This window comes from Staurois parvus, unplaced genomic scaffold, assembly GCF_062004578.1.
Source record: "Staurois parvus isolate SC_StPar_1 unplaced genomic scaffold, SC_StPar_1.0 ptg000498l, whole genome shotgun sequence".
In the NCBI taxonomy this organism is placed as follows: Eukaryota; Metazoa; Chordata; class Amphibia; order Anura; family Ranidae; genus Staurois; species Staurois parvus.
This window is the reverse complement of record NW_028318294.1, coordinates 14,012,932-14,137,934: the sequence shown is the minus strand read 5'-3', so window position 1 is coordinate 14,137,934 and position 125,003 is coordinate 14,012,932. Positions and strand designations below refer to the sequence as shown.

The following is a 125,003-nucleotide window of genomic DNA, read 5'->3' as shown; positions in this document are numbered from 1 at the left end:
AGGTTCTCTGAGCGGTATCTAGGTAAGTATAGTAATTTTAGGTGGGAAGGGTGGGCTTCACCTTCTTAGGTGGTTGAGGGAAAAATGTAAGGAATCTTTGAGGGACAGTTTAAATCAGTTAAATACACTCACCAGCAGGGGTGGACTGACAACTCATGGGGCCCCTAGGCAATAGGAGATAATGGGGCCCCCTGTGTCCCTGCCCACAGTCAAGCCACACCCACACTCAAGCCCCACCTACATATTGCAGCTCAGCTGCGTAGAGTGGACCTTTAAATATCTACTGCAGCATGGCCTGTCTGGACGTTCTTGGCTTCTTTCTGTAGAAGCTGCTGGGTACTTCTAGGTTTAAAGATGGCTGCCACATGGCAGCTATCTTTATGACACAACCAGGAGTGTCTTATGAAAGAAGTGGGCCTGTGTGCAAGATCATAATTCGGGCCTTAGTGACAGAGAAAGAAGTGTTGCACACTGCAGAAATAATTGGGTATGGTTTTCGGGGGCTGGTTACATAGATTCCCAATGATTGAGGGGTTAGTTGCCTTGTGTGGGCCTTTGGCTCCAACTCAGCTCCTTCCTGTCAGGAAACATGGAATATATACTGACAGAACACCTACTGAGAACCTGAAATATGACAGAAACTCTGATTAGAAACTAAGAGGGGAAGAGGGGGCGAGGAGGTGGGAGGAGGGGGATAGGAATAAGAGGGAGAGGGAGAGATGGGGGAGATGGGAAAGTGGAAAGGGGTGGAGGGAGAGAATGGAAGTGAGAAGAGGAAGGAGTGAGCTAGAGGAAGGTGAGAGAAAAAGGGTGAGAGAGGGGGTGTGGGGGGGAGAGGGAGTTGAGGGGGTGAAAGAGGGGGTGTGAAAGAGAAGGGGGAGAGGGAGGTGAGGGGGTGAGAAAGGGGTGAGAGGGAGATGAGGGGGTGAGAAAGGGGGGGAGAGGGAGGTGAGGGAGGTGAGGGGGTGAGATGGGGGGGAGGGAGGTGAGGGGGTGAGAGAGGTGGGGAGAGGGAGGTGAGGGGGTGAGAGAGGTGGGGAGAGGGTGTGAGAGAGGAGGTGAGAGGGAGGTGAGAGAGGAGGTGAGAGGGAGGTGAAGTAGAGGGGCAGAGAGGGAGGTGAGAAGGAAAAGGAATGAGAGAGATAACCAGTGAGAGAGTGAGGAGGGAGAGGGAGGTGAGGGGGTGAGAGAGAAAGTTGAGGTAAAGGAGAAGGGTGGTGAGAGAGAAGGTGAGAGAGAGAGGCTTGGAGAAAGGGGTGAAAGAGAGAGACAGTGTGAGAGAGGGGGGGTGGGGGGGTGAGAGAGAGGGGGTGTGAGAGAGAGAAAGGGGGTGAGAGAGGGGGATGAGAGAGAGGGGGTGTGAGAGAGAAAGAGAGGGGGTGAGAAAGAGAGGGGTGAGAGAGAGAGAGAGAGAGAGAAAGAAAGAGAGGGGGTGAGAGAGAGAGAGAGAGAGAGAGAGAGAGAGAGAGAGAAAGATAGGGGGTGCATGAGAGAGAGAGGGGGTGAGAGAGAGATGGGGGTGAAAGAGAGATGGGGGTGAAAAAGAGATGGGGGTGAGAGGGCGTGGATGAGATAAAGACGGGGTTAGAGGGGGGGTGGAGAGAGAGGGTGAGAGGTGGTATAGATAGTGCCCCCCATCCTCAAGGCACACTTGGGGTTCTCCATTATAAAGTGTAGAGGACATGGTCATCCTCAAGTCACAGAGCGGACCCCTCATTATAAGGCACTCAGAGTCCCTCTTTCTCACACCCCCTCTCTCTCTCTATGTGAGTGAGTCATGTGCACAGCCTACCTGCCGCTGGCGCTGCTGAGACCACGCAGACCCCGCCTGGTGTTCTCTCACTAGTTTGGGAGTGTCCTCCCCCTCTCCCTTCCTGGCTCTCTCAGCCTCTCTCTCCTCTCAGGATCTGACCCAGAGCTGGTTTACGCCATCCATCCCGCCCTGTCCTCCCAGGAGCCTCTCATGGGGCCCCCGCTGGCCCCGAGCCCTCGGGCAGTGCCCGAGTGACCGAATGGTCAGTCCGCCCCTGCTCACCAGCCACTTTATTAGCTACACCTATTCAATTACTAACTGCTAATCAGCCAATCACGTGACAGTAACTCAATGCATTTAGGCATCTAGATGTGGTGAAGACAACTTGCTGAAGTTCAAACTGAGCATCAGAATGGGGCAGAAAGGGGATTTAAGTGACTTTGTACGTGGCATGGTTGTTGGTGCCAGACAGGCTGGTCTGAGTATTTAAAAAACTGCTGATCTACTGGGATTGTCACGCACAACCATCTCTAAGGTTTACAGAGAATGGTCCAAAAAAGAGAAAATATCCACTGAGTGGCAGTTGTGTGAATGAAAATGCCTTGTTGATGTCGGAGGCCAGAGGAGAATGGGCAAACTGGTTCGAGATGATAGAAAGGCATGCTATCATGTCAATATGGACCAAAATCTCTGAGGAATGTTTCCAACACCTTGTTGAATCTATGCTATGAAGAATTAAGGCATTTCTGAAGGCACAAGGGGGTCCATCCCGGTACTAGCAAGGTGTACCTAATAAAGTGGCCGGTGGGTGTACATTCCAGTTGCATCAAATCAGAGGGTGTTTTTTTTTTTCAGAATGCAACGCAGCCTGAGTAGAAAAGTCTGTCCCCTGCCAGCATGCTAATGAGAAGGGCTCATGTTCTCTGTGTGGCAGCTGTGGTCTCTGCACAGTGGTCTGACCCCCCCTTGCTGGTTCAGAGCCAGTACTCTCCAATCAGCAGGGAACTTAAACTTTGATCATTACAGAGCCATACATCTGATTTGACAGGATGTGTGTCAGACCTCTGCAGAGAGACCAATGCTTCCATACAGAGAACATGGGTCTGTGTGTGCAGCATGCTGGCAGAGGACAGGCGTTTCTACTTAGGATGCAGCTGCTTTCTAAAAAAAAATGAACTGTAAGATTTTGAAAACTGTTTTGGTGCATCTGGAACATATTTACTGTATCTGATTTAAATTTTCCAACAGTGTTTCCTTACTCTTCCCCACCCCCCCAAAAAAGTTTAGCCCACCCGTCCCCCCAAAATCTCTAAAATTACCTTGATCCCGCTCCTAGGCCCATGACATTTGTTACAATATTTCTTGATGCAATGTCCTTGCGTGCGCAGTTGGGACATATTTACTGTATCTGATTTAAATTTTCCAACAGTGTTTCCTTACTCTACCAGGCACATAAAGGTCTATGGGATCAAACTACATATGTGAGGACATCAGATCAAGAAGTCAGCTGAAGACTGTAAATCGTGCCCTGGGCCGAGGAGAGGAATCTAGGTAAGTATGGACATTTGTAACGGGTAGTTGTGAGTGGTGTGGGCGCAAAGGGTAAGAAATTTTAGAATTCTCAGAAACTACGAGTGACATGTAAGAGTAAGGAAACTTGGTGAGATCGTTAGCTTCCCCTTTACGTCTAGGTTCACACCTATGCAGGTTGTGTTTGATGCGTTTCTGCATTGTGTTGTGTTACGTTTTTGCACTTGCGTTTTTAATGTGTTTTTTTTTTTTCATTTTAAATTTTTTTTCTTGTTGCTAGGCAGATTTTAAAGGCAAAATGCAGCAAAAACGCAATACATGCTTTTCTGCAGCGTTCCCATTGAAGTCTATAGAACCAAAAATGCAACGTTTTGCATTCAAAAAAGTCCCTGACCCTTTCCAAAAAACGCAGCGGGTGAAAAGGCACAGGTGTGAACATGTCCCATAGGAAATCATGTTAAATGGACTGTACTACGTTTCTGCAAAATGGAAACCGCTTAGGTGTGAACCAGGGGGCGGACTGACCATTTGAAAACTCAGGCACTGCCCAAGGGCCCGGAGTCAGTAAGGGGCCCCATGAGATGCCCCTGGTAGCTTTCATAGGCTTTTTTGGGTGTGGTTTGAGTGTGGGCAAGGACACAGGGGCCCCATGATCCCCTATTGCCTGGGGGCCCCATGAGTTGTCAGTCCGCCCCCAGGGGCGGACTGACAACTCATGGGGCCCCCGGGCAATAGGGGATCATGGGGCCCCTGTCTCCTTGTCCAAACTCAAAAAAGCCTATGAAAAAGGTACCAGGGGCATCTCATAGGGCCCCCTACTGACCCCGGGCCCTCAGGCAGTGCCCGAGTTTCCAAATGGTCAGTCCGCCCCTGTCCGCCCCTGGTGTGAACCTAGGGTTAGCGAAAAGTTCAAGTTTTCAGGATTCTCAGAAACTGAATAACATACATGGATACTTCATTGTAATACACTGCCACCTACTGTTGATTAGATGTTATCAACAGTAATATACATTCAGGCTCGGTTCACATATGAGCGTGTGGTGCCGCTGCAGATCCGCACGAAAATCCGTGCAGCCGCAGCACCCGCACAGAAGAATACAGACCCACGGGCGGGTGCCATTAGTTCTTATGAAAACGCAACCGTACTGGGAACTGAGGTTCCCGTGCAGGGTGCATTTTCAGAAGAAGTGCAGGGACTTATTCCCTGCATGTCACAGGGCGCGGGAGCCCATTCAAACAAATGGACTCTCGTGCCCATGCAAAACGCAGCCCGCACGACCGCATATATGTGAACCAGGGGTCATTGGCCACTTTATTAGGTACACAGGTTCAATTGCTTGGTAACACAAATTGCTAATCAGCCAATCACATGGCAGCAACTTAATGCATTTAGGCATCTAGATGTGAAGACAACTTGCTGAAGTTCAAACCGAGCATCAGAAAGGGGAAGAAAGGGGATTTAAGTGATTTAGAACGTGGCATGGTTGTTGGTGTCAGACAGGCTGGTCTGAGTAGTTCAAAAACTGCTGATCTACTGGGATTTCCATGCACAATCATCTCTAAAATGTCACGTAAAATGACAGAGCGGGGTCCGCGGATGCTGAAGGGCACAGTGCACAGAAGTCGCCAGCTGTCTGCAGAGTCAATAGCTAAAGACCTCCAAACTTCATGTGGCCTTCAGATTAGCACAACAACATTGCATAGAGAGCTTCATGGAATGGGTTTCCATGGCCGAGCAGCTGCATCCAAGCCTTACATCACCAAGTGCAATGCAAAGAGTCGGATGCAGTGGTGTAAAGCACGCCGCCACTGGACTGTAGAGCAGTGGAGAAGCGTTCTCTGGAGTGACCAATCACGCTTCTCTGTCTGGCAATCTGATGGACATGTCTGCGTTTGGCGGTTGCCAGGAGAACGGTACTTGACTGACTGCATTGTACCAAGTGTAAAGTTTGGTGGAGGGGGGGATTATGATGTGGGGTTGTTTTTCAGGGGTTGGACTTGGCCCCCTAGTTCCAGTGAAGGAAACTCCTAAGGCAGGGGTGTCCAAACTTTTTTCAAAGAGGGCCAGATTGGATGAAGTGAACATGGTGGAGGGCCGAACATTTTTCCGAACATTCTTTGAACCATTACAATTAATTAAATGCAAATAAATTATTTTATGCCAAGTGCAAACCACATACTTTTCATTTCATAACATTAATATCAACTGACAGCTGAGTTTTCACAATGTATTGAAAATAAATTAAAAAAAAACTTACCTGCACTAATGTGAAGGGTGAAAAAGGTAGCTGGAGCTGAAGTCTCTGCTCGGCAGCCGGGAGGGGAAGAGAAACACACTTCACGCTGAAAGCCCGGCCCTGACGTCACCGCCCTCTGTCGCTCCCAGCACGGCGCAGTCACGCATGCGCACTGCTCTCAAGCAGAAGACTGTCTGCCACAGAAGGGAGGGCCGTGCGACAGCCGCATTTACACAGACCAGGGAGAACGCGCCGCAGTCAGGCATGCGCACTGCCCTCTGCTCTCAAGCAGAAGACTGTCTGCCATAGAAGGGAGGGCCGTGGGAGGGCCACATTACACAGAGCAGGGAGGGCTGTTGGAGGGCCGTATTAAACCGACCCCCGGGCCGTAAACGGCCCGCGGGCCGGACTTTGGACATGCCTGTCCTAAGGCATCAGCATACCAAGACATTTTGGACAATTTCAGTCTCCCAACTTTGTGGGAAGAGTTTGGGGATGGCCCCTTCCTGTTCCAACATGACTGCCCACCAGTGCACAAAGCAAGGTCTATAAAGACATGGAGGAGCGAGTTTGGGGTGGAGGAACTTGACTGGCCTGCACAGAGTCCTGACCTCAACCCCATAGAACAACTTTGGGATGAATTAGAGCGGAGACTGTGAGCCAGGCCTCCTGGAGTGTGCATTTCTTATATTTCCTACACGGTTTTGACGAGTGCCTCACTAGGAGTAACAAAGTCACCATTTCATGTATTTGTCATTTACCGGACATTGTTCCTATGGACTTCATACTGTCTATTTGAGGGTGTGGCCAGTCTCTGATATAGCACATTTAATTTGTTTATTAGCGCTGCACTTTTTCATATTGTATATATTCAAGAGGTTATATGGTTTCCTTGTAGTGTATCAGCAGCTTATGTTCTCATCATCTTAGCCCTCGCTGAATCACCTTTACAATACAATAATAAAGTGTTATTGGGGATCTTACACTATGATAGTGTGCTCTCTGTATATTTCATAGTACATACAAAGGATTTCCCGGTCTGGAGAGCTGCAATTGGATCCCAATTTGTATTCAGCTTCTTTGAGTGAGACGTTTTAGCGAAAACTGGATATTATTATTGATTTTACTATTACAACCCTTCCATTTTGGATACAGAAGGTTTGTGTTTTGTTTGAATGGTTATTTCTATATTTAGATATATTTAGCAATATATTTAAAATCGTCATTGTCTTTTTTTTTTCCTTACTCTTTTTTTATGTATTTCAATGAACTTCCAATTAAACTGGGAGCAGCAATGTCACAGTAAGAATTGAGCACACTGCCACCCAGTGATGATTTATGGGCATGACATTAAAAAGCGACAGCCCAAGAAAGGTGAGCTGCATTTTCCACACACATTTATTTATTTTTATTTATTTTAGGTACTTATATAGCGCCGTCAATTTACACAGCGCTTTACATACACATTGTACATTCACATCAGGCCCTAACCCTTATGGGGCACACATGGGCAAGTAAACTTGGATTTAGGGTGACCTTGTAGCATATTTTATTTCCATTGCCTTGTGTGATTGCGCTGTCTGTATTATGCAATAGAAAAAAAAAAGATTTTGCTTGTTGTCTTAAATCTAACGAAGATAAGATAAAAACAAAATGGCTGAAACTGACAAATATGTACATTTCTGATTAGTCCTTATAATTGGAATTTAAAGCAACCAACCAAATCTTAGTGTATTTTATTTAGCTCAAGAAAGGTGTGGAAATATGACCTTTGGCTGGTACAATGAGGTTTCCCGTGGCAGCTCTCTCAATAAAATATGGATCCTAGAGTGTTGCTAAACCCAGGACCAGGTTGCACAGACCTCTACAGGCTAGACAATGGCACCCTGACTGCCATTAGGTATCGGGATGAAATCCTTGGACCCATGGTCAGACCCTATTCTGGTGCAGTGGGTCCTAGATTCATATATAAAAATACACAGCAAAAAAAATCCCAATATAATATCCCAGAAAAGTTATCCACCTCCACCCTTGAAGGCCAAACAAACAAAACAAAATTAAATAAAATTATTAATTAATTCCTAGATTCCTCCTGGTACACGACAATGCCTGGCCTCATGTGGAGAGAGTATGCAGGCAGTTCCTGGAGGATGAAGGAATTGATACCATTGAATGGCCCCCACACTCGCCTGACCTAAATCCAATAAGAACACCTCTGGGATATCATGTTTCGGTCCATCCGACGACGCCAGGTTACACCTCAGACTGTCCAGGAGCTCAGTGATGCCCTGGTCCAGATCTGGGAGGAAATACCCCAGGACACCATCCGTTGTCTCATTAGGAGCCTCCCCTGAAGTTGTCAGGCATATATACAAGCGCATGGGGGCCATACAAACCACTGAGGACCATTTTCAGCTGCTGCAATGAAATTTCAGCAAAATGGACTCGCCTGCTGCATCATTTTTCCACTTTGATTTTCCGGGTGTCTTTGAACTCAGTCCTCTGTAGGTTGATAATTTTCATTTCCATCAAACAATGGGGCATTCTTACATTCCTAACACATTACCCCGTCCATATCAGTATAGAGATCCAGCAGGAGATTCTTCCCCATTGAGATCTGATGTGTTTTCAAAGTGTTCCTTTAAACAGTTTTTTGAGCAGAGTATGTTGTTTTATATATATATATATATCTATATATAAAACACTATACACTGCTCACAAAAATTAAAGGAACACTTTGAAAACACATCAGATATATAGATATACACAATCACATACGCCTTCTGGAGTGGCCCAGTCAGAGTCCTGACCTCAACCCGATTGAAATGCTGTGGCATGAGCTTAAGAGAGCGATTCACACCAGACATCCCAAGAATATTGCTACACTGAAACAGTTTTGTGAAGAGGAGTGGTCCAAAATGACTCCAGATCGTTGTGCAGGTCTGATCTGCAACTACAGGAAACGTTTGGTTGAGGTTATTGCTGCCAAAGGAGGGTCAACTAGTTATTAAGTCCAAAGGTTCACATACTTTTTCCTCCCTGCACTGTGAATGTTTACATGTTATGTGCAATTAAACCATGGCAACATCTAATGTTTGTGTAGTATTATGTTCAGCAGACTGTGTTCTTCTATTGTTGTGACTTAGATGATGTTCAGAGCACATTTTATGCCCAATTCATGCAAAACTCCACGTAATCCCAAGGGGTTCACATACTTTTTCTTGCAACTGTATATAGATATACACAAATGTTTTGCCTTTCATTTTTGTTTTAAACTGTATGTGTTGTTTTACAAGGTGAGGGCCCTAGGGTCCTGGCACTACCTACTTGGAGTCTGCATGTTCTCCCTGTGACTGCATGGGTTTCCTCCCACACTTCAAAGACATGTTGGTGGGTTAATTGGCTTTGGTCTACATTAGATCTACTATGTGTATACAGTATATGAATGTGAGTTAGGGTCCTTAGGTTGTACACTCCTTAAGGGTTAGGGATTGATAAGAATGTAAAATATATGTAAATTGCGCATAAATTGACAGCGCTATATAAGTCTGGATTGTCTAAACACACGGTCTTGCAGACTGAAGCTACTAATCTGCTAAAAGTAAGTAAAGCCATGATCAGCATGACAGGTCTAAAGCATACGCTTTTAAAAATAAATTTACATCGGGAGTTTTCATATAACTAGTGAGTTATCAACGTGGAACCAGCATGCAGCCAGTGAATCATGAAAAGTCTTAACTCCCATCCTGTGTTCTTGTTCAAGGTCAGAAACTCAGTAGTGGTGAAGTCAGGGTCAGGATGACAACCCTTAAACCTACGTCATTTAGGTGAACCTGTGCTTCGCTTAGGCAGTGCAAAGCAACAGGGTTACTGTCAGGGCAGGAGCTGAGGAACGGACAGGCAGGCCTAAACAATGTAATGAACTGGCTGACGACAACCACCACCCACAGACCGAAGTCCCTCAAGGCGCGGAGTCTTAAGTCCCAGGCTGCCCTTCACCAGGGCCCCTGATGGTGGGGATGGACTTGACGCAGCCAGGAACCAGGTCGCGGCCCCCAAGACACCTCAGATGCAGTAATGGGCGCCGCCAATGGCGTGTAGCTGGTAGAAAAGACAATAGAGTAGTCAGACAGGCCGGGTCAACAACAATGGGATAAAACGGTACAGGACAGCAGACGAGAATCACAGGTCACGAGCCGGGTTCAGCAACAGAGGGTCAGATCAAAGGAGAACACAAAGAATAGTCGGGTCACAAGCCGAGTCAGATTCCAGGAGAGTCACGAGAGTCAGAACAGAGTAATAGCAACACAAAGACACAAGTGCAAAGAGCATGTGCGGACCACAGGCTTATATGTCATCAGCCACACCCCTCTGGGGGATGGACCTCAGAGACCTGAAGGCATAAAGGATTCCCACCATACTCAGCAGAAATCCAAGATGGATGCCAGCACATGGAGTAACATAACCTCTAGGAAAAGGTAGGACCTTGACAGTTACTTTGCACTTCCAAGCAGGTAGTGCCGTGGTTGGGATTTGAACCATTGCAGCTTGTCCTCACCTGTCCCCCCATCTGTCCTTTGTCCATCTAACAGGCTCTACCATCACTTCAATGAATCAATATTGAGGGTCCATGTGGTCATTTGCCAGGTCTTTGAACACTGTCTTGGGAGGGTTGGGAGAGAGTCCCTAGCCATGTGTAAATTCTGACCAGAGTGACTTGGAGCTTACATAGGTCTTCATCTACTCTCTCCAGGAGTGAACGGGACAACAAGGGGGCAGTTAGATCTGTTGTCCTAATTCTGGCAGCACCGCTACATAAATACAGCAATCCAAGAACACCAACCTCTAGGGCACTCCCGACATATCGCTCTTCTTTATTTAGTCATAAATTCCAGAGTCTAAAAACAATTAAAACACATCCATCCAATGTACTTTCTTCATGCTTTCTCAAGGAACTTACATCTACTACTACCTAGCAATTCAGTACCTTGCAACAACTATGCAAGACTGGAGTGGTTTGGGTGTTTAAGACTTCACCTACTGCATGCTGCTTCCAAGTCACTAAGACCTAAAGATAAAATGGGGATAACAGCCATGGAGCGTAGAGTGACTTCACTGGGCTGCAATATCCTTGCAAACCCATTGCTTTTCTAAAGTTTTCAGGGGCCACTTGTGCAAAACAGCCCTCACTCGAAAACAGTGAGTGGCTGAAGCTGGACTTTGAGAGGTCTAAGTTCTCTCTTTGAAAGCAGAAGAAATCCTATCGGAATGTTGAAAAAAATATCCTCAATTCCGTTGGTGTAAAGTATTTTATTATTTTAATATAAAAACATGAAAATGGCAAAACGGATATCATCTTCCTGTTCAAATATATAGTACTTTTAGAAAATGCTGTAATACAAAACACATACAGAAAATACTGACACTAGAAATAAAATTATAATTAAAACAAAAAACATAATCGTTGTTAGTCTACCACAAGTGTAGGTAATTAATATAGTGTGATATAATCCTGCTGGCTAATTTGTTGGAAAGAAAGTATTAATAAAGAGAATAACACAGTTTTTAGGAAAGTGCAAGATAACGTCTTTCTATGATAGGCTTATGAATGAATTAAATAGCAGATGTCAATATTCTTGCAATTGTCAGGGCCAGGGGAATCTGAATAATCAGTAGTTATATTCAAGTATTCATGTAAGTGTCCCTGAGGAAAAAAGGTGAGTATATATAGTATGTTGTCTTTTAAAAGCAGAGCAAAAGGCAATGATCCATTAGTCTTGGACACTCCAACATCTAGGTCTACCTCCATCCAAATAACGGTCTGCATCAAAGATGTTCAACTCTAGACAAGGTTTATTGCAATGACAGCACACCAATCACTTCCACCCAAAGCCATGCCCTCAACATCCCCATGATTAGGGTTAGGGTAAGGATCCCCATGACCTGATGTTGAGCATGACTTTGGGTGGGAGTGAGTGGTGTGCTGTCACTGCAATAAAGCTTGGCTGGAGTCAGAGCCGTGGACAAGGGGGTACCACCAGTCCTCCTGTAAGGGCCCAGGCCAGCAGGGGGGCCCAGGCAGATGGGTGAATCATATGCGGGCATGGAAGGGGGTGAGTAGTTACTGGAACCAATCCTCTGTATGGCTCCCTCTGCAGCACCTGAAAGCCGGTTTCTTCTCTCTCTCCCTTTGGTTTCAGCTGCTGCAGACGGAGCCATACAGGTGATTGGTTCCAGTAATTCCCCCACCGCACCCATCACCCTCCCTGTGCACCATTTGCTTCCCTTGCTGCCAAGGCCCCCCATGTGCCCCCATCCTTGCAGTGCTGCCAGCTTCCCTCCTCTTTTTCCCACTGGCAGCTGCAAGCACACAATAGGATCTATCAAGATGGAGAGTGGAGGAAAGTCCAGTAAATTTGTCAGATTTACTAGGCCCTTTGCTGAATGAACACAATGAGTGATCTTTACTTATCACTCACTGTGTTCATTGATAACTGAAGCATAGTAAACTGTTTTTTTTTAGGGGGGGGGCTGTCAGGTTGGCTGTATGGGGTCCCATGGCTTCTAACAGCAGCCCTGGCTGGAGTTGAATGCCTTCAGTGTTTGTGGATTACAATGGAGCAAGAGTGGACTCCAGGGTCTTGGCAACTGGCTGATTGCAAGGAATTGAGGAGGATACAAGCTGGCCTGTGAGGGGTGAAAAGGGTTGGGTTCATCTAGGTTTACCTAATATAATTCAAAATCTGTCCCATTCCACTTGGAGTTTTGGTTGTTCCTGCCAACCTTTCTATGTTTTGCTTCTCCTTACATTTTCTGTAATACAAAATAAATTAAATTTCCAGCAGGGAGAGTGGGAACCCCTCATATAAGGCCACAGCAGATGTGCAGAGCCTGAAGGGCAATGGTTTACATATCTTGGATAGACTAACATCTAGATCTAGGTGCCATATCTCCACATCTGTTCCTGTCGACCTGGAAGTTTTGGTTGTTCCTACCTTCCTTTCTTTGTTTTGGCACCACCCTATGTTCTTTCTAATAAAAAATAAATACAAGTTATAGCATGCAGAGTGGGAACCGCTCATACTGGTCACAGCAAGTATGCAGATCCTGGACCTCAAACACAGAGATCTCACCAAGTCTGTCTTCAAGAGATATGTCAAGAACATGTCTGGTGGTTTTAATTTTTCAGTATCTACCAAATACTGAATTACCAATTTTGGGTGAAAAGAGCCTTTAATGACCCATTAATGTATGGAAGCACATATACAAATTATGTTTGTAAATATAGATTTTTGCTTCACTTTCCCTATTTTTGATGACATGGATGGCATGCTCACACCACATACAGGCACTCCAGCAGCTGCATGTATTCTACACTTGTGGTAGTGTAGAATACTTTCTCCCTCTCAACAGGATGTATGGATCGATGGGGGGAACCACAGTGTGCGAACGAGGGAATAAATATTCAACTGAAGCCATCAGTCCAAGACTTGCATTGGCTGGGGAGCAGAGAACAGGCATCTTTTTGACACATGGGCCTCTGGAAAGGTAAGTTATATTACCTCTTTTTTATCAACTGGTGACAGGTTCACTTTAAATTAAAAAGGAATTTGTACAATAAGATTGTAACGTGGCTATATTAAAAGCATGTGCAACTTTTGTCCACCAGATAAATAGCCAGCTGATCTTCTGTGGATTTCATTCTTGCTGTATTCATGGAGACCTCTACCTGTCTATGGCTAGTTTTACTGACTCCTCATTTTTATAGTAGAAGGATCAGGAGATAAAATGCAATGTTTTTCAGCAGTTTGAGGATATTTTCAACATGCTGGAGAATCTAAAAAACACTTCAACTTCAACCGCTGTCCTTGCAAAACATCATTACCCTTTGTGTTGTTACTAAATTGGACCAAGCGTTGTAAAAGTAGGAGACAACTACCATAGGGGTGAAAACTCTAGACAAGTTAGATGCTACAGATTATTAAAGTGTACCAATTGCTCAGGCATAGCAGTGGAGACCACTTTGTGTCCTGAACCAATAACTCAGGCAATGCAGTTAAATTTCACTGTTAACTTTTGACATCATGGAAGTTAATGTACATAATAATCGGCTAACATTTTTTCTTTTTTTCTTTTTTTATGTTGAGCTGTACTGAAGTTTAACAATCAATCCCACTCAGCTAAGGGTAATTTTATCATCAAGCAATTTTGTGGTTGGGCGAGTATCTAAGACAGGCGTCCTTGTCTGATACCTGCCCAAAAGTTGATGAAACTTTCATTTTTCACCTAGCCGTAGAATATGGAATTTTATATATTTTCTTAGCGTTCTCCTTTAGTTGAAGTCTTTGGTGCATATCACGGCACTATGTTGTATTTTTTTCTCATAGATTATGTATAAATAGTGCACATACTGTATACATAGATGATTATACAGACTGGATTATATTTTATTACACATAGTTTTAAATGTAGGTAACAAATGTGGTTGAGCATTTAAACACCAGCCCCTTCCCTCAATGGCTAGTGACCCTCGTTCCACATTTCACAGTCTTTGTTCCAAGATACAACTTCTAATGAAGTTTGCAAATAAAACTGGAAAAGTCCTCTTGTCTCAACTTAGATAGTAGGCATTGTATTTACATTATAACGGTTCATGTAAGCAGCCATTTAAGGCTGAGCAGGGGGCTGACTTTAGTATTAGTAGCAGGAAGTCAGCATTGGGAAAGATCTTGGTTGTCAGGACCTCTTTTAGGCTTCCAGATTTTAGAAGCTTCCAGTTTGGTCAATTGCATAGCCTTGCGTAGACATATTTGTTTTAGGCTGCAAAAAGAAAGTCCAGAGACAACTGTCACCCTATAACAGGAAATGTCCAAACATGGACCTTCATGGCAGAATCACCAGGTATTATTTTATTGAAAGTTGCAGATTTAAAAAGACAGAAGATGGCAGTTGAAATCAGGGGCGGACTGACAACTCATGGGGCCCCCGGGCAATATGGGATCATGGGGCCCCTGTGTCCTTGCCCAAACTCAAAAAAGCCTATGAAAAAGGTACCAGGGGCATCTCATGGGGCCCCCTACTGACCCCGGGCCCTCGGGCAGTGCCCGAGTTTCCAAATGGTCAGTCCACCACTGGTTGAAGACCCTAAAATGTTAAAGCTTACATAAGAATTTAATGTTTGGGTTTAGATCTAATTTAGGTAGTTTAGGTCTAGAGTTCAAGAAATATTACTTTCTGTCAATTAATTTATGCTACACATAATGGTAATAATATGGCAATAATGGTGGTAATAATATTTAGGCTCCATGCACACTAGTGTTTTTTTTAAGCTCCTAGCTCCTATCAGCATATTTTTTTCTGCTCCTAAAAGCGAAATAGTATTATCCAATGTGTCCATGCACACTACTTTAGGCTATTAGCATTTTTTGGGATTCAGCATCTAGGAGCAGGAAAAAATTGTTTTTGTAGAGTTTTTTGGATCCTTTTCCTACAGGAAAAAATGCTAAACGCTCCTAAACTCTGCTAAATGCTCCCAGCAGCTTTATTTTAGCTTTTTTTTCTTTTCCCTCTACGTGTACGGTGAAAATGCTAAGAAAATACTAACGTTCCTAAACGCTTCTGAACGCTACTGAAACACTACTAAAAATGCTATTACCAGTGTTTTTTATCCAGTGTTTTTCAGCTAAAAAACACTAAAGTGCATGGAGCCTTAAAATATCTTTATAAAACTGGGACCGGTACAGAATATCAGGTGGAAATTCTGGAAATTCTAAATCCTTTTTATTGTCTTATTTAAGAAGGAACTATGAAGAGCTGGGTTATTTGTGCAAACCCACAGGCACCAATCAGATCTCTGTTTATTGCAGCTGGATCTAAGAAAAATAGATTGTGATTGGGTAATGGCTCTCTGTTGCATTCAATCAGCCAATAGGGTTGCAAATTAAGTTGTGTTAATAAGGAAACTCATCTAGGTGTTCCAGCCCATACAGATCAGCCAGCATCTTAAATCTGGGACCCCATTCATTTAATACGTCATAGTCAATTTCAGAATCTGAAGATCCAGACTCTAGAGAGCTGAGAGACTCTACAATGGATTCTGACCCTTCATAGCCAAATATATGGAGAGTGTCATACGGTAGCTCTTCACCATCGTTGTCTGCTTCATCCTTCTTTACCTCGATCATTGAGAACATATCGCCAGTTCTGGTTGGTTTCTGGATGTGAGCATATAAGGTGGGACCAGGATCCATCTCATACTTAGGCATCACCACATTTCTTCGTACTGAGTTGAGTACAGAGACATCGTAGCTGTTGGTGTCCATCTCTCCACCACCTTCCTCATCGTAGGTGACCAACTGCTCGTGTATCTCTGCAGGGTTCTTTCCCAAAATGAAGGGGCTCTTGCTCTGCATTCTTCTTACAAACAGCACTGCCAGGATCACTGCTATTGGAAGGATAAGATAACAGTAAAGATGTAAACTTTTCTTCAGGGATAATAATAATAATATAATAATATTTGGCTCTAGTGGATCTTAGAACAGTTGCGCATCTAGTAAAAATAGCATTTTTGGTGCAAAATGATATATTGTTAAATAACATAACCCCTTGCAAGTGAATTATTTCATATAGGTACCAAGATCTTAGCACTGCAAGATTTAGGTGTGGCACTGCAGGGTTATGGTGCCGATTAAAGTGGACCTTATTTTAAAATCAAAGGACCCCTTATCTGGGAGCATCAACTCCTTACTTAAAATGCTCAGTGAAAGGTGTCACAAAAAAATTGAAATAAAAATAAAAAAACCCCTCTCACCTTACACCTTCTCATGTTGCCCATGGTGAGGCCCATTTACATTACCAATACCTACTAGAAGTGGCTGGCAGCTTGGGTGTAAAGTGAGTATTGTTTACATTTTCATCTAGTCTTTTACTGTTTTATTGATTTGAATTGGCATGTTATTAAGGGGGAGGCTGTAAGTGGATTTTTCATGCAAGGTTTGCTTATCTTTTTACTACTGGTGTCATGGCAAGAGGGAATGTGGTCACTGTACATACTATACATGGAACATCCTCATCGAAGAGTAAAGGTCCAAAGGCAAACTTCTCTCTTTGTAGATGGGCTTTATGCAATCTCTCAAACAGAAATAATGTTACTGCAAATATCTCTTTAAGCCACCAGAACTGAATCCACTTACCTAGAAGTATTAGCAATATGGCAATCAGAACAATGATAATGGTGGAGACAGACACCGCGGCAAGTTTTCCAGCCTCCTCGCAAGAGATGAATTCCCCTTTCTCATTACACTTGCAGATAGTGATAGTCAATGTGTTGGTGCTGCTCTGTGGTGGGATGCCATTGTCAGTAATTATAATTGGAAGGTAATAAAACTTGGCCTCATTGCGATTAAACTCTCCATTCTTTACTTTGATACTGGCTGTATTATCTGCAAAAAAAGTCATAGAGACTACTAAGCATAGAATGTTGTAACCGATTTTATGATATGTATGGTCACAGGTTGTTTAACATGACCACACTTACCAGTACTATTGTTTTTACAGCATTTTTTATGTAGCTCTTACACTATATGGCCAACATTTGTGGACCCCTATTGATCACATCTATATGAACTTGTTGGACTTCCCATTCCAGAACCATAGGTATTATTATGAATTGCCCCATCCCACCATTTGAGGCTACAATAGCCCACACTCTTCTGGCTTGCAACTGGCATTCTAATTAATTTCAAAGATGTTGTAAGGTTGAGGTCAGGAATCTGTGCAGGCCATACCAAAATGGTCAAACCAGGTCTTCATAAAACTGGCTTTGTTCACAGGGTAGCAGTCATGCCAAAATAGAAAAGGGCCTTTTCTAAACCACATGGTAGGAAGTGCACAACCATCTTATATGTCTTTATATGCTGTAGCATTAACAGTACCCTTTGCTGGAAACATCTGAACTCAATAATCTGGAGAGTGGTTCACATACTGTATATTGAATCAGTACACCTAGGTTACAGCTTGGCCCATTAAAGGGTATTTCCAGAAATTATTCAGCAGGAGGCATATGTAATGTGTGGTAAGTGCTCCGCCTACCACTCCCTCCTGTGTTTCAGCCATTTCACAATACCTGGTGGTGGCTGGTTCAGAGCTAACGGGCAGTGGTGATATCACTCCTCTATCATGTGAAAAAAAAATAGCTTGTTAAGCCCAATTGTAACGTATGTCATCTGGTCTTAGTGATTATATTGGGATGATGCCTGTAGCTATAGGCATCATCCTGGTATTGTTTATTTGAGCAGGCAATTCTCTTTTCAAGTAAAAGCAATCCTAGCAGCTAACTAGCCACTGGATTGCTTTTACATGTGGCATTGATGCCTCTCTAGGTATTCTGTCCAACAGTTTTCACCCTAAGGCACTGATCTCATCCATTCCCTATAGTCAGTATTTGAGAACAAGGAGGAATTGCTCCGACTAGCAAGCATTCAAGGAAGAGGTAGATGCACTCCGAAATAGACTGTTGGAGAGAGGATACACCAAGTCTTGCTTAAAGAAAGCTTATAAACGTGCCTGTAGTAATCTGAGAAATGATCTTCTCTACAAGGATCCTAAAAAGAAAGCACCAGATGGTCAAACCAAGATTATCATGAAATTCTCTAACCAACACAACCAAATTAGAAATATCATCCAAAAGTATTGGCATCTATTAACTAAAGATCCTCTGATAGGCAAATTCGTACCTCCCACCCCCTTAATCACCTTTAGAAGGGCCACATCTGTAAAAGATCGTATTATACAAAATGAATACAAGGGTGACTCCCTTAGAGATCCATGCAAACTAAAAGGTACTTTCTGTTGTGGAGCTTGCAACTATTGTAGGTATATGTATACAGAAGTACAACCTAGACTACCAAATGGGGTTCTGTTCAAACCCAGACATTTTGCCAATTGTCCAACTACGGGAGTGATAGATCTACTTCTCTGTGAATGTGGCTGTTTTTATGTGGGCAAGACAAAGTTGGAATTTTAGAGGCGAGCATATAGACACAATAAAAGCATGCGGACGGGTGATCCCAAATTAGCTTTGGGACGCCATGCCGTTATAGTACATAATGGTCAATTTCCCAAAATTCAATTTCTTATTCTCGACCGAGTACACCCAGGTTGTAGAGGGGGTGACTGGAATAAGCTGTTGTTGGAGCTTAGATGGATTTTCCATCTACAGGCTACTTCCCCCCCCTGGCCTGAATTCAATTTCAGGCCTTTGTTACAAGGTTTTGTCTCTGGTGGTATGGAAAAATAAGTTCCACTATATGCCTCCTTTTACTATATGTCTTGCCCATGTATACTACTGTGTTTAACATTTCACCTTATATTCAATATAGTGCTGCATTAATGCCTTACATGTGTAATGTATACCTTTCATTATTTTGTACCCATGTTTGAGATCTTTCTGGCTCGTTATTTTCTGAATTTGTGCCTTTTGTATTTTTGTATATTATTTTTGTATGTTTTTATATAGTTTCTATATATATGGTGTGCATACTATAGAATTGATGATGTGGATGGCTCTGTCTTGGCTGCCTCCTCGGTCGGGGGGTTGGGTGGGAGTTGAACTCAGGTGCCTGTTCCCTCTATCTCAGCGATCGGCACACTGAGGCTGCACCACCGGGCATTGTGGACTGGTGAGTGCAGCTGGGGTTCTGGCTTTTGCCGCTCCTCCTGTACCCGGCACCCGTGCTCTCTCTCAGCATGTTGGCGGTTGGCCGATGCGTGACGTCACTCCGCATGATGTGGGGTGGTGACGCTGCGCACCGGTGTTCCAGGGGGTGGTTCCCAGTGTCACTCACTATGGAGGCAGCATAGGTTTGGTGTTTGGACACCATTTTTGTCCCTCAGTCTGTCTCCTTGGAGGCTGTTAGTCACGGCCAGAGGATTGGATGGACCTCTTAACGAGGTCCCTATATAATTGAGGTCTGTTTTTTACATCTGAATACTCTCTGCTTCTGTGGGCTAGTGCAGACTCTTCATAGCGATTCCCCCCTTTTTTCATGGTGAGCAATATGCAGATTTTTGGTACCTACCAGAAAGCTTTCCCATTTCCCTGTTTTTTCTTTGGGAATTAGTATTTATGTACTTTCTTCCATTCTCTGTCAGCTTAAGGATATATATACTGATATACATGTTTTATCGGTTTTCCCAGTGACAGTACCTGTAAAGGTTCATGTGGTCTAATTGGGCATTTACCTCTGACGATTTATATCCATACATCCTTCAGTGTACCTGGCCAGATGTGGATGAGGTCCCTAAATACCTATATATATATATATATATATATATATATATATATATAATGTTTGGGGGTTCAAAGCAACTTTCTAGCAAAAAAATACTGATTTTTGCATGTAAACAAAAAGTATCAGAATAGGCTTGGTCTTTTAGGGAGACCCTGTCACTTTGCCCTAAATGGCCAAGGTGGAAGAGTCATCTCATTTTCCCTCCTCTCACCCACTTGAACCCTACCTGTCACTTTGCCCTAAATGGTCAAGGTGGAAGAGTCATCTCATTTTCCCTCCTCTCACCCACTTGAACCCTACCTGTCACTTTGCTCTAAATGGTCAAGGTGGAAGAGTCATCTCATTTTCCCTCCTCTCACCCACTTGAACCCTACCTGTCACTTTGCCCTAAACAGCCAAGGTGGAAGAGTCATCTAATTTTCCCTCCTCTCACCCACTTGAACCCTACCTGTCACTTTGCCCTAAACAGCCAAGGTGGAAGAGTCATCTAATTTTCCCTCCTCTCACCCACTTGAACCCTACCTGTGACTTTGCCCTAACTGGCCAAGGTGGAAGAGTCATCTCATTTTCCCCCCTCTCACCCACTTGAACCCTACCTGCCCTAAATGGCCAAGGTGGAAGAGTCATCTCATTTTCCCCCCTCTCACCCACTTGAACCCTACCTGTGACTTTGCCCTAAATGGCCAAGGTGGAAGAGTCATCTCATTTTCCCTCCTCTCACCCACTTGAACCCTACTTGTCACTTTGCCCTAAATGCCCAAGGTGGAAGAGTCATCTCATTTTCACCCCTCTCACCAACTTGAACCCTACTTGTGACTTTGCCCTAAATGGCCAAGGTGGAAGAGTCATCTCATTTTCCCTCCTCTCACCCACTTGAACCCTACCTGTGACTTTGCCCTAAATGGCCAATGTGGAAGAGTCATTTAATTTTCCCTCCTCTCACCCACTTGAACCCTACCTGTGACTTTGCCCTAAATGGCCAAGGTGGAAGAGTCATCTAATTTTCACCCCTCTCACCCACTTGAACCCTACCTGTCACTTTGCCCTAAATGGCCAAGGTGGAAGAGTCATCTAATTTTCACCCCTCTCTCCTACTTGAACCCTACCTGTCACTTTGCCCTAAATGGCCAAGGTGGAAGAGTCATCTAATTTCCCCCCCTCTCACCAACTTGAATCCTACCTGTGACTTTGCCCTAAATGGCCAAGGTGGAAGAATCATTTAATTTTCCTTCCTCTCATTCACTTGCACCCTAAAGGATACACTGGCAATATTTATTTTTATTCAACTGATTTTCTGTGGAGATATAATTTTAGCTATATGTTCACTCACATGACTGTTGCTATGCCTTTTGAAAGTTAAACTTTACTTTTTCTTGGATGGCGTTATGTGTAACAACAAGAAATGCCTGCTGTATCACGCTGGGACGGAAGTCAGCAGCATCCCAGCCTCCCCACTGAGATTATATTGACTAAATGATACAGAAAACACAAAGCCAGAAAACAGATTTCAGCATCAGTTTAGAAAAACACATTCTGAAATTTCCCTGCGTGTCATTGCTGAGGTAGTAAAAAGAGTAGATTACCGTGATTATCCCGCACTGTAAAGTTGTTTTCTGGGCCTGCTGAAGAGAATGTAAACTTCATTCCTTGGAAGGGTTCATCCTTGTCTGTGGCTGAGATATTTAATATGACCTAAGATAAGAACCAGTATAGTTACAATGTTAAAGAAGTACTTCACTTGGGTGACTAATAAAAAAGCAAAAAAAGAAACAAGGTATTTAAAAAAAAAAAAAGTCACCAATGTAAACAAATGTCAGGTAAAAGCACAAAATTTGAGCATTTGAAATGCTTGTTTGTATTGTCTTTTCTTTCCATAAATAATTTATGTAGCTTCTAGGGACAAAGATAATGGGAATGAAGAAGCTCAAGTAACAGTGCTAAGTCTTCTGGGACTGCTAACATCACACCCAAGATGGCAGTAGTCCCAGGTTTTTTCAATTTCTACACAAGGGACGCTTTTACAGGTAAAATGCCTTAAACGCTCATATCTTCTTATGGAAAAATTGTCATTGCTATGAATGATCTGGACTCTTTAATAGGGTATGGGATAACGGTGGATAGAATAATCATTTGTGACACTTCCATTGGCATGTTGCATGAAACCATTGAAGTTTTGGGTTATATTTTTAGGGTTTGCTTTTCTTTGTGGAAGTCAAGTGCATGATATAGTTTTTCTAACTATTCTTCATCATTTCCATGTTACAGTAAAGCCCCATGCACATTGGGTGTTTAGCCTTGGTGCATGAGGCTCTGACTTTTAGCTGCAGGCGGAGGGCAGAGGTGCTCCATTTAGCCCTGCTCCCGGCAGCCGGTCAAACTCTACAAGAGACTAGGGCTGGACAGGGCTGGATGGTTCACTTTGAGGTACAAATGTTTAGGACAGTATTTGTTGGGAATGCAACAGCATGTACTATAATGTACTATATATAGTATTCTGTGTTAATATCACTTGACCAGTAGATGGCACTGTACACTAAAGGTTACTAGTTGTATATATGTAATACTTGCTGGTTCTTCCTGTTCTCTCTCTATCATCTCTTCAGGAAGTAATCTGTCTGCTGAGAAATGTGCTCTGTATGTTTGTAACTTAAGCCACACAAGTAAAGTCTGAATTCTGCTATCACTACCAGTGTCTTCTATAACACATAACCAACAGGTTATGGGCCCAGCTCCAGACACTGAAAAAAGGAAAACTACAAGCAAGTAAGTGCTGCATTTACAATCCAATTCACTGAAAGATGGCAAGTGCTTCAGATATGAAGTTTACAATAGCAAAGCTCAACAATACCAACTACCAGCTATGGAAGTTTAAGCTTGAAATGCTGTTATCCAAAGATGACTTGTGGCAGGTACTAGATACACACAGACCCAATGACAACCCGGAAGAATGGGACAGAAAAAACAGGCAAGCAAAAGCAGTCATAAGCCTGTTAGTGGAGGACAATCAACTCCTTCATATAAGGAAAGAAAGCACAGCTAAAGGTATGTGGACTGCACTACAAAGACTGCATGAACGTGCAAACCTAAACAGTAAACTATATCTGCTACGCAAACTGTACAAGATGAGGCTGGAAAAAGGGCAGGAAATGGGTGAACATGTAAATGCTATGCTAGAAATTGTGGACCAGCTGGGTGCAATAGGTGAAGAAATAAAAGGCAACCATGTTGTGGCGCTACTTCTGTGCAGCCTTCCAGAATCATACAGTGCCCTTATAGATGCTCTAGAAACTAGACCGGAAACTGAACTGACGCTAGAATATGTTAAGGGAAAATTAATTGATGAATACAGCAGAAGAAAGGAAAATTTGCATAGTGAAGAGAACGAGAGACCAGAGGCAGCTCTGAAGGTGCATGAAGGCATAAGACAAAGCAAAGAAACCAGGGTATGTTTTCGCTGCAAAAAGGCCGGTCACCTGAAAAAGAACTGTTCAATCTGGAAAGCTGAGCAGCGAAAGCGGGAGCTACCCACAAGAGAAAGAGCTAAAGCAGTCATGAAAGAAAATGAAAGTGCATCATGGAGTGGTACTTTTAAAGTGACTCAGAATAGTACCTCACATGGATGGTACATTGATTCAGGGGCAACAAGTCACATGACAAGCGACAAGACATTCTTCACAGAAATTGATTTTAGTGCAAAAGATAAAGTCTTCCTAGCAAATGGGAAAAGTATTACAGCGGAAGGTAAAGGTCAGGGATTTCTGAACTGCAAAACGCCATCAGGGGGCAAGCAGAGCATCCTTGTAAAGAATGTTCTATATGTTCCAAGCCTAGAAGGAAGCCTCCTAACAGTTAAAACCCTTGCAAGCAATGGACTCAATGTCCAGTTCAGAGGTAATGAATGCACAATTCAAAATGGAAAGCAAATTTTAGCAAGAGGAAGATTAAATGAACATCTGTACAAACTCATCACTGAAAGTGAAAAGGCTAATGCGGCAACTCATAACCCACATGACAAGTGCATCCACCTGTGGTATAGAAGACTGGGGCATCGAAACCCAGAAGCTATAAAGGACTTTGCAAAGAGAGGTCTATCAGAAGACATGAAAATATTGCCTTGCAACACACTCAGCAAGTGCACGTGTTGCATCAAAGCAAAGGCCACCCGAACCTCTCTTCCACAGACCAGTCAGAGTAAAACCATTAAACCCATGGAACTGATACACAGTGATGTGTGCGGACCAATGAAAAACATCACACCTGGCGGGAACAGATATTTACTGACTTTCATCGACGATTATTCCAGATACACAATAACGTATCTAATGAAGCACAAAAGTGAGACATTAGAAAAACTTCAAGATTTTGTAGCTATGACAAGCAACAAGTTTCAAAGGAAACCTGGAATAATACGCACTGACAATGGAGGGGAATATATGAATAAAGAGATGGAATCATACCTAAAGAAACAAGGTATTATACACCAAACAACTGTACCATACACTCCTGAGCAAAACGGTGTAGCTGAAAGAAAGAATCGCACTCTTGTAGAAATGACCAGATGTATGATTTCGGACTCTGCCTTACCTAACAAATACTGGGGAGAAGCAATATAGACTGCAACATACCTACAAAACAGGCTCCCATCAAAAGCTATTGAGAGTACACCATATGAAATGTGGAATGGATCAAAACCCAACATAGGACATATCAGAGTATTTGGCTGTAAAGCATATGCCCACATTCCAAGTCAGAAACGCTCCAAGTTGGAGAACAAAGCCATAGAAGGCATTCTGGTTGGCTACAGTGAGCAGAGTAAGGGATATAGAATCCTTTGTCCAAAGACCAACAAGGTCACAGTAAGCCGCAGTGTTTATTTTGATGAAAGTGAAGCACCAGATAATACAATTCTTGAAAAATGTGGAGATTTACACACTGAATCGGCAAGAGACACTGATTTATGCGAAGCAGGACAAGAGCCAGAAGAAGAAGTGGAACTTACAATCAACGAGCCAATAGAACCCACTGAACAACAAGAAATCAGAAGATCCTCTCGAATGACAAAAGGGATACCACCCCGCAGATTATCATACGCTGCTAAAACACATCAAACACAGAAGCCTACATCCTGGGAAGACATAGAAACTTTGCCGAGAAGGGAAGCCGATCAGTGGAGAAAAGCAGCTGAAGAAGAAATAAAATCACTTCAAGAAAATAAAACTTGGTCACTAACAGAACTCCCTCCCGGTCGCAAAACCATCGGAAGCAAATGGACTTTTAAAGTGAAATATGATACAGAAGGAAACATCTATAGATACAAAGCAAGATTAGTTGCCAAGGGATACTCCCAGAAATTTGGAGAAGATTACAATGAGACATTTGCTCCAGTTGTGAAACATTCTACCATAGGAACACTCCTTAGTATTGCTGCTGGAAAGGGAATGCAAGTAAAGCATCTAGATGTCAAAACTGCCTTTTTGTATGGAGACATCAAGGGGGATCTGTACATGGAACAGCCACCAGGATTTGAGAAAGAAAATAACCTTGTTTGCAAACTGAAAAAGAGCATCTATGGGCTCAAGCAAGCAGCGAGAGCATGGAATGAAAAAGTGAACGAAATACTCAGAAAAGAAGGGTTCTCAAAAAGTAAAGCAGATCCATGTCTGTATTCAAAGAATCAAGAGAACAAATGGACTTACATCCTAATATACGTCGATGACATCTTGACGTGTTTTGAACAAGAAGGGGACTATGACCAAATAGTTCAGAAACTGAAACAAAATTTTGAAATTAAAGAGTTGGGGAACATTACTCACTACCTAGGAATTCAAATAGAGCGGGAAGAGGATGGAAGCTATCTTCTTAACCAAAGTCAGGAAATTACAGAAATGTTAGAACAGTTTCACATGCAAGATGCAAAGGAAGCAAAAACACCAATGGAACCAGATTATCCAAAAACAAGGGAACGTCATTGTTTTCTACCAAAGAGACTAAATGTCATATAATTATGCACATGCCGTTGAGAAGGGGTGTTGGGAATGCAACAGCATGTACTATAATGTACTATATATAGTATTCTGTGTTAATATCACTTGACCAGTAGATGGCACTGTACACTAAAGGTTACTAGTTGTATATATGTAATACTTGATGGTTCTTCCTGTTCTCTCTCTATCATCTCTTCAGGAAGTAATCTGTCTGCTGAGAAATGTGCTCTCTATGTTTGTAACTTAAGCCACACAAGTAAAGTCTGAATTCTGCTATCACTACCAGTGTCTTCTATAACACATAACCAACAGTATTCACCTAGGGTCGGATGCTTGGAACGCAAGAAATGTGTGTTCCCTGAGCATTCATTTCTGGGCGCATACTGCCCTAAAGGTTAGTACTAGAGATGAGCGAATTATTCAAAAATTCGATTCGGCCGATTTGCCGAATTTGCGGGAGAAATTCGATTCGATGCAAATTTATTCGCCGTGAATTTAACTTATTTAAAGGGTTTCTAGGCTTCAGAGAGCCTTTATATTAGTGCAGAACACTGTACCTTTAATTTAAATGCCCTTGGAGTCTGCTGGGGAAGAGAAATAATACTGTCAGTCAGTATGACATGCCGATGAGTGCCGTCGATCTTAGAATCACCGCACACTTCACTCATTTGGGCAGTCACGGGGCACGACGAAGAAGAAGAATAAGAAGAAGAAGAAGAAGAATGAAAAGAAGAATGAAAAGAAGAAGAATGAAAAGAAGAATTAAAAGAAGAATGAGAAGAATGAAAAGAAGAATGAAAAGAAGAAGAAGAATGAAAAGAAGAATGAAAAGAAGAAGAAGAAGAATGAAAAGAAGAAGAAGAAGAAGAAGAAGAATGAAAAGAAGAATGAAAAGAAGAAGAAGAAGAATGAAAAGAAGAAGAAGAAGAATGAAAAGAAGAATGAAAAGAATAAGAAGAAGAATGAAAAGAAGAGGAAGAAGAATGAAAAGAAGAATGAAAAGAAGAAGAAGAAGAATGAAAAGAAGAAGAATGAAAAGAAGAATGACAAGAAGAAGAATGACAAGAAGAAGAAGAAGAATGAAAAGAAGAAGAAGAAGAATGAAAAGAAGAATGAAAAGAAGAAGAAGAAGAATGAAAAGAAGAAGAAGAATGAAAAGAAGAAGAAGAATGAAAAGAAGAAGCAGAAGAATGAAAAGAAGAAGAAGAAGAATGAAAAGAAGAAGAAGAATGAAAAGAAGAAGAAGAAGAATGAAAAGAAGAATGAAAAGAAGAAGAAGAAGAATGAAAAGAAGAAGAAGAAGAATGAAAAGAAGAATGAAAAGAAGAAGAAGAAGAAGAATGAAAAGAAGAAGAAGAAGAATGAAAAGAAGAATGAAAAGAAGAAGAAGAAGAATGAAAAGAAGAAGAAGAATGAAAAGAAGAAGAAGAAGAATGAAAAGAAGAAGAAGAAGAATGAAAAGAAGAATGAAAAGAAGAAGAAGAAGAATGAAAAGAAGAATGAAAAGAAGAAGAAGAAGAAGAATGAAAAGAAGAAGAAGAAGAATGAAAAGAAGAATGAAAAGAAGAAGAAGAAGAAGAATGAAAAGAAGAAGAAGAAGAATGAAAAGAAGAATGAAAAGAAGAAGAAGAAGAATGAAAAGAAGAAGAAGAAGAATGAAAAGAAGAATGAAAAGAAGAAGAATGAAAAGAAGAATGAAAAGAAGAAGAAGAAGAATGAAAAGAAGAAGAAGAATGAAAAGAAGAATGAAAAGAAGAAGAAGAAGAATGAAAAGAAGAAGAAGAAGAATGAAAAGAAGAATGAAAAGAAGAAGAAGAAGAATGAAAAGAAGAAGAAGAAGAAGAAGAAGAAGAAGAAGAATGAAAAGAAGAATGAAAAGAAGAAGAAGAAGAAGAATGAAAAGAAGAAGAAGAATGAAAAGAAGAAGTATTCCAGTACAGCAAAAAGTGTATCTGCAGAGAGCTCCGCTATTTCTGACAGTTCTCTGACAGTTCCTTCACATTTACAGCGGTTGAAACATTGTATCTATTTATTTCCGAATAAAAACATCTGTATCCTAAATGGAAACAAATAGATACAATGTTTCAACCGCTGTAAATGAACTGTCAGAACTGTCAGAAATAGCGGAGCTCTCTGCAGTGACACTTTTGCCGGCTGATCGGGAAAAATTCGATTCGTGCACCCGAAGTTTGCTAAAATTCAGATTCGATGCGAATCGAATTTTTCCTGAAATTCGAAACGAATTCCACTTTGCCAGGTTCGATTCGCTCATCTCTAGTTAGTACCACTCTAGTAACTCCATCCAGCTAAACATGCAGTGTGCATGGGACCTTACACCTAGTATTGGAGAGATGAAAGTGCATCAGATTTGAATAAGGTCACAAGGCGCCTGATAAAATGTTTTTTTTTTTTTTAAAGCGAACATAATTCTTCACTCATGACAGGCAAAGCAAGAGGTTCAAGAATATGGCCTCTGGGGCATACAATAATGGTTCGTGTCCACTCTTACAATGAAGATTTGTGATGGCCGTGTTGACATAAAAATACCTGTTTTAAGAAGGCCATACTCTATTGATAAAGGGCATGTCAACCTATAACTGGAATCCATGTGAATCTTGCAATGAATACTAAAAAAGCCTTGAATTTAGCACGTTACCCATCACTTCTGTTAACCCTTGGAGAAGATACACAGAGGGATCTCAGGAATATATAGAAATAGTAAATGTACATTAAGCAGCATCACCAAACCCAACCTCAGGTTCACTCACATGTTCGTTGACCACATTCTCACACACACTGGGAGTGTATGGGTAGGTAAGCTCTGGTGCATTATCATTCAAATCAAGAACTTGTATGTAAACCATGGCTGATGAAGCCTTTTTTGTCGGAGAGTCTGTAATAAACAGAAATAAATTGAATATGTTATTTAAGGTGGCATGATGTAAAGATTCAAGTCTTCTCATAACATTCTGGGTCCCTAAGCAGGAAGTCCTAACCTCAGAATTTAAGATCCAATGCCTCTCAGTCAGTTTAAAGATGGATCCATGTATTCTGGGCACACACTCTGTACTACCCTTTAGTAGATACATAAGTCTACAAATTACTGGGTAATAAGATCCCCCTGTATGCTGTTATTTTGTTCTTCAAGAATCAGGGGCATTCTTCTGTCTGATGAACAATTAACTGTCAAGATCCCCCAGCCCAGGTGACAAATGGGATACATGCTCGATAAAGTGCTACTTACCAATGTCCTTGCAAGGCAGGCAGAGGAATCAGTCATTTAATTATTATCAGTTGTGCCATGAGATCACTCCTGAGGACTGGTTTACATCATTCTTGTTTACCCATAAATCATCCATTTCCTGCTATGCTCAGGAAAAGAATTTCAAATTACTCTCTAGATGGTACCAGGATCCCGTCTCTTTACACTAGGCATTTCCCTGAGTATCTCTTTCCTGCTGGAGATGTGACGGAGCATGAGGAACCTACCTTCATATGTGGTGGGATTATCCATGAATCAGACCTTTTTGGAATGCTGTGTCTACAACTGGATTTATCAAGAGTCCCTCACTCCCTCCCCTGAAATTTCCCTGATATTCATCTTACCAGGGTCAGTGAGATCTCAACGTAGTTTATTGCATCATTTTCTCTCTGCTGCCCGGCAGGTCATCCTAACCTACAATCCCTCCTCTTTCGCATTGGGTTTCTACAGTAGATTACATCATGAAAAAAATGTTGGTCCAGGAATCAGACTCTGACGGCAAATTTATTACACTATGGTATATCAGGATTAATTTCTCCTCCGATGCTTTGAAATCTATGGCCTCCTTTTCTACGCCTTCTCTCTCTCCTTAGTGTTGTTGTCCCTGGCAATTTCATGCTAGCTATTTGGGTGGTGGCACTGGCTGGTCCCGGTGTCCACCGCCATTCCACCTCTGTTCCCTTCAGATTCCTCACCTGTGAATCATTTATGTTGCGCATCTTACACATGGAATTCCCAGATTTCCCAGGTTACCTTTGATCCATTTTTCTTTTTTTTTTTTTAACTCTTTTCTCTATTTCTCTTTTTCTTGGTTTGTTTTTTTGCCTATATGCTATTGGCGCCTTTTGGTCTGCTTACAATTTCAATGTTGGTTGTATTCTATTTTTTGTTTTTCAACCATTGAGACAATGATGTGTTCCACTTTGACTGCCTGTTGTTTTTTGTCATCTGTTGTTTACAAGGTGGTATCAAAAAGTTTCTAACTAGTTTTGTAACACGCCAACAGATGGCAGCACAAGGCTGCACATTACAGGGAGCACCAACCTTCATAAGTCAGTGCACCAAAAGACATCATCTTGTGTACATCAGGAGCTGTCCAACTGTATTCTGACAACATGCGTTACCACATCTGCTATTTCATCATGGGCAGCAAGTTAGAACAAAGAGCAAATGTGAAATTATGCGTGAAACTGGGTCTCCGCAAGGTTGTGAAAATGGCGACCTTTGAGCTGGATCTTCATCTTTGGGAAGAGGGCATTTTCAGGGGTTGAGCTCATTGAAGGTCTTCCTGATCTCTCATCGTTTTCCAGTGATGTTCTTCCGCTCTTGAAATGCGTGTGCCACTCAAAACACCTCAAACGATGCAGCATTGCCGTAAACTTGCCGAATCGTATCACACGTCTCTCTGGCAGATTTGCCCGGGTTCACGCAGGTCAGGGGCGGACCAGGGGCGGACTGACCATTTGGAAACTCGGGCACTGCCCGAGGGCCCGCGATCTGTAGAGGGCCCCATGAGATGCCCCTGGTACCTTTTTCATAGACTTTTTTGAATTTGGGCAAGGACACAGGGGCCCCATGATCCCCTATTGCCCGGGGGCCCCATGAGTTGTCAGTCCACCCCTGCGCAGAATTTCACATTTCTGGTACATTGACCTTTTAATAATGCACTGTCTTGTTCATACTTACCAATTTCCTCAGCAGTCACAGTTATGTTGTGCCAGGCGCTTGTTTCTCTGTCAAAGGGCTTATTAATATAAATGCTTCCACTTGTTCTTATGATGATGTCATCTCTCTCTGGTTTGAGAGAGTATCTATGGGTATTAATAAGAATGACAGTATGTTAGCTTTTAGTGCTTAGCACTTTATATACAGTATTCTTCCAATGTGTGTTCTGTTATGTTCCCTGAATACAGCTAACTTTGTTCCCAAACTGTCTTCATTCAGAAGGTTCTGTACTGAGAATTAAATCATTTGTTAGCTATATACAGTGGTGCAATCATGACATGTAGGCCCTGTTATATACCTAAAGTGTATATCTAGGTAAAATGTATTTTTAGTTTTGCACACATTAGGTAAGAACTAGAACCTTGGATGTTTAATGCTATCTGGAGCTCAGTTAGAGAGATTTTCCTAATCTGTCCTTGTGACAATGGATTTGCTAGACAGAGCTTGAGGGAAAATTATGTTCTCTCTAGAAAACAAATAGTGCTCTGGGAATCCTTTGTCATGTGTGTTACCTAATGTTTATTTTTTAAACCAAATTTTTACATAATTAGGGAAAAAAGTGTAAAAAAATTTAAAAACATAAAAAAAAGCCAGACCTAAAACCCAGTATAGTTATATATTAAAGCCCAAGCCCAACCTTTTGGAATAACCTCAAATTTTCATTGCCACAGACCTGTTGAAAAAAGTAGGTCTTACTCTATTTTTTTTCCACTGCAAACCAGTGCATATCAGCGCAATGCACCAGTGGTTACTGTTCAACAGGTTCTTTTTTTACAGGTTCTTGTGTTGGCATGCGTTGAAAAAAATGTGCCATGTATCTAGTATGAATGGACCCTGAAAGGGTCCATTAAGTCCATTAAGGTCTGAAAATAGGTGCGGGAGCTTGACTTCAAAAACGTATTAGTTAAGTGTTGATGCATATGGCAAGCAAACTGGGGAGGCTCTGAGCCATGGTGGGGTGTTTTATTTTAAAGGGTCATCTGATTCCTATTACTTCAGTACCAGATTAGTCATGAAGGGCACCATGTCATAATAGTTTGCATTCTGCCACCATTTTGGCCTCTCTATGGAATACCAAGATCACTTCTATTAGAAGCAATGGCTGCAGTGAGTTCTGCTGTGTTCTTAACAATGAGTGGGGCCAGGGGCGGACTGACCATTTGGAAACTCGGGCACTGCCCAAGGGCCCGGGGTCACTAGGGGGCCCATGAGATGCCCCTGGTACATTTTTCATAGGCTTTTTTGAGTTTGGGCAAGGACACAGGGGCCCCATGATCCCCTATTGCCCGGGGGCCCCATGAGTTGTCAGTCCACCCCTGAGTGGGGCTGAAAAGCCCACAAGAGCTTACACCAGGCCACAAATACTGCTATATACGAAAGCACCCTTGACGAATGCCAGAGATGATAGACTTCCAGGGTGAACCTGTATTGGTTCAGTATCACATACTTCTACATGTCCTATTAAATTAGAATTATGACCAAAGCCTTTTTGGCCATCTGGGTCACAAGAGTGCACTTCATTGTGCTAAAGCCAGCTGTCGGCTGAAATTACAGAGCTGCTCCAGGCTCTGAAAGGATCCTGACCTTTTTGTCGGGATCCACCTGGATGCCTGATCAGCAGCTGGCTCAGCCTCTCAGCACTCCACTGAGGCAGCTGCTCCCATACTCTCTCCAGCCCGGCACTCCAGTGAGTGCTGGAGTTGCAAAACAAAGAGTCTATGACTGACAGTCACCACTCTCTGATCCAGGAAGACCAAGAACTGATCGATCAGTGGTCATGTGATTGCTAAGTGCTTGGGCTTAGAGCCGGTGGGAAACAGTTGCAGCATCACGGCAATGGAGGTGAGTATGTATGTTTGTTTTTTAACCTCCAAACTTCTCCTTTTAGGTCACAAATCAGTTTACAAGTTCTTACTTTACACTTCTTTTGGCTATGTCAGGGTCCCTTGCAGTGACAGTGCCCACGAAAATTTCTTTATTGTTCTCTTTAACTTGAAACAGGTAGAATGGTTTTGTGAATTCAGGGGGCTCGTCTACATCCAAAACATTGACAGTAACTTCAGTGAGGCTTTTGCGCTTGTCTGGTCGTGCCGCTCCTATGTCAATTGAATAGTCTGTAGCATCAACTGTCATTCTGAATGTCTTATGTTCACTTTCAAAATTCAAAGGCTGAAACGAAAGAATGCCATATAACATTTACATAAGCATGCACATCATCTGTAGGCAATTCTGTAAGGATGAGATAAGAAATTCTGGGAGAGGTAAAAACATTATCTGCTCTAAAATTCAACCACAGGTGTCTTTTGTTACTTAAATTACAAAGGTTTTCAGTGCAATATAGGACCAGGGCAATTCAACCTGCCTGGAAAGACTTTGGAACCCACCAAGAGTGTGACTGTAGAGAAAAACCTGAGCAGGACTTCTTGGTTTGTTGCCTCACAACCCTACTAAGATTACAAAACTTAAAACAGATAGATGCATTAATTGATGTGAGCAGGGGCGGACTGACCATTTGGAAACTCGGGCACTGCCTGAGGGCCCGGGGTCAGTAGGGGGCCCCATGAGATACCCCTGGTACCTTTTTCATAGGCTTTTTGAGTTTGGGCAAGGACACAGGGGCCCCATTATCCCCTATTGCCCGGGGGCCCCATGAGTTGTCAGTCCGCCCCTGGATGTGAGTATAGGTAGATTCTTGCCAACTGCACATTCAGTTGTCCATTGGTCATGCCTTTTATTTAGTAGAACTTTCCTTTGTTCCAATTGAATTGTGAAATATGTGCCCAAAAGGGCAAGCAGAAGGCAAATGACTAATCACCAGCACATAGGCTCTTTGTAGCTGATAATTTACCTATTATTGATGTATGATGCCTTGTTCTACTCTGTCTCTCTATGGAGGCAGCCATCTTGGTTGAGGCAGGCCTTTACCTACTCATGTCAGAGTTGCCCTCCTGTGATGGCTGGTGGGGTAGTGATCAAGAAGCAGCAGGGTAGATTGAAAAAAATCACAGATCCACACGAGGAATAAAGCAGAAGCAGGGAGACTCTTGCACTGCAGATCCTTAGCTACAGCTTCCTCTCCAGCAAGAACAATTAGCAGCACAGTAGCACATGACCAAATCTCACTCCATATCTCAGGAAATTAACATTTAGAAGCACAGTTCCTTATATAATCTCATACTGCAGATATAAAGCTATAGGGTACAACAGCGCCTAAGTAAAAGGAAGTGCACTGCTATTTTCAGGAAGAATTCAAGGCAAAAGATACATTTTAGAGGTAATTCCTAGACACAATCAACGATTCTAAATATTCCATATAACACAACAAATCTCCACTTTTCGAGTTCAAGCCAACTTTAAAGAACTTTCATTAGGCTTTATATACAGATACAATTGAACTACTTCATAATCCACATGTCAGTGTGAAAAGTGAAAACCCACTAACTATTTAATGCATGGTAAATGCTAAAGCTCATTTTTTGAATCTTCGTACCTTTTTTAGAATGAGTAGTCCTTCGTTGGTCTGTTGGTTGGGTTTTATCTGAAACCACGCTTCATACATTTGTTTCAAGAAACTATACTTTGTGTTCCTATTTTGAGGTTCATCTATATCTATTACTGAAAGTTTTGCAATCACATCCCCCACTCTCCGATCTTCAGAAACGTTGAAAATAAACACATCTGTGGAGAAAAAATTGGTGATTCCACATTGGATGTTATCTTTCTTGAAGCCATGTATACTTATATAGAAATATGAATGGCAAGGACTTTAATTTCCATGTGAGCAATTAGAGGATGCTACATTTATTGATCAGGCTTCTTGCCCCATATGGAGGGCTAGGACGAATGGCAAAATGGCCTTTTAGGCCAGGTCAAGAGTTCCCTTCAGTGAGGCTTTCTGAAGGGTCCCATGAGAGATGTACTCATGGAGGAGGTGACTGCAGAGATCCCATTCCAGTGAGTACCAATGAGGAGCTGGAGAGAGACTGTTTAAGGGAAGATGGCTTACAAAAAGTGCTGCATGATGCTTTTACTTATGACTACTGTGGACCGTCCACTAAATGTTATTGACAATAGACTGTCAAGTTACCCCGGATAGTATGCTGATCTAACTGTCTGTGCTATCTTCCAAGTTCCATTAATAAAGTACAGCAACCCTATATTTGTGTGGACATTCCTTCCTTGGGGATATAAAGATTAACGGCTGGGAATATCGGGAGGAAGCCACTAGCATGGAGTAGGCTCAGAATGGTGGAGGGTTAAAGCTTCAAGCAGGAGGGTCGCTGTTCTAGCAGATGAGGAAGAGGGGTAGTGACTTGTGCTCTTGGCGTCCAATTCTAGCCATTCACAAGCCCCAATTACACATGTACTTAACGTGGCAAGCTGTTACCCATCTGAAGGCCAGAAAGTTGTATGGAATCGATAGCATACCTTACAGGCTTGTCCGCAGTTCATGCAGGGGGCTATAGTGAAACTGGTGGATGGACCCGCCATACAATCATAGGAATATAAGAATATTTACCGGCATACATTGGTATAGTGACAACCTTGTCCTTTATTTACATAAAGCAACAGACATCGCAAACAGATATTTCAGGATCTCATGGGGTCCCTTTCTTAACCACTTTACGACCACCCGCAATATACTGCGGACGGGCAGCTGCTGTAGGCAAAGCAACATATGGATATTTCCGGGTTTCGGGCACGTGTGCCATCCCCTTCCACCGCCGGTACCTGCTGTGATTGTACACAGCGGGAGCGTGTCAGCAAGTCCTGGCCAATGATTTATGGCCAGGACCAGCTGACCGGCTGTGTCCAATCACTGCCCAGCGCTCTATGTTCGTAAACAACACAGAGCTCTGTACAGAGGGAGCGATCAGTCAGTTTCAGATCATTTAGTAAAAGCAGCACACTTTACACACATTACATACAGTTAGGCACACATTTAACCCCTTGATCGCCCTAGATATTAACCCCTTCCCAGCCAGTGTCATTAGTACAGTGACAGTATATAGTATTATTATCACTGATCACTGTATTAATGTCACTGGTGATGTCAGTGGCAGTTAGTGTCAGATTGCCTGCTGCGCTCCCGCTGTTGCATTATAAGGCACTGTTCACCGCTATTAGTAGTATATAAAAAAAAATTCCAGTATATATATACCATAGTTTATAGGAGCTATAACTTTCACACAAACCAATCAATATACGCTCATTGGGTTTTTTTGTTTTTTTTTAGCACAGACATGAAGCAGAATACATTTTAAATTTCTAAATTGTTGAAGAAATTTGATTTTTAATTTTTTTTATTGGATATGTTTTATAGCAGAAAGTACAAAATATTGTTTTTTTTTCTTGGTGTTTTTTTCATTTATATCGCAAAAAAAAAAAACCCAGTGGTGATCAAATTCCACAAAAAAGAAAGCTCTATTTGTGTGAAAATGTTTGTTTGGGTACAGCGTTGCATGACCATGCAAATACCAATTGAAGTATATCAAAAAATGACCTGGTCAGGAAGGGGGTGAAATCTTCTGGAGCTCAAGTCACTTGGCTTGTGGTGCCTGTTGGTTTGTTGTGAATAAAATACAAGATTGTCACCATAGCAACGTGTGCTAATTAACATTCTTGCTTTCCATCTGAAGGTCGTTCATAGAATATCTGGTTATGAGGATGTCTTCTATAATCACTATCAGAGGCGGACTGACAATTTGGAAACTTGGGCACTGCCCGAGGGCCCGGGGTCAGTAGGGAGGCCCATGAGATAGGCTTTTTTGAGTTTGGGCAAGGACACAGGGGCCCCATGATCCCTATTGCCCGGGGGCCCCATGAGTTGGCAGTCCGCCCCTGATCACTACTGCTATGGGATTCCTCTATAGGAACAAGAGTTTTACAAAGTGGATGTGGTAGTCATCCATCAATCCTCTGTGGTCTTTGGTAGCTCTTCCACTGCATTGACTCCTGACCTACAGGGGGTTAACCTGCCCATGTGTTCAGACTCATGAATGATGATATCATCTCTCTGCAGCTTGTCATATACACTATATTGCCAAAAGTATTGGGCCAACCATCCAAATCATGTGATTCAGGTGTTCCAATCACCGCCATGGCCACAGATGTATAAAATCAAGCACCTAGGCATGCAGACTGCTTCTACAAACATTTGTGAAAGAATGGGTCGCTCTCAGGAGCTCAGTGACTCCAAGCGTGGTCCCGTGATAGGTTGCCACCTGTGCAATAAGTCCATCCATGACATTTCCTGGCTACTAAATATTCCACACTCAACTGTTAGTGGGATTATAACAAAGTGGAAGCAACTGGTAACAACAGCAAATCAGCCACCAAGTGGTAGGCCACGTAAAATGACAGAGCGGGGTCAGCGCATGCTGAAGTGCACAGTGTGCAGAAGTTGCCAACTTCCTGCAGAGTCAGATTAGCACAAGAACAGTGCGTAGAGAGCTTCATGAAATGGGTTTCCATGGCCGAGCAGCTGCAACCAAGCCTTACTTCACCAAGTGCAATCCAAACCGTCGGATGCCGTGGCTAGAGCAGTGGAGACGTGTTCTCTGGAGTGACCAATCACACTTCTCTGTCTGGCAATCCGATGGACGTGTCTGGGTTTGGCAATTGCCAGGAGAATGGTACTTGTCTGACTGCATTGTACCAAGTGTAAAGTTTGTTGGAGGGGGGATTATGGTGTGGGGTTGTTTTTCTGGGGTTGGGCTTGACCCCTTAGTTCCAGTGAAGGGACCTCTTAAGGCATCAGCATATCAAGACATTTTGGACAATTTCATGCTCCCAACTTTGTGGGAAGAGATTGGGGATGGCCCCTTCCTGTTCCAACATGACTGCGCACCAGTGCACAAAGCAAGGTCCATAAAGACATGGAGGAGCGAGTTTTGGGGTGGAGGAACTTGACTGGCCTGCACAGAATCCTGACCTCAACCCGATAGAACACCTTTGGGATGAATTAAAGCGGACACTGCGAGCCAGGCCTCCTCCCCTGACCTCAGTGCCTGACCTCACAAATGTGCTTCTGGAAGAATGGTCAAACCTTCCCATAGACACCCTCCTAAACCTTGTGGACAGCCTTCCCAGAAGAGTTGAAGCTGTTATAGCTGCAAAGGAGGGCCAACTCAATATTGAACCCTATGGACTAAGACTGGGATGCCATTAAAGTTCATGTGCGTGTAAAGGCCGGCTGACCAATACTTTTGGCAATAAAGTGTATGTGCCTACAGAAGCCCCAGCTTGCAGTATTGTCTGTAGATGTATGTGTGACTTATTTATTATCATAAACCATGGTATTGTAGCAGCACTTCTATATATAAAAATATGCATACCGTGTGTGAACGTTGGGAAGTTGTCATTGATGTCGTTCAAATGAATGGTCACTGTGGCTGTACTCCATAAACCTCCGACTTGGCCAGGGCTGTCTCTGGCCTGCACTATGATTTCATAGGTAGCTTGCTCCTCTCTGTCCAGATTCGAGACGCTTGTATAAATGTGCCCTAAAGATGGGGAAAAATGCAGTGTGAGGTTACCTGCATCCTCCTATGAGAATGGTGTCACAGGTTGTGACCTTCACAAGCAGCTTTTGTCCATGCTGGAAATTTTTACAGTTGCATTAGCCCAGCTTGGACCAATGTAAGTATGTATGTACCATAATAGTGGGATTCTGGTGGAAGCTGGAGAACGCTGTAGAGCAGTGGTTCTCAACCTTCCTAATGCCGTGACCCTTTAATACAGTTCCTCATGTTGTGGTGACCCCCAACCATAAAATTATTTACCCAGCAATTATAATTCATGAAGTGTCGTTTTACCTCCAATACTGCTGCTTCCAACACAGTAGCTGCTTCCAACACAGTAGCTGCTTTCAACACAGTAGCTGCTTCCAACACAGTAGCTGCTTTCAACACAGTAGCTGCTTTCAACACAGTAGCTGCTTTCAACACAGTAGCTGCTTTCTACACAGCAGCTGCTCTTTACACATCAGAATTATGTGTTTTCCGATGGTCTTAGGGGACCCCTGTGAAAGGGTCGTTCGACCCCCAAAGGGGTCACGACCCACAGGTTGAGAACCACTGCTGTAGAGGGTAGACATGTGCAGAACGAAAAAATTTGTTTCCTTTCGGATCAATTTGTTAAGTTACTAATTTCGTTTTGTTGCATTCGTAACAAAATTCGTTTAGTTTTGTTTATTCATATTTGATTTGAATTTTTTCCAATGGAAATATCGAATCAATCCAATTCATTGTGAAAAATAGCTTGTTCTATTCTATTCAAAATTAAAATTTCTGGAGATGTCTATATTCTTTCTTTTCTATTCTACTCTATTTTTTTCCTATTCTTTCTATTATATTCCTTTATTTTCTATTCTTTTCTATTCTATTCTTTTTTATTCTAATCTATTCTTTTCAAAATTCAAATTTCAGAGGATGGCTATAGTCTTTCTATTTTATTCTATTCTATTCTATTTTTTTTATTCTATTCTTTTATATTCTATTCTGTTCTTTTTATTCTAGTCCTTTATTTTCTATTCTATTCTTTTATTCTCTACTCTTTTCTATTCTATTCTCTTTTTTTTTCTTTTTCTATTCTATTTTATTCTAATCTATAGTTTTCAAAATGTAAATTTCAAAAGATAGCTATATTCTATTTTACTCTATTATATTTGAAATTTTAATTTTGAATTTCAAATTTCAAAAGATGGCTATACTCTATTTTATTGTATTCTTATGAAAATTTTAATTTTGGAAGACAGCTATATTCTTTCTATTCTATTCTATTTTTTCTATTCTTTTCTATTCCTTTATATTCTGTTCTTTTATTTTCTCTTCTATTCTGTTCTATTCTATTCTTTTCGAAATATTAATTTCAGGAAGATGGCTATATTTTAACATTAATACACGCTCACAGTCTTTGAAGAAAATCAGCAATAGTAAGCAGTATGCTTACAGTTCATATTTGTTTTCGAATTCGATTTTGTTTTCAAATTCCTTTTAAATTAGGATAAATTTGCTATTGCTGATGAAATTTAGTTTTGTTATTTCAGAGTCGTTTAAATTCGTTACTACTGTAATTCGGAAATTCGGAAACATCTATTCTTTACTATTCTATTTTATTCTAATCTATTCTTTCCAAAATTTAAATTTCAGAAGATGGCTATACTCCTATTTTACTCTCTTATACTCGAAATTTGAATTTTGAATTTCGAAAGATGGCTATAATCTTTCTATTTTATTGTATTCTTTTGAAAATTTTAATTTTGGAAGACAGCTATATTCTTTCTATTCTATTCAATTTTTTCTATTCTTTTCTATTCCTTTATATTCTATTCTTTTATTTTCTCTTCTATTCTGTTTTATTCTATTCTATTCTTTTCGAAATATTAATCTATTCTTTCCAAAATTTAAATTTCAGAAGATGGCTATAATCTTTCTATTTTATTGTATTCTATTAAAAATTTGAATTTTGGAAGACAGCTATATTCTTTCTATTCTATTCTATTTTTTCTATTCTTTTCTATTCCTTTATATTCTATTCTTTTATTTTCTCTTCTATTCTGTTTTATTCTATTCTTTTCAAATTACTTTTAAATTAGGATAAATTTGCTATTGCTGATGAAATTTAGTTTTGTTATTTCGGAGTCGTTTAAATTCGTTACTACTGTAATTTGGATATTCGGACACATTTATTCTTTTGTTTTCTATTTTATTCTAATCTATTCTTTTCAAACTTCAAATTTCAGAAGACGCCTGTATTCTTTCTGTTTTACTCTATCTATGTAGTATGCACATAATCTTACAATCACAGTTATGTGTCTACTCACCGCTATCTTCATTAATTGAGAATTTGTCTTGCCCTTGAATTATTGTGTATTTCACAATGGCATTTCCAGACATGGTGGGGTCATCAGCATCCTCTGCAGTGACCACTGTCACAAGGGTACCTAAAACAAGTAATATCAGACTTAGCAAAGGTGTCTATGCTGGCAGCTTATCTATATATACAGTGAAGGAAATAAGTATTTGTTCCCCGGCTGATTTTGAATGATTGCCCACTCACAAAGAAATGATCAGTCTAAAAATCGAATGGTAGGTGTATTGTGACACTGAGAGACAGAATAGCAACAACAAATTCAAAAGAAATGCATGTCTAACAAATTATGCACTGATTTGCATGTTCATGAGGGAAATAAGTATTTGATCCTCTATTATTCAGGAGGATTTCTGGCTACCAGGTGTCTTTCATACAGGTAACAAGCTGAGATTAGAAGCAGTCTCTTAAAGGGAGTGCTTCTAATCTCATATTGTTACCTGTATAAAAGACACCTGTCCACAGGAGCAATCAATCAGATTCCAAACTCTCCACAATGGCAAAGACCAAAGAGCTGTCCAAGAATGTCAGGGACAAGACTGTAGACCTACACAAGGTTGGAGCTAGGGGGGCAGTTACTGGAACCGATCCCCGGTGTGGCTCTCTCTGCAGCAGCTGAAAGCTGGCTCCTTCTGCTCTCCCTCCTGCTGGCTTTCAGCTGCTGCAGAGAGAACCATACAGGGGATCGGTTCCAGTAATTATCCCCCCCCCTTCCCACCACACCCATCCCCCTCCCTGTGAACCATATGTTTTCCCCTGCTGCCAAGGCCCCCCCCCATGTGCCCCCGCAGTGCCGCTGGCTTCCCTCCTCTCCGTCCCACCAGCAGCTGCAAACAAACAATAGGATCCTTCAGGATGGAGAGTGGGGAAAAGGTCCGGTAAATATGTCACATTTATAGCCCCTTCCTTTCCTGAATTAACACAAAGAGTGATCGGTACCAGTCATTCACTGTGTTTATTCATAACTGAAGCATAGTAATTGCCCCCCTCCATTCTCACCACACCCATCACCCTCTGAGGAAGAATGGACCCCCTTCGAAACGTGTCAGTTTACCCTGAGAGTCTCCCTTCTCGATGGGACTCGCACCTGTATCCTAATCCAGTGCTTCGATTTTCGATTCTAGATGCCTTTTATATTGCTACTTTTGTGAGTATATTTCTTAAATCAGTAAATTTACCAATTGCTTAATGAGGTAATGCGCAAGGTTGGTGCGCTTTGTTTTTGTTCTTCACTACAGTTTGTATCGATCTTCCCAAGCTTCGTGTTAGAGCCACACAATCGGTTTTGGACGAACTTTAATATATCCTATCTATATTGTTCCATCGGCCCTCTTCTGATCTGGGTCCCTGGAGCTGTGTGCTGCTGTGATCTGTACAACGTCCCCGGCTACCCAGGCGGCTACGATCCCGGCACAGCGAGCCGAGAACACAGGATCCTGATTGGGGGTGAGCTATATTGCGGTACCTGTGCCAGGAGGAACCTGAGTGGTGGTATACAAAGGAGCTTGTGTGGCGCTTATCTCCTGTGACCAGGAGGATCCTTAGGATCAGGAGGTGATCCTTAAAAGCGTGCTGGCCCTTAGTGGTCATGTTTTGGAGGTGAGGGGCCATTTTGGCCATTTCTGAGAAGTCTTTTCACCAGAGTGGAGATCCCTGTTTTTTGCGGCATCACTTGCATGAAATTATGTGAAGATCACGACCTTATTTTTATATATATATTTTTTATGTTTTTTTGGACATTATTATATATATTTTTATGTAGCAGAATACATTTTGGCCAAAATTTATGACAAAATTTGATTTGTAAAATTTTTTTACTGGATATGTTTTAAAGCAAAAGAGTAAAAAATACAGTTTTTTTTCTCACAATTGTCAGTCTTTTTTTGTTTATAGCGCAAAAAAATAAAAACACACAGGCAATCAAATACCAACGAAAGAAGGCTCCAATTGTGGGAAAAAAAGGAATAAATTTCATTTGGGTGCAGCATTGCATGACCGCGCAATTGTCAGTTAAAGTAACATAGTGCCGTATTGCAAATAATGACCTGGTTAGGAAAGGGGGTAAATCCTCAGGAGGGCAAATGGTTAAAAAAGGGTCATTTATGTTTCTTCACCTAGTGTGGAAGTGGAAAAACCCAGATACTCCTGCGCTTGGGGATGGACTCTATATCATAGGGACCACACAATGAAACTCTTGGAATACGCATGCCTTGCCGCCCTCAAAGAACTGGGGAGTCCAAAAGTAATGAATAGAGAAATGCAAACAGAGGGCGCCTTGTGCCTTACCTTAAAAGTATGTTTATTAGATATAAAAAAAAATATTATTCTACTCACAATAGTCAATAAATATAAGGCACATCATGAAGGAACCGCTCTGTCCAATTCGCACTGCGTTTCTGTCTTATAATGAGAATGATGGACATCCAAAAGGCTGACGCGTTTTGAGGACTAGCCTCTTCCTCAGATCCTCTGAGGAAGAGGCTAGTCGTCGAAATGCATCAACTTTAATGTAGTGCATGTTAACACACGCCACAACACGTGTTATCACACCGCAACAGAGCGCTTAAGTGTGATTGGACCCTTAACCACTTGCCGTCTGCCTGCTGTTTATAAATGGCAGGACGGTGGCACTCTAGGGGCAGGTTGCCGTTATAGCTATACGCGTTCCCTGGCAACGCGCAGCACCGCGATCCGGTGCCCGCTGTGTCCTCTGGAAACAGTGAAACACTGATCGTCGGACGGGACCTCTGTATGAGGTCCCGATCATGTGATCACTGATTGGCCAATCAGTGATCACATGCAAAGTAGTAAGCAAGATGTCACTTGTGACATCATTGCTTACTACGTGTGAAATCTGTGAATGATCACAGAGGTCACATGGTACAAGGCTATTCACAACAGCCTTGTACCATGTGACAAGCTGTGACCAATCACAGCTCACTCAGTAGTTCTCAATGGCTGCAAGAATGCACACAGAGAGAAAGAGAAATGATTGCTTTTACATCCTATATGGGTATAAAAGCAATCACTGTAAAAAAAAAAAACATGATGACACTGTGCTGCTAGGGTGACAGTATTTAAAAAAACCCATAAATAATAATATAAAAAAATAAAATAAAAATGTAAAAAAAATGTTTAAAAATTATAATTTTTGGTTATAAACTTTTTTTTTTACTAAAAAAATAACGGAATACATTTCGGCCAAGATTTGTGATGAAAGATTATTTATTTGCCATCTAGCGGAGATGTTAAAGAAAAACTTTTTTTCTAAATTTTTGGACATTTTCATTTACATAGCGAAAAAAAATTAAAATCCCAGCGGTGAATAAATACCACCAAAATAAAGCTTTATCTGTCTCAAAAATTTAAAAAAAAATTCATATGGGTACAGTGTTGCATGACCGCGCAATTGTCATTCAAAGTGTGATAGCGCTGAAAGCTGAAAATTGCCCTGGACAGGAAGGGGGTAAAAGTGTCCGGACAGGAAGTGGTTAAACCTTCTTGGTTAATACATACCATGTTTGGACATTTCTGGGACTGATGCATTGTATGACTCTTGCTTGAAAACGGGAGCATTGTCATTAATATCGATCACTCTTATAACAAACACCTCCGGAGGCTCCAGGGTTTTCATGGTATTTTTGTCTACGAGCAGAGCTGTTAGATTATATGTTGCCTTCTTCTCGCGATCCAGTGTTGCCCAGCCATAGACGTCCCCTGAGACCTCATGAACCTTAAAGTAGGTGTTGGCAAATTCTCCCTGAAGGACATACTTGCCATTTGGCTTATCGGATCTCAGCTGTAAAACAATAAAATATTTGAAAAATGATTTTGCTATGAATGCTAGGTAAGGAATTATTTTTCATGTAGCAGAAGAAAATGTAAAACTCCAGGCAAACAAGTAAATACGTGGATACTATTTTACCTGCTAAAGAATTTTTGTTTCTGCCCAGTGAGTCCTAATATCTTTAAATAGCCCAGCCAGAGAGAACAGCCAGGTTGGTGACCTGATATACTCTACTGCTGCCAAGTGAAAAAGATAGGTCACCTCTTCATCCCCAGCATTTGATTGGACAACGAAGGAACAGCAGTACACTGATGAGCATATTCCTCTGCTCTCTCCTCCTGTTTGCACATGTGCACTGTTTCACACCTGATTGGCTTCTAGCACTGTTCCTCCCTCTATCAGTCAAGAGGCTGATGCCAAGTCACATTCAGCTATTTACAGTATATAAATACATTTATTGATTTGTATTAAATACATAATTGCATTGATTGGTGAATTACAGCATACACTCACCGGCCACTTTATTAGGTACACCTGTCCAATTGCTTGGTAACACAAATTGCTAATCAGCCAACCACATGGCAGCAACTCAATGCATTTAGGCATCTAGATGTGGTGAAGATGACTTGCTGAAGTTCAAACTGAGCATCAGAATAGGGAAGAAAGGGAATTTAAGTGACTTTGAACATGGCATGGTTGTTAGTGCCAGACAGGCTGGTCTGAGTATTTAAAAAATTTCTAATCTACTGACTGATGAAAAAGTCAAAAGGGATAAATCTGATTTGCTTACTTGTTCTGGGTCTAGGACTCTTAGGGGTCTATGTATAAAAACAATCTGCAGTTCGAATGTGTTGATCATTCACACAGGTGCAACAAATATTCACCGCATTTTTATTAATTAGTTTGTTTTCTAGGATCACAAGCGCCATCTAGGGGCAATAATGTGATATTTTTCCTGACATACCTCAATCAGAAGAAAATACTGCATTATTGACACTAGATGGTGCTAAAGATCCTAGGCAAACAACATAGAAAGAAAATGATGGTATAGATTTGTTACGCCTGTGCGAATTATTGACACATTCTTACAGCATATTTTTTTACATAGACCTTAACGTTTGAAGTATTTGGATCAACATGACAGCCATGAAAATATTATTTTAGTGCAGGCATAAGCAAAGGCAGCCTCTGTATTTTTTCAGTACAGTGTTTGCAGTTTTTAGTGATGATATGTGAACGGGTTTAGTAATGATATCTGGGCAATGTTTTTAGTAATGATGTGAGCCAAGGTTGCCTTGATAAAGCACCCCTAGGTAGTTGTCCATGACAGCCTAGGGACACAGGAAGCAGGTTTGATGATGCTGACTGTCATTAAACCTGTAAGGGGAGATCCATCTACTGGTGAAGAGGAGTTTATCAGAATAGAGGTGAGTATTGCAGCTTTATGGTTTTACTGAGTTATATTTTTTTTTCCATGCAAAAAAAAAAAAAAAGTGAAAAATCCAGGTCAAAAAATGGGGGCAAAGGCTGCAGTGGAAATTGAAGGGTTTAATTGCAGCACACTTTTCCATCTCATTCTCTAAAATAATTTTTCTCATGCTGGCATCTGTTCTTTGTTCTCCCAATCCCCAAATCTGATCTCAACTAAAGTCATCACTATTTATTTCTTGCGGATGTTTCCACATATAGCAGTATTTTTTTTTTATTTTTCTTACTTAACTTCTGTTTCTGCCCTACTCACCCCCTGCATTGTATATTTACAACCCTACTGTCCCTCTCCAGCTTCAGCCAACATCCCTTCCAACCCCTCCATCTGCCTTGTTCAGACCTCCTTCCCCTTGGTCACTCCCTGCTCCCTTCAGTTAGATTTTTCTGTGACTTCTTGGTTACCAGAGTTGTTCTGCCTTCAGCAGGGGAATATATTACATCTGTACTGCATGTGGTATCAAATGTGACCACTAGATGGAGCCGGTAATAAATTTACTGTTTTACAGAAACTAGAGACTGTTTAGATAAGAGTTAATTAAAAAATTCCCATAATTCTGAGAGAAAGGAAGGAGATGCATCTTGGGAACTCAGACTCCGTCATAGAGACTGCAAGAGAAGGAGCAAGCTATCAGAGCACATAGCACACTGGAACTTGCAGCTCTTTGCATCCCTTAAAGGCAGCATTGCTGGTAGGCTTGGACTTTCTGACATCTATAGCCTAACTATTCATTATGTTTTCTGTATGTTCTTATTGATTATATGTACTTCTTATCTGTTTTTTTCTTAATAGTTTTACTCCACCCTGCTTTGTTAATAATGCTTTAAGATTACATTCAGTCTGGCCTTTTACAGAATAGGAGGATAGTTTTTCTGCATGTCGAGTTACATACAGGGAAACATGTAGCGAGGACAAACAGGAGAGGTATTAGCAGGCAATCGGCAGCTTATCCAGAGAGAACTTCCTGCAGTTCAGACCAAATTGATTAGCCAGAATCTCTGGCCGAAAGCTGGGGAGTGCTGATCTTTGCACCCTCTGATATATGAAGGTACCCTTATGTATCCTAGTGTAGCACCCTTCTAGTTAGGCTGCTAGGATGTTAGGTACATGTAGTTCTTTTTGGATCCTCTGTAATCAGTGAAGCAGTTATTGATTGATTTAGGTTGTTCCCTGCTTCACATGCTGCAGGTTTGATACTTTCCCCCCTGGATTATAGACTTTTCTAGCATCATAGTGGGCTGAAAAGTCAAATACACAGTCTGAATATTTATGGAACTTCAGCCAATCCCTGGGGAGGTGTGCCCAGTAGGTGGCTAAACAGCACATAAATAATCTGAGGCTTGGAGCAGCTGGGTTCTTGTCCTACTAGAAGGAGGCATCTGGTGATCATTTATTTGTTTTATTTTATTACAGGTACTTATATAGCACCATCAATTTATGCAGCACTTTACATATACATTGTATATTCACATCAGTCCCTAACCCTCAAGGGGTGTACAATCTAAGTTCCCTGACTTACATTCATCCATACACATATTAGGGTTAATTTAGACAGGATCCAATTAACCTACCAGCATGTCCTTGGAGAGCGGGAGGAAACTGGAGTACCCGTGGGAAACCCATGCAGGCACAGGGAGAACATGCAAACTACAGGCAGGTGGTGCTGTGGTTGGGATTTGAAACAACCACGTTACTATTGCCCGGTGGAAGTGCTAACCATTTAGCCACTGATCATGTGATCTTGTGAGTACTGACCTGAGTTAAGGGACCCATTGACTGTGTGCTGTTTTACAGTGGTGGTCCTGACTGTGATAGCTTTTAAATGGGACTCAGTTCTGCCATTGTTACTTGTTTCTGCATAGAGACAATGTAGGGAGGATTCACAAAGTGAAGTGAATTCAGTAAATTTGGATAATCCCATATCACCCTACACCCCTTCCAAGTTCTTCAGCAAAAAAATCCTAAAAAGACATCCCCTAGACCAGCCTTTCTCAACCAGGGTGCCCAGGCACCCTGGGGTGCCTTGAGGTTTCTTCAGGGGTGCCTTGGCAAAATGTCTAAAAATTGCCAAAAACTTGTATACAAGCCAGCGGGAGGAACAAGCCTGCCTTTTAGTTACACAAAGCCATAGATTTTCATTGTGCACCATTACGACCTTCTAGCTGCTGGCGTCCTGACAACCAATGACATCATTAGTTGATAAGGAGGATGTTAGTTGTCTGCACAGCATCCTAGTTTGACCCTCCTCTGCCCCTTCTCCATCAGTGCTGGGGTCACATTAGCTCAGTGATGGAGAAAAAATTGAGGGAGAAGAGAAACATTAGGATACTAGTCAGTACCAGTGTGCAAAAGTGTATTTGCTTTGGAAGAATAAATCACCTCTAATGTTGGGTGTCCTACATGTGTGGATGTTGCTGCATTATATTAAATTATTATATTTTTTAACATTTTAGAATGGGGTGCCGTTTTAAAATGATGGACAGTCTTGAGGCACCCCATTTTAAAATGGGGTGCCTCAAGACTGTCAATAATTTTATAGGGTGCCTCAGGACTGTCCATAATTTTAAAGGGTTCCTCGAATGAAAAAAGGTTGAGAAACACTGCCTTGCCCATGGGTGTCAAACTTGTGGCCCTCCAGCTGTTGCCAAACTACAAGTCCCACGAGGCATTGCAAGATTGACAGTTACAAGCATGACTTCCAAAGGCAGAGGCATGATGGGGCTTGTAGTTTTGCAACAGCTGGAGGACCACCAGTTTGACACCCCTGCCGTAGACTGATTATTCAGCCAGAGTGAGTGAACTGTTACTGTGTACCTGGCTGCCTCTGCACTAATCTTGGGAGAGAACAGCATAAATTACAGCGGCTCCTTCGGGGGTAGCGCTTCACTAGGTTCAGACCCACCATATTAGAGGTAGAAAAAAAGAAAAAAGTCTTTAGCTATTTCACTTTGTTTACATCTCACCGTTCCGATGCGGTAGGGAAGTCGTGTTTGCTGCTCAGGAGTGGACATCTCCTTCCATATCCAGCCCCTTTTTACGCGGTTGCGGTGCGTCACGTGATGTCTCTCCTGCCATGGGTTTTTCTCGGCACACAACGCCAGAGTGGCATAAATACATATCAGCAGATGAAGCCACAGCAACTTCATCATTGCTGGTGCACCAGCAATCTGTAATAGAGAAACGACATATTAATATAACGTCCTTTTCACACAAGGCCAGAGCTGAATCATTTTGAATGAAAACTTTTATGGTATAATGCTGAGTTGTTTTGTCACCATAATCTGAACAAGGAAAACAAAACAACTTTTTCATAAATAAAGTAAAATATAGGATAATAATATTTTTTATTTTTTATCCATCCAGATGGAGTTTATGGTTCATTGTTACATGTGATCTAGGATCTTTTTAGTTCCTCTTTTGAAAGGACCAGTTGTTTGCAGAGCTCAATAGCTCAATCCAAAATGTACACACAAGTGAACAAGACAGATGGGTGACCTCCTTCTCTTTGTCAATTTTCAGAGGGCTTGGTACTTACAAAGCAGTGGTTTTATCTTAAAAAATGAATATTGCACATTTACAAAACACAGTGATGTACTTAGTGCTAATAAAATGAGTATATGAAGAAAAAGCTCAGTGGTCACATGACCCGTCAAAGTAATAGGACCTTCTCTCTTCAGGCTTTAAGGAGGGAGAACTCCACAAGGTGCTGCAGACCACAGGCTCAATACACCATCCTGCGTTTTATGAATGGGGAGCAAAATGCAGAATGAGGTACTCAGTAATACTGCAAAATATAACAGAGAGTGGGTAGCAGGGGCAGACTGACAACTCATGGGGCCCCCGGGCAATAGGGGATCATGGGGCCCCTGTGTCCTTGCCCAAACTCAAAAAAACCTATGAAAAAGGTACCAGGGGCATCTCGTGGTGACCCCGGGCCCTCGGGCAGGGCCCAAGTTTCCAAATGGTCAGTCCGCCCCTGGTGGGTAGTGATTATTGAGACCCAGAATTTTAATTACACACAGAGAAACCAAAAGGAAACAACTCTGTTTGGAAAACCCAAAGTGCTCTGGGAATCCTATGTCATGGACTCACAGTGTTTTAAATGCTAGTATCAATACAAATGTTACATATATAGTAAAATAAAATAAAAATAGTACAAAATGTTAAGAAAAACTTACAAACCTAAAAAGAATGTAAAACAAAATTGCCAAAAAGATACAGGATCTGTTGAACTACATGTCCCAGCATGTATACCTTTCTCTTTTTTCTTATTTTTAGTGTCATGGTTGAGAAAGGCATCCATTTATGTCACATATGGGGGAGCCATTTTTTTTTAAAGTAAACACTTTTCTAAACCACTTCATTACCGGGCACTTATACCCCCTTCCTGCCCAGGCCAATTTTCAGCTTTCAGCGCTGTCGCACTTTAAATGACAATTGCTCGGTCATGCAACACTGTACCCATAGGAAATTTTTATCATTTTTTTTCACACATCGACAATCCGGAGGCACTTGACAATACAGTCAATCACATTTAGTGGACAGTCCGCAGTAGTCACCTGTGAAAGCGTATGCAGCACTTTAAGCAGCCATCCCTTTTTAACAGTCTCTCCTTTCACCCGGGTCATTAGTATGGTCATTAGTACTGGACTGAGATCTCTAAAGCCTCCTGCTTTACAGGTACAGCTGTCCTGGGACCCTCCTGGGGAATAAGCTCACTCAGGGAACATTTGGCCTGGCTCAAGAGGCCTTTTGCAATCCGCCTTAGCACCCATCTCCATAAGGGTTAGAAAGTCTACAGTTGGCTGTCGTGAGTGCAGGTCTGCTTCTCCCCGGCCTCCTGGCCTATCCATGGCCTTCATGTGCTGGTTACATCCGTGTTGATGTGGGGCGTTTAGCTCCCATGCCCCAGCTGCACTAGGGCTCCTCCCAACCTAGCTTCTAACTGGGCACTCATCCACCCATGATATTGCTGCAGGAGGGCTCTAAAAGTATAACTATAACTATAAGGGGCCTAGCACCTGATGACACTGTCTGCTGTAACCAGACACTATTCCAGCAAAGAGCCACCTAGACTAGCTAGCTGCAGCTGCCTACAGCCTCAAACACTTATTATGACCTACTAAACTAGGTGCCTCTTGGCTAATGGCAGCTCATCCAGGGCTACAATCAGCCTTGGATGTGGTGACCCCCCTCTCCCCATGACCGGTGGTCTCTAGGCAGCGAAAACACAGCAAACTCTGTACTCCTGCGCTTGGGGAGAAACTCAGCTAGGGCTATGGTTACATCTCAGATGTCTTGGACAATGCACTCCTTGCTGCCCTCAACGGACCGGGGTAGTCCAATGTCACTGGATACAAAGAGAAACAAACAGAGGGTGCACTGGCCTAGTGCATTATCATAAAAAATATTTATTGGAAGGATAAAAAGTAAGTATCATACTCACAATTGACATACAGGTCAAAGGCAAGGTTGGCTCTGAGGAAGAGGCTGAATCCTCAAATTTTCTATATAATGATGTTGTGTTTTGTTGGGGGGGGGGGGGGGTAGACTGCTCCCTTCCATGCATAGCTGGCATTAAAGTAGACCTTCTCCTCCATTGCCCAAACTAAAATAAAGGCCCTATTAGAAATGTATAATGGCAATGATAAAACAACATTTATTTACTTTTAACTCCAGGCTTCTTCAGAGCTCAGAGTCCTCAAAACGCGTTAGCCTGTTGGAAGTCCAGGGTTCCATTTATGGACTTATATGCAGTGTGGATTGGATAGCGCTGTTTAGTGTGATGTGCCTTTGACCTCTTTGTCAATTGTGAGTACGATACTTACTTTTTATCCTTCCAATAAATATTTTTTAACGATAATGCACTAGGCCTCTGTTTGTGTTTCTTTGTGTCTCTAGGCAGCTGCCTCTTTTACCTATATAGCCAACATGTCTTGGGGTACAGTCGTTCTTTAAAGCTATATAGCCAACGTGTCTTGGGGTACAGTCATTCTATAAAGCTATATAGCCAACGTGTCTTGGGGTACAGTCGTTCTTTAAAGCTATATAGCCAACGTGTCTTGGGGTACAGTCGTTCTTTAAAGCTATATAGCCAACGTCTCTTGGGGTACAGTTGTTCAATAAAGCTATATATCCAACGTGTCTTGGGGTACAGTCGTTCTTTAAAGCTATATATCCAACGTGTCTTGGGGTACAGTCGTTCTTTAAAGCTATATATCCAACATGTCTTGGGGTACAGTCGTTCTTTAAAGCTATATATCCAACGTGTCTTGGGGTACAGTCGTTCTTTAAAGCTATATATCCAACGTGTCTTAGGGTACAGTCGTTCTTTAAAGCTATATATCCAATGTGTCTTGGGGTACATTCGTTCTTTAAAGCTATATATCCAACGTGTCTTGGGGTACAGCCGTTCTTTAAAGCTATATAGCCAACGTGTCTTGGGGTACAGTCATTCTTTAAAACTATATATCCAACGTGTCTTGGGGTACAGTCGTTCTTTAAAGCTATATATCCAACGTGTCTTGGGGTACAGTCGTTCTTTAATGCTGTATAGCCAACATGTCTTGGGGTACAGTCGTTCTTTAAAGCTATATCCAACGTGTCTTGGGGTACAGTCGTTCTTTATAGCTATATATCCAAAGTGTCTTGGGGTACAGTCGTTCTTTAAAGCTATATATCCAATGTGTCTTGGGGTACAGTCGTTCTTTACAGCTATATATCAAACGTGTCTTGGGGTACAGTCATTCTTTAAAGCTATATATCCAATGTGTCTTGCGGGACAGTCGTTCTTTAAAGCTATATATTCAACGTATCTTGGGGTACAGTCATTCTTTAAAATTATATAGCCAACATGTCTTGGGGTACAGTTATTCTTTAAAGCTATATAGCCAACATGTCTTGGGGTACAGTCGTTCTTTAAAGCTCTGGCAAGGTGGCTCTTGAAATAGCCGGACTTAATAGGCACAAAAACACACATGGCCGCACAGAAGGTGCTGCGACAAAGCGGACCACATCGATTTACCTTTTGCGAGGTGCCTTCGACGTACTTACGAAAACGAATGTGCGAGACAGCCATGAAATTTCCGAGGAGAGACATTTAATTTACAACTCCCTACGGAAGCTATTAAACCGCACAGGCCTGTCTCGTTCATACTAAACCCATCTTCATAACGCCGAAAGTATTGGCTTCTAGATTTTTCAATGCAAGGTTAATGGAAGGTTAAACATACTCCGGTATCGACTGGCAATTGCAGTGAATGGGAGGACTCGTTGGCTGCAGACAGTCACGATTTTATTAGTCATATTACCACAAGCTAAGGGAAACCAGGCAATTAATAAACGTGCCATTTCCACAGGTGAACTCGGGGATATCCCATTCATAAACGCGCGGAAGGCAGCCGACACAAAGCTTTTCCTGGCGCCGGGAGATTTTTCTTGGTCTGTGGGCTTTTTTTCATTGTATCCCTCCAATTTCCCCGAGGTACTTTAGAGAAAATAAAGATAATATTTGTGGTATTTACGAAACGCGCTCCAATTTATTATTTTTTTGCTCCCCCCGCTTGGAGTGTATCTATACTGCGTGCGTTCTCATTGTAGTGATGTGGTTTATTATTTCATTCCTGAGCAACTGAGCTAGGAAAAATGTTCTCGTAATTCCTCAGGAGCTTAAAACCTAACATTAAAAAAAGAGATAAAATTACCATTATTAATATCACAAGCAGAGAAACAAAATTGCCAAGAGGATATCCTAGAACTGATTTTTTATATTTTTATATTTTGATTGCAGTTCCAACAGTTACATTGGCTTTTTTTTTTTTTTCGACACAGGCACATATTTCCTGTATATTCTTCATAGTTACATAGTTAGTCTGGCTGAAAAAAGCAAAAGTCCATCCGGTTCAACCATAGAAAAAAAAAAGTTATAATCCTATCCCCACAGTTGATCCAGAGGAAGGCAAAAAAAATCCCGGAAAATTCATGTTTCCTTAAAGTCTTAAAATGTTACTAAACCCGCAACAGTAAAATCAGTCTGTATATGCAATAAAGCATGTTTGTTGTACTCACTGTGGAACCTAAGGGGTTAATCCTCTTATCGCCTGATAAGACAGACTGAACAGTAGGCATTTTGCACATGCTCAGTTTTGTGTATTGCTAGAGAGGTTTTTTTTTTTTTTTCTTGGGAGCGTGCATGTGATCAGCACAAGGCCAATCAGCACTGTCCAGACAGAGGTCAGGGGTTTTGCATCTTCCTAGAGCAGAAAACAAACTCCTCCTACAAGCTTTAGCTAGTGCTCAGCTGAACACTGATAGATGTCACAAGACTGCTCTAACTGCTGATGACAAAAAGGTATTTAGCAGTTTATATTTACTAAAATAATTGCATTTCCATGTTCTGTGTACTGTGGGAGACCAGATATAGTGAATGCGGGGTCTGGGGAGACCAGATATAGTGAGTGCAGGGTCCAGGGAGACCAGAGATAGTGAATGCAGGGTCCGGGGGAGACCAGAGATAGTGAATGCAGGCTCCGGGGAGACCAGATATAGTGAATGCAGGGTCCGGCGAGACCGGATATAGTGAATCCAGGGTCCTGGGAGACCAGATATAGTGAATGCAGGGTCCTGGGAGACCGGATACAGTGAATGCAGGTACCGGGGAGACCGGATACAGTGAATGCAGGCTCCGGGGAGACCAAATATAGTGCATGCAGGGTCCGGGGAGAGCGGATATAGTGAATGCAGGGTCCGGGGAGACCGGATATAGTGAATGCAGGCTCCGGGGAGACCAGATATAGTGAATGCAGGGTCCTGGGAGACCGGATACAGTGAATGCAGGATCCGGGGAGACCAGATATAGTGAATGCGGGGTCCGGGGAGACAGGATATAGTGAATGCGGGGTCCGGGGAGACCAGATATTGTGAATGCAGGGTCCGGGGAGACCAGGTATAGTGAATGCAGGGTCCTGGGAGACCAGATATAGTGAATGCAGGCTCCGGGGAGACCAAATATAGTGAATGCAGGGGGTGGGGAAAGCGGATATAGTGAATGTAGGGTCCGGGGAGACCAGATATAGTGACTGCAGGGTCTGGGGAGACCAGATATAGTGACTGCAGGGTCTGGGGAGACCAGATATAGTGACTGCAGGGTCTGGGGAGACCAGATATAGTGAATGCAGGCTCCGGGGAGACCAGACATAGTGAATGCAGGGTCCAGGGAGACCAGATATAGTGAATGCTGGGTCCTGGGAGACCAGATACAATGAATGCAGGGTCCGGGGAGACCAGATATAGTGGATACAGGGTCCGGGGAGACCAGATATAGTGGATGCAGGGTCCGGGGAGACCAGATATAGTGAATGCAGGGTCCAGGGAGACCAGATATAGTGAATGCAGGGTCCGGGGAGAGCGGATATAGTGAATGCAGGGTCCGGGGAGAGCGGATATAGTGAATGCAGGGTCCGGGGAGACCAGATATAGTGAATGCAGGGTCCGGGGAGACCATATATAGTGAATGCAGGCTCTGGGGAGACCAGATATAGTGAATGCAGGGTCCGGAGAGACAGGATATAGTGAATGCAGGGTCCGGGGAGACCAGGTACAGTGTGTATTTTCAGCTCTCTGCCCCCCTGTTTTCTGAAAGGTCAGACAAGCTTTATAAATTCTGGACTTTAAATGGATGTAGAGAAGAGAATCCTGCAGATAAACTGGTACAACGTATGTAGGAGGGTTTGTTTCATCTCTGTATATCAGCTGAGGCCAGTCACTTCACTGGGTGTATGTAAGGGTTTAAAGCACTTTAAAGTGTCACTCCAGGCAAAAATGATAACCAGTCTTTTACAAGGTTCCCCTAGTATATGCACGTCACCGCTATGGTCCTGTTTCTTAGTCCAGGGCTTGACAAATTTGCTTTGAATCTAGGAACCAGGTTAAAAAGTTAGGAGCCAGTTTTTTTTAGCGTAGTGTGGGTTGTCAGACCCCGGGACAAGGCAAGTAATTTGCACCCCTTGGAGGAGGGCAGGAGTCAGCTGCTGGAGTCTGCTGAATGCGGAGGCCTGGGAGGAGACGAGGGGGTGCTGCGGCTGCACAGAGAGGTGCAGGATCTGTCGTAGGAGTTCTTTCCTCCTGTCTGCTGCTGACCGCTGAGACGGGGGAAGGGGACTAAGACTAGGCTGCAAGGAGCAGGGCAGGATCTGGCAGAGGGGTTCTCTCCTCTGCTGCCGACTAGTGAGACAAGGTGGGGGCAGAGACGAGGGGGGTGTTGCAGCTGCAGATTTGGCCCATGGACCTTGTGTTTGATACATGTGCACTAAATTGTGGGGAATGAGCACCAGCAATAATAATTGTATTTGGATGGCTTCCATTTTTTGTAATTTTTTTTTTATAAAAGTCATATAACTCAGTTTCTGAGTAAGCAGACCCTCTGATTGAACAGAATGGGTAGAGACACAAGAGACGTGTCTTCACAAACTATATACTATATCCCAATTTACTTTCTGCAGCCTCAAATCTGACTTTGCTCCTTCTAAACAAACGGTTTGTCAGCTGTAATTAATGGCGTGCTTCATGAGTCAGCAGACCGGTGACAGTTACAGATTGAAGAATCCAAATTGCTTTGATCTGGGAGGAATGATATTGGAGGTGAGCTTTTAATCTACCCAGTAAAAAAAAAAAAAAGTTTTAACTGTACCCACCAGCCAGGAGAAACTGCAAGCCGTCAACGATGCAGAGTTCCCATCTTATCAAAGATCACTACTGCGTAGGGAAATGATACATTGTATCTGCTGCAGTAAGATGCATTATTCTGGATGGGATGTCGTTTTTATATTTTTATTAGCATACTTTTTAAATTGAATTTTCATTTAGGCAGTTTGCTCAGGCAGAAGAGGCTTTTTTGTTGTTATGTTGATATATACCTGCCTTGCCGCTGGCTATCCCCGCTTCAGTCGATCCTGAATACGGCTGCCAGACTCATTCACCTTTCCAACCGCTCCATTTCCGCCACCCCCCTCTGCCAATCCCTCCACTGGCTTCCGATTGCGCAATGGATCAAATTCAAAATCCTAACACTGACGTACAAAGCCGTCCACCATACTGCCCCGAAATAAATCACCGACCTAATATCCAAGTACCACCCAGCACGCACACTCCGCTCCTCACAAGACCTCCTTCTCGCTAGTTCCCTAGTCTCCTCCTCCCATGCCCGCCTCCAGGACTTCTCCAGGGAGTCACCCATCCTCTGGAACTCCCTGCCCCAACCAATCAGATTATCACCTACTCTCTTCTCCTTTAGGCGCACCCTGAAAACCCATCTCTCCAGGGAAGCCTACCCCACCCCCTGCTAACTTGCCGACCTCCTCCACTCTTCCTACCACTCCATCCCCCACAGCTATCTCCTCCTGTGCCACCATCCCCTCCCTCCTAGATTGTAAGCTCGAAAGAGCAGGGCTCTCAATCCCCTCATGTTTTGCATTGTATTGGTATTGTTCTGTCACATGTTCTGTCCCCCTTTGTAATATACAGCGCTGAGCGAACTATCGGCGCTTTATAAATACTGTATAATAATAATATATACCAGATATGCCTTTGTTTTGTATTATAAAAGATTAAGCAGAACGTATGGGGGGTATGTACAGTATATTAGGTAAATATAAAAAAATTAATATTTGTATTCTTATACTTATCCACCAGGTGGCGCTTAAAGCATATCCAAAAACAAAACAAAAATTGACAGCATTGGTGCATAGATACGGTGGCTGCATTTGTTTTCTTTTTCACACTCACCCCCCTTTTTAACCTTCTAATTCTGCCATTAACACGTTTTCTGTCTTAGGGTGATGAAGGTACTGAGCAGCTTTGGCACCCTAGGACAAGTGTGTTAGGGACTACATATATATATATATATATATATATATGTACACTATATTGCCAAAAGTATTGGGCCCCCCCTTTAAATCATTGATTCAGGTTTTCCAATCACCTCCATGGCCACAGGTGTATAAAATCAAGCACCTAGGCATGCAGACTGCTTCTACAAACATTTGTGAAAGAATGGGTCGCTCTCAGGAGCTCAGTGAATTCAAGCGTGGTACTGTGTTAGGCATTACCGCCCCCTTCACCTGCTACATCTGACTCTGCTCTCCAAGCTTCATTTTTGATGCACAGGCACATCCTGGACTCTACTTCCTGATCCTATAGGCATAGTTTGCTGCTGGACAGCTGGATGTCCCACCTGGATCTAATTACCACACGATGAGTGCAAATTTTCCATTGTTTACTAAATAAATTGTCAATACTGCACTTCGAGGCGCCTTCCTCTCTTTTTCTGTGTTAGGTTGTCACCTGTGCAATAAGTCCATCCGTGACATTTTCTGGCTACTAATTATTCTACGATCAACTGTTAGTGGGATTATAACAAAATGGAAGCAACTGGGAACAACAGCAAGTTCCAGAAGTGGTAGGCCACGTAAAATGACAGAGCGGGGTCAGCGCATGCTGAAGCGCACAGTGTGCAGAAGTTGCCAACTGTCTGCAGAGTCAATAGCTAACGACCTCCAAACCTGGTGTGGCCTTCAGATTAGCACAACAACAGTGCATAGAGAGCTTCATGGAATGGGTTTCCATGGCTGAGCAGCTGCATCCAAGCCTTACATCCCCAAGTGCAATGCAAAGCGTCGGATGCCGTGGTGTAAAGCACACCACCTGTTAGGAATGGACTGGCCAGCAATGGTGGGTCTCACCTGCCTTTTGATCTACAGTACCAGGGCTGGCCAGCGGGTGCTCCCAGCAATCAGAGACTCAACCTTTCAGCCAGCTAACACCTGGAACTGATGATGCTGGGGTATTTAAGGGATGGCCAGACCCACAGACTCTGCCTTGGTGTTGTGTTTGTCCTGGGCCCTGTTTCTGTCCCGCATCTTGTTTCTGTCCCGCATCTTGTTTCTGTCCCGCATCTTGTTTCTGTCCCTCTGCCTGACCCTCTGTACTACGCTGCTTGTTACCTGTTTTGATCTCTGGCTTGTGACCCTGACCATCCCTCTGCCTGACCCTCTGTACTATGCTGCTTGCTACCTGCTGAACCTGGCCTGTGACCCCGACCATTCTCTGCTTGCTCCCCCTGTACCTACCTGCCCAATTGATATTGACCCGGCCTGCCTGACGACGCTTGCTTGTATGTACTGTTATCTGTGGGTGGTTGGTTGGGTTTGTTTGCACTGTATTATGTTTAGTATTGCACTGCGTTTATGTTTGTATGGTTAGTGTTAATAAATTGTATTGTTTATCACATATCTGAAGTCTGCGTTTCCCTGCATCAGTCACACACCTCTGGTCATACCTGGGAGCCCTGACATTACACCAAGGCCAATCCTGACCAGAAGTGGCTGCACAGGGAAGCCATCTTGGCTTGTTGATGGGAAGGATGGATCTTGATGAGGTTGAATATTTATATCTGCTAGTGTTTGATGACAGGGAGTATGCTTATCAAACTCTGAAGGAGTATACCCGGGATGAACTGCTAGAATGTATACGGCTCGCTCATGTTCTAGTAGATCAGGGCACAGAGTTCTCTGAGGTGCAGCCTTTGATTGAGGTTTGTGCTGAGTTGGTTTCATCTGGTTCCCCCCGAATGCAGGGATGAATTTTTGCCACCATTTAGTGCAGACCAGGTAGAGTCCCTGGTGTGGTTATTAGAGGATGATGTGGGTTACTTTCTGGAGCGTTATTCCACATGTTCACCACAGACACTAAGAGATTGTATAAACGCAGTACAGTCATTGACCAGACAGGCTTTGTGTAAGCTCAGCTTTGTTCAACCCATACTGCAGACATGGACAGATTTGTTGCACCCAGCCTCAGTCAGCTTACAAAGACCCAGTCCTGCTTCTAATCTATTTCCTCAAAACTCTATTCCTGCATTCCCAACAGCTCCTCCTGCCCTGCTATCTACCGCATGTCAGTACCCTGTTCCCACTCGCTGCACCTATCCTGCCTTTAACCCTGTAAAAGAGCCCTCTGTAGCAACCGCTCCCTCTCCTGTTCCATCCTCCAGCTCTTCTCTGTCTCCAGCTGCTCCATTCGTTTGCAGACCTGCGTTTACTTGCAGTGCTCCAGTAGTTAAAACCAGAAAAAAGCGAAAATTCTTTCCAACCAATACCATCCTGCCAGTATCCAAACCGGTGAGCCTGCCTTCCGTGGTTCAGCCTGAAGCCTCTACTCAGCCTGAAGCCTCTACTCAGCCTGATGCCTCTACTCAGCCTGATGCCTCTACTCAGCCTGAAGCCTCTACTCAGCCTGAAGCCTCTACTCAGCCTGAAGCCTCTACTCAGCCTGAAGCCTCTACTCAGCCTGAAGCCTCTACTCAGCCTGATGCCTCTCTTCAGCCTGATGCCGGTACGCAGCCTGATGCCTCTCTTCAGCCTGATGCCTGTATGCAGCCTGATGCCTCTCTTCAGCCTGATGCCTCTACTCGGCCTGATGCCTCTACTCGGCCTGAAGCCTCTACTCGGCCTGAAGCCTCTACTCGGCCTGAAGCCTCTACTCGGCCTGAAGCCTCTACTCGGCCTGAAGCCTCTACTCGGCCGGACGCCGGCATTCAGCCTGATGCCTCTACCCAGCATGATGAACTGATCCAGCCTGACGATCCTATTAGGCCAGTTGACTCGATGCCCGCTGTTGATCCAGATGATCCGGTACCTGATCCGGTGCCCGCTGTCGAGCCAAATGACCTGATGCCTGGTGACCCAGTGCCCGCTGTCATACCTGGTGACCCGATGCCCGCTGTCGAGCCAGACAATCCGGTACCTGATGACCCGGTGCTCACTGTCGTGCCTGTTGACTCGGAGCCCACTGCCTTGCCAGATGACGCGGTGCCCGCTGTCGAGCCAAATGACCTGATGCCTGGTGACCCAGTGCCCGCTGTCCAGCCAGACGATCCAATGTCTGACCCAGTGCCCGCGGTCATACCAGTTGACTCCGAGCCCACTGCCTTGCCAGATGACGCGGTGCCCGCTGTCGAGCCAAATGACCTGATGCCTGGTGACCCGATGCCCGCTGTCCAGCCAGACGATCCAATGTCTGACCCAGTGCCAGCGGTCATCCCAGTTGACTCGGAGCCCACGGTTGTGCCTGGTGACTCGGTGCCCGCCGCCCCGCCTGGGGGCCTGAGACCTGTCGTTCCGCCTGGGGGTCCGGCGCCCGCCACTCCGCCTGAGGGTCCGAGACCTGTCGCTCCGCCTGGGGGTCCGGCGCCCGCCGCTCCGCTTGAGGGCCCGAGACCTGTCGCTCCTCCTGGGGGTCCGGCGCCCGCCGCTCCGCCTGAGGGCCCGAGACCTGTCGCTCCGCCTGGGGGTCCGGCGCCCGCCGCTCCGCCTGAGGGCCCGAGACCTGTCGCTCCGCCTGGGGGTCCGGCGCCCGCCGCTCCGCCTGAGGGCCCGAGACCTGTCGCTCCGCCTGGGGGTCCGGCGCCCGCCGCTCCGCCTGAGGGCCCGAGACCTGTCGCTCCACCTGGGGGTCCGGCGCCCGCCGCTCCGCCTGAGGGCCCGAGACCTGTTGCTCCTCCTGGGGGTCCGGCGCCCGCCGCTCCGCCTGAGGGCCCGAGACCTGTCTCTCCGCCTGGGGGTCCGGCGCCCGCCGCTCCGCCTGAGGGCCCGAGACCTGTCGCTCCATCTGGGGGTCCGGCGCCCGCCGCTCTGCCTGAGGGCCCGACGCCGGTCGCCCCGCCTGGGGGCCCGACGCCGGTCGCCCCGCCCGGGGGCCCAATGCCTGCTGCTCCGCCCGGGGGCCCGGTGCCTGCTGCCCCGCCCGGGGGCCCGGTCGCCCCGCCCGGGGGCCCGGTGCCTGCTGCTCCGCCCGGGGGCCCGGTGCCTGCTGCCCCGCCCGGGGGCCCGGTCGCCCCGCCCGGGGGCCCGGTGCCTGCTGCTCCGCCCGGGGGCCCGGTGCCTGCTGCTCCGCCTGGTGGCCCGCTGCCTGCTGCTTCGCCTGGTAATCCGATGTGCCTCTGCCCGGAGTCCTGCCCGATGTGCCTCTGCCCGGAGTCCTGCCCGATGTGCCTCTGCCCGATGTGCCTCTGCCCGATGTGCCTCTGCCCGGAGTCCTGCCCGATGTGCCTCTGCCCGGAGTCCTGCCCGATGTGCCTCTGCCCGATGTGCCTCTGCCCGGTGTGCCTCTGCCCGGAGTCCAGCCCGGTGTGCCTCTGCCCGGAGTCCAGCCCGGTGTGCCGCTGCCCGGAGTCCTGCCCGGTGTGCCAGTCTTTGATATCCCGCCAGTTACCAGACCCGGGCGGTGGAACATTTTGCCCAGCTAGGACTGTTTGGAGCGTCCTGAGGCCGCTCCTTGGGGGGGGGGGTACTGTTAGGAATGGACTGGCCAGCAATGGTGGGTCTCACCTGCCTTTTGATCTGCAGTACCAGGGCTGGCCAGCGGGTGCTCCCAGCAATCAGAGACTCAACCTTTCAGCCAGCTAACACCTGGAACTGATGATGCTGGGGTATTTAAGGGATGGCCAGACCCACAGACTCTGCCTTGGTGTTGTGTTTGTCCTGGGCCCTGTATCTGTCCTGCATCCTGTTTCTGTCCCTCTGCCTGACCCTCTGTACTACGCTGCTTGTTACCTGTTTTGATCTCTGGCTTGTGACCCTGACCATCCCTCTGCCTGACCCTCTGTACTACGCTGCTTGCTACCTGCTGAACCTGGCCTGTGACCCCGACCATTCTCTGCTTGCTCCCCCTGTACCTACCTGCCCAATTGATATTGACCCGGCCTGCCTGACGACGCTTGCTTGTATGTACTGTTATCTGTGGGTGGTTGGTTGGGTTTGTTTGCACTGTATTATGTTTAGTATTGCACTGCGTTTATGTTTGTATGGTTAGTGTTAATAAATTGTATTGTTTATCACATATCTGAAGTCTGCGTTTCCCTGCATCAGTCACACACCTCTGGTCATACCTGGGAGCCCTGACACCACCACTGGATTCTAGAGCAGTGGAGACTTGTTCTATGGAGTGACCAATCACGCTTCTCTGTCTGGCAATCCGATGGGCGTGTCTGGGTTTGGCAGTTGCCAGGAGAACGGTACTCGCCTGACTGCATTGTGCCAAGTGTAAAGTTTGGTGGAGGGGGGATTATAGTGTGGGGTTGTTTTTCAGGGGTTGGGCTTGGCCCCCCTAGTTCCAGTGAAGGGAACTCTTAAGGCATAAGCATACCAAGACATTTTGGACAATTTCATACTCCCAACTTTGTGGGAGTATTGAGTTTGGGGATGGCCCCTTCCTGTTCCAACATGACTGCACACCAGTGCACAAAGCAAGGTCTATAAAGACATGGAGGAGCGAATTTGGGATGGAGGAACTTGACTGGCCTGCAAAGAGTCCTGACCTCAACCCCATAGAACACCTTCAAGATGAATTAGAGCCGAGACTACGAGCCAGGCCTTCTCATCTGACATCAGTGCCTGACCTCACAAATGCTCTTCTGGAAGAATGGTCAAACATTCCCATAGACACCCTCCTAAACCTTGTGGACGGCCTTCACAGAAGAGTTGAAGCTGTTATATCTGCAAAGGGTGGGGCCAACTCAATATTGAACCCTACGGACTAAGACTGGGATGCTGTAAAAGTTCATGTGCGTGTAAAGGCAGGCTGACCAATACTTTTGACAATATAGTATATATATACATATATACACAGACCACATGACTCTCTCTCTCATTCTACGCCTCCCTTCAGACAACTCAATTCAAGGTTTCAATCAGAGAGAGAAACTAAAAGCAAACATCTTCTGCTGCTTTTGTTAGAAAACCCGTAGTGATCTGTGATCCTTTGTCATTGTGGAACCCTGTATTAAATGCTTGTTTGTAATTCAAAGAGTTTTTATAAAATAATAAAAAATATGAAAATAAACAGTTAGAAAAACTTAAGCATAAAAAAATAAAATATTTTAACATTTAGTGGTGCTGAAAGTTTGAAGGGATCTAAATACTACAACATCATATAGATCAGTGGCTCTCGTAAATCACTAAGGGCACACATTCTCACTCTGTATCATCCCAAAATGGTTTTCATCTAAAGTGCAAATCTATGGTTTTCAATATAATTTCACTATTTAATAATTTTAGTGCTAAAAAATATAATGATTACTGTGAGCTATGGCCTGGGTAAGGCAGTTTGGTTAGGAACGGGTGCTGTGGATTCCGGAATACTCAGAGGAAATTTGGCCAAAGTTTTGTCCACTCTTCATAGAAGAGACCTTTACACATGTCTGTCAAGTCTCAAGTGTCAAGTCTAACAAACCTTGAGGAAGCCAGAGAATGTTGCTCTACAGCAGTGGTTCTCAACCTTCCTAATGCCGTGACCCTTTAATACAGTTCCTCATGTTGTGGTGACCCCCAACCATAAAATTATTTACCCAGTAATTATAATTCATGAGTGTTGTTTTACCTCCAATACTGCTGCTTTTAACACAGTAGCTGCTTTTAACAGAGCAGCTGCTTTTAACAGAGTAGCTGCTTTCAACACAGTAGCTGCTCTTTACACATCAGAAATATGTGTTTTCTGATGGTCTTAGGGGACCCCTGTGAAAGGGTCGTTCGACCCCCAAAGGGGTCGCGACCCACAGGTTGAGAACCACTGCTCTACAGAGAGACACTGTTTGGCAGGAGCTGTGACGATTAAGAATGTGTGGGTTTTTTTTTTGAGGATATAAACACAAGTTTCATTGTCTTGCTAGAAATAAGTTTTTTTGTGCAGTTAGAGCAGTACAGGCTGGAATTTGCTTTTGTGGCTGCTGTACACCATTGGGGAGATGTTCCTAAACTTCCTGGTTTTGGAGCTCAATAGGAACAAGAAGAAATTTACAAGACAGTTGTCATCAAACAAGGTCCCCTCTATTGCCATTCTTGTTAAAACTCCAAATTTGTGATTTCCCCTCATTTTTAGTACTGGTGACACCGGCCATCAGGGCAATTAAAAATGTGAGTCTCCCCAGTGCTGTCACTGACAGCAACAAAAACGGGGGGGGGGGGGGGGGGGGGGGGTTCTAACACTTCCTCACCCTGTTTAAAAAAAATGGGGGGGTTCTAACACTTCCTCACCCTGTTTAAAACAAAAAAATATCTTTGGATATATTGTATTACTTGAAGTTTTGTTTATGTTTTTTGATGCTGGAAGAACAATAGTTGGTTGTGGTCAGTATAAAACCTGTCCTTCTTTCTGTACTATTGCTACCTGGGCATACAAAAAAAACAGCTTGAGGCTGTCTACCCCAAAAATAGGCAAAACCACCCATCAGGAGCAATAGGGGCATCTTGCTTAGTCAGTTATGCACAGGCTGTCAGCAAGCATGCCAGCAATTTTGTGCTTCCTTATTAGAATAAAAACAAATTGCATAGCAATTTGCCCAGTGACAGTGCAATGGGAGTGGAGTGGGAATGGGGAAAAAAAACATGTCATTAGGGTATTTCTTGTTCTGGCCAAATATTTCTTATTGATTGAAAGTAAGTAATACCACTTTTATCCACTAGGTGGTACTAAGTATCATAGAGTTTGATACTTAGCACCATCTATTGGCCAGGTGTGGTAATTTCCATTTCAGATCAATGAAAAACATTCAACCAGCATAAGAAACAACCTAAAAATATTTGGGTTTTTTTTTTTGCCCCATTCACACAGAACAAATTTACATGCATTTTCACTGAGAGAATTGCTGTGCAATTTTTATTTTTATAAATACACCACTGTTGTTTGTATAATAAAAACTCAAATAATAATACATATAATACAAAAGGTGCAATGATAAAAATTGTTAAAAGGCCCTTAGAAATACAGGATTCTGGAAACAACTTGAAGTCTTCTTTAGGAATTATTGTGATTATTCTGTTCTGATGTGGAAATTTATTTTAGCATTCCAGCCTCCTCGCCTGAAAAAATCTTGTTATATTTTCTAAATATTTTTTTTTTTCAAAAGAGGAAACAATTCTTACCACTCTCCACTTATGTCCTTCTTTCCTGACATACAACCTTTACAGGTAAAGGTTGCTTTAATTATATAAAGCAGAAATCATAGAGGTATGTACTCTAATAAAAGGTCACAAAACCATATCAAAACCTTCTATGGTACTGAATATTTTTCCCAAAGTAATGAGCTGAATAGTTGTTACAAAACCCAAGATATTTGAAATATTTCCTCCCGCTATATTGCCCTGAGACACCATGAAAAGAAATGAGGGTAACAGGAATCTTGAGGACAACAAGACACATAATGTAATGCAAACCCGATAGGGTTTCCAACATTTAAAGTCATAGTCATCAGGGGCATCAAGGGCCAATGTGCTAAAAGAAGTTTGGGACCCTCATTCAACTATGGCCCATTATTCACACTGTATGAATATCATAGATAGATGAACATATGTATGTAAAAAGGAATCTTTTAGATGCCCTGACCTCGTCTGTGGTCTAATACAGTGGTCTCCAAACTGCGGCCCGCAGGCTGACTGTTTCCCCTTTGCTTGCGTTTATCTGGCCTTTGGGGCACCACTACATCCACTGACAGCAATTATGGGCCACAATTCCTCCCACTGACACCAATGATGGGACACCATTCCTCCCTTAAATACCAACAATGGGGCACTATTCCTCCCCACAATGATGGGGCATTGTTTACCCCCACTGACCCCCCCCCCCAGGGTTTTTTCTACTCTCAGTGGACACAGTCTGGCCCCCCTAAAGCCTGAAGGACAATAAATTGGCTCTTTGTGTAAAATGTTTGAAGACCCCTGGTCTAATATACAACTGGGGTCAGGCAGTGAACCCCATCCAGAACCCACCTGGTCCACATTTGGTAACTTCATTAGAGCTCTTATGCACTTGTGCATTAGTATGTTCACCTTGTCTTTTCCCATTCTAATAAATACAATTTTATATTGCTGTATTTGCCCTTTTTGATGACATCTCCTATCACTTCTGTCATGGGAACCACAGTGATTGGGGGCCAAGCTCCTTTCCACTGACTGTACCCAGGACTAAGCAGAACCCCCTTTTGGGTTTACAAGGAACCTTTTCGCCAAGAGGGTTATATCACTTCCCTGGGTACCTGGCTCGCCGTGAATTATACCAACCACACTTTCCATGCCATTAGGGCTGGATGGACTGTTTCTGGGATCCCTTGGCATACTCTGTATAAAGGAACTATGTGTAGGGGGTGAATTCCAGCATACGTGGGGTTAGGAAGCTTTATTTTCTGTTACAGGTTTCCTGGCATCAACTATTGTTTGCTGTAATTAGGTTTAGGTGATAAGCTCTTACTTTTTTTAATCACCTCCAGAGTCCAGACTTCTAGGTGCCAGGAAGGAATCCATTGTTTTCATGTGTTTGATTGTTTATTTGTATATGTAATGTAAATTTCTCCTGGGATTTGTAATGTGAGCCCTACCTGTCTAGGGGAAGGTGTTTGTGTATAAATGCTGTGCTGTTTGTTCAGAAAATCAGTCCTTGTTTTACAGGAACAGTGATTCTGTCTGAACATTTGGGTAAATTTGCTATATTCAGGTTCCAGAGTGGAGGAAACTGTAGTTTGGTGGAGATACCCAGTTGGGGCATCAGGCAGTCCATCACAACTTCCTACTCAGGAGACACTATGTCATTGGGGCACAAAGTATGGTAAATCTCCCCATCAGGGACACAGGGAGTAATAAAAACGTAATAGAGATTCTAACCTTTCCTTACTCTACTTAGAATTAAAGAAAATACTTTGGCTAGATCCAAGCTCTTTGTCTTAAAACAGTTTTTTTTTACAATATCCATATGGAAGTACCCCAGGTGGTCACCATTAACTATGGAGGGAGTGGGCGGAGAGCTGGCAGACATTCAGCTCTCTATAATTACGCTAAGTGAAAATTTCTTGTGAGCATTAGGTAATCCTGGCCAATTTCCTGCTATGTCATTGCTAATTTCTACAGTGGTGATAATTCTCCAAAGAAATTATTCTCCTCTCGCTATTATACAGTCTCTGCTTAATAGAATTCACCTTTTAATTACTGCTCTGCACCTGAAATGTTAAATATAACGGGGGGCTATCAATCAACCAAGAAGACTGTCAAGCGGTTTTGGCCTTCATCTATACTGTAAGACCTTCAGACTTAGCATATGAACTATTGCAAAGGGCACTGATGAGAGCAAAAAGGAGCGGTGAACCATAACAACCAAATTTGGGTTAGCTAGATCAGGGAAAAGGTGATTGATGATTGGTTTACCTAGTTTGAGTTTTCCATAATCGAGCCATTGGTGCGCGCACCCTATAGCATTAGGGTGTGCACCCCAAAGCTGAAACACACACGTATATATCTATATTCTGCATATATACGCTGTTATTCTTCTTTGACTACCAGAAAAAGGTGGGCTGGGCGTGATCTCAGAGGCCGGGTGCATCCCCATCCTTCCCACTCAAACTTAACTGCAGTACTAGTAGAAAGTAAGGAGGATGCAGGATCCCCCTTAGGGATGTTTCTACAGTCCTCCATGAGAGGCAGGTGCACCTGAAACTGCTGGGGGAGATGGTAGGGGGAGGAGAGTCATCTCAATAATGTGCATATCATCTAGGAATGCTGGCAACTATGAGTGATTAGAGTGTGCCTAGGCACATCTGGCACACCCTGTGCGCACGCCTATGAATCGAGCAGATGCATGAGACTCCTTCTATTGCTTCTGTGTGGGACTGCAGCTCCATGTCACTGGACCTTGTGCTGTGCAACCTCATACATGAGCTTGGATATATGCAAATGAGGATACCGTGAGTTCAGGTGGATTGACGCTCAGAACACTCCACAGACATTATCATAAATCCAGGTTCCCGGGCCATTCACAAGCTAAGTACACTGGCAAAAACTAGGATGCAAATTAGAGTCAGTCCATGGTTATTTTCCTCAAGTCAGCAATTTTTGACTGGAGTGTACCTGTAATTATCGACATCAGTGCTCTTCAAACTATGGACCTCCAGCTGTTGAAGTACTACAAGTCCCGCCATGCCTCTGCCTCTGGGAGTCTTGCCTGTGTCTGTCAGAGTCTTGCATGGCCTCATGGGAGGACTTGCAGTTGCTCAACACCTGGAAGGCCATAGTTTGGAGACCCTGATCTATATCTATTTGTTGCAATGGCATGGGTACAAAGATTGCACCTGTCTGAAGGGTACCAGGCAGAAAGAGGGCAGAGGGCCAACGATGTGCCCTGCTTGAGCAGGACAGTAAAGTGACACTAAAATCTGTGACCAAATATAGTTATAGCTACTGTATATAGAACTCTGGATATTAATCCAAGACTCTGGTGACTCTCACTGTTGGGTGCTGGCGAAAAGAGAGCTCATCTTGGCTCTGTGTACATTTTCATGGGAAAAAAGAAGACTTCTATGACTAAGCCCAGTGGGCAGGTCAAAATGCGTCAGTGGCATGGCCTGGGATGGAGCTGGGCTGAAGCCATATCTACTAATTCTTTACTTAGGCTGAGCTGGTGTATGGCAGTTTGGCACTAAACTTTGGTTTAAAAAAATCTATTCAACCATGTATTCTTAACTCAAAAATGTTAGGGAAAATCCAACATTTTGAGTTGTCACCAGCAGAGGTAAACACAGGTCAATGTGATTGACCTAATATGGTCATGTGGCCATATTATGTCACCAATGTCAAGAGCATCCTCTGGTCACAGCTGAATGGGTGACAGTGGGCAGAAGTGACAGCTTTCATCTGGAATGGACCAAATATAACAACATAGGGGAACATTTTCTAATAAGGGAGCATGTTGCAGTGAAAAGCGTCTAATAAGAGAGTATTTCCTTCACTTTTTGAAAGATTTCCTCTGGCTTCCTGTTTGGATAGAAAATGAAGAGAAATATTTTGAATGGCAACAAGGGGGACAAAAACAAAAAAAAACAATCCTCCCAAAAAATTTGACGAGATTTAACCCTTTCCTTCTCAAAGATCACAAAGACAAAGTTTTAGCTTTAGATATGTGCTAAAGCTGAAGTTTAGGTATGGATATTTTTGCATGGTTGTACCAGTCTTGTTTGGACCAATGTAAGTATGAATGTGCTATACCTGTGTGATCCCTGTCAAAACCAGAAATCACTGTAGTAGATACTGCTACTACAGTGATTGCTGTCTGCTTTCGGGTTCCATGTTGAGTGGGAACAGGTCCTATCTAAAGAATGCTTTGTAGTTTCTCAATAAATTCATGGCATTCTCTAATTGGACAAGGTGGAGAGATGGGTGGAGAATCTAAAAAGTATAGCGTTAGGACCGTAGTACATAAAGAATCCTTGATGTGGGCACTACAGCTTTCACATACGTTTACAAATGTGTGCAACTAAAATCTCTGTTTTAACATGAATTGTTAGACAGGGTCAATTTGTTTTTTTGCTGTCTAGTTGGTAAATGTTCTGGGAACGTTTTGTCTGTTTGTGTTGTGCATTACCCTTCCATGTGCACCTTACTGTAAAGGCTAGTTATAAATTGGGGGGGTTGCCATCTTTTGTATAGCTTGTTTGCTGGATTTGGTGTGGGAATGCCTTCAGCTGCCATTGTGCTCTTGCTGGGCGTCCAATGTGTCCCTTTGCCATTAGGGAGGAATGGGCTCCCTCCAGACAAACCTACCCTTAATTTATCCACTACTATATACTGTATGCTCCAACTTGGAGATTCTCAAAAATATAGAAGTTATGCAGGCCATACATGGGTCAAATTATTAATTAATTTTCTTTAGAAAATCTGAAATTTTGTGCGTTTTGAAATCCAATGGTGCCATCACTGATTTCGAAATTTGACCAAGCCTTCAATTCCACTTCATGTTGCTAAAGAAAAGAATTTTCATGACTGGGAATCTTCGTTTCTTTCCAGGGCACAGCTCAGGCTCATTTATTTTTCGCACGATTCTCCCATCATTGATTAGAAATTAGTTTGTCTTTCAAAAAATTTCCAACATGCCCGATTACTCAAATTCGATGGCCGCGCGAAAATTGGACGATGCTGCAGCCCACTAATGGTGCGAAATTCGAATGAAAATTCTTAGTTACGATTTTCAAAAGAAAATTCTTTCAGAATTCGACCCATGTATGGCCTGCATTAGGACCGCAGTATACAGAGTAGCCTTGATATAGCCACTGTGGCTTCCTCATATACAAAATGTGCTAATGTGTGCAACTAATACCTCAGTTTTTAATGTGAATCGTTAGACAGGGTCAATTTGTGAGAAATTTTTGTTTGGGTGGTGATGTCAGGATCTCTGCCTTTACTAAAACTGGAGAGTGCAAAATCTGGTGCAGATTTGCATAGAAACCAATCAGCTTCCAGGTTTTATTGTCAAAGCTTAACTGAACAAGCTGAAGTTAGAAGCTGATTGGCTACCATGCATAGCTGCGCCAGATTCTGCACTCTTTGGTTTAGCAAGGGCCCTTTCACACGGGCGAACTGATCAGGTCTGACCATCTATTGTTCTCTATGGGGAGGCGGATGTAAATGCACATGTGTCTGGTTACACCTGTCTGCATCCGATCCGCTAATAACAGACAGATGGGGATCCATTCCCTATCCGTCTGGTGGATTGGATCAGATGGCAGTCAGGTTTAAACAGACAGGCAGTCCATTTACATCCGCCGCTGCATAGAGAACAACCCCAAGGTGTTCTCTGAATGGCACCTGTACTGAGTGAGGGACCCCCTGTGGTTACTATGCAGCAGGACGGCCGCTCGACATCGAACCCGGAAGCCAGTAGCAATCACTGTAGTAGCAGTGTCTACCACAGTGATTTCCAGCTTCCAAGGGGATCGGCCAGGTGTGACACATACATATTTACATTGCTCTAAGCTGGACCAATACAATTATGTAAAAAAAAAAGCCATAACAATGTAGCGCCCTTCAGTCTAGATAGGTTTTTTGTCTGTTAGTCAGAGTCTTGCTAGAAACCTGGGATGAGTCAGCCTGGAAGTGAGGAAGTGAGGTTGCCTCAGGACAAGCTGGGAGGCTCTACAGGTGAGGGCTGGCACTTTCTGGAAGAGGGGTGGAGGAGGGAAGGAGGCCTGCATTTGCATAGCCAATCCCCAGTCAGGAGGCCTGGCATGGTGGCTAGGGCAGTCCTTAAATATGAGAGAGCCTGTACAGCAGGGAAGTCGGGTGGAAGATGGAGTGAAGGAAGGTGCTGGTGTGTGGAGCCTGGGAGGGGGCCCCAGTGAAGGCGGGCCTACCTACAGGCTGAAGTTGGACAGAAGGAGCCAGCCCAGCAGAACGCCTGAAAGCAGCTGCAACCCATTAAGTTATAGGCCAGGACAGTACTTCTACACCCCCTGGGCCAAAGAAGGGAGAGAGAGGTCAGGTGCAATACCCAACTATTTCTCCCTGGTACTACTTCATTGTAGATCTCAGAATCCCTTGCTCAGGGACACCCTCAGGACAACCGGTGAATGAGATTTTCATCTGGGGCTTGAGGAGGTTCATCAAAGGGGACCCAGTACTCCTTACAAATATTATTTGCTGATTTTTGTCCATTTTTGCCATTCGTTCTCAAAGTTCAGTTCTTTGGGCATCCCACATGCTCCTAGAGCCCATCCAAATTGTTAACCCCTAATAAAAACAACAAAACCAAGCTCAAGGACTGTTTTATTGACTGCGGGTGAGAGTGCTGGAAAAGGCATGTTGCCTGGCTGTGCAGAGCTTAGGGGGACTCAAAAACTTAGCGGCCCTCCAGAGGTTAGCGCTACACCTAAACATCAGCTTTAAAGAAGCATTGTCTGCATTGCCCTATCAACCAATCAGATTCTGACTTTTGTTTTATAAAAACAAAAAAAAACAAAAAAAAAACAGCCCTTATTACAGACTTTGGATCATGACGGCCCCTTTCTTCTGAACATATCTGGCAAAACGTAATTAATCATATCTCCAGAAATCATTTGATAAATGTCTGATCATCTCTCAGTGAATAAAACGAGTATTAATATCCTAAGATATCCTGCCTTGTAATTATCCTCGCCAAATGACTTGCTATCGGGTTTCATCTCCTACGTATGCGGTGTATCATCCCGCGGCCTGCTTCCTAATAAGATGCAAATGAGAGGTGTGGAACATGCAGATTAATTAAAATAAAGCCCTGGTAATTAAAAGGGCAATCGGGGGGGGGGGGGGGGGGTCTTGTGCTTTGATTAAGATGCATCCAATTTTCATATTTGGATGGGGAGTGCATATTTTAAAATGCATATTATAATTTCTTTTTGTCTTTCATTTGCATCTGATTTAAATGGCTTCAGTGTAGTGGCGCCTGATTCAGTAATTATCTGTTTGGAATGACGTGAAAATGTGTTCGTTTGTACTGGAGACATTAAACAGAGACCCTATTACATACCATTGCTAACTAGGACACTTTCTTTGGCTAAATATTTTTTTTATTTACTGTATATGTTCAAATTCCCAGTTTTCTCATGGGGGGAACATGTGCTGGGGGCCACAGGGCGACCTTTAGGAGGTAAGATAGAAAGCCAGATTGTAGACAACTAGATGGTCAGGGCAGAGGAAACACCTCCTGCTAGAGTCCACTGCCATTCCCATACAAATTACTGATTGCTGGGATCCACGGACCACACCACACATACCAAATGGCTGCATGTGACCTTTCCCACATGGAAGTAAATTATATTTTAAATATACCGGTATTTAAAAAATATTCTTCCCAAATATATTGACATATACTTGAAATACTACAATTTTGGCCGTATTCAATATATTTCAAAATATATTTCAAAATATATATATATATACTGTATGTTGAAATGAATTTTTATTACAAAATATATGAAAAATATTTTTAAAAATACGTTTTCAAATATACTGTATGTCTTTAAAAATACATTTAATCTACATCTTTTGGAATGCATTTACAAATATATGTAAAAATATATGTTAAAATTACTTTTTTATATGTTAAAAAAATCTGAAGAATATATTTAAAAAATATATATTTTTAAAAATATTTTTCATATATTTTGTAATATATAAAAAAAGCATTTCAACATGCAGTATATATATATATATATATATATATATATATAAAAAAAAAAAATAATATATATATATATATATATATATATATATATAAATATATTGAAAATTGCCAAAATTGTAGTATTTCAAATATAAGTCAATATATTTGGGAAGAATATTTTAAAAATATATTTAAAAAATATTTTTCTTCCATGTGGGTTGGGCCACAAGTTGAGCTCCAGAGGTCTAGGTCAGTGTTTCTCTACCATTATTTAGTTGTGGCACCCTTTAATAGTATGCAAAATCTCAGGGCACCTCAGTCCAAAATGGGGTTCCCAGTGTCACATCAGAAGCCCCCCCCCCCCTTTCTACATCAGAGGGTTTGAATTAATAAAGGCAAATACAGCCATGGCCAAAAGTTTTGAGAATGACACAAATATGAATTTTCACAAAGTCTGCTGCTTCAGTGTTTTTAGATTTTTTTGTCAGATGTTACTATGGTATACTGAAGTATAATTACAAGCATTTCATAAATGTCAAAGGCTTATATTGACAATTACGTTTGTGCAAAGAGTCAATGTTTGCAGTGTGGACCCTTCTTTTTCAAGACTTCTGCAATTTGCCCTGGCATGCTATCATTTCTGGGCCACATCCTGACTGATGGCAGCCCATTCTTGCATAATCATTGCTTGGAGTTTGTCAGAATTTGTGGGTTTTTTTTGTTCACCTGCTTCTTGAGGATTGACCACAAGTTCTCAATGGGATTAAGGTTTGGGGAGTTGGCTGGCCATGGACCCAAAATTTCAATGTTTTGTTCCCCACTTAGTTATCACTTTTGCCTTATGGCAAGGTGCTCCATCATGCTGGGAAAGTCATTGTTCATCACCAACTGTTCTTGGATGGATGGGAGAAGTTGCTTTAGGAGGATGATTTTGTGCCATTCTTTATTCATGGCTGTGTTCTTAGGCAAAATTATGAGTGAGCCCGATCCCTTGGCTGAGAAGCGACCCTACACATGTATGATCTCAGGCAGGGGCGGACTGACAACAGATGGGGCCCCCGGGCAATAGGGGATCATGGGGCCCCTGTATCCTTGCCCAAACTCAAAAAAGCCTATGAAAAAGGTACCAGGGGCATCTTATGGGGCCCCCTACTGACCCCGGGCCCTCGGGCAGTTTCCAAATGGTCAGTCCGCTCCTGGTCTCAGAATGTTTTACTGTTGGCATGGCACAGGACTGATGGTAGCGCTCAACTTTTCTTCTCTGGACAAGGCTTTTTCCGGATGCCCCAAACAATCGGAAAGGGGATTCATCAGAGAAAATGACTTTACCCCAGTCCTCAGCAGTGCAATCCCTGTACCTCTTGAAGAATATCAGTCTGTCCCTGATGTTTTTCTTAGAGAGAAGTGGCTTTTTTGCTGCTCTTCTCGACACCAGGCCATCCTCCAAACGTCTTCTCCTCACTGTGCATGTAGATTCACTCGCACCAGCCTGCTGCCATTCCTGAGTAAGCTCTTCACTGGTGGCAGGAGCGGACTGACCATTTGGAAACTCGGGCACTGCCCGAGGGCCCGGGGTCAGTAGGGGGCCCCATGAGATGCCCCTGGTACCTTTTTCATAGGCTTTTTTGAGTTTTGGCAAGGACACAGGGGCCCCATGATCCCCTATTGCCCGGGGGCCCCATGAGTTGTCAGTCCACCCCTGACTGGTGGTGCCCCGATCCCGCAGCTGAATCAACTTTAGGAGATTGTCCTGGCCAGGGTGGATTTGATTTAAATCAAACTGATTTAAATCACGATTTAAATCACTAGTCAGTAAGGCTTGATTTAAATCCTAGTTTTCTACATAAAGACTAATTCTTGCTGGTATTACTTTAATATGCAAGTAGATGAAGATTTTTAGAATAACAACTTTTAATATTAGTTTTTTTATCCCCAGTTTAATAGGTTAATCATTCATATTTGGACAACTTTTCTGCTGTATTTAGGAAGGAGAAAAATAATCATTACCTTAATAATAACAATTTAAATAGATTTATTCATCTGAAACAATAACATTCCAGCATATGTGATTTGCTTAAACATCCATGTTTGTTAACTAATTTGGCTAAACAAAATATATATATTTTAAGAAACTTAGACTGTCAGCCCCTTCCTCCTCACACTTAGTTTCACTTTCTTCTTGTGCAGATCTATTCCACTCCAAACAATCAGAAAAATATTGTTTCTATTCTATTCACTGAACTTCTTGAAACTTAGCACTGAAGGGGTTGATTCTGTATTCATAGGTTTGTAGAAGTTAGGATGAAGGTCTTTTTCTTAACTCTGTTCATGTTATAACATTTTTGCTGTGAAGAAGAGGCATGTGATCTCCGCTGAGTCAAATTCAGTTTTGAGAACTGCAAAAGTAAACCGATCATCTGTGATAATATCTTGTAGGCAGAGAAACTGCCCAATAATCTTACAAAAACCTCTGGAAGAGCATGACATTGTGAATGGATTCATGGAATTTATTTACCAAAAAAATTAAACATATACAGCCTTATTCTACATAATTGAAAAACGAATCTTTATTTCATGATGGAATAACCTTTGGATGGTAATATATTTTCCTCAAAAAGCATTTTATTTAAAAAAAAATCCGATTTAAATAAAAAAAATCCGATTTAAATAAAAAAATCTGATTTTTTAAATTTTTTTAAAAAAATCATTGATTTTTATCTCTCTTTTGCACTAGAGTTTTCCATTCCTTTTACAACAGAGTCCCCAATCACTCCCTTGCACATCAGAGTCCTCAATCCCCCCTCCCTTCACATCAGAGACCTCAGTCTTCCCTCCCTTTCACATCAGTGTTCTCAGCCCCCTCTCTTTTACAACAGTCTTCAGTTTTCCATTCCTTTTACCTCACAGTCCTCAATCCCTCCCCTACACATCAGAGTCCTCAGTCCCCCTCCTTTCACATCATAGTCTGCAGTCTTCCCTCCCTTTCACAGCAGAGTCCTCAATCCCTCCCTTACACAGCAGAGTTCTCAGTCGTCCCTTCCTTCAAATCAGAGTCCCCAGTGCCCCCCTTCACATCAGAACCTTCACCCCCTCCACCTTCACATCAGAGTCCTCAGTCTTCCCTCCCTTTCACATCAGAGTCCTCAATCTCTCCCCTACACATCCGAGTCCTCAGTCCTCCTCCTTTCACATAATAATCCTCAGTCTTTCCTCCCTTTCACAGCAGAATCCTCAATCCATCCCTTACACAGCGGAGTCCTCAGCCCTCCCTTTCCTCAAATCAGAGTCCCCAGTGCCCCCGTTCACATCAGAATCATCACCTCCTCCACCTTCACATCAGAGTCCTCAGTTTCCCCCACTTTCACATCAGAGTCCTTAGCAGGCCCCTGCATAATGGAAGTGCATGACCCATGCATGCGCAAAAATATGAGAGGTAATAAAAAACAGGTGTGAACATGTCCCATAGGAAAAAATGTTAAATGACTGTACTGCGTTTCTGCAAAACGTAAAATGCTTAGGCGTGAACCAGGGGCGGACTGACCATTCGAAAACCCAGCCACTGCCCGAGGGCCCGGGGTCAGTAAGGGGCTCCATGAGATGCCTCTGGTAGCTTTCATAGGCTTTTTTGGGTGTGGTTTGAGTGTGGGCAAGGACACAGGGGCCCCATGATCCCCTATTGCCCGGGGATCCCAGGGGCGGACTGACAACTCATGGGGCCCCTGGGCAATAGGGGATCATGGAGCCTCTGTGTCCTCGCCCAAACTCAAAAAAGCCTATGAAAAAGGTACCAGAGGTATCTCATGGGGCCCCCTACTGACCCCGGCCCTCGGGCAGTGCCCGAGTTTCCAAATGGTCAGTCCGCCCCTGGATGTAGCACAATACCCTTGACAAGCCCATAAGGCACCCCAGTTGAGAAAGTCCGGTCTAGGTGCTTCTCAGGAAATGCCCCAGTAACGCCGGCTCTACCTCACCTGCATGGATTTCCTACTACACAGCAGCAATATATCACCAGTAACTAGTTATTGTATACCGGGAGAGAAAAACGAGAACCTAATCTCATACGCAAGCACATGCTTAATGCGACCACAAAGCAGCATTCAAAGGGGCCAGCTGCTGTAAGTGATAGCGCCGCTACATTATTATTATGATTATTATTATTTGCACGAGCGTATTGGGGAAATAAGCTTGACAAGCATTCTAAATCACTTGAATAAGCACAACAAGGCTAATTTCTCTGGGCCCGTGAATCAATTAGCGGCCGCGGTTTCCAATAAAAGCACGCACCTATCTGTATTTTATACGAGGGGGCCTTGGTACGGCTGGTAAGTTGTAGCGCTAATTTTTACGGCCTCCCAGGATGCCATCTGTCTCGGGAGACAGATGTTCATACACGGTTATTAGAGGGCCGCTGCATAATGAGGTCAAATCGGATGATATCCCATAGTGCTTTGTATGCGCAGCGTATTCGGGAACAGGTGCTGGATCCCGCACACTCTTAGCAGTCTGGCAGGATCGCTTTATGATTCAGTGCTAGGAAAAGGTGTATTTGTAGCCGAACTGTCAATGCTTATGAACACAGCTGCCTGTTTTGCTTTATACTGACAAGGTGTGAGCTAAATGCTTAATAAACAGCAGATGTAATTTATATGGAGCCTGATTGGGTGAGGATATAGCGTTTGTTTCCTTCTTTTGTTTGTGTACTTTGAAATAGTAAATTGAGAGGCTCCAGTGGCAGCTGTGCTCTATATTCGTTCTTGCCTTGCAGCGCTGTGGAGTCAGGTTTGATTACCACCAGAGACTCCATGTGAGTTTTGTGTTGCCTGTGTATTTCAGTATCTCAAAGACCAAATATACTGGTAGATTCATTGGCTTCCACCAAAAGAAACTCTTTGAGTGTTCCTGCGTATAGAACAGGGGCAGATTGACAACTCATGGGGCCCCTGGGCAATAGGGGATCATGGGGCCCAAAATTTCGATGTTTTGTTCCCCACTTAGTTATCACTTTTGCCTTATGGCAAGGTGCTCCATCATGCTGGGAAAGTCATTGTTCATCACCAACTGTTCTTGGATGGATGGGAGAAGTTGCTTACGAGGATGATTTTGAAGCCATTCTTTATTCATGGCTGTGTTCTTAGGCAAAATTGTGAGTGAACCTGATCCCTTGGCTGAGAAGCGACCCTACACATATATGGTCTCAGGCAGGGGCGGACTGACAACTCATGGGGCCCCTGGGCAATAGGGGATCATGGGGCCCCTGTGTCCTTGCCCAAACTCAAAAAAGCCTATGAAAAAGGTACCAGGGGCATCTCATGAGCCCCCCTACTGATCCCGTGCCCTCGGTCAGTGCCCGAGTTTCCAAATGGTCATATAGAATGAGGTGGAAAATAAGATGGCTGCTTTATGAAGAGAATAGCATTAAAGCCATTGAAATTCCAACAAGTTGTGACATTACATCGAATATCCATTGTTCAAGGTTCCATATCCCATATCATGTTTCACATGACTGTCATATTGACTGTCATATGCCTTTAAGAGTTTTCTATACCTTGTCTCTGCCCCTCCCTTTCCTTTGGTTTAGCTAATGTTGTATAGATAGCCCTCCCCCTTTCCCAGGAATGCATTGCAGCAAGCCTCATGGCATGGAGCAAGAAACATTATGATCTTTTGATCTGTGGAATGTTCATTGTTGTAAGATTCTCTCAGTTTATGGAATAAACTTCACAAGATCTACAAGATGTCATTCTCATTGAGTCACTGACTGACCAGGGCTGCTGTTAGAAACCACAGGGCCCCATACAGCCGACCTGACAGGGTCCCCTCCTAAAGAACAAAACAAAACAAAAAACAGTTTATGATGCTTCAGTTATGAATGAACACAGTGAGTGATTGGTACTAATCAATCATTGTGTTCATTCAGGAAAGAAAGGGGCTGGTAAATGTGACATATTTATCAGAACCATCCCCCACTCTCCATTCTGAAGGATCTTAGTGTGTGCTTGCAGCTGCCGGAGGGAAGCAGAGGAGGGAAGCCGGCACACTTCAGGGGGTGGGTGCACACGGGGGTGGCAATTACTGGAACTGATCCCCTGTATGACTATCTCTTATATACTTTTTCATGGACTCTTCATCACTTTATTTTATTTTTAATTGTTTTTTGCCTCATGGAGTATGTAAAGTTAGGCGTCAAACAATTTAGGGAAAACTGCCTTACATGTGTCAACTACCTCAGTCCAGTCATCATTATCCATATCTCCAACATTGGCCTCCTAACCCAGCTTGATGTGATGGGCTAGATCCGTAGCAGATGGGAGGAACTGCATGTTCTAAAATATAGATATTAGTTTTTGAGGTTCATTGAGGTTCATTGCCACATCTATTAGGGGGAGGAATACATGTGATGGCTTGTTTTTCTCCTGTCCTAAGTACCCTTGGTATTTTTTGAAATTTGATGATTTACCGAAACTCATGATTTTTGTTTGGAGAACCTGTGGTATGAAGTTCCTGGAAAATGGTCTTTGGATGTTGTTTTTGATGGGCAACATTAAACCACAAGAAAAAAAATCCTTATCTGTTAACTAAGACGTCTAACTCTATCATATTACTCTTTGATTGGTCAGTTTTATATCTTGACACAACTTACATGACATACATCAATCTGTATACCTAATTTGAGAGCATGCCAAAATAAACAGAACACCTTACTCAATATTCTTAAGTCTGGTCTCTATGTAGCTAGATAATATGTTTTGAATTGGGTATCACTAACTAATGGAAGTCAGGTATCTGTACCTGAGTTGAAAAATCCCACAAGAGTAACTGTGGTGGGGTATGAGGACAGAATATGTGGGTGCTATCAATATACACTCTATGGCCAAGCGTTTGTAGACACCTGACCATCATGCCCAGTATGTGTTCAAACATATGTGGACATTCCTCCAAATGATTGAGTTTAGGTGTTTCCAGCAATGGGTTCTGTTACTAATGCAGCATACAAATATATTTTAGACAATAGTTCAACCAACCTTGTGGCAACAGTTTGCAGAAGCCCCTTTTCTGTCCCAACATGACTGTGCCCCTTTGTGCAAAGCCAGCTCCATAAAGACAGTTGAGTGTGGAGGAACTTGACCTTCACAGAGCCCTGACTTTGACCTTATTAAAAATCTTTGGGATGAACTGGAATGCCAATTGTGAGCCAGGTCCTCTCCTCCAACATCAGTATCTGATCTCACAAATGCTTTTTCCAGTTCCAACAGACACGCTCCAAAATCACATTCCGGAAAGCCCTCCCAGAAGAGTGAAGGCTGTTACAACTACAAAGGTGGTGGTGAAGATGGGGTATGTCCATATTAACAGCCATGATTTTAAAATTGGATGTCCAACAAGCTTACCATTTCTCTGTCCACAAATGGTTGGACGTTAATAAATATAACAAAATAAATAAGTCCCAGTAAGCGAGAAAGGCCTATTGTATAATAAAGGCTGGATAATATAATAGTATAATAAAGGTTGGAATTTTATATTAGTTGAAATAAAATTTTATGTACTTTGTTGGTATGCTATGTCACAGTGACTGGACACCAGTGCCACATCATTTCCTCCACACGTCAATTGCAGTTGTTGAGAAAGACTTTCTATTTGGAGTTCATGGTGACACAGTGTGAAGAATTATTTCCTCTGCTACCAAATTCGGCAGGGCTGTGTTGGAATCACAGGACGCTGAGATTCCAATGCCAGAAAGTAAGGTTTCAATGCTTTGTCTGTTGTCCAACTGGCAGAGTGGGAGCTTCCCATAATGGCCACAGCAGGTGTACAGACGTAGGAACTCAGCTAAGAGATATCACCAACAGATTTCCTGATAAATATAGCAAACTCTATGGGAGTTTACTGCTCAAGCATCTGCCAAAAAACTAAAATACTTAAAATTTGGGGTGAGCTGACCCTTTCCTTTTAGCTTTTGCTTATTTTTTCTAAACGGGATGAAAAAGAAAAGTGGACAATCAGCAGATTGGTATTTTATAATAAAGAGAGGAGGAGGTTTGTATTAGATATCATCACAGGGGGTTCCGAAACATTTCCTGCAAGTAAGATTCAAGTACTTGAAAACTGACATTACAGAAATTCCAGTCATAGGATATGACTCAAGGAAAGCCAATGGCAGAAGATAAGAAGGAAGAGGAGAGCTGGACAAGGTCAGGAAGTGGTAAGCCAAGTTATTTCTGGAGATGATGTGAGATTAGGGCACAGAACATTTTACATCATCTGCACCTAGCACTGACTACTCCCATCTCTAATCACAGCAAGCAGCAGGCCATTCTACTAATGCTATTCTAAATCTGTTACATTGTGATATATTAGAGGGTCGGTCCACTCGTAAGTGTTTGTTAGGTGCAGGCAGGGGCGGACTGACAACTCATGGGGCCGCCGGGCAATAGGGGATCATGGGGCCCCTGTGTCCTTGCCCAAACTCAAAAAAGCCTATGAAAAAGGTACCAGGGGCATCTCATGGGGCCCCCTACTGACCCCGGGCCCTTGGGCAGTGCCTGAGTTTCCAAATGGTCAGTCCTCCCCTGGGTGCAGGTGAGTTAAAAGTGGCAGATGGATTTTACATCCCGTGTGAACATTTACCACAAGTGCACCACAGTAATTCCACTGGGATGCCATTTCAGGAGTAGAATTTCGAGACAGGGACATAGTCGTCAACCTTTAACATAAGGTATCTGAATAAGGACCTTCATGGCAGGATCACCAGGTATTATTTTAATGAAAACTGCAAATTTAAGAAGATTTACAATGACTTTTCAAATTACATTAACAAATTAAATCCATTGTTTCCAACTATCCCTCATATAGAGGGACTGGCCCTCTTTTTTAACCAAATCCCTCTGGCCCTCTTTCCTCCTCAGTTGTCACTGATGTGCGGACCTGTATAAAAATGTATCATTTGACAGTCAAAAGTTTTATACTACGCTAAACCTTTTATCAAACCTTTAATTATTCTATATTAGACAAGAAGGTAAGGTGCTGCTACCTAGTTTATTGAATACGGTCTTTTCTTGACTGAAACGCATTAGCGTTGGTTGCTTAATGGAATATTTTACTCCTTGCATGCAATAAAGAAGTTTTTTTTTATTTCACCTTGTTGCTGATATTTTGTTTTTTTTAATTATCCTAATTGATATCTTGAAAAGCCAGAATAAAGGAAAAGTGATGAAAAAAAAAGAAATCTGGTGATAAACTAAATTTTTTTTGTGCATTAAACCTCATGATCCATATTACTACAGGCATGGCACAGAGGTCCTTTGCTTACATACTTTGTGCTATAATGCCTCTCTCTTTCCCATCCTACAAAGTTGGGAAGTATTTTAATAGCCCAGTAAGAGTAAAAATAAAAAGAGCTTTTACTACAATATTCACTTTCAATCCAGAGCTGTCCCCTGTTGTAAACAATTTCTGCCACTAGCTGTCTTCAGTCTTTCAGGTTGAATAATGGCCACCATCATTCAGTCCGCTTCCTCCAATCTTAGGCTGTCCTGAACCTGACCTATTACTGTATAGCCTGGACTCAGGGTACACTGCACTAAATAGCACTTAAAGTGATTCTAAACTTTCAGATTTTCTTTTTAAATAATAAACATGTCATACTTAACTGCTCTGGGCAAAGACAGAGCAGCCCCGAACCTCCACTTCTAGAGTCCCCGGCTGGATTTCCGAACTCTTCCCCTTCAGCAAGTGCACCAATGGAAAGTCGCATCCTATGGGGGCACTTGTGCAGACTTGATCCCGTGTTGATAAGCATGTGTGCCTCCGCCTCGTCCTCTACTCCTTTGTAACAGGATTTGATTGACAGCAGCAGGAGACAATGGCTCCCTCTGCTGCCTTTTGGTGCTATAAGGAGAGAGAGAGAGCCTCAGCTCTCAGAAACAGCGCTGGACTGATATCGGGTTCAGGTAAGCATTTGGGGGGGGGGGGGGGTGTCCAAGGGATTCTGTTCACAAAAGGTTTTTTAAAAAAATCCATATGCCTTTATAACACTTAAATCATTATGTGAGCACCATTTAGTGCAGGAGGAAGAATAGCCCAGGAGAAACGGCAGGACCCATGACGTCATTGGACCAGCCGGAAGACACATGGAGTTGCTAAGTACTGGCTATAGGTGGCTATAAGTGTAATTTTATATATATATATATATATATATATATTGTGACAGTGTGGCGATCTGTCACCCTGGATTCTCAACAAGGCAGGTTGAGGGGCTCCAGGGTAAATGTTTGATATGGAGGAAAGTGGCTTTTCACCTTCCTCCTTTGTTTGTAAGGTCTGTTTTGGGATCTGGAGCCTGGAGATTTCAAAGAGATCTGGGAGGGATAAAATCTCCAATCCTGGGACCAGGTTTTGGGATAGGCCAGGAGACTGATTGCACAGGTGTGTGCAGGCCTTTAGAGAGAGTCAGGACCAGGGTTCTGGGCTCCACCCCGGCAAACGGAGTCAGGAGGGCTCCACCCCGGCAGACAGGAGGTCTCTGCCTTGGAGTCAGGTGGAAGCCAGACTAGCTGTGTGCTGGTGCCATATTTTGGGAAGAGTCTGCAGGAGGCAGACTTAAAACTGCGTGCAAGCCAGGAGGCTGAATACTATTGATTTGCTTGATGTTGGATACCCCTGCGTGGGAAGCATTTGTGTTTCTTGAACTTTCTTGTAAATAAAAGTGGGCAAAAAAGCCCTTAAAAGAAGCGAGTTGCTGTGTGCTTTGAAGAAGCTCTACCACGTTGAAGCGAGTTCCCACAATATATATATATACAGTGGTACCTCGGTTTACAAACACCTCGGTTAACATAATTTTCGGTTTACTAATGAAAATCCATTGAAAATAATGCCTTGGTTTACTAATTTTTTTGCAACACGAAGCAAGTTTCCCCAGGTGCATTGCACCTGGGAGGTTTATAGCACTGCCCCCGTGCATGTTGGAGTCTGTGGGTAGCACGTGGCATTGAGTGTGGAGGTGTTGGAGCGGTTTTTGCATTGAGTTTTGGAGCCATTCTGGAAATTTTTTAATCATGTCCCTGTACAGTATTTATGCCTTTAAAGTGCACTTTATAAAGAGTTTTGAACAGATAAAATCCTTTTTTTTAAACTTTTTTCTGACCTCTGGAATGGATTAATTGGTTTTCAATGCATTCCTACGGGAAACCGCATTTCGGTTTACAAATTTTCTGCAATACAAAACGTCCCGGAGAACGCATTAAATTTATAAACCAAGGTACCACTGTATATATATATATATATATATACAGTATACAGGGGCGGACTGACCATTTGGAAACTCAGGCACTGCCTGAGGGCCCGGGGTCAGTAGGGGGCCCCATGAGATGCCCCTGGTACCTTTTTCATAGGCTTTTTTGAGTTTGGGCAAGGACACAGGGGCCCCATGATCCCCTATTGCCCAGGGGCCCCATGAGTTGTCAGTCTGCCCCTGACAGTATATACTGCATATACTGTATATGTTAAATGCATGTTTTACTGATAAGGTGTACACATATTTTTAAAGCTGACATTTTAGTATGGCAACATTGGTCCAAGTAGTAACAATGTGAGTATGTATATGCCATACCTGTGGAATCCCCATGGAAGCTGAAAATCATTGTAATAAGCACAGCTACTACAGTGATCTCCAGTAGTTTCCTGGTCCAGAGCTAAGCGGCTGCCCTGCTGTTAGCTGACACAGGAGGTGTTGGTGGGCGGCATGGGCGCCATTAGAGAACGCTTTCTGTTTTCTCAATGAAAGTGTTCTCTCATTGGACGATGTGGAGATTGTGATGTTTCCTCCCGGCTATGCACATCATCCAATCAGAGAATACTTTGCAATCATTGAGAAACTGCAAAGAGAAGCCAAATGGCACCTGTGTCAAGCTAGTGGCCTCCAGAGTGTTTACTAAGCAGCAAGGCAGCTGCTCGGTACGGGACCTGGAAGCAAGTGGAGATCAATGTAGTAGAGGTGCCTACAGCAGTAATTTTCAGCTTCCCCATGGATCCTACAAGTATGGCACATGTAAAAATTGCCATACCTAAACTTCAGCTTTAAGTCACATAACAATAAAGCAGTAATGACTTAAAATATATGACACTTTCCCTTTATGGTCAGAACCTATCATCATCCTGTAGGTTGACTGGATAGTGCCCTTTGTTGCCATCTCATGTGCCCCCCTCGCCAGGTGCTGGTAGAAGGTCACTGTCGGCGCTAGCCATCACAGCTCATTCTCTGCATCCTGTTTTCATTTTCCTTTCTTGAACAAAAACAGGATATACCGATCCAGCCTCTACCTTCCATCACATCCTGCCCCTTTGTTGTCTCTTCAGCTCCATTATATACACACAATAGCATTGTCTTTGCATAGCATAGCTTCCCAAAGATTCCAGAATTATTTCACTCTACTGCATTCTCTGCAGTCCCGTCCATGCAAAACTAATATTTAAAGTGGTCCATCAATCAAACTTCAGGGTCTGATTATTTTTTAGATCCTGCCCCCCCCCCCACATGAAAAAATTGTGGCATACATGTTCAATATTATTATTATTATTATTATTATATTATTATACAGGATTTATATGGCTCCAACAGTTTGCTCAGCACTTTACAATATAACGGGAGACATTACAGCAACAATACAGTTCAATACAAGAGGGAAAGGAGGGCCCTGCTTACAATCTAGGAGATTATACATATGTACAATATTTTTACATCTATAACTGGGTCACACTCAGGGGCGGACTGACAACTCATGGGGCCCCCGGGCAATAGGGGATCATGGGGCCCCTGTGTCCTTGCCCAAACTCAAAAAAGCCTATGAAAAAGGTACCAGGGGTTATCTCATGGGGCCCCCTACTGACCCCGGGCCCTCAGGCAGTGCCTGAGTTTCAAATGGTCAGTTTGCCCCTGGTCACACTCCATTTTGTTTCAATTTCAAAATACTATGGTTTTCTAAAACTTCCAAAAAAGTCTACATTTTCTTGGTATGGCAACAATATCTGTGGCACCAAGTCAAGGGGAGAGGAAGTGAGGGGACATTTCCCCACTGGAGACACAGAACAGCCAATAAAATCCAGGGATTTTCACCCTATCCTACTCTGTAAATAATTAAAAAGGATTTTTCACTGGCGTTGGGATTTAGAACCCCACTCTCTGGGTTGCTGTTATTACAAGTACTTATATAGCGCCATCAATTTATGCAGCACTTTACATATATATCATACATTCACATCAGTCCCTAACCCTCAAGGGGTGTACAATCTAAGGTCCCCAACTCACATTCATACTAAGGCCAAATTAGACAGGAACCAATTAATCTACCAGCATGGCTTTGGAGTGTGGGAGGAAACCAGATTACCCAGGGGAAACCCACGCAGGCACAGGGAGAACATTCAAACTCCAGGCAGGTGGTGCTGCAGTTGTGATTTGAACCAATGACCCTAGTACTACCAGGTGGAAGTGCTAACCATTTAGCCACTGTGCTGTTAACCTCAAGAGCCAGGCCTATCCTGACACTTTTTCTTTACAAGTAAAAATCTGTACATTTTGCTAGAAATTACTTAGAACCCCCCAACCCCCTAGAGAATAAAATGGTAGTCATTGCAATTTTTTTATGTCGCACAGTATTTTCACAGCAGTTTTTCAAACACAATTTTTGGGGAAAAAATACACTTTAATAAATTAAAAAAACACAATATATATAATAGATACCTAAATGTTATGCTTTAAAATTTAACGCTTGTGGAATGGCACCAAAGAATGGTATTTAAAAATCTCCATAGGCGACCCTTTAAAAATTTTACAGGTTACCAGTTTAAAGTTACAGAGGAGGTCCACATCTCTCCTCTACAATGGAAAGCATCAGATCATAAAAAACCCCATTGGTCTAATGCTTTCCCCACCCAAAAATGGTCTCTTTTACATTGGCCGTGAATTGGAAGTGACATCATGATATCGTTCCTGACCTCCTAGGCCATAGAGATGAGTAGAAACCATCCTTCCTCTGCTAATCTCTACGGCCAGCTGCTGCACCCGCCGGATTAGTTCCTGGGCTTCCCGATGAGCCACCTCTGGAAAGCGGAAGCTAATAAGCTGCTTGGATCACTTTTAGCAGAAAGAGTGGCATCTAGCTGCAGCTGTAACCCCAGTATTAAACTGTAATGTAATGACATATTTTCCCAGTTCAGTGGGCGGCAAGTGGTAATATAGGCATTTATAGTACTAACATTTTAAATACTGCACTTTCACATCAGTCCCAGCCTTCAGCAGTTTACAATCCAAACCCACCCAAGCAAGGAGAGCATGCAAAATCAATGCTGATAGTGTCCTGTCCCAGGATTCCAAAGACTCCAGTGATGCAGGGCAGAAGAGCTAACCACTAAGCTACCATGCTGCTCAGCACAAGGATGGTCCTTACTCCTCACTCCCAAAAAATTCTTCCTCTTTGTGTGACCAGTCAGCCAAAGCCATGTCACTTCACTGCCCATCCAGTTGCAGCTCTCTGTTGGTCATCACTTACAATGGTGTTCCCCCTGCCCTGCATGCAGGGGCGGACGGACAACTCATGGGGCCCCCGGGCAATAGGGGATAATGGGGCCCCTGTGTCCTTGCCCAAAATCAAAAAAGCCTATGAAAAAGGTACCAGGGGCATCTCATGGGGCCCCCTACTGACCCCGGGCCCTCGGGCAGTGCCCGAGTTTCCAAATGGTCAGTCCGCCCCTGCCTGCATGGGATAAATGCTCATTTGGCTAGGGTGGACAGGAGTAAGATCAAATACTTATTCCTCACTCCAGCAGGGTTCCTTCTCTCTGTATGACCATCATTTGAAGCTGCATAACTTTATTGCCTGTCCAGTTGAAGCTCTCTGGCGTCACCACGTACAATGGTGGACCAGCAGTCCTTTGCTATATGTGAGAACAGAGTGTTGGACAGCGGAGAAGAGTTCCAGCTGCCAAGGGAGTGAGAAAAAAGGTATTTGCTTATTCCTTTTTCCCTTAGCTAAATGAGCATTTAACCCGTGTAGTGTTGGGGGGAGACCCCATTGCATGAGTAAACTCATCAGCAGCCTGGAGTAGGACTTTAAGGTACAATTTTGGGTACCCCATCAATGTTATTAGGATCAGGGATGAGCTCAGGCTTGTTCAGATCCTAGTCCTGTCTGAGGAAGCTGTCTTGGCAGACCGCCAATCATAAGTGGCCAAGGCATTCCCTACCTTGCAGTCGCGTGTAAACATGCCCCTTGAATATGTGTGGAAAGGGCTAGGAATTCCTTGGCCTCTTATACTTAGCAGTCTGTAGTGACAGCTTCCTGGCCAGATAGCTCAGATGGGTTTTAGAGTAGGATCTGAACCAGGGGCGGACTGACAAGTCATGGGGCCCCCGGGCAATAGGGGATAATGTGGCCCCTGTGTCCTTGCCCAAACGCAAAAAAGCCTATGAAAAAGGTACCAGGGGCATCTCATGGGGCCCCCTACTGACCCCGGGCCCTCGGGCAGTGCCCGAGTTTCCAAATGGTCAGTCCGCCCCTGATCTGAACATGCCTGAGCTCATCCCTACCTAGGATTAGTGCAGTAAATTTTGGTGAGATCTTCACCAAGGGTGTTACACATCTAGGGAGATGCCAGGGGTATAGGTGCTCTTATAGGACCTCTTTCAGTATCTACAGAGCAGTAGCAGATAAGGATCTACATTGAGTTTTACTAAGCTCCCTTACAATCAGGGGTGGACTGACCATTTGGAAACTCGGGCACTGCCCGAGGGCCCAGGGTCAGTAGGGGGCCCCATGAGTTGCCCTTGGTACCTTTTTAAAGGGCTTTTTTGAGTTTGGGCAAGGACACAGGGGCCCCATGATCCTCTATTGCCCGGGGGCCCCATGAGTGGCCAGTCCGCCCCTGCTTACAATATATATAGGAGAAAAACAGGACTCCTCCTGCTTCAGCAAGATGAGTGAGACACTACAGAAAGTATAGCTGGGAACTTTTGTAGGAAGAATGTTCCACTCGAGCCTCTGACAGATTTGAGAAATCGGTGGGTGGTACAGCCTATCATCTATAACTAGAGTATCAGATCAGAGCAATGTATTTTGCATTTCGGGTTGCTGGGATAATATCAGTCTTCAGTGTTTGTAAGGCATAATGCCAACGATTGTTGTCAACAAATGTATAATACTTACCTCTGATGCTTGGAAAAATATAGTGCCAGTCTCTGGTTTCAATAAAAGTACTTCTGCCAATCTGTCATGCCTGTTTCTAAGAGGATTATTAGGATCCCTCCTAGCTTATTTGCTTTATAGGAAGATTTTTGTTGAAATAAAAACTCCAGTTACTAGTTCTCTTTGAGATTATATGTGCATTTAATGTACATTCACCGGCCACTTTATTAGCTACATCTGTTCAATTGCTCAGTAACATAAATTGCTAATCAGCCAATCACATGGTAACAACTCAATGCATTTAGGGATGTAGAGATGACTTGATGAATTTTAAACCGAGCATCAGAATGGGGAACAAAGGAGATTTAAGTGACTTTGAACATGGCATGGCTATTGGTGCCACATGGGCTCGTCTGAGTATTTAAAAAACTGCTAATCAACTGGGATTTTCACGCACAACCATCTCTAGGGTTTACAGAGAATGGCCTGAAAAAAAGAAAATATCTAGTGAGAGGCAGTTGTGTGGATGAAAATGCCTTGTTGATGTCAGAGGTCAGAGGAGAATGGGCAGACTGGTTGCTGCGACATTCAGATGGTTGGGTCAGAATTTGGCATAAACAACATGAAAGCATGGATCCATCCTGCCTTGTATCAAGGGTTCAGGCTGGTTCATTTGTTTGAATTTCTAATTGTTGGTGGGGTCCAACGACAAGAAAATTTGAAAGAACAGGTTGGATATGTGTTCTTGAACAAATTCATTTCTAACAGTGTATGTGCTTTTTCTTCAAGAAGGTCCATTCATTCCAAAATCGAATGTTAAAAGAAAACTAAATTTTGAAGTACTTTCGAATGACATTCATTAAGTCATTGAATGTACTGATAATTTTTGTAAAAACATTTGAGAATCTACCAGTGTATGGCCAGCTTAACGGTGGTAAACCCTTCAAAAACAGCTCTGCCCATCAGTAAAGTGGGCTTCCAAAAATCCCCCAACACCCGAGCTTAACGTTTGGATTTTCTGAAGAAGGAATATTTATTCCACTCAAATCCACATCTTCCTGGATGTCATGGCTGAAGAACTATTACCCCATGCTGTTATGAATGCTCACATGACAGTAATATAAAATATTAATTATAGCTTGATACATATCTAGTTGTAATCTCATCTGTCTGTTTACAAAGCAGATCTGCTAATTATTATCCCCGCAGATTGAGTCAGTGCAATGAGCTATACTATGACACCCATCACCATGACAGGCACCGAAATGAGCTGCATAAACAGTGACATTGTAAATAGAGTCTGCAGACAGAAAAGAAATAAAATCCTTGTTGTGTCACGTTATGTATTTTCCTTTCCAGAGGGTAAAAAATAATTAAACCACAGCTTAATTTAAATGACTACGTGGGCAGTTTTGTCTGTTTTTGAAATCAAAAGCTTATCCTGCTTCAGATCTCAGGTTTATCTATAGCCGAAATTGTACTTTTAGCTTTAATGGAGTTTTTTTTATGTCTGTGTCCCCCTGGGTAACTTTACGTGCTCCATTCTTCCTGGTGACACTGTCACTGAAAAAAAAATTATGAGAAGTCCAAACTTCTATAGTTGTAGGCAGGTGCAGGCTTCCCCTCCATCCTGTAGGTGAAGAGGAGTATATCAGGGTTTCAGAGAAACCAGCTGCCTGATTGGATGCTGCAACCATTGGAGACCTCAGGCAGCCATCTTGACTGGGAACCCTATACATAGGGTGTCCTGTGTGATTTGGATGCACCTGAAGAGAGTGGTAGGTCAGGGATAGAGAGTCCACTAGCTAGTATGTGCGTAGTGCAGGAATAGGTCCCTGGCGAGTAGGATCAGCTCATCTTTTTTGAGGAAACATTCTGGTATTCAGACCAGTAATGTGGGCTCTTCCCAGCAGCCTTACAGAGCCATCCAGGTACACTGCAAACTAACACCCCTCCAGCGGAAGCCATCATTTAGTCTAGGACTGGTGACACTGTATAAATATCAATGCCTATAAAAAACTGTCCTTATTCATTACCGCTAAACTTCATTCAATCTACAAGATAAATTACATTGTCAAGAACTGTGTGGTCTCTCCCTGATTGGGTAACCTGGACCTAGGCCCCACTGACACAGTTGACAGGGGGAGGGGAGTTCCTCTTACTTTTTGTTGGGTCTCCAGTAGGAATGAGCTTGGGTTCAGTCTTAATCTGGTCAAATCTGTTGAGGTTGGTTCATTTCCCACCCCACATATGGCCACATGGCCATATTAGGTCAATGGTGTCACAAGCATCCCCACTCCTTTGTGTAAGTGCGGTGAGGGGGTGCAGAATGCCCCAGCTACAGCTGGTTGGGTTAGCACTTACAGCTTCCTTCCAGGTTCAGGAGAACATGGACTTGGACAGAACTCAAGCTCATCACTAGTCTCCAGGAAAGAAAGTGAAGAGAAATCCCCTCCACATGACATAGGTTTTAACTCTTCTCTACTCTTTTGGACTCATCCAGACAAAAAAAATGGGCTATACATACACTTTAAGCCTTGAGATACATACAAGGAGCACAGTCCCAAAGGTAACCACAGTACTTTATGTTTGAGGCAAATGCCCAGGTGCTCACCCACAAAAAATATACATACAAATCCAAAACTGGTATAGAAGCACTTGCAGAGAAGATAGATTAAAAATGGCAGCATATAGGTAGCACAGTGGCTAAGACATTAGCACTTCCGCCTAGAACATTGCGGGTTGCTGGTTTGAATCCCAACCATGACACTTCCTCCCTAGAGTTTGCATATTCTCCCTCTGCCTGTGTGGGTTTCTTCCCACACTCCAAAGACATGCTGGTAGGTTAATTAGATTCTGTCTAAATTGGCCATAGTATGTGTGTGTATGAATGTGAGTTAAGGACCTTAGATTGTAAACTCCTTGAGGACAGGGACTGATATGAATGTACATTATATTCTGTATATGTTAAGCACTGTGTAAATTGACAGTGCGATATAAGTACCTGTAATAAATGTTATTATTAACATTTCGATAAAGCACAGTTCATCTTTCTCAAGGCCTGCTCGTGGAGTTTTTCATCCAAGCAGTGCTGCAGTTTAGCAATCCACATCAGTAACGTTTGTTAGTAACCTTATGGTTTGGGAACCCCTTGGCTTAATAATGCAGGAAATCCCAAACACACCCACTTTAGGCTGTCCCATACAAACAGCCTGATATATCAAAGTCACCAGTATCTGCCATGGCAGATTTAATCCGACTGAGGAAACATCAAAAAGACAGGATGTTACAGAGCACAGAAGTACGATGCAGAGTAAACCTACCCACCCCACTTGCAAGTAGCTCTGCAGTGACCTGTCAATGCTATTCAACATAATGTTCCTGAAATGAAAAGTCCACTCAATTTTCTAACATCCAATGCAGTCAGATTTAAGATTCTGATGGGGCTTTTGGATGGAACCATAATCTTTTGTCAAACAATTCTGGGCTATGCAACCCTTTTTTGTTGGTGTGTGTGTATTTGTGGCAGGAGTAGGCTGTGCCACCACCATATAATTCACCTGTTGAGTAGGTACAGCATGGTGCAGCGGCAGGAAGCACGTTGGTTTGCCAAAAACAATGTATTGCAAAACTTGTAAAACAGAACAAACAAGCCCAGTGGCCAGGCCAAGCTGACCTGGACACTTACAACAGTTCAAAGCAGAGTCAGTGGTCTGTAGGCTCAAGCTGCCGACAGCTCTTTGTCATGGGGAGCAGAATGCAGCTTGGCCGGTCCCAAAGTCCCCGGGTGACCAACCCAAAGTGGAGCCTCCAAACGATCACAAAACTTAGGCCTTACTCTTTCCTTACTCCTTCCAAAGTTCTCCCTGTCACTTGGCTTGTCCTTACACTAGCCACTTACACATTGTGTGCCAAAACCCAGCAGCAGGGACCTAAGTTGGCCACCAGGGTCACCTGGATCCAACGCATCCAACCGGATCACTGCTCCAGGAGACCAAGGAAACCATAGAGAAACCCATTTTCTCCCGACTTCCTCTTCTAGCTGCATTGAGTGTCACCTACAATGGAGACTGAAGACTGTACCTGCCTACACACCACCATATATTATTGCAGGCTAATATTTTGAGGTTTATATTAAAATAAAATGAACATTCTGAAAAGGAAAATCTTGGAATGCAATTCTACCAGTGTTAGGCCAGCATTACTGCACTATTGCAAACAGTGTGTTAGGCCCTTCTAGTTGTTATCTTGGAGTGCACAATTGTTAGCCTTTATTTAGAGATATTATTTAGAGTGGGAGGAGCTGAATAGTTTAGCAAAAGGTACTGGGCAGGGCTGACACCACTCAGTCCACACAAATGCTAATCCCAAATCCCAAATGGGATTCAGGAGTAGGGTGTGGTTCTGGTGGATCAACAGGTATTTTCTGCACTTGCAGGTGATAGAACATGGTGGAATGTGCATGTGTTGCAGGGATGCACTGAACATGTTTTTCTTTCTGGCTTAGAAACAGTTCAAACCACAATAGAGATTTCTTCTTTTCCTTTGCTACCGCAGACATGGAGCCACAGCAAAGCATTCTGAACAAGATAGTTACATCTGATAAGCTGATCGTGCTATCGTAGTGTATTCATGTCACTGCTTACCACCAGCAGACAGGAAACATTTATGACCTAGTAGGCCTTGGCATGTCTATGGATGTGAATTGCAGCATCTTTTTGGCTGCTAGTACTGTGGTTGATTAAAGTACGTATAATAAATCAAAATCATGGGCAGCACAGTGGCTAAATGGTTAGCAAATCCACCTAGCAGTATTAGGGTTGTTGGTTCAAATCCCAACTACAGCACCATCTGCCTGGAGTTTTCATGTTCTCCCTGTGCCTGTGTGGGTTTCCTCTGGGTACTCTGATTTCCTCCCACACTCCAAAGACATGCTGGTAGGTTAATTGGCTCCTGTCTAAATTGGCCCTAGTATATGTATGAATGTGAGTTAGAGACCTTAGATTGTGCACCCCTTGAGGGTTGAGGACTGATCGGAATGTACAATATATATATGTAAAGCCCTGCGTAAACTGATGGTGCTATTTAAGTACCTGTAATAAATAAATAATGGGCATTGGGCAGTTTAGTCAGCCCCATACATAACAGTCTGGCCTCTTTCTCTATACCTATGCATCAGTTTTTGAAGAGTTCAGCTTTTATTACCTTTAAAATAGTTATGGTTTTTAACACATGTGGTCCTATTTTGGGCAGATGTGGACAAAATTGGAATACCCATTTTTTTTATTTTATAACCCAATTCAGTAAAAGTGCTCATTCTGAAATTGGGCTTAGTGCAATTAATTCTCCTGAATTACAGTAAATTACAGTAAATTAAAAAGAAAATGGCCATCTGTTGTAAAAATAAAAAGTGCAGCTCTTGCTACCATTCCCATCTCCTAAGAGACTCCTAAGCCTCCATAGGAAGGGCGAAATCTGGGAAGGTCCTCTCTGCTTGTTTGGAACAATAAAGTTTGTGTTGTGGACATGGCGGTATACAACCTCTTTTTGGAAACGGAGCCCAGAGATTGAACCCGCTGCTGGCTGAGCTTGAAAGCAGCTTTTTGGGGTTTTCAACATTCATCTCCACTTCTGTTAGCTGAATCCTCACCACTTTGCAGACATGTGCTGTAGAAACTGTCACCTCTCCTACTGCTGTTTTTTTTTTTATCGCTGGTGTTTAATTGGTTGGTATGGGGCTATAAAAAGGGGGCACACTCAAGCTATATGATCTTTTCCATCAATAGGTAACTTAAAGTGGTTGTAAAGACAGAAGGTTTTTTACCTTAATGTAGTCTCTGCATCCAAGTGTTACTAAACCCCGGACCCTGCATTCACTATATCTGGTCTCCCCGGACCCTGCATTCACTATATCTGGTCTCCCTGGACGCTGCATTCACTATATCTGGTCTCCCCAGACCCTGCATTCACTATATCCGGTCTCCCTGGACCCTGCATTCACTATATCTGGTCTCCCCGGACCCTGCATTCACTAGATCTGATCTCCCCGGACCCTGCATTCACTATATCTGGCCTCCCCGGACCACGCATTCACTATATCTGGTCTCCCCGGACCCTGCATTCACTATATCTGGCCTCCCCAGACCCTGCATTCACTATATCTGGTCTCCCCGGACCCTGCATTCACTATATCTGGTCTCCCCGGACCCTGCATTCACTATATCTGATCTCCCCGGACCCCGCATTCACTATATCTGGTCTCCCCGGACGCTGCATTCACTATATCTGGCCTCCCCAGACCCTGCATTCACTATATCTGGTCTCCCGGGACCCTGCATTCACTATATCTGGTCTCCCCGGACCCTGCATTCACTATATCTGGCCTCCCCGGACCCCGCATTCACTATATCTGGTCTCCCCGGACCCTGCATTCACTATATCTGGTCTCCCCGGACCCTGCATTCACTATTTCTGGTCTCCCCGGACCCTGCATTCACTATATATGGTCTCCCACAGTACACACAACATGGAAATGCAATTATGTTAGTAAATATAAATACCTTTTCTCATCAGCAGGTAGAGCAGTCCTGTGACTTTTCTAGCCATACACACTAAACTGAGAATGTGCAGAGTGACTCCTAGAGCTCTGTACTATCAGCAGATGGTTTGGGGACAGTAGGAGAAGGGGAGGGTCAGAGAAGACAGGATCAAACAGCCTTTTTACACAATGCAGCCTTTAGGTTTCACAGTGAGTACAATAAGCATGCTTTACTGCATATACAGACTGATTTTACTGTAGCACTTGCGGTTCTTCCCCAACCCCCCAATACTTACCTGAAACCGATCCAGCAATGTGGACAAGAGCAGAGGTTCTCTTGGCTCTCTCTCTCCTCTCTGGACAGAGAGGCAGCAGCAGAAGCCATTGGCTTTAGCTGCTGTTAACCACAGCCAGTGAGGAGAGAGGGGGCGGGGCTGAGCAGCTCTTTGTGAGTCAGTGGACACACAGAGCGTGCTCAGGAGCAAGCACGCAAACAGCTTGCTATAGGGGCACTCGGCAGGGGCCAGGAGAGCAGGTGGGGGACCCAAGAAGAGGAGGATCAGTGCTCCTCTTTGTAAAACCATTGCACAGAGCAGGTAAGCATAGATATGTTTGTTATTTTTTATATATAAAAATGTTGCGTTTACAGTCACATTTATCACAGGCATGTATATAGCGCAGACAACCTACACAACACTTTACATTTTGAACATTCACATCAGTCCCTGTCCTCAAGCAGCTTGCAATCTAAGGTCCCTGTCTCACACACACATATTAGGGCCAATTTAGACAGCAGCCAATTATCCTACCAGCATGTCTTTGACGCATAGGAGGAAACCCACACAAGTGCAGGAAGAACATACAAACTCCATACATATAGTTTTCTGTCTGGGAATTGAACCAAGGACCCCAAAACTACAAGTAGATGTGGTAATTACTAAGCTACTGTGCTGAATCACTCTATATGGAGGTCTAAATTGTGCAGTCAGCCCACTGTATATTCCTGTAGGCAAATGAGGAAACTTCCATAATTTATGTCCAAAAAAAAGTAATAGTTAAAAGTACAATGGGTTAAGTAAAGTGCTTTCTGCTGTTTTCATGTTTCTAATAAACTATGATCATGTACAACAACGTCTGACCCTATTCCTTTATACTGAATACTTCATTTCCTTTTCTTTTCAAACAAAAGCAGGATGTGTTTCAAGACTTGGCTAACCTCATATAAATCATGGCAGTATCCAAATTCCCTTTTCTCTAGTCTTGTCAATACTCAATTTAAAGGGCCAAAAAACCTAAAACAAAAAAAAGTTAGTTTTTGTAAAAGAGATATATGATGGCGTTGTGTATTAGCTGCCATTGTAAGCCAACAGAGTCCTAGGAGAGGAAATCGGGATGTGTTGGAAAATATCAGTCCACAGTATCCACCTTTGTTTAAAAATATCCACTTCTGATAAGTTCCTGGAGCTTTTAGGTATGTATACATATTTTCCATTAAAAGTGTTCTACGCCAACTTTTAATTTACGGTTAAGGGCTGTGTATACATTCAGTGTAAAATCCAATGTTAGCAGCAGGGGCATATTTACCATAAGGCAAACAAGGCATTTGCCTAGGGCGGCATCTTTCATGGGGGCAGAGCCACCCCCTGAAAAGAAGGGATGGAAGAAGGGACACACGCAGCATATGGACCAGATGGGATCTGAGAGAAGCTGCGGGCTGCTCGATGGTGTATGCAGAGTCTGACTCTTGTTCTCGGGGTTGTTTAGAACTGTGAAAGTGAGTGTCTTCTCTCTCACAGGGTCGGGGGGGGGGGGGGGGTTGCCAGTGTATGGGTGGTAGTGGAAGGCTTTCTTGTGGGGGGGTGCTGGGGTGTTGATGGTCGGTGTCAGGGTCTCTCCGTGGGGGGAGCTAATTTTTGTGTTGCCTAAGGCAGCACGAAACCTAAATACACCACTGGTTAGGAGCAACACAAAATTGAAGAGGGTCAGCATCAATCTACTACTGAGCCTACGGCCTCCTAGAGTGGCTCCATGATAACTTCCTAAAGAGATCCTGTCACCAACTATGCAAACAAAAAAATGGCAGGAAAATGCACAAAAGAAAGTTGTTTAAAGTGGTTCTAAAGGCTCAGTTATTTTCTTTAAAATAATAAACATGTTATATTTACCTGCTCTGTGCAATATTTTTGCACAGAGCAGCCCTGGTCATCCTCTTCTTGGGTCCCCTGCTGGTGCTTCTGGCCCCTCCCCCTTGCAGACTTCCCCCAAGCAAGCTGCTTATTCTGGGGGCACTCGTGTATGCTTGCTCCCGAGCTGCCTGTGTGTGTCTATGGGACACACAGAGAGTGGCCCAGTATTGCCCCCTCCCCTCCTCACTGGTTGTGATTGAAAGCAGCGTGAGCCAATGGCTCCCACTGCTGTGTCTCAGCCAATGAGGAGGGAGAGACCCAGGAGAGCCTCAGCTCTCATGCATATCCCTGGATCAGGAGCGGCCTCGGGCTCAGGTAAATATTAAGGAGGGCTGGGGAAGGAAAGTTGTACACTGAAGGTTTTTTACCTTCATGCACAGAATGCCTGAAGTTAAAAAAAACCTTCAGCCTTTAGAACCACTTTAAGGCTCCTTTCACACAGGCGGACTCTATCCACTGATCCCAGCTGAGCAGGCAGATGACAGGTCTGTGAACGCTCCTCTTATGTAGAGCGGATAGGGACACAGCCTTTTACATCTGACTGTCATCCAATCTGATCCACTAGACGAATGGGGAACGGATCCCCCATCCATCTGTTTTTAGTGGATTGGATTAGATGCAGGCGCTCATAAAAAGACACGTCTGTTTACATCTGCCTCTCCATAGAGAACAATGGATAGTCCGATCGGGTCAGGCCTGAAAGACGGACCCGATCAGTCTGTCCATGTGAAAGGGGCCTAATTTGAATCTACTCAAGCTGCTGATCCTGCTGATGTCACATCCAAGATGGTGGCACTCAGCTGCAGTTTCAGGGCTTTGAGATGTCTAAACAAGTGAGACTTTTACAAGTGTAGCCCAGACCCCAGGCCGTGTTTAATGCTGATTCAACTTAGGTAGAGTGCAGGGTGAGCCTTGGGATACTTCATACTTAGCAGAAAAGATAATGGAGGATACATCTAACTGTAGTGTTTCTTCAGGGTGCAGCCAGACTGTTGAAGATAGTAATAGTAAACTACAGCTCAGGGGTCCCCATTGCAAAGGTAAAACCTGAGCCAGTGAACTGGGAGCAGAATCCCAAACGTTAGCAAGGACAGTGTCTGGGATCTTTTCAGGCTTGTACTTGCTGTGCCCTGTACTTGAATTCTTTCCTGCAGTGCCAGACAGCTCCTCTACTGTGTGGCTCCAGCTCAGATCCTCTCTGGATTTCCTGCAGCTGCTTTTATGAACTTGGATGTGGGTCTTCTAGCTCTAACTGGAGTTGGGACCCAGGTGGCCCCTTCTAAACTTCACCGTTGTGCCCAGAGGGCACAGCCCTCAGGTTAGGTCTTCTCCCACAGAACAAGGACCCTGTTGTTCCAGGCCCCAACCTATTTATACACACCTCAGCCCCCTACTGGCCAATCTCCCTGCCAGGGAATGGCTGAGGCTGTATGAATATGCAAGTGAGGATTTGCTTTCTCCACCCACTAAATTTTGGAACCTATTAGAATTCAGGGGAAAAAAATCAATCCTGAACCAGCAGAACCCAGAACAGTCAAAAACAATCAAACTTTGCTCTACTGGCTACAGGGGAGCCAAAAACGAAATTTGCCCCAAACTGTTAGCAACCTTGTTAGGAGGGCGCTACACAAGTAAAATAGCATAGCTAAAATATGTTAAATACACATATAACTTATGAGAAGATTTTTGTTGAAATTAAAGGTTTGACAGCAGGGTCTCTTCATTCTGAGGGCTTCTTGAGGCCTGACCACTACAGCTTTTCCTAAACACAGTAATTTTTGGTGGAGAGCTGTGGTCACTAATTATAATAACTCAGAAGTCCCCTGGTTTCAGGGCAATCAAAGTCTTGGGTACACACATATGCTCAATGACTTGACAAAGACTTTAGCCACAACCTATAGTGTTTGTTGTGAATTCCCACTGTCAGGCCTAGTGTTACGTCTTAGAGGACAGATATAGCTAACCAATGATGCTTCCATGCCTAACTGTAGTGATTTATGTTGCAAGAAGACTATGGACTCCTCTCATCTTGCTTCCTTTAAAGTCAACTGGAGACTCCAGTTACAGTCTGGAGTTCAAGGGCTGCAGATTTCTGTAATGTACTTGGAGTACTTGGTGTCATTCTGGACTTCAACCTATCCTTCCAACCCCAAGTCCAATCTTTAACAAACTCGTGCAGACTCCACCTCCGCAACATCGCCAAAATACGCACGTTCCTAACCCCAGAAATCACTAAACAGCTCATCCACTCCCTCATCATATCATGACTCGACTACTGCAACTCCCTCCTTACCGGCCTGCCTCACCGCTGGCTATCCCCGCTTCAGTCGATCCTGAATATGGCTGCCAGACTCATTCACCTTTCCAACCGCTCCATCTCCGCCACTCCCTCTGCCAATCCCTCCACTGGCTTCCGATTGTGCAACGGATCAATTTCAAAATCCTAACACTGACGTACAAAGCCGTCCACCATACTGCCCCGAACTACATCACTGACCTAATATCCAAGTACCACCCAGCGCGCACACTCCACTCCTCACAAGACCTCCTTCTCTCTAGTTCCCTGGTCTCCTCCTCCAATGCCCGCCTCCAGGACTTCTCCAGGGTGTCACCCATCCTCTGGAACTCCCTGCCCCAACCCATCAGATTATCACCTACTCTCCTCTCCTTTAGGCGCACCCTGAAAACCCACCTCTTCAGGGAAGCCTACCCCACTCCCTGCTAACTTGCCGACCTCCTCCACTCTTCCTACCACCCCATCCCCCACAGCTATCTCCTCCTGTGCCACCATCCCCTCCCTCCTAGATTGTAAGCTCAAAAGAGCAGGGCCCTCGATCCCCTCATGTTTTGCATTGTATTGTTGTTGTTCTGTCACATGTTCTGTCCCCCTTTGTAATGTACAGCGCTGAGCGAACTATTGGCGCTTTATAAATACTGTATAATAATAATTTATTATTATACAGTATTTATAAAGCGCCAATAGTTCGCTCAGCGCTGTACATTACAAAGGGGGACAGAACATGTGACAGAACAATACCAATACAATGCAAAACATGAGGGGATTGAGGGCCCTGCTCTTTGGAGCTTACAATCTAGGAGGGAGGGGAAATAATAATAATAATGGAAGATACTCATTACAACTTTAGTCCACTAAAGGTTTGTTTTTCAGACACCTGTCAGAAGGGTGACCAAAGTTATTCTGGAGCCAAGTCTAATTTTTACTAATTAGGGGCAATGATCCTTAGGCCCCTGGCACTTGATAGTGGAGGACCTTTATCTTTACGTCTTCCAAGGAAACCACCATAGTACCAGGCAGGCTTTTTCCTCCTGAATCTGCTCCTGCTGGGAAGTGTCCATGGAAGTCTATTAACACTAAATAGATCCATATGAAAATACTTGGATCTTCAACTTTTCCCAACTTACATTATCTCGATGTCTTTCCTAGAAGTTAGTGGACTCCCAACAGATGGGATAATACAGTCCCTGCAATTTATCCATCTGATCTACATTTTGGTATATTTATTGTAAAAATAGTCCAGCAATGTGGCTGATTTATGAAAGCTGAGGAGAAAGTAGATCCTAGACAAGTCAATTAATTAGTTGCCATGGGAGCAGCCCCACTTTTCATCAGCATTCATAAATCAAGCCCAAACTTCAGTACAATTATAAAGACTAGAGCATGAGGAAAACATGGAGGGTGCGTATAGCAACTAACCATAATTAATCCTTCACCCTGATACCTGAACTGAGAAATAAATTAAAAGCAGGGGCAATTAACTAAGATAGAAACCCTACCAGATTCTGTCTTTCATATGAAAGATAACACGACATTGGTTAATAGTTACAGTGGTTCCTTTTTTCATTTGACCCATAGAATCTGCCTACTCTAGGCGACTATGACCCCAATAGGCGACTATGACCCCATTCACACTTCGTGTAACGGGAATGTGTGTTCCCGCTTGTGGTTTTTTTGATTGCTTTGTAGTGTATCCATAGGTCATGCATAGGACAGCCCAATTACTTTAGGACCCATTCACACGCTGTGTAGTAGGAACACACATTCCCGCCCAAGGTGTTTGCATATTTTTTTAATGTTTCCATCACGCATAGGGCAGTCCATTCACAGACATGCCAAAGAAGCTCACGTGTAAATGGGGCCCAATGGTTTTCAGTCAATGTTTATTTTGTTTACGCCTTGTTTTGTCAGATTGAAACCTCTGACAGAACCATCCAATGCGGGATAAGTCACTGCTCTGTCACTTGTAATTTTCAACTTGAGCTATTGAGTTTTAGAAACAATGTCTTTTTTTCAACAGAGGAGCTGAAGATAAACTTAAAAATGAAAAAAAGTATTTCACATTTTTAATAATATTTTATTTTAGTTCCGGTTCTAATAAAGAAAAATAGATATGCACAAAGCGATGCATACACTTTAAAGACTCTTTGGCCTCTTGTCCATGGTGACATAGGACTATATTTTAAGGAAGGCCTGGAGTAAAAGAAAGAAAGAAGACCTGAACAAAGGGCCGACATGACAGGGGTTAAAGGGGGTTGAAAGAGGAGAGTCCCATTAGCTAAAGGGGAGTCTGAATGGTTTTAAGGAGGAGTGGGACGAGCTACAAGGGGTGGTCAGACAGGGTGTGGCAGGGGGTCTTCAGTCTGAAGAGAGTTTTCACAAGGCAAACTTCCCTCCTGTCCGCCCGTTGTTTTATGGTTTGTTTTGGTGGTGGTTGTGCCAGTTGGTGCTGGGGGACGACCGGCGAGGTGCAAGGTCCTTGTTGGTTAATGTGGGCACAAGAAAGGCTCTTTGTAGGAACCCCAGTTGTTCTGGTGGGGGTATCTGCGGTGCTGTCTCTGAGTCGGTGGTGTTGCTGCTGGAGGCCTAGTTAAGCAGGACGCAGGTATTCGTTTTCTTGATGCCTATTGGGACCTTAAAAAAACGTATGTTATACCGTGTTTTTGTTATTTAAATGTTATTTATTAATGGTTGTAATAAAAGGCCTTTTTGGGCCATTAACTCCATTTTGTTGTCTGTGTGGTTACTTAGGTTTAAGGAGGGGGTAAGTATTGGTTGAGTGGGACTGGATTAAGCCATATTTAGTCCCCTGGTCATGGTATATCTAAATAACAAGTGTATGTATTGTCCAACAGCAATTGCTCAAATTCAGATGTTCATTTTCCAGCTCTTATTTACAGCATAGGTACGAAACTGATTGGTTCCTGTGGGGTGTTACTTGCAGTTGTTATGAGACACATTTGTTTAAAAAAAAGGTCCCTTGCACATGTCAAATGAGCAGAGTATTGATATAATGAGTTCTTAATTAGAAAATGAAAACCTACATATATATTTATGTATACAGTATATATGTATACTGTTTATACACAGTATATACACTGTATACATATATGGTAAGTATTTTTCACTAATATATCAAGCTTAATTTTTAAAAGTGACAGAGAAAGGATATATGTGTGTTAAGTAATAAATCACATTCTCTCATACTTTCTATGATATTGATAAAGATATATCTAAAGCCAAAACTGTTTGTTTTTAGTTTTGGATAGTGTAGAGAATGATTTAATTCCTGGCAAGCTTTTTTTTGTCTCTGTCCCATTAGGCCCCTTTCACACAGGTGGACTGGTTGGGTCTGCATGTCAGTTTTTTAGTCGGACCCAATCGTATACTCCATTATCCTCTATGGAGCGGTGGATGTAAACGGATTTGTGACCATTTACACCCATCTACATCTGATCCTATCTGCTAAAAACAGACGGATGGGGATCCGTTCCCCATTCCTCTACTGGATTGGATGGCAGTCAGGTGTAAACAGACAGGCGATCCGTTTACATCTGATTGCCCATTGAGGACAGTGGGCTGTGTCGGTGTCCGCTCTGCAGAAGTGGAGCAGACACGGACCAGCCATCCGCCGACATATTCCCCACTGAGCAAGCTGACTCTTAGCAGAGTCCTCCCCATGTGGAAAGGGCCATAGTGAGATTTCCCTTCAAGTCCTATCTCTTGACACAACAGAAAAAGGGAGAATCCTCCAAAGAAAGGGAAAATATTCTCTTAGACCAGTGGTTCTCAACCTTCCTAATGCCACGACCCTTTAATACAGTTCCTCATGTTGTGGTGACCCCCAACCATGAAATCATTTTCATAACTGTAATTTTGCTACTATTATGAATCGTAATGTAAATATCTTACCTCCAATACTGCTGCTTTCAACACAGTAGCTGCTTTTAACAGAGTAGCTGCTTTCAAAACAGCAGCTGCTTTCTACACAGTAGCTGCTCTTTAGACATGTGTGACTGGTCCACATAAGTACATTATGGCGCCAACCCTGTCACATACATCTGTATTTGTACGTGGTGTATGTGATGGGGTTGGCACGATGATGTCATCACGCTGGGTACTCGTATGTGGGCGTATTTGCATGTGGGCGGACCCGCCTGGAGACGGATAGAGGATCTCGGTTTCTAAGACCATCGGAAATATGTGTTTTCCGATGGTCTTAGGCGACCCCTGTGAAAGGGTCGTTCGACCCCCAAAGGGGTCGCGACCCACAGGTTGAGAACCGCTGTCTTAGACAGTTATGACTGGAACTAATGTCCCCATTGGAAGATTTCTCCTGTATTCCAATAGTTACACAATGCCAACTCAAAATTTTAAATATTCCCTTTAGGTCCCAAAGCGTGCTCAGGCATGTATTATTGTACATGCTTTAATACATATTGCTAAGGCAGTCTATTCATTATGAATTGGATACCGACGTACCATAACAGATGAAGAACTGTGCATGGCCCATTTTGAATAACGTTTGCACACCACAACACATATGCAATATGTGTTGTGGTGCGCTGCATTGCGTTGTGTATTTGGCTCTGCATTAAATGCCACCTCAATGCATTGCACATTATCATGCGATGTGACAACGCACACTAACAGTTGCGTTTTAACATGTCTTACAACAAGTGTGAATGAGCCTAGAGGGTGAAACTCCCTAGTGGGGATACAGACAGCAATAAAAACCTGGGGTTCTAACAACTTCCATACTCTAAATCAAAAATTTAAAACAAAAACACAAACAATTGTGTGTGTTGGCTTCAGATGCATTAAAAAATGAAAAGGAGACCTGATATATGTAGATAGAAATAAACTATAGTTTTAACAATGATAGTTACAAATACAAACAGTTCTAATCAGGGGCGGACTGACAACTCATGGGGCCCCCAGGCAATAGGGGATCATGGGGCCCCTGTGTCCTTGCCCAAACTCAAAAAAGCCTATGAAAAAGGTACCAGGGGCATCTCATGGGGCCCCCTACTGACCCCCTACTGGGCAGTTTCCAAATGGTCAGCCTGCCCCTGAGCCCATCTGTACCATGTGATTAGCTATGGCCAATCACAGCTAATCACAAAAAAAACAAACTGAAGGAATCAATTTCATTCAGTAAAATGCTTGCTTATAGCAGTGAAATTCAAAAAATGGTAAAATGTTTTTGATTTTTTAAATACTTAGTGGAGTCAAATGGACGTTCCCTTTCTACTAGAAATTTGAAGCCAGAGGATGGAAATGTTTTCTCAAACAAATTGATTTTTTAACAACAATGTGGTTTTCATTCTGGAAAGTTCATTTGTTCCAAAACTGAATTGTAAAAGCAAACAAAGTCTGAATTTTCAAATTTTCAAACAACATTTGTCAAGTCATAAAAGCCTATGAAAAAGGTACCAGGGGCATCTCATGGGGCCCCCTACTGACCCCCGGGCCCAGTTTCCAAATGGTCAGTCCGCCCCTGGTTCTAATATAACACAGGTATCATAAAGGCATAATGATTTGAAGGACAGTTTCTGGTTTTGGTAGCGATAATGTTCTCAAATGTATTATACCTCTTACAAAAGGGAATGTAAAGAAAAACAGCAGATAAAGGAAAACCGGGGGGAGGACACCAGACAAAATATTTTTGTTTAATATTTAAAAAAAGAAAAAAATAAATCAAGTAAAACATTTATTTCTAGATTTTGATAATGTGGGAAGGTTTAGGACTTGTGTCCGGTTTTATTGCTGTCTGTGTCCTTGTTGCAAAGATTTACCCTCACTATTCGTCATCTCCTAGATTGTAAGCTCGAAAGAGCAGGGCCCTCGATCCCCTCATGTTTTGCATTGTATTGGTATTGTTCTGTCACATGTTCTGTCCCCCTTTGTAATGTACAGCGCTGAGCGAACTATTGGCGCTTTATAAATACTGTATAATAAAATAATAATAATAATGCTGACCATTTTTAATGAGATGAAGATTGACAGAAGACTGTTTTGACCAGTATAGGGGACATTTTCCAATAGGGACACTTGGTACTGTGACACCTGGCAAAGGTGGGATTTTCCCTTCCTTTTGGGGATATTTCCACTCACCTGTTGTGTCTCTAGGACAAGACGTGAAGGGAATTCACCCATATGGGGAACACAGGCAAGAATACAAATCTGACAAATCTGAATCCTCTACACTATGCTAAAAATGTATTTTAAATATTGTCTTAGAATGGTCTGAAAGGCATTTCAAATAGTAAAGCATGTTAAATAAAGCAAAAACAAATCATTACTTTGTAACTGAATATGGTAATCACTCCCAATTAAAATATAAAACATTTAGTAAAATGTTCAATTCCCAATCCAGTCACAGACAGGAAAGAGCACTTTCAAAATAATTGGAACAATGAACACTGGTATAACAGTTTAGCCTAATAAAACCCTGGGAGGAATGATATTACTGTTTCTGTCTTTTCCAATGAGCCTAAAAAAGTGTGCTCGCTCTAGGCTTCCGATATGTGCAGCTGCCAGTTGTTCTACAGAGGTCAAAACAGCAATCCAAACAAGGGTACAACATAAAGTAACCACTTACCTGTGTTAAAGAAGCACAGAATGTTCCAAAACCAAATAGAAGTAGAAGACAATAATCCACCAGCCACCTTCTCAGCAAAGAATAGGGGACAGGAGTTACGGCTTTCCAGAATGTCCACTGTTCTCCAGTTTGGGAATGAACTGGACTCCCACCCAGCAGACTTCCTTCCTGCGATTGTTCTTCACATTATGGAAGCTTCAAACCAGCTCACTTCATGGAGGAAACTAGATAAACTCAGTTCAGATTTTTTTCTGTATACTGCTTATTTCAAGAAAACACATAGGCTTATAATGAAAGCAGAAGTAAATGAGTACAGGTTTTTGCTGTCTTCATCTATTAATTTTAGTAGGGGTGAAACAGGCTACCAAGGCTGAAAAGGAACCAGAGTGGTTCTGGCCAGAACAAGCCAAAGGGAGCCAGAGTTTCTATTTTCAACAGGTCTACAATGTTTTTGTCAGGGATGCAAATATACACAACCCCATAGCAAAATTACATTTTCATTACTCTTCATCTTCAAGTTGAAGGGTCATGTCACTCAAGTCTAGCCAATATGTTTTTCATTAGTTCCTCTGTTTCATGTTTATGAATCTTTTACCATTAAGGAGGTTCTCCTTCAATTCTTGTCCCAAAGACAGACAGTCAGCTGGAGAGGAATTGATAAAAAATATCTTCAGTGGGAATTGAGACAATTAGGACAGACTTTGTATCTGACCCAACCAATCCCGAAGGTCTTTGTTCAGAAGTATGGTTTGGGAGATGATAAATATTTGGGGAATCCAAGTGCTCTCTTCCTCCTGGGGTTTTGTCTGTGTGTTTAGAGTTTCTCCCCACAGGCCTTGCCTCAGTTTGAGGGCATGTACTGAAGGCCTAGAACTTAAGCTACCTACTGGAGTGGATATTTGGAGGTAGTTGGGCTTAAAAGAACCTTTTTGTTGAAAACTGTCAGAGAAGTTGCCTAGAATCCTCTAGTAGACGGATGTAAGACAGGTTAATTGCCTATCAATTGAGGTATCTTGATTATTGTCAGAGGGTCAAGAAATAAAGTTATTAGAGAGAGATTCTTTGCAACTCAAGAAAGACTATGACTGGTTTTACAGAGCCATACATCTGTCTGGCTGCTGCTCTGGCAGAAATTATTAGGAGACTGTTCCTAATCTCCAGAATACAGTCCTATTTTTGTGTATTCTGAATTCCTAAACCCTTTCCTCTAGAATTGCGTTCAGCAGTAAAAGGTAAAAAGACTAAAGCGAGTGACATCCAGCTTATTTTTTACCCCACTATACACCAAGAACCAGACCATGATATGGAAATGTTAGCCTACCACACTACTTAGGGGGTCATTCAGCAGAGCTGTAGAGTGATGTTCTGGGGATCGGCTTAAGGGTCCAGCTCTACAATCATTGGACAATTATAGATGATAAGTTGGATTTGTCACCGACACTCATCAAGAGTGCCGACTATGCCTGGCCTTTCCTCCCCCTCCTCCATTCATAGTAGCTGTAGTATAGCTTCCATTAATGAAAAGGGATAGAAGACGGGCAAATGAATGAAGTGTCCCCCTCCTACATTCATAGATTGCTCTTTAGAAAATATGATAGAAAATATAGTACAGCTTTTACGAATGGAGGAAGGGGATGGAAAGAGCGAGCATGGTTGGCGCTCTTAATGACAGGTCCAGCCGATTGTATCAACTCCCACAGCCCTAATCTTCCGGTGCTGTGGGGGTTAATGCAATTGGCTGGCCCTGTCACAAGCAATCATCAAAAGTGCTGACTCAACCTATCCTTTACCTACCCTCCTCCATGGACACATCACATTGAATGTAAGCATGGTCCATTTTGCTGATTTTTTAAAAACATTTTTCTTTAACTAAACTTCAGCTTGAATTCTTGTTGGTGTATTTTAAATGGTTTTCTGTCTTTTTTCTCCTTTTATTTAAAAGGACATCTTTTCCACCACAGGACTCCCAGTTTAAAGCTCAACGTTATGTAAATATCAACTCAAACAGCTTCTTATTGAGCATTTCAGCCTGTCCAAAATGCCTTGTTGAATAATTCTGCGTTAACATGGTATGCTATGTTGACATTGATAAACAACCTGATGGAGGGCTTCATTTTTTACAAAGGCTGATAGATCACATGAATGTCCTTTCTGTAATTACTTCTGACAGCCAGCGCACAGACATACTACATGCATATTGTGCGCAAATGTCCTATGGAAATGAAGACAAGATATTGATCTCCTCATCTCAGACTAGTGAATTTTAATAGAGGCACCTGAAAACTTCATCTAATTTGTGTGTGATGGTCTGTGACACGACATATTATTTTTTTTTATTTGAATAAATGTGTAATTTCAAAATGAAATTATTCTTTTGAGACTTTAGCCCACAATTTATAGTGGATCTTGAACCAGATATTAAAAACACCACTTGATACAGTTATGTATTTCTTACTGTTTTACTGCCCACGTAATGTAAATTTGCATCCACAGGTAACGGAGGTTTCTATGCTGCAAACAGAGCAAGAGGGATGGTTGCCCTGGGTGCAATGGTTTACTGTAGTGATGGGGGCACCTTCCTTCTGTTTCGAGACTGGGCAATTTGGCATCTTTGCCCTGGGCACTAAATGACCTTGTCCCAGCACAGGCTGAGAGAATGCTCACTACACGCTCTCAGAACAGAAACAGAGCTACCAAAGAGAGCTTTTGGTCTCTAGTAATGATCAGAAGCCAACAGGACTGGCTCATGATCATGTGACTACTGTGACAGCCAATCACAGTAGTCATGTGATCAGGCAGACCTTCTCAGAAACAGAGCTGCCAAAGAGAGCTTTTGGTCTCTAGTAATGATCAGAAGCCAACAGGACTGGCTCCTGATCATGTGACTACTGTGACAGCCAATCACAGTGGTCATGTGATCAGGCAGACCTTCTCATCCCTTGGTCATAATTAGCCCAGGTGGGGTCTGGGCAGAAAGGGGTTAAAATTTTTTAATACATTTAAATTAAAAAAATGTAAAACTGGGTATACACTAGTAGAATTTCATTCAATATTTTTCATTGTAAAAACGTAAAAATGTTCATTTGTTTTTCTCTTCGTTAGTGGGATTGACTCTATATTCATTTTTGACAGCAGTGACGAGAAATTTTGAAGACGCAGGATGGAACCGATTTCTAACAGTATGTGTGGTTTATGATTGGTAAAGTAGATTCATCCCAATAAAATTGAATGATAAAAGCAAACAAAATCTTGAACTAATATCAAATGACATTCAGAAGTACTGAGAATTTTCGTACAAATTTTTGTTTGTAGTGTATACCCAACTTAAATATAATAAATTTACTTGATTTCAGCCTCTTGTAATCCCTTGTTTAGAAGCACTCAGACTGGAAGAAGGAAGGCCATCACTAGTAGAGTGTTCTACAACTGTAAAGAAGACCTCCCATCCAATTAAAAAACAGGATATTGGTTAAAAAATAGAAACACTAAAATCTCTAAATGAAACTAATCCTTTATGTCTCTTTCCATTACAAAGGGAAAGAAGCTAAAGCTGGCCATATCATAGTAGATTTTTAGAAAAACGTTTGTATGAACATGTGTACAAATATTCTCAGTATATTCAATGACTTGACAAATGTTGTTTGAAAATTTGAAAATTCAAACTTTGTTTGCTTTTACAATTCAGTTTTGGAACAAATGAACTTTCCAGAATGAAAACCACATTGTTGTTAAAAAATCAATTTGTTTGAGAAAACATTTCCATCCTCTGGCTTCAAATTTCTAGTAGAAAGGGAATGTCCATTTGACTTCACTAAGGATTTAAAAAATCAAATGGACATTTTTAAAATAAAAAAATGTGAACATTATACTTGTGTATGGCCAGGTGAACATTCAGTCCAGGACTCAATGGAAAGTTTTCTGAATTTCACTGCTATAAGCAAGTATTTTACTGAATGAAATTGATTCCTTCAGTTTGTTTTTTTTGTTTTAATATTTTTCTACTCCCGTGACCAGAGCAATACAATGTTACCATAGTAACTGTTCTACTCTGGCCAAGTGATCAGGATTTTTTTTTTTTATACATTATGATTGCTTATACCAATGAATTTCATTGGTATAAGCAAGCATTTTTTACTGAATGAAATTGATTCATTCAGTAGTTTTTTTTGTGATTAGCTGTGATTGGCCATAGCTAATCACATGGTACAGATGGGCTATGATTGGTCTTGTCTGTATATGTGATTATTGTGACCAATCATAGCTAACAACACAATTGTAACAATGAATGGCATGAATCAAGGCCATTCATTGTTTACAATTGTCATGTGATCTGCTGTGATTGGTCACAGCAATCACCTGGTAACGGTAGTGGGCTGGTAAACTGATCAGTCATTGACTGTGTCCAGTGGATACAGCTGTTGACAGATCACAACCACAGCGTGGCCGCACGGCCACGCGTAAGGCTCGTTCTGGGAGGATGTCATATGATGTCCACCCGGAATGACAAAAGTCCTACCTGGCTGTCAAATTGCTATAGGCCAGGTGGGAACTGTTTAATCCATATGCTGCTAGCATTAGTAAATAGGAAAGTATATTATATTTACTTGCTTTAAACTGTTTTTTATATTTCATTAGTCTCTTCCTAGTTTCCATGCCTAGGCAAATGAGGTCATACATCCCAGGAGTCTTCAGGAGGGGAGGAGGGATTTTTCAGCTAAACACACCTTCCTGTCTGCATGCCTGAGCTAAGGGCAGGTGGATTCCAGGAAGTAAATGCTACATGAATCATCTGCCCTTACTGAAGAAATGCTAGGAGATGTTTCCCTGCAAAATAAAGTATGCAGACATGGATGGATGGGGGAGTTTGCGTTGAATATTACAAATAAATTAAATAGTGCTTTTGGTTTGTGGTGCTCAGATGCAATGCAGTTCTGCTCAAAGTTGCACCGCAGTCAGTAATACTGTATATCATTTGTATATAGTGTCTTATGCATGATTTAGCACATCACAAAGCCACAATGATAGTCAATAAGTCAATAATAGTGTATATCATTTGTATGTAATGTCTTTGCATGATTTAGCACATCACAAAGCCACATTGAAGCTTTGTCAATTCTTACCATAATGCAGTCAGGCTGATGTAATTGAGGGTTGTTTTTACATCTTTTAACAGTCTACTTTGCTGCAGCAAGGGCTAAAGTACTCATTGATACCAGCATGCTAGAAAATAGGACAGTTGCTCAACATGGGCTTTGGGTCTCCAGCGATCCACCAAGACCTCTGCCCAGGGCTCCAATTACCAGTGCTGATCAAGGAGTGTGAGCACTGATGATTGAAGCACAAGCTAAAATGAGGGAATCTCTGATATGCTGCTAACATTGGGCATTTGAACCAGGGGTGGACTGAACATTTGGAAACTTGGGCACTGCCCGAGTGCCTGGGGTCAGTAGGGGGCCCCATGAGATGCCCCTGGTACCTTTTTCATAGGCTTTTTTGAGTTTGGGCAAGGACACAGGGGCCCCATGATCCCCTATTGCCCGGGGTCCCCATGAGTTGTTAGTCCGCCCCTGATTTGAACCCTTTCTGCAGCAAATAGGCCTGTTAAGAAAATAAAAATTAGCCCTCAGTCATAACTGTTTATGCAGCCTTACAGTAATAACTGACTAAGCTTTGATTAAAGTGTTACTAAACCCATAATGGTAAAATTGGTCTGTATATGCAGTAAAGCATGCTTGTTATACTCACGGTGGAACCTACGGGGTTAATCCTCTGCACTGTGTAAAAATGCTGTTTGATTCTGTCTTCTTCGATCCTCCCCTGATTCCAGTGACCCCACCTCCCAAAAATCCAGACCCTTGATCTGAGCACAAACCTGGCAGGGAAGGTGAGGGGGACGACCGAGAGCCCCCCCCTATGGCTTACCAGGTCACGTGTCCCCTGCATTGGGACAGTGTACCCATGCCGAAGGGACAGGGGCCTTTTCCCCACAACCCTGGCCCGGTGGTTTTGGGGGTCTGAGGTCATTAGCATCAGGGTACCCCTTTAAATAAGGGGGTACCCTGATGCTGCCCCCCCCTTGTAAATGAGTAAGGGGTACTTGTACTCCACCCATTCACTAAAGGGTTACATTTAGTAAAAATTAAAGAAGCCCGTCTTTTGAAAAAATCCTTTAATTCAGGGGTGTCAAACTGGTGGACATCCAGCTGTTGCGAAACTACAAGTCCCATCACGCCTGTGCCTTTGGGAGTTATGCTTGTAACTGTCAATCTTCCAATGCTTCATGGGATCAGTTTGACACCTGTGCTTTAATTGAACAAAAAAAACAACAAAAACCAACAGTTTTGACAAGTCCTTTAATAAAAAAAAAAGACTAAAAAATGGTTCCATCATTGTAATCCATCGTCAATCACGGCATCTAGCATTGTCACGACAACGCCAACTTGCCGAAATGAAAAATACAGACACCCACCGACCCGTCTGCACCCACCGTCTGACATTTGCTATTCAGATGTAAACAATTGGGTGGAGCTAGCAGTGATGTCACCGCTAGCTCTGCCCAATTGTGCTGTGACTGGCCAAAGCATTGCTCCTGACTTATGGTCGGGTGCATTGCTTTGGCCGATCATGGCTCTCAAAATACATTGTGAGAGTGCAGTGCATCGTGGGACGCGGCGGGCGAACAGCCCGCTGAACGCTCTTAACCTTCATGTGTTCGGCAAACACATGAATGGCCGATGTTCCAGTCAAACTTATGTTTGACTCAAACATCAAGCCCATCCCTACTGGCCAGATCACCAGGTGAAAACAGAGGAAAAAAAGTCTAAGAAAAGAAAACTGATGCAGCACCACATCTAATGATTGATAAGCTGCAATATAATCCATTTTTGGTTTTGGGTTTAATATTGATTTACGTTAACTGCTCCCTAACATGCAGGAAAAACATATACACTGGGAAATCTCAGACAGTAAAATCCACGCTCTTGATTTTCCAGGTGTGCATCAGCCATGTCCATTACGTGTAATTATACCCCCCCACTTGAACAATTTTTTAAATTATGCATTATCAAAACTATAGGCTGCAGCGCTAATTAAGTGAGAAAATACAGACCGGGTGGTTAAATAGAAGTCATTGGTAGATTGACTTCTGTTCAACCACAGTGGTCACTCATGTAACAAAATTTGGCTAGTCACTGCTGACCTCAACCTTTTTATCCAAAGGACTCCTTAAATAATGTTAAATTCTCAGGGAACCATTGCCAAAATCAATGCATCAGTGGATAGTAGGACCACTGTCCATTACATTGGTGGTCAGTGGGAAGTATGACCCCTTATAGCAGTGGTTTGTGCTGGAGACTGTGCTGGACTGACTGGATTAGTCAGATTGGTCATGGGTGGTCATGGATTGGTCATGAATTGGCCATGGATTGGTCATGGGTGGGTGATTGTGCCCAATGATGGATGGTGGTGATGGACCCTCTTGGGGCTTGGGCTCCTACCTTTCCGATACAGCCTTATGGTCATTTCAGCAAGAAGAAGGAAGGAGTGCCCGGTGTCCGGAAAACTGCAGCTTTTGGTGTGGTTAAATGGACGATTATTAAAAGTGTAAACATGTACATTGAGCCTGCAAGTTTCAGGGGGGAGAGGACTCCCCCTTCTTCAAAGCTGATGCTGTTTGCTATTTGATGGGAATGGTTCCTAAAATGATATATTGATCATGAGATTTTGGAAAGCAGCACGGCAGAGTGCAGGATAAGGATGCAGGAGCTGCAAAAAAAGACTGGTTCTTATGAACCACACTTCAAAAGTTGCAGTTTTTTGGACTTCGGGTGCACCTTCCTTCCTATCCAAAGCTAAAAAAGCTCATTAGTGTCATGCCGCTGGCTCTGCCAAGTGACATGGACATGGAGCTATGCATGCACCACTGGAGGTTAATCAGCAACATCTCAAGGAACCCCTAGCAACTTCTGGAGGAACCATAGGGTTCCACAGAACCCTGGTTGAGAATGGCAGGACTAGTTGTCCAGAAGTATCCTAATTCCTGATTGTCTGGTGGCAGCGGTATCACAAAATCTATGTCTGGTGCTGAATTATTGCTTGTAAGTTTCTTCCTTGGCCTTGTTTAGTACATGTTGTCCTAGATACATCTTAATCACTTATACGTCTGTATCCCACTGGCTACCTTCACCATAGGACATGACCCAGATCAGTGAGGGCATTGTCTCTGCATTGGCTTTGTACATTGAATTACACCGGGGTGACCTGACAATTGAAAACAGAAAGTAATTGATTATAGCCTCAGAAATCCTCCAGACTGTGCCGCATGTGGCTCCCTATCCAAATTCTTCATTCATTATCCTAAAAATGCATTTTGTAGTCAGCATAACAATGTTTTATACTGCTCGGAAGATTGTAAAAATCATTGACTGGCGGTGAGCCAGCTTCACCTAAGCCATGTTCACTTCAGGAGTTTTAGTAATATCACTGCGTCATTAGTTTTTGAGCACAGGTACACTCCAGCCTAATATGAAAATGTCACATTTAAAGTAAATGGAAGTTACTGTACATTTAGGTTGCTAGAGCAGTATAATCATGAACAATTGCCTTTTTAAATAGAATACTTTTCACCTTTTTTCATCCTTTGGTGCATCTCAGTACTACTGATTTCCTGCAGTAGTAGGTCAATAAATAACAATCTTGAGAGTATAAAATCTTTAATTGTGACAGCGAGAAAAGCAAAGTAACTCCAACGTGTTTCGGGGGCCAACCCCCCCCCCCTTCATCAGGGCTAGAAGGAACAGCAGAATATTATAAGGACTTGAAAGTGCTCATATGCTGACTGGTCCTTAGGCTGGGAATATTAGCCAGTTTTCACAGCAAAATTGCCAGTCATTTAAACCCCCTTTCCTAAGGGGTCTCTGTTCTGTGGTGAGCTGCCAAACCCAATCCATTAGGCTCAGATAGTGACTTTGTCCATGTTTTAAAAACCTGTTAAAATATGTTTCTAGCGCCTCACCATCACCTGTTCTTGGATTATTGATCTCCTGCAGCTTCCTATTTACATGCCACCAGCGATAGCTGCATGGTACATCTCGGGAAATATGTCCTAATGGTGATAACAATGGAATATACCTGCATATTGTGTGTTAAAACAGAAACATGTAACAGAAACAAGTCTGAAGATTGAAAATCCAAGGAACCGAGTGACCACACAGGAGCACAGCAACGGGAGCATTGTCACCCACTAACAAAAGTTCCTGAACAAAGACCTTCATGGCAGGTTCACCAGATTTTTTTTAAGAAACCTGCCAATTTGGAAAAAAAATAAAAATGCCTTTTGAAATTATGTTAACAGAATAAAGTTTTGTTGGATTTGATTAATTGGGCTTACTTCTACTTTGAATTAACTACAGAGGATATGGGCATCCTGCTGAAAGTCTGTACATTTCTCTCCAGTATTCATATACTGCTGTTGTTGGCAGGATTCTCATCTTTTAAATGGCTCCACAGCTACGCTTGGTAAGATTGTATGGTATGGTCTAAGTCCAAACAGTGGAGAGCACCCTCTTAGTACAATAGAAGCTGGACAAAAGAGCAGCAGGACAATGTCCTGGTCCTGGTTAAGGTGGAACAAAGAGAACATCTAAAGAGAAAAGGAGGCCTCAGAACAGCTTTATCTCTTTGAAAACACCAAAAGGGGGTCCTTACAAGATAAGGCAGCCAGCACCAAAACCTGTCTCTTGGAAGAGATATGACGAAGAAAAACACCTTGCTTATAAAGTCAGCCAAGAGAATGTCCCCAATAGGTTCAGAGAGGGGCTCCTGAAGGACAATTAGATCAAGGTTGAGATCCCATGATGTCACCAGGGAGGAAGCTGTAGGAGTGGCCCTTTGCATAAAGACCTCCACCATGGAGTGAGAGTTCAGTGGCTTTGAAAAATTATAGAAATGGATAATATTTGCTTCTTGAGGGTGCTCCAGGCTAAATGCTGATCCAGACCCAACTGAAGATAGTTTGGGATTCATTCCACAGAGTACCATCCATGATAAAACTTCTTCACTTTGCACCAAGAAAATAGGCTTTCCAAGTGCGAAGATAGCCCAAGTGAGAAGTTTACTTCCTAACATTGAGAAGCTAAGGAATGACCAAATCCAACAAGTCCTTGATCATCAGGTTTTGAGTTTCAACTGCCTAGTCATCAACACTAGCGAACAAGAAGCAGAATGGGAGACCAGTCCTTTTGACAGAAGTACTGGGTGCCCCAAAAGCAGCAAAGATGTGCTCCATAGGAGTCAAAGTACAACTGAGTACTACACTCCTTGGGCCAATTTTGTGCCATAAGGATCACAACACTACAGATCAACGTGTTCCATGGTTCTGGTCCCGCTCTCTCTTTGAGCCCATCATACCACTCCACAAACAGTGGAGGAACAATGTAGGACTGGTGAAGAAGAAAGGCTTTAGGGGACTAGTCATCTGCAGGGAGGAAGTCTGTGTGACAAAGGAATAAGGTAACTAACTCTGTCTTTTACATGCCCTCTATGGGATGGAGGGGCCTACTAAAACTAAAATTTGTATCAGCTAACTGGTGTTCAGCATTAACCTTTCATAAATCTGGATATTCAAGCTAAGCATATGCTGGAAAAATGCATAATCAGAGCTTATCCTCAGTGAGAAATCACATGCCAAAACTTTGAATTTTACAGAAAAAGTCACAATTTGTATATAACTTCAGTTGCATATATTTCTGGATCCACTGATTATTGTAACATGCCATTTTGTAGCTGGAATGGTGCAGACTTGTGACACATTTACATTGCTGTTTAATAATTAAATCTCTGCTGAATTCACTTCTTAAAGTCCAAGCTAAAAGTTTAAAATATCTGGGATTTGACATATTAGCTGTATGGAAAAAAAATGTATTGATATTTTAAGGATCTATAACTGGACTACAGTTTTTTTTAAAATATGTTCCACGATTTGAACTACAAAGGGTCACTCCCCTTTTTACTGACATTAAAAAGTACAGTTGGCATACAGAACGCATCCAAAAAATATAATTTCCTGCTTGTGTGATTGGCCCACTGATTTCTCAGAATTCTGCACTAAGATACAAGTCCCCAAGATACTTCCTAAGGGTTAATCACTTCTAAAGGGATGCAGACCCTGCAGATTTTTCTCATTAGAACTGAGAGTGCACCAACTGATTAAAACAAACTAGTCCCTCCCATTCAGAATCAGTCTACAAAGGACATTGTGAAACAAACAGCTATTTCTTCAGAGCAACGAAAGGTAGGAATCTGCTACAACGTTTGTTAGGCCTCATATACACTGCTACTCCTAAACGTGTGTTTAGCAGCTTTTGAAGTTTTTTTGCCAAAGCCCCTGAACTCAACTCAATAAAAGCCTGTGTGTCCATGTACACATAAGCTTTTACCAGAGTTTAGGAGCAGCAGAGTTTAGAGACAGTTAAATGTTCCTCTCCTGAATGCAGAAGAATCGCGTTCAGGAGAGGAATGTTTTGGCCAAAAAATGCTAGCCATGTTTAGTGCTTGGGCGTTTAACCATGTCGATGGAAAATACTCTGGCCAATCAAGTGAATAACCTTCCAAGCGCTAAATGCGGCAAAACGTGGTATCGCATTTATATAAGCTTTTCAGCTGTCAGGAGAGCTTAATGTCTAGGGGAGTTCATGTGTACAGTGAAGGAAATAAGTATTTGATCCCCTGCTGATTTTGAATGTTTGCCCACTCACAAAGAAATGATCAGTCTAAAAATCGAATGGTAGGTGTATTGTAACTCTGAGAGGCAGAATAGCAACAAAAAATTCAGCAGAAATGCATGTCTAACAAATTATGTACTGATGTGCTTCTTCTTGAGCCACTCCTTTGTTGCCTTGGCTGTGTTTTTTGGGTCATTGTCATACTGGAACACCCATCCACGACCCATTGTTAATGCCCTGGCTGAAGGGAAGAAGGTTCTCACCCAAGATTTAATGGTAGATTGCCCAGTCCATCATCCCTTTGATGCAGTTCTCCTGTCCCCTTAGCAGAAAAACAACCCCAAAGCAGAATGTTTGACAGTTGGGATGGTGTTCTTGGTGTCATAGGCAGCATTCCGCCTCCTCCAAACACGGACAGTTGAGTTGATGCCGAAAAACTCAATTTTAGTCTCATCTGGCCACAACACTTTCAGCCAGTCCTCCTCTACATCATTCAGATTGTGAGGGACCGCCGAGCGGCACCACTAGCACTCCACCGGTCAGGCGTGCCCAGAGCGCGGAATCTAAGCCCCAGGGTACTTGTTCACCAGGGCCCCTGATGGTGGGGATGGACTTGTAGTACCCTGAGACCAGGTCGCCTCTACTGAGCACACCTGTCAGTGGTAGGGGTGTCCGCCAGGGGTTCCAACCAGGGAGAGCCAAATGTGAGGAGGTCGGGTGACCCTGATGGGATGGATGGATGGATGGCTGAGCAAGTGCGTAGTCAGACAGGCCGAGTCGGTAATGTAGAGGACGGTAAGGTACAAGGGAGCAGGCAGAGAATCGTCGGGTCACACGCCAGGTCAGCAACAGGAGGTCAGATCTACAGAGGGGCATCCAGGGAGAGAGGTCAGGCAAGCAAGGGTCTGGGCAGGAGAAATCAGCAAGGTCAAGAGCAATCCGGGTCAATAACTTACAGGATACAGGTTCACAGGATCAGGAATGCAGGTAAGACCAGAAGGCAACGAAATGACAGCTCAGGGACCTTTAAATATCCCGCCCTGCGCTGCCATTGGTGCCCAGCGGGCGGCCGCGGCTTCTACTGCGCATGCGCGAACTCGAACGCCGCGGCCGGCCCGGACCTAGTGCCCGTGTACTGGGAGGAGCAGTGCGCCTGCGCCGGGACCATCGAGGGACGGATCGCGGGGATCCCTGACATTGCCCCCCCCCTACGGGCAACCTCCGGATGCCCACCCGATCTCTCCACCACGGGTGATCACAAAGAAACCTCCGGACAAGCCTAGGTGCATGGACATTATGGGCTGGTTCCCACGAATTGTCCTCAGGGCCGTAGCCCTTCCACTTGATGAGAAATTGGGTCTGGCCCCCCCTTCGACGGCACTTCAAGATTGCCTCCACCTCGAATTCCTCTTCCTCTTCAACCGTTACGGCCTCCGGGGGCCTGGATTCCCGTTCCGGGAAGGCATCAGGGACTACCGGTTTCAACAGGGACACGTGGAAGACAGGGTGGATCTTGAGTGTGTCAGGGAGAACAAGTTCATAGGCCACCTCATTGACCATCCGTTTGATGCAAAAAGGGCCTATGAATTTAGGTCCCAACTTCTTCGACGGGCAAAGCATCCTCAAGTTTGACGTAGCCAGCCAAACCTTCTCTCCGGGCTGCAACACCAGGTTCCCTCTTCGCTTCCTATTGAAAGCCTTCTTGTAGTCTTCTTGGGCTTGACGGATGGCTTCCTGTAATTTCTTATTGTTGGAGGTGAAGAAGGTCAGTGCATCCTGCGTCGCTGGGATCGGGCATTCCGGGACCAAGTCCGGGAGGAAGACCGGATGAAACCCATAGTTGGCGAAGAACGGGGACTGCCCAGTTGCTGAATGGCAAGCGTTGTTGTACGCGAATTCTGCCAAAGGGAGGAGTGGCGCCCAGTCGTCCTGAGAGAATGATGTGTAGCATCGCAGGTATTGCTCCAGGGTCTGATTGGTCCTCTCGGTCTGGCCATTGGTCTGAGGGTGAAATGCCGAGGAAAGAGACAGCTTGATATCCAGGGCTTTGCACAGCGCCCTCCAAAACCGTGAGGTAAACTGCACCCCTCGGTCCGAAACGATGTCTTCGGGAACCCCATGCAGTCTAACGATCTCTCGAATAAAGACTTGTGCCGTCTCGGCTGCAGATGGAGTCTTCCGTAAGGGGATGAAATGGGCCATCTTGGATAAGCGGTCCACAACCACGAGAATTGCTGTGTGGTCCAGCGAAGGAGGGAGCTCGACTATGAAGTCCATGGAGATTCTCTGCCAGGGCCGTTCAGGGATGGGCAATGGACGTAGCAGGCCCCATGCCTTGTTCCTTGAAGGCTTGTTCCGCTGGCAGATGGCACAGGAGCCCACGTAGATCTTACAATCCTTGGCCATGTCCGGCCACCAGAAGGAACGCCGGAGAAGTTCCAGGGTCTTGACCGGTCCAAAATGTCCTGCCAGTGGGTGATCATGGCAATGTCCCAAGACTAAGGTTCGGGCATCCTCTGGCACCACAATCCGGTCCTCCCTCCATAGGAGTCCCTCCTTGTTCTGGAGGGGGGCCCCATCGGAGGTAGACATTGCTGTGGACGCCCTCAGGATCTCGGAGCGAAGGTTTGTCTGAAGGGCCAAGAAATTCCCTGCCGGAAGAATAGTGTCGGGCACTGGGATCTCCTTGGTGTCCTCATACATGCGCGACAATGCGTCAGGCTTCGTGTTTTTTGAGCCGGGCCTGTATGTGATGTGGAACTGGAACCTCGAGAAAAACAATGCCCATCTTGCTTGTCGTGGGCGTAGACGTTTGGCCGTCCTCAGATATTCCAGGTTCTTGTGGTCCGTGAATATCAGGATGGGATGGGAGGCACCTTCCAGCAGGTACCTCCATTCCTCTAAAGCGGTTTTGATAGCCAGTAGCTCGCGATCCCCAATGTCGTAGTTCCTCTCCGCCGGGGTAAGTTTCCGTGAAAAGAATGCTACTGGGTGAAGTAATTCCTTGGCGCCCTTCCGCTGGGAAAGGATGGAGCCAACCGCGTTTTCAGATGCATCTACTTCTAAGATGTAGGGCAGGGAGGCGTCGGGATGACCCAGAATGGGTGCCGAGGTAAATAACCTTTTTAGTGCCTCAAAGGCTTCCTGTGCCTCGGGCGTCCATCTGAATCGCGTCCCAAGCTTAGTTAATTGAGTGATAGGGGAGACCAGACCAGAGAAGTTCTTGATGAACTTCCGGTAGAAATTTGCGAACCCAATAAAACGTTGGACACTTTTCCTGTCCGTGGGTTCAGGCCAATCTAGGATCGCTGAGACCTTCTGAGGGTCCATTGCGACCCCCGTGGGGGAGATAATCAGACCCAGGAATGTAACGCTAGTCTGTTCAAAGCAGCATTTCTCTGCTTTAGCGTACAAACCGTGCTGCCGCAACCGCCCCAACACCTTTGTTACATGTACCCTGTGCTCCCCCAGGGAGGATGAGAAAATCAAAATGTCGTCTAAGTAGACGATGACAAAGATGTCCAGGAAGTCCCTAAAGATGTCGTTTACAAAGTGCTGGAAGGTGGCTGGCGCATTGCATAACCCGAAAGGCATGACCAGGTATTCAAAATGGCCGAATCGGGTGCGGAAGGCCGTCTTCCACTCATCCCCCTCCCTTATGCGAACCAAATTGTAGGCTCCCCTTAAGTCTAACTTGGTAAATACTACCGCAGCCTTTAAGCTCTGGAACAATTCAGGTACCAGAGGTAATGGGTAACGATTTTTAATGGTGACCCTATTCAGCTCCCGATAGTCAATGCATGGCCTCAAGGTCTTGTCCTTCTTTTCTACAAAGAAGATCCCTACACCTGCTGGGGAAGTGGAGGGACGGATGAATCCCTTACGGAGGCTATCCTCAATATAGTCCTTCAGGGCCCCTAATTCCAGCTCAGAAAGGGGAAAAATTCGTCCGAACGGGATTTCAGAACCGGGCAACAGATCAATCAGTCATATGGGCGGTGGGGGGGTAGAGCATCTGCTCCCCGTTCACTGAACACGTCAAGGAACTTGTGATAGGCTGCAGGAACCACTTGTTTCAGGCTGTCATCCCCTTCAGAGCACAGAAGAACCTGGGGGACCCCCGGGCCCGAAGTTCGACACAGTTCCCGACAATATGGGGAAGGGAACGAGACAACCCCAGTTTCCCAGTCAATTTGGGGGTTATGGGCCCGCAACCAAGGGAGCCCCAGAATGACTGGGAAAAGGGGTGATGCAATAGCATCCAGGCGGAGGAGTTCCCGGTGCTGACCGGCAATGGAAGTCATAATGGAAGGGGTCTCCTGGTTGACTACTCCTGACTTTATCCGGGAACCATCAGCTAAAAAGATATGAAACCCCTTCTCCTTTGGGCGGAGGGGAATACCCTGCTGGTGAGCAAAATTGATATCCACAAAACAGCTGCATGCCCCCGAATCAACTATGGCCGACACCTCCACGGTCCTTTCGGAAAGCTGAAAGGGGAGAGGGGAACAACTAAGTACTGGGACGGGGTCATATCGCCAACAGATAAAGAAGATGAAGTGAACTTACTCAGTTTCTGCGGGCAGGAACGCACCATGTGACCAGCTTCGCCGCAGTACAGGCACAGATTCTGGGAGCGTCTGCGCTGGTGTTCCTCAGGCGATAGTTTAGGCCGAGCCAGGCCTAGCTGCATGGGTTCGGGGGCATCTTCAGCCGGCAGGTTCTGGATGCTTGGCCTAGTATGTTGACCGGATCCCTGAAATGACCCCCAGGGATTTCCGCGACCCTGACCAGACCTCTCCAATCTGCGCTCCCGTAGCCTACGGTCAATTTTAATAGTGAGTGCAATCAAGTCCTCTAATATCTCGGGCACCTCTACCCGGGCGAGCTCGTCTTTCAGAGCCTCAGATAGGCCCATACGAAACTGGTGTAAAAGGGCGAACTCGTTCCAACGAGTGTCACCCATCCAGCGCCTAAAGTCAGAGGCGTATTCCTCAGCCGTCCGCCGACCTTGTCGGAGTGCGTATAACGTGGCCTCGGCCGAGGCCGCCCGTTGTGGGTCATCATATAAGATGGCCATAGCGTTAAAGAAGCTGTCGACCGAAACCAGGTGAGGGTCATTGTTTCCCCTTAGTCGGTGGGCCCAGTCTTGGGGTTCACCCTGCAGCAGGGAGACAACAAACCCCACTTTCACTGACTCTGTCAAAAAGGTCCGTGGCTGTAGTTCAAAAAAGAGCAGACAAGAGTCACGAAATGACCGAAAACGTGTGCGATCCCCATGGAAGCGCTCGGGTAAGGTACTCGGGGTTCCGCCATAGGGAGTGATGTGGGAGGCCCAGGAGCCGGCTCGTGGGCTGCTGCGACTGGAGGTGCAGGAGCCGGGGCCTGTGAAACAGGAACAGATATGGTGCAGGCCTGAAACCGATTCTCGATCTGCAGACATCTGTCCTGTAATGTATTTACAGCTTGCGTCAGGGTAGACAGGTGCCTGCACACCTCGTCCAACGGGGTGAGTCCTCCTCGAGGCTCAGTCATGGCCTTCTGGTACTGTGAGGGA

The 125,003-nt window shown here is 43.5% G+C and overlaps 1 protein-coding gene across 2 annotated transcripts; it reads right to left on the bottom strand.

Moving 5' to 3' along the window:
* Window positions 1-10,810: 10,810 nt before the first annotated feature.
* On the bottom strand, window positions 10,811-107,860 carry CDH5 (cadherin 5). Of its 2 annotated transcripts, none has more exons than XM_089689827.1 (12): window positions 107,727-107,860; window positions 48,892-49,095; window positions 44,172-44,454; window positions 40,609-40,728; window positions 38,120-38,287; window positions 34,273-34,460; window positions 32,698-32,951; window positions 30,744-30,868; window positions 28,564-28,688; window positions 21,395-21,503; window positions 16,713-16,961; window positions 10,811-15,961 (listed from the first exon to the last, which is right to left on the bottom strand). In XM_089689827.1, the coding sequence occupies exons 2-12, from the start codon at window positions 49,075-49,077 to the stop codon at window positions 15,471-15,473; spliced, it is 2,298 nt and encodes a 765-aa protein (XP_089545953.1). In that variant the 5' UTR covers window positions 49,078-49,095; window positions 107,727-107,860; the 3' UTR covers window positions 10,811-15,470. The 2 variants fall into 2 exon arrangements, with proteins under 2 accessions (XP_089545953.1, XP_089545952.1); XM_089689826.1 differs by having other exon boundaries at window positions 10,811-15,964; window positions 107,727-107,859.
* Between the last annotated feature and the right edge of the window lie 17,143 nt (window positions 107,861-125,003).

Bases quoted from the DNA above. Each gene is read 5' to 3' on its own strand.
- CDH5 (XM_089689826.1), bottom strand. From the start codon at position 49,077: ATGATGAAGTTGCTGTGGCTTCATCTGCTGATATGTATTTATGCCACT. The intron at 34,461-38,119 runs GTATGCATATTT...TTTTCTCCACAG, and splicing joins CTTCCCAACGTTCACACACG to ATGTGTTTATTTTCAACGTT. The intron at 32,952-34,272 runs GTACGAAGATTC...CTTTCGTTTCAG, and splicing joins GACTACTCATTCTAAAAAAG to CCTTTGAATTTTGAAAGTGA.